This window comes from Martes martes (assembly GCF_963455335.1).
Source record: "Martes martes genome assembly, chromosome: 2".
Taxonomy (NCBI): domain Eukaryota; kingdom Metazoa; phylum Chordata; class Mammalia; order Carnivora; family Mustelidae; genus Martes; species Martes martes.
In genome coordinates this window covers 158,314,834-158,459,012 of record NC_137889.1, presented here as the reverse complement: position 1 = coordinate 158,459,012, position 144,179 = coordinate 158,314,834, and the positions used below count along the sequence as shown (strand labels likewise).

The window sequence follows — 144,179 nt, the reverse complement described above, 5'->3', positions numbered from 1 at the left end:
CTCTCTCTGACCTTCTCCTGGCTCGTGCTCTCTCTCACTGTCTCTCTCAAATAAATAAATAAAATCTTCAAAAAAAAATAAAAACAAAAACAAACAAACAAACAAAAAACAAAAATAAGGGGCGCCTGAGTGGCTCAGTGGGTTAAGCCTCTGCCTTCGGCTCGGGTCATGATCCAGGGTGCTGGGATCGAGCCCCGCATTGGGCTCTCTGCTTGGCGGGGAGCTTGCTTCCTCCTTTCTCTCTGCCTGCCTCTCTGCCTACTTGTGATCTCTCTCTGTCAAATAAATAAAATCTTTTTTTTTTTAAAGATTTTATTTATTTATTTATTTGACAGGCAGCTCCAGGTCTGCTTGAGACTCCCTCTCTCCCTCTCCCTTCATCCCTGCCCCTGCTCAGATTCTCTCTCTCTAAAATAAATAAATAAAAATCTAATTAATTATTGAATTAATAATCATTAATTTTTATTTTTCAAATTTATTTTTAAAATTTATTTATTTTTTAATTAAAGTTTGAAAATTTTTTTAAAAATAAATTTTAAAAATTAAATTCTCAATTTTTAAATTAAATAAATAAATAATATTGAACATGTGCACCTACACGCACATACACACACACACACGCACACAGCCTGTCTTCAACAGGCAATGCAATTAAAGGCAGTACAAACAGCCAAGTTTCTCAGGAGTAGCTGATAGAATTTCACAAACCTGGGAGCGATGGGTGTGACCAATTCACACAACATGAAGAACTGTTACTTGGATTCTAGAAATTTCTTTGTTCAAAGCCTCCTGTCATTTAGAGAGAAGCCATTTCACTTCCAGCAATGGAGCGATCAAGACGCTGAGTTGAACAAAATAAGAAATAAAAACAAAACTCTGATAGTCTTTAAGCTACTTCAGTACTTAACGGTCTTACCTAAAGATCCTAAAGGGGTCACTATCATCAGTTCAGATTACAAACATGATCATGTTGTAAACCACAATGGTAGGCAAACTGCGGTTATTGGGATGTGATTCAGAAGGACCTTATATTCTCAGTATGTTGAAGACTTACACTGAAACTTTGCAATTCTAAACAAGAAAAGTAGAACATAATGATCCAGAAAAGTTTGGTAGTTTAAAAAATTTGATGTGGTTTGGGGCACCTGGGTGGCTCAGTGGGTTAAGCCGCTGCCTTTGGCTCAGGTCATGATCTCAGGGTCCTGGGATCGAGTCCTGCATCGGGCTCTCTGCTCAGCTGGGAGCCTTCTTCCCTCTCTCCCTCTCTCTCTGCCTGCCTCTCTGTCTACTGTGTCTACTGTGATCTCTCTCTGTCAAATAAATAAATAAAATATTTAAAAAAAATTTGATGTGGTTTAATGATTCTTTTTAAAAGTTATTACTAAGTGAATGTGCCATTTTAAAACCAATAGTGTCTTTAGATCAAGGAACTATGGTAATTATATGTTACTGTCAAATGTGCTTATGGGGGGATGACAGAGTGTTTTAATATACTGTAATTATAATATATTATTAAATGCGCTATGGGGTCTTGATTTAAAATTTATCTGTTGTTCTCATTAGTATATTTGTCAAAAAATATGTTATGCTTGTTGATCAGGAAGATCAGGTGATCTATCAGATCAGGTGATGCAGTAAAGGACCATGGGACATAAAAAAGGTAATGATTCGTTTTCTTTGAAATAGGAGAGGGAAGAAAGAAATTGGATTTCTAAAATGATAAAATTTTTTTTGTCTTTAGAGATAGGTAAATTTTTGTCACGGGAGTAAGGAGAATTAAAATTAGGGGAAAATAACCTGAATGAAGCCTAAATATTTGGCTTATTCAGGAAACTCTAGTAGTTCAGTGGCTAAATTTTAGAGCTTAGTTTAGGGTGGGGACAGAAGAAGTATACTGGGTTGAGTGGCAGGACCATATGAAGGGGCTTGTGTTTCATTTTATCCTCTACACATGAAAGAATCACAAAAAAAGTTTTAAATAGGGAAATCTCAAGATTAAATGCATGTGTTTTAAAAAACAAAAAACAGAAACAACAACTATGATAGCTGCAGAGAAAATGAATAGGAAGAGAACAAGGCTGGAGTCAGGGAGGCTGATGGAGGCTGTTACAGGATTCCAGGAGAGAGATGATGAGGGCCTCAACCAAGTAAGTGGCCGTGCAAATGGAAAAGGGAAGTGACTCCTCAGGGTTTTATTCTGTTGTATTCCCATATCCATCACCATATTCTTGAATTCTGTGTATGGGACCAGAGCACAGACAGACAAAGGAAGTATATATTATTGGAGATAAAGAAGATAAAGTAAAAAGCATATGAATTCAGGGATTTAGTCTTTGGAGAGAAAATTCCCCTTTTAAGTTCATTTTGATTTCTTGTAGAGGCAATAGTCATAAATCAATCAATGTGATCCACCATATTAACTGGTTAAAGGAGAAAAATCACATGATCATATCAAATGTGAAAGGGAAAACATTCAACATAATTTAACACCCATTCATAATAAAAACTCTCAGAAAATAAGGAATATAGGAGAACTTCCCCAACTTCATAAAGAAAATCTCCAAAAACTATAGCTAATATCAAACTTAATTTGAAAGACTGAATGATTTTCTCCTAAGATCAAGAAGACAGTGTTGTCCACTCTTACCACGGCTCTCAACTCAGAACTGGGTGTTCTGACCAAACAAATAAGGGAAGAAAAGGAAATAAAAAGGGCACAATTGGAAAGGAAGAAATAAAGCTTTCTGTTTGTAGATGACATGCTGATCTATGTAAAAAATCACAAGTAATCTATTAAAAAATGAGAATGAAAAAGCAACTTTCACAAGATTGCAAGATACAAGATCAACATATCAAAATCACTGTTATACTAGCATACATAGTAGTAATTGCACACATACTAGCAATGAATATATGAAAACGAGAATTAAAAATACAGTATCACTTACATGGATTGAAAGACTCAGCATATTAAAGACGTCAGTTCTTTCCAAACTGATATACAGCTTTAGTGCAATTTCTGTCACAATCCCAGCAAGATTTCTTGTAGATATAGACAAGTTAATTCTAGAATTTATATAGAAAGGCAAAGACAGTAGGATAGCTAAAACCCTTCTGAAAAAGAAGAATAAAATAGAAGGAATCACTCTACCTCATTTCAAATCTTACTATATAGCTATAGCACTCCTGGTTGTGGGGTACTGGCAGAGGGATAGACACACAGATCAGGGGGACAATATAGAAGGCCCAGAAATAGCTCGACATGAGTACAGTCAACTTATTTTTGATAAAGGACAAATGTAATTCAATAGAGGAAAGATAGTCTTTTAGATAAATGACACTGGAGCAATTGGATATCCATAGGCAAAACAAAAACAAAAACAAAAACAAAAAAACCCGAAAAACAAAAAGTGAACTTGACTTGCACCTCCCATCTTAAACACAAATTAACTCAAATGTATCATAGAGTTAAATGTAAAACATAAAGCTGTAAAATTTTTAAAAGATAACGTAGTCTTTAGGACCTAGGACTTAGTGAAGAGTTCTTAGACATAACACCAAAAGCACAATCCATAAAAGAAAAAACAAATGGATAAATTGGGCTTCATCAAAATTAAAACTTTGCTCTGTGAAAGACCTGTCGAGAGGACAAAAAAGCAAGCTACAGACTAGGAGGAAATATTTGCAAAAACCAAAGGTCTCATCTCTAGAATATCCAGAGAATACTTAAAAGTCAACCAGAAATCTGATTAGAAAGTGGGCAAAAGGCATGTACACATAAGCATATGAGTAGCTATTCAACGTCACTGGCCATTAGGGAAATGCAAAGTCACAGTACAATGAGCTATTACTACATACCTTTCATAACAGCCACAATAAAAAAAATAGTGACAGTAGTATTAATTTAGTAGGACTGCCATAACAGATACCACAGACTGCGTGACTTGAATCAACTACAGTTTATTTCTCACAGTTCTGGAGCCTGGAAGTGCCAGAGCAAAGCGTTGGCAGGCTTGATTTCATCTTGACACCTCTCCGGTTGGATTATAGTTGGCTGTCTTCTCTGTGTGTCTTCCCGTGGTTTTCCCTCCGTATTTGTCTGTGTCTGAAACTCTTTATAAGGACTCCCAGTCATATTGGATTAAAGCCAACCCAATAACCTCATTATCCTTAATTACCTCTCTTAAGACCATATCTCCAAATACAGTGACATTTTGATGTCCCGGGGTTAGGACTTCAACATGAATTTGGGGGGCACATGATTCAACCTATAACAAATACCAGATGCTGAGGAGCTTGTAGAGAGACCAGACCTCTTGTGCATTGCTGGTGGGAATCTAAAATGATATATCCACCTCCAGAAAATAGTTTGTCAGTTTCTTAAAAAGCTAAACTAAACATACACTTACAATGTAACACAGAAATTGCACTCTGAGGCTTTAATTCTAGAGAGATGAAAACTTATACCTGCACAAAAGTCTGTGCACGGTTTTTCCAAGCAGCGCTATCTGTAATAGACCCAAACTGGAAACAACCAAAATGTCCCTCAATAGGTTAATGGTAGAGCAAACCCTGGTGCATTCATATCATGGAGAATACTCAGCAATTAAAATAAACAAATATTGATGCTTGCAACAATTTGGAAGGATTTTAAAAAGGTCATGATGCTGAGTGAAAAAAAGCCAATCTCAACAAGTCACATGCCATATGAGTCCATTTATGTACATCCTTAAAATGACAGTATTATAGATGTGGAAATCAGGTTGATTTTGCCAGAGCCTAGTGAGGGGGATGGGAAGGGATGAGTGTGACTATAAAGGGTGGCACAAGGGAAATCTAGGAGGGGATGGAATCATTCTGCCTCTTGATCATGGTGGTTCCATGAATCGACACATGTTATTAAATAACAGGAAACCATACACACACATTGCATCCATGTCAGATCTCTGCTTTTAGCATTATACTATTGTTATGTAAAATGTAACTGTTGTGGGCAACTAGATAAAGAATACACAAGGTTTTTCTGTACATGGGCAGGCATGTGTCCTAAGACCCCCAGTGGATGCGTGAAACTGTAGAGAATACCAAATCCTATAGATATTCTTTTCCCTCTACATACAGACCTATGATAAAGTTTAATTTATAAATTAAGCATAGTAAGAGATTAACAATAACTAAAAATAAAAGAGCATAATTATAACTACACGGCAATAAAAGTTATGTGAATGTTGTCTCTCTCAATATATCTTATTGTACTGTCCTCACTCTTCTTACGACGATGTCAGATGATAAAATGCCTCTTTAATGAGATGAGGCAAGGTGAAAGACTTAGGCATTGTGATGTAGCATTAGGCTACTATGGACCACCTTCTTGTTCTTCTTCTTCTTGTTCTCGTTCTCCTCCTCCTTCTCCTCCTTCTCATTCCCCTCCTCCTCCACCTCTTCCTCCTCCTCCTCCTCCTCCTTCTTCTTTTTTTGACATCTCTAGGTGAGATAGTGTACTATTGATCTTCTGATGATATGTCAGAAGGAGGACCATCTGCATCTGGACCGCAGTTGACAGCAGGTAACTGAAACCTTGGAACAGCAGATAGGGAGGGAGTACTGTATAACCTTTGCAAATTCCTGTGAATGTATAATTATTTTTTAAAATTTTTAAATCAATGATTAATAAAATAACAAAATTTTATTTTTTTTAAAGATTTACCATCATTAGCCATCGGGAAATTCAAATCAAAACCACACTGATACCACCTTACACCAGTTAGAATGACCAAAATCAACAAGACAGTAAACAACAAGTGTTGGAGAGGATGTGGAGAAAGGGGAACCCTCTTACACTGTTGGTGGGAATGCAAGTTGGTGCAGCCACTTTGGAAAACAGTGTGGAGATTCCTCAAAAAATTAAAAATAGAGTTACCCTATGACCCAGCAATTGCACTACTGGCTATTTACCCCAAAGATACAGATGTAGTGAAAAGAAGGACCATATACACCCCACTGTTCATAGTAGCTATGCCCACAATAGCTAATCTGTGGAAATAACCAAGATGCCCTTCAGTAGGTGAATGGATAAAGGAGATGTGGCCCACATACACAATGGAATATTACTCAGCCATCAGAAAGGATGAAGACACAACTTTTGCATCAACAGGGATGGGACTGGAGGAGATTATGCTGAGTGAAATAAGTCAAACAGAGAGAGTCAATTGTCATATGGTTTCACTTACTTGTGGAGCATAATGAATAGCATGGAGGACATTAGGAGGAGGAAGGAAAAATGAAGGGAGGGGAAATCGGAGGGGAAGATGAACCATGAGAGACTGTACACTCTGAGAAACAAACTGAGGGTTTTAGAGGGGAGGGGGGTGGGGGGATCAGTTAGCTCAGTGATGGCTATTAAGGTGGGCATGTATTGCATGGAGCACTGGGTGTTATACATAAACAATGAATCATGGAAAACTACATCAAAAACTAATGATGTACTGTATGGTGACTAAGATAACGTAGCAAAAAAAAAAAGATTTATTTATTGATCTGAGAGACAGACAGAGAGAGAGAGAGAGTGTGGAGAGGAGGGTGGGTAGAGCGAGAGGGAGAGAGAGTCTCAAGCAGACTTCACGATGAGTGCAGAGCCCAACTCTGGGCTTAATCTCACAACCCTGAGATCACAATCTGAGCTGAAATCAAGAGTTGGATATTTAACCGATGGAGTCACCCAGGTGCCCCAATATTTTAAATAAAGACAGAATCCAAAGGGACCAGGATTTGAGTGAGGTGAGTAAGACTACGCATGCAGTTGCCGGACTTCATTTAAATGTTTGATATTCTGTTCACCAATAGATTTTTTTTTTTTTGCATTAACTGTTTTTTTTTAATGTTGCTTTAAAATATCACTTATCTTGACTACTGAGTTTTTTGCCATCCCCTTAAATTTTGCACCCAGGACCAGTGCCTACTTTTTTTTTTTTTTTTTAAAGATTTATTTTTTTATTTGATAGAGAGAGAGAGAGTCAGCACAAGCGGGGGGAGTGGCAGGGAGACGGAGAAGCAGGCTTCCCACCTCTCAGGAAGCCTGATGTGGGACTCGATCCCAGGATCCTGGGATCATGACCTGGGCTGAAGGCAGAGGCTTAAAGACAGCCACCCAGGTGCCCCGGACCAGTGCTTACTTTGCCTCAAACCAATCCCAGCTCTGCGGCTCACCATGTGTTGCCAGATTGTCAGAGGGTTTTGCTGCTAATGACTGCTATGTAAAATGTGAGCATTATTTTACAATGTTTTTAAATTTGATTATAAAAACACTGCATACTCATAAAAAATAAGAGTGTAAAGTAAAAAAGCAAACATCTCTCATATCTTTCTCCTCTCAATCCTGTTTCCAAAAGTAGCAATTGTTAATAAATATTGTATCTTCCCAGATAGGTTTTGTTTTTCTTTTTTAGGATATTATTTATTTGTTTGACACAAAGAGGTCACAAGGAGGCAGAGAGGCAAGCAGAGAGAGGGGGAAAGCAGGTTCCCTGCTGAGCAGAAAGCCCAATGCGGGGCTCGATCCCAGGACCCTGAGACCATGACCTGAGCCGAAGGCAGAGGCTTAACTCACTGAGCCACCCAGGTGTCCCTTCCCAGATAGTTTTAATATAAATGCATGCAATGTATATATCCTATGTGTATGCACTTTAAAAAACAAATGGGATCATATTCTACCACTGTTCTCAACTTGCTTCTTTTCAATTAGTGATATAACAGACACATTTCTCTATACTCCTATTCTAACACATTCTATTTGAGCTGCACAGAATCCAATGTATAGCTAGGATGTATCTAGCTTTTATTGCTTCAAACAGTGTTACAACAAAAAAAAAATCCCTAAATATATTTTTTTTGTTTGTTCTTATTTAAGTTTTTTTTAATTAATATTGCCAAATTGCCCTTTCAAATATATGATGTATCTTTTCACCCTTCACCAATTGTTTCAGGAGGGAAGTGAATCTATTTCCCCTCTGTTGCCAACACTGTATGCCATCAATTTAAAAACTTTTTTTTTTTTGCTAATCTGATAGGTAAAAAATGTAACATCATTGCTTTATTTTGATACTCTTTTATTATCTTTTTATAGGTTTATTAGCCATTTACTGCTTTTCTATGAATTTTATGTTCTTATCCTTTGCCTATCTTTCTGTTGGGTCATTAATTTTCTCCATATGGATCAGTATGAACTCTTTGCATATTAAAGAGGTTAATCCTTCATGTGTCATGTATTACAAACACTTTTCTTTTTGTTTCTTGCTTTTTTAAATTTTACCTTTGGAAGGTTGTTGATTTGTTTTTGTGGGCTTCTTCTTGCTGCATGGAAATTCCAGGATTAAAAAAATATTTAAATAATTTTATCATTAATGGTTTCATAATATGTCAAGCTTACTATGGACTTACCCATCCAAACTTATTTTTTCTTTTTTTCTTAAAGATCTTATTTATTTATTTGAGAGAGAGAGATAGAAAGAGAGAGCACAAGCCAGCACGCGGGTGTTTTATATGGAGGCAGAAGCAAACACCCTCTACCCCTCACTGAGCAGGGAGCCCCACATGGGGCTTGATCCCAGGACCCTGAAATCATGACCTGAGCCGAAGGCAGATGCTTAACTGACTGAACCACCCAGGCACCCCCAAACTTGTTTTTTTTTCTAATTTACTCATGTTTTCTTCTAGGGTTTTGTTGTCATTATGGCATTTCTTTGAGAGTTTAAGCCATTGAATTTCTTTATGAAAGAAATGATAACCTTTGTCAAAAAGTTTTCCATTTTTTACAACTTACTTTATTGGCTAGGCTATCTTTCACCATTATTTTTGAGAAGCTAACTTCATCATATAATAATGTTCATACATACTTCCAATCATTTCTGTATTTCCAATTCTATTTACTTAGTAGAATCTTTTTTTCCATATCAGTTCGTAGCATGTTAATTACTGGAATTTAATGAAACATTTAAATATTTGATAGGGCTATTTCTTTTCTTTTCTTTTTTTAAAAGATTTTTAAATTGATCTCTACCCCAATATGGGACTTGAACCTACAACCCCAAGATCAAGAGTCTCATGCTCTGCCAACTGAGCCAGCCAGTTGCCCACTTGTCTTTATTTATTTTTATCTACAGATTTTTTTTCTGGCTCTTCTCTCATGTTCATTTTTCTAGATGATCATTAGAATAATTGCATTAAGTTTTTAAAAGTCTTGCATTATGACTGATATCACACTAAACTTATAAATCCATTTCTAGAAAATTTCCATTGTTTAGTATCTTCTTAATAATCTTCATATCTTTTTAATTCCTAGGCAAAAAGAACACAAGTCCATCAATTATTAAAGTCTTCTTGAACAAAATAATATTGCATTATGTTGCATGTCTTTAAGAGCTTGAGGAGGGAGAGATTTTCTGTAATTCTACAATTACTGTTTACATTTAACATGAACTAATTCATCCAATAAACAATTATGAAGCACCTATTCCCTGTACCACACACCGTGTTAAATCATGAAAAGACAATGAAGCAAAGACATGGTCCCTGTTCTGACACCTTATCAGGTGGTCATTTCTAATACTGAAGATAGTTATGTACGTAATTGTAGAATAATGTAATGATTGCTATAAAAGGGATATAAGGGATATTGCATTAACATAGATTACAGGATCACAGAGTTTGAAGAAAAATTTATTTTCTGTGGCAGTTTGTTGGGGAGTCCAAGATGACTTGTCAACTAGATATTGAAGAAAAGTGAACATTGACCAATAACAATATTGTCCATTTATGTATCTACTGGAGTCTTGATGTTACTCAGAAAGATTGTTTTAGTTAAAAATAACAAAAAATGAAAGAAATGAATACAAAAGTGTTCATTAAGAATTGGATCTTATTGGGCGTCTGGGTGGCTCAGTGGGTTAAAGCCTCTGCCTTTGGTTCAGGTCATGATCCAGTGATCCTGGGATCAAGCCCCACATCAGGCTCTCTGCTCAGCAGGGAGCCTGCTTCCCCCTCTTTCTCCCTCTGCCTGCATCTCTGCCTACTTGTGATCTCTGTCTGTCAAATAAATAAATAAAATCTTAAAAAAAATTGGATCTTATATATAAGCTGATTTTCACATATGTGAGTGAATTCTTTAGATAGTAGAGATGTCAATTTCTAACCATGATATGTGACATGAATACTTTCCTCACCAGCTTTATTAATTTTCGTGGTTAAAATTTTCAAAAATTTGAGACAGTTAAATCTGTCATTTCCTGTTTAATTTTTCCTATTGTTTCAATCTTTCAAAAAGCTCCCATTTCTGCAAAGATCTTGTAAATGGGGTCCGATTGTGGTCACCACATTTTAATAATCACATGAATTGCTAAATAGCATCCAGAAATGATGAGAAATGAAAAGTACTTTTCTGTTTCTTCACAAGTAAAAATTTAAATAGAACAGGCCAAAAAGAGAATTTGTGCATTGTCTCCAAGAATAATATAGAGGATATGAGCGATGATTTTCCATGTCCAAAAATTTTGATTGAGAGAAAATGAGTTTAGAGGAAAGTAGATATATTTTGGATGAACACAAGGCAGAATATACCTGCTAGAAAAATGGAATAAAATCCCAAAGTAGAAGAAGACCTCCATCTTCATAGATTTTCCCAAGATAATGGAACTTATTTTTACCAGTGATTTACAAACAAGAGTTCTTATTTGGAGTTTCTTGGGAAAGGCAAGGGAAAGGTAGGGCTGTTAGCAGAAGGCCAAGGGCAGGGGACTATCAGTTTGAACATAAAGATCTGGAAAAACTGGTTTACCCAGTTGACAGATGGGGTGTTGACAGGTGGGGAGCTGATTCAGCTGATAGCTCAAAGTCTCTTCTCAGTATTGGCTGATATTAGTAGTTAAAGGTCAAGTCACATTCTTAAAAATAGTAATTTTGGTCACAGCCTTGTGATTTTGTGATCTGTATTAATTCATGTTTGGCCTTGGACAAATAGGCTCACAGTGAACGCTTTTCCCCTCAAATCCAACATAGTCATGAAATTACATAAAAAGCGAAGAACCAAAAGCATTGAGAATATGATTTTTTTTTTTAATGAGGGAACACAAAGCATGTTTTTCTGTGGTTTAGAAATGCTATGCTTGTGGGAAAGTTAGATAAAAATAGTTTAGCACATTCTCAAACTCTCAAATTAACCAAATTTCTTTTCGTAGGGCAGGCCTATTCAGCATATAAATCAATGGTCAAAATCTGGTCTTTAGTGATTCTGAAAACAGACATAAAAATGCATATTTTACATTTTGAAAAGTCTTTAATTGACTAGTAGAGCCATGGCAAAAGGAGATTAGAAATTTTTTCAGCTGCATAAGATTTTCAATGTGTTCCCTAAGGATGTGGGTGGGTATCTTTGATATTAAGATTGAGTTGATTAGTAGAAAGGAAATGTGGTGTCAAGCATTAGAACCTCATTTTTATTATCTAGCATTTACGCAATTCATTTCCTCTCTGAAAGAAATACTTTATAATATCCGGTTAATGAGAGCAGTGTTACATTTCAAGGGCTGGGGCTGGAGATATTAGAGAAGTCCAGCTGGTGGCCAAGCCAGGCCTCACAAGGCTACATTGTGTTGATGGGGTCACCAGTAACTCAAGTCCATCAGATTTACTCAGAGAGACTGACTCACACTGACAAACTACCGATTCTCTGGGGTCAAGTCTGGGGGGGAGTGAGCACACACATCTGCCTTTCCTCCCGCACCAAATTCTATGAAATCACTCACTGTAGAGGCACTTTTAGGAAGAATGAATCTATAACCATGTGGGGAAATAAGAGGAAGCTTCGTTAATGAGCCAGAAATTTGGAATTATTTCTAAAATGGGAAAAGCAAAAGGAGTCATATTTAAGAGGAAAAAAATCCAGTAGAGCATCACAGTTTCAACCCATGCGAGATAGGAATTGTGACATTAGGGAGACTGGTTTGGGGGGAGTTCTGTGATCCAAGGTAGTGCAACTCATTAATTTGTTCTTTCATTCAGCTCCAGTCTGTTAAGGATCCGTTATGTGCCAAGTACTGTTCCAGCATTTGAGTCACATCCATAAACAAAACAAGACTCTTACCCTCTTGGAATGTATGTTCTGGTAGTGGCAGTGCAGGTGATGAAAAGTGGTCAATTCTGAATATCTTTTGAAGGTACAACAAACAGAATTTCCTGATGCATTGGGTGTAGGTTGCCAAAGAAAGAGAAAAGTTGCCAATGACACACGTCTTCTGGCCTGAGCAACTGGATGGATGAGATTGACCTCACCTGAGAAAAGGGTAGCTACTGGTCGAGAAGGTTTGGTGGAATTTGTAAGAGGGAAAGGTGATCACGAGTTCCATTTTGGACATGTTGAATCTGAGATATCAATTAGACATTCAGGTGGAGATGTCAAGTGACAGCTCTTCAGGATCTGGACTATGAAAGAGAAGTCTGGGCTGCAGAGATCTATGTGAGGGCTGTTGGCCAGGAGACTGGATGAGGTCACTACATGGGACAGCTCAGGTATGGAGGAGAAAAATGACATAAATTGATTAAAGGAAAAAATCCTGATGATCTTCTCAACAGATGTCAAAAAGATTTAACAACCTTTAAACCCTCATTCCTGATTAAGCGAACCATGGTAACAATAAGAATTTTAGCAGGCTAGAAATATAAAGAAACTTTATCTAAGGGGAAGAAGAAGACCTCAATCTATAATGAAAGATACTGTATTCTCTAGATGGAAGCCCCTCAATCCCGTGTGTGTGTATGCACGCGTGTGTGTGTGCGTGCGTGCGTGTGTGTGTGTAGTTAGTTTCTGTTTGCTTTCTCAGCTTGATATTTCTCAAGTCACAAAGCAAGGGAGGCAATTGTAACAAGTAAAATAGTACTGTGATGTATAAAGAATACGTGAATCACCATTTTATCCCCGGCTCAATCCCCTTTGAGGTAACAAATGTTAACAACCTGGCATTTATCCCTTCACATCTTTTTCATGGCTCATTCAGTATTACAAGTGTTTGTGCTGCTCACAGTTTTAAAGGTTTGCCTACATGGGCTTTGTTTTGACAAAATAGAATCATACTATACACAGTACAAGCTTTTTAAAATTTAACAGCATATCATGGACACCCTGCAAATATGTAGAGGCAGATTCAACTCTAGTTTTTTTCCTTTAATATACATCAGACACACACACACACACACACACACACACACACATACTATACACATATGTATATGTAACTTATACATAAATTAATGTGTAATAAATTAATGTGTAAAAAAATTTAGATCAGCTGTTTTTTATTTCTTTGATCCTCCTTACATCTACTTAAATCTCAACTCCCTACCCTCTCAACCTGGCTGTTAATCACCCCTTGTAGAATATTCCACACTTTTCCCCCAAGCTCACAAAATCATAAACAAAGAGAGGTTTGCGTACAAATATATACATTTTCACATCCACGCACGTTCATATATATATACTAGTTATCACTGGCAACCATGCTGTACACAATTCTCAGCATCTTGCCTTCTTTCAACATCACACAGCAATCCTTCTAATTCATAGGGACTAGTTTTAATACCTTCTTCTCTAACAACTTTGTACTATTTGTGATGCAGATACACAATTTAGTCAACCATTTCCTTATGGGTACATATTCACTTCGTCTTTAGGTTTTTGCCACTATAATTCTGCAGCCCACAATTTCACATATTGGCTTCTGCACCTGTTCTTTGACTTCTACTGGCCACATTTACAAGAGTTCGATCCTTGGGTCAAAGGGTATGTGGATTCTTGATTTTGAGAGAAGCTGCTAGACAGTCTTTTTCCTCAAAAGGCAGTAACATTTTCACAAGAATGCAGGAGGCTGCAATAGATAATATTACTCTTTTCAACTTGTTGCCAGTCTGATGGGTGTGGAGTAGTGTCTCATTATTATTTTAATTTTTAGTTCCCTGACTGCTGGTGAGTTTGGGTGTCTTTTCATATGTTTATTAGCCATTTGGACTTGCTATTCTGTAAATTGCCTGTTTATACCTCTTGCCCTTTTTAAAGATTGGAAGGGCTTATCTTTCTCTTATCACTTCGTAAGAATTTTTTGCATATAAGAAATATTAACCCTTTATCTGTTGCCTGCATTGCACATATTGTCCTAAATGCATATTTTGATTCTTGACTTTATGGTGTTTTTCACCATATAAAAGTCTTAAACTTGGGCGCCTGGGTGGCTCAGTGGGTTAAAGCCTCTGCCTTCAGCTCAGGTCACGATCTCAGGGTCCTGGGATGGAGCCCCACATCGGGCTCTCTGCTCAGCGGGGAGCCTGCTTCCTCCTCTCTCTGTCTGCCTCTCTGCCTACTTGTGATCTCTGTCTGTCAAATAAATAAATAAAATCTTTAAAAAAAAAAAGTCTTAAACTTTTATATTATCAAATATTTATCTTGTATACTTTCCGTGTTTCTGATTTGAGTTAAAAAGGTGTTCTCTGTCCCCTAGATTTGCATGTAGTCACCTAAATGTGCTTCTAAGATTTATTGTTTATATTTAAATTTTTAATCCACTTGAAATTTATTTTTGGGCTTGTTGCAAAATTGGGATACAAGTTCATTTCATTCTAGATAAACAGCCAGTTATGCCTACAGTATTTATTAACTAAACCATTCTTTCCCATAGAATTGAAATACTACCTTTGTCACATATTAAATTATGATATATACTGAGATCTATTTTTGGATCCGTTCTTGTGTTCCACTGATTTGTCTACTCTTAGGCCAATACCATGTTCGTTGTATTACAGTGATTTCTATTACAGTGGCTTTCAGGTGAAGACAAGCCTCTCATTATTTATCTTCTTCACAGTGTTTTTGCTATTCAGGCATTTATATTTCCCTATGGATTTCAATATAATTTTATCCAACTCCCTCCACCCCTCCAAAAGAGAACTGTTGAGATAATAAATAGAATTTCGTTATGCCTATTAAGGGGCAGAATTGATATTTTCAAAAATTGTAACAATTTCAGTATTTTTTTAAAAAAGAAATAGCATTATCACATTGTAAAAATTTAAAAATTCTTGTTGTAATTAAATGTCTCATCACTCTTTGAGTTGCCCCAATGATCTCACAATTATTTAGCTTATGTGTTAGACTCAGGATCAAAATAAAGCCCTAAATTGCAGTTGGAGGTAATTGGTTTTTAGCTTTTTTTAATCTGTAGACTCCCTCTCTGTCACATCTGCTCTTATAATTTACTGAAGAAAATAGACTGTCCAGTAGCATTTTCCAAGGCTTAATTTTGGTAACTGCACCTCTGTGGTGTCACTGGATGTATTCCTCTGTCTCCTGTAGTTTCCATGTACTGATAGTTAGATCTAAGTTCGATCAGACTCAGGTTCAATTTTCTGGCAAATCCTCTTCATAGAAGTTGGCACAGGACATCGGATTGTCTGTCTTTGCTGCTTAGCACCCCTGTATCCACTGCAGTTTTTGGTTAGGATTCACAGGGGTTCTGGGGCGGGGGTGGGGGAGGATATTTTAATTCCATCACTCCTTCTTTATTGTGAACTGGAACAGCTTTAGAAATTTCTTTTACAAATGTGTTGTGTCCTTGACAGTCACGGGGTCCCTGGTGGTCAGGAGAACAAGATAAAGAATGGATTTCAGATGAGCTGGTTTCCTGGAACCCTCTAAGGGTGACCCTTGAGTTTGGCTTGGTTTGTTTGTTTTGTTAAGAACTAGTGGACTTCAATATTGATGTATTTCAGTGACAGTTATTTGTATGTTTTGGCGGCCTCTGGAGGCCTCTTCGGATTGGCTGGTGAGGGTTTTGCACACAGCCCTGGGAATCTTTGACGTCCTATCAGAGAAAAGGAATCTCAGATACTGGGAGCAGGTGGTGTATTTCCTGCCCCTGACCTATTTAGGCTGTAGCCCCAGGGGCCCTGCTGCCTTCTAGAGAAAATGGGATGGGACCACCATCTGGGTGCTTGATGTTATTGGCTGAGTCACAGTGTTTGGACTTTTTCAGTGGACAGAGTAGAAAACGGTGTTTGTTTCTAGGATTACGGGTACCATGAGTTTGTATCAATAGTTTCGATTCAAATTAAAGACTACAGGATTTTTACTTAACTGATTGATCTCCTTTTTTGCCACACTGAAAAATTTGGGTTGTTGACAAGCCCCACAGAATTCGTTGAGCTGAGGCCACTCTGCACACACTCCAGTCTCAGAATAACGATCTCCGCCCGGCCTCAAAAATGTGGGATTTCTGCAGCAGTTAAAGACAGTTTCTGCAATTCTTCCTTTGCCCTTAGGGCATATCTCACCAGGGACCATGGTATCAAATTATCATGCTTTAAAAGTCATTTTATATAGATTCTCTCTGTGTAGCTGTGCCACCAACCTGATTCCATTTGGGTTGGGTTCATTTAGTTACTTTCAGTTTTTCAGATATTGCTTTTTAAAAATTTAAGTTAGATGTATAACTATGTAATCTATATATGGTTTTAAAGTCAAATCTAAAAGCAAGGTATATTTGAAAAAGTCAAGCTACTGTGCCAGCTCCTTCATGACTTCCTCTGACAGGAAGTCTTAAATCTAACAGGTTTGCCTGGCTGGCTCAGTGGGTCAGTCAGTTAAGCATCTGACTCCAGGCTCAAGTCATGATGCCAAGGTCCTGGGATTGAGACCCACATCAGGGTACGTGATCAGCAGGAAGCCTGCTTCTCCCTCTCCCTCTCCTGCTCCCCTTGCTTGTACGCTCTCTCATTCTGTCAAACAAATAAATAAAATCTTAAAAAAAAAAAAACAAAACTGTAGTAACAGCTAATCAACTTGGCAATTTTAAATTTAAGTACATTGATGCACATGTGTATACATAATAGTATGTGTACCTGTGTGTTGTGTATCCCCCCCCCCCTTTTTTAAAGATTTATTTTATTTATTTGAGAGAGGGTGCCCAAGTGGGCAGAGGGGCAAAAGGAGAGGGAGAAAGAATCTCAATCAGACTCCCACCTGAGCGCAGACTATAATATGGGGCTCGATCTCAGGATCCTGAGATCATGACCTAAGCTGAAATCAAGAGTCTAGGACACTTAACTGACTGAGCCACCCAGATGCCCCTGTAACTTCCCTTCCTTAAATGGTGGAGAACTGTTTATGCTTCTCTCCACCTTTTTTTCATTTAACAAAGTATCCCAGAGATCACTCTCTTTCCCTAATCTTGACAATTTTAATATTTTCATCCTATGGAGTTCCCACTCTTTCCAGTTTACCAGTCTTGAATTGGCCAGCACTTCCTCAGTTGGGTCTTGCAATGCACCCTTCAATCATGCATCTTCCCTTTCCAGTCCATCAACAGCATCCAGCAGGTGAAAAGAGTTATTTGATGACATTACCTTTTCCCATCCAAGGGCAAGGTATATCCAAGTCTAAGGGTATCGGTTATATTTCGAATTAGTACCTAAAACTTAATTCAATCTCAATCCCCATCCCAATGGACCTTTTTAAGGGAATTTAATAAGCTAGTTATGCAATTCATAGGCAAGGCAAAGGGAACTGAAGGCCACCAAAATTTTGAAAAAAGAAAAATGAAAGAAATCTTTCCCCACCAGATATTGGAGCATATGCTGAGAGTCTACTGCATAGACTTAGTTTACTAACATAGTTTACTAACATCTACTCTGGGCCATAATGAAACAACCAGTGCCCAGATTTCACCTCCTCCCTACACAATGAAATTACTAGACAAAACATACAAAACAACAGTTTCAGGCATTGGTCAACAGGCAGCAGAGAAGGAAAACAAAGGAGATGAACCCTAAGATTGCCTAAGCCTACTGCCTGCAGAGAATTTCTCAGCTGCAGTTCAAGGAGAAGCATCCAGAGTGATCTCTGACTTGAGTACAGAGTCAGTGTCTAAAGAGTTGAGTCAAGACAGCTATAATTTGCAGGGCACACCAGACAGCCAAAAGCCACATGGAGAGAGCTCTGAAGACCTGTGGAGGTTTCCCTTTGAGGGTTTCAGCCCAGCACTCAGCAGTACATGTGTTTCTGAGGGAGCTCAGGCTGCTGTAACCAAATGCCATACCCTGGATGGCTTAAACAATGAACATTTATTTTTCATAGTTCTGGAGGCTGGAAGTCCAAGATTAGGGTACCTGGTGAGGTTCTTGATGAGGGCCCTCTTCTTAGTTATACACTCATGTGGTCTTCCTCTGCTAGTTGCAGAGAGGAGAGAGATCCTGCCTTTCCTCCTCTTTTTTAGAGGGGTGTTAATCCCATTATGGGGGGCCCACCTTCATGACCTCACGTAACCCTAAATACCTCCCAAAGGCCTCACTTCAAATGCCATCATGTTGCGGGTAGGGTTTCAATATATGGATTTGGAGGATGCAAACATTCAGGCCACAGCAGTGTGAATGAGAATACCACGCGAAGTGAGAGAAAGATCACCAGGAATGATTAGGAAGAACACTCCCCTCCACTAGTTTTAGGGGAAGCGCCCTTCTGGACCTAACGAACAAAGCATAAAAATAAGCTTTGAAAGGATCGAATTCCTTCCAAGTATCTTAACTCTGCCCCAGAGCAAAGCCCAAAAATATTTAAAGGAACAAAATATACCCCACGTTGAACAAGACAACATTCATACTATTTGCATTTAATAAAAGCTTACCAGACATGCAAAGAATCAGAATAATATAACTGTTGATGATGAGAAAAAGGAATCAATAAAACAAATCCAGAGATAACACAGATGATAAAATTCTCAGACAATGGCATTAAAAGAATAATCCCAAATTTAAGAAGGTGGAGGAAAGCATGAGTGTGTTAAGGAGGGACATGGAAGATAGAAGAAAGATCCACACAAATTTCTAGTGACTGAGTGACACTCCATTTGCGGGCATGCAGATCCAAGAGAACGAGAACCCAAACCCTGGGTCACACGGTGACTCCTTAACCCCACCCAACTGAGAAACAGGGACTAGCGGAAGTCAGGCTCTCACTGGGTCAGCGGAGATGATGAGATCCTCCTCCCTGGTACTTCCACATGAGGAAGACTGAGAAGTGTGTAAAGCTGAGTGGGGGAAGGAGAAGCTGTCTCCATACACCAAGTAAGTTCAGGCATTGTGCTGTAGAATCAGCTTGGGGTGATGTGGCTGCTGTTCTCAAGTCTCTCAGTCTTAATTCCTCACTTTCTGTTCCTGTTTTCTTTATAGGCTTCCATTCATCTGAATTGCCTCAGTACCTGGATGGGGCCGCCCTGCACTTCCTACTGCTCTGTTAATAAAGTTATCATGAGAGGAGGAGACACTGGTACAAACTACTAGAGCCTAGAGCAGGGTCTCCCTTAGACTCAGGGAACTGGGGCTCAAACCCTGAATGGCCTAGAGCAGGGTCTTCCTTAGACTCAGGGAACTGGGGCTCCAACCCTGAACGGTCCAGGTTTCATGACCATGCTCATGACTGAGTCCTAGGCCGGTCAGGGGTCCAATGGGGGTCTTCTTGAGCCAGTATTTACCCACTTAGCAAGTTGCTATGGAGTCCTTACCCCTGGGGACCTGGATGAGAGCCATGACCATTGGGCTGGGGTGTCCGCAAAGGGAGGGGAGAGCAGGTATGTATGCCACAGGCCAGATGCAGTCCTTTGTATCCTTGCCCCAGATCCCTCCAATGTTAGTGGTAGACCTGTTTGCCAATCCAGAGGTGGCCTGACTTCTTGCTGGTGGACCTCAATGTTTTTTTTTGGTTTTTTGTTTTTAAACCAGCTTGAACGCTCTCTGGGGCCTGGATGTTGAACTCATGGCTTTACCTATCCGCTCTCTGGGGCCTGGATGTTGAACTCATGGCTTTACCTATCCCTCTATGTCATGTCTCTGCTTCTCTCCTCCTCCTTTATATCTTTTTTTTTTTTAAGATTTTATTTATTTATTTGAGAGAGAGTGAGAGAGAGCATGAGAGAGGAGAAGGTCAAAAGGAGAAGCAGACTCCCCATGGAGCTGGGAACCCGAAGTGGAACTCGATCCCAGGACTCCAGGATCATGACCTGAGTGGAAGACAGTTGCTTAAGGAACTGAGCCACCCAAGTGCCCCTCCTTTATATCTTTTTATCTCTAATTCACTCCACCCTTTTGTCTGGATTTCTCCCACCACCATTTTTCTGAAACAGCACATAAAGTTCATCAATGGCCTCTATCTTTTTCAACCCAATGGTCAGATATCTGCCCCATCTTACTCCTACATGCATTTTCTATTGTCGCTGTAAGAAATTATTACACACTTAGCAGCTTGAAGAAACAGTGTCTATTTTATAATTCTGTATGACATAAGTTTGACAGGTGACTCACCAGGCTAAAATAAAGGTGTCAGCAGGACTACATTCCTTCCTGGAGGCTCTAGGAAAGAATCTGTTCCTTTGTTTATTCAGATTATTTGCAGAGTTTGGTTTCCTGTGGTGTTAGAGCTGTTTGCTCTGCTGGCTATTAGCTAAGTGTTGTTCTCAGTTTCTGGAGGTCACATTCATTCCTTTGCTCATTGCCCCCTTCCTCCATCTCCAAAGCCAGCAACAGAGGGATGGGTCCCTTCCATGCTTAGAATGTCTCCTTCCCTTTCTTTTATCACATCAGTCTGACTGTTCCGCCTTCCTCTTCCATTTTTAAAGGCTACTTGATTACATTGGGACCGCGAGCATAATCCAGGATAGTCTCCCTATCTTGAAGTCCATGAGCTTAATTTCATCTGCAAGATATCTTTTGCTACATAATGTAGTAGATAAAGGTGAAATATCCAGGTAATGAAAATCATGGAGCAGAAGTCCTGCCTACTACACTGGACTTCCTAGAAACATTGGACATTTTTTTTTTTCTTGATATGTTTACTGTTCTTACTAAGGGACCTGGTTTTGATGGTTGGTTCTTCTCTGTTGCCTTCACTGGCTGATGAAAGGATACCAAGAGGATACCAGGGCCTGGTTCTCACTCATGGTTGAAGTGATCTCACCTAATTCCATGGTTTTATTTATTTATATATTATTATTTTTTAAAAGATTTTGTTTATTTATTTTGAGAGAGAAAAAGTGAGAGAGAGCATGAGTGGGGCAGCTTGAGGGGGGTGGTTAGAGGCAGAGGGAGAAGGAGAAGCAGGTTCTCTGCTGAGCAGGCTCCATCCCAGGACCCTGGGATCAGGATCTGAGCCGAAAGCACTTAACCAACTGAGCCACTCAGGCACCCCTAGTTCCATGTTTTTATTTTATTTATTTATTTATATTTATTTATTTTAAATGATTCAGAATGTGATACTGACTTTTTTTTTTTTTTAAGATTTTCTTTATTAATATGACAGAGATCACAAGTTGGCAGAGAGGCAGGCTGAGAAAGAGAGCGGAGGCGGGGGTGGAGCAGGCTCCCTGCTGAGCACAGAGCCTGATGCTCAATCCCAGGACCCTGGGATCATGACCTGAGCTGAAGACAGAGACTTTAACCCACTGAGCCACCCAGGTGCCCCTAGTTCCATGTTTTTAAATAACATGCTGATAATGCCTAGATTTACATTCCCAGCCCTAAGCTTTAGTTGTAGGTTTTGCTTGATATCTCCACTTGGATGTCTGTCCGACAAGCATCTCAAACTTAGCATGACCAAAATAGAACTCTTAAGTCATCCCCTCCAACCCACCCATCACAGTCCTACCCATCTTAATAAATAGTTCCACCATACACCTGGTGATCAGACATCCCATAGTCCTCTCCTTTCTTTCTCCTTTCCCAACCTTCTTTTGAGACAGTCCATTAGTGTGTCCTGTTGGCTCTGCCTCGGGACTAGATCCCAAATCCATTTCTATCTCACCTGCTTATTGTCATCATTCTGGATTGAGTCACCATCCCTTCTCATCCGGCCTACTTCAGTAGCTTCTGTACTAAACTCCATGCTCCCATTTTTGTCTTTTCCCTCATAGTTGATTCTCCAAAGGTAGCTAAAGTGACTCATTAAAAAGTAAAACAGAAATGTAGCTCCCTTGTGTAAAATTCTTTAATAGATTTCCATTGAGATTAGAGTAGATCCAAACTCCTTACAATGACCCATGGGTCTTACATAATCTGGCCCCTGCCAACCTTAATAACCTCAGCTCAGCCCACCCCCACCCCCTTTTTTCACTACCTGTATCCATGCCAGTCTTTTCCTATTGTTACCATACTCATACTATCTTCCTTCCTTACGCCCACTCTTTTCTCTGCCTGGAATAATTTTCCAGTCCTTCAAAAGGCTCCATAATGCAATGCACATTCTAAATAAATGACTTTTATATGGTGCTGTTTCCCCAATAGGTAGAATACATAGGTCTGGGAATCAGAAGTTGGGAGAATGAGATCCCCACCTTCCTTCACTTCTAATGGCCCATTTTGGGAATTTGTACTTCCCATTCTTGAAACTCTGGATTCTGAATAGTTACGAGTCCTAAAAAGACATACTTCCACTATGGCTGTCAACTGCACTCTCTAAGCTCTTCATGCCAAGGAGCCCTTGCCAACTTCTCAAAGAAGACTTTCCTAACTACCTTCTCAGTAGAATCCCTCCCACTTCTAACACTTCTAGTTGTTCTCTGTCATACTATTCTGTATTATTTTCTTCACAGTACCCATGAATATCTGAAATTATCCTATTAATTTCTTGCTTATTGCTTCTTACACTCCACTGGAATATAAGTGCCACAAGGGCAGGAATCTTCTCTATTTTCTTCATCACTATAGCCTTAGTATCCAGAACAGTTCTTGACATATAGTTGGTGCTAAGTAAATATTTGCTAACTAATGAATGAGTGTATATGTGAGACTTTCAAACTTTCTGACAAGTCATCTAGAATGTGTTTGGAGGTTGTTCATATTGAAAATAAGGAAGCCAACTCTAATATCTTAAATTAGGCTTCTTGAGAAGCAGACTCTGATATTGAGATTAGCACACAGGAAGTTCATGAGGGAGTGCTCCAGGGATCAACACTAGTGGAAAAGAAGAGAAGAAAGTAGGATTGGATAGAGAGAAAAGTGTGGCTGTGATAGTCCCTCAAACGGCCACAGTCAATCCCAGTGGGGACCTCAAAGCTAGGATAGCTCTTCCAATTGGGTCCAGATCACAGTGGGTGGGAACAAGACTTATATTCCTATAATAATCTGTTATTAGACATAGGCTACCCTGGGTAGGAGGTGTGCAGACACCTGCAATAGTTCTGAGGGCTGCAATGAACACTCATCGCCTCCTTCCTCTACTGGCCATCTATTTTAGTCTCACTCTCAAGTAGCATCTTTGGTGCTCCTGATGGCTTACCTGGTAATAAGACCCAGACATTCAGGGGAGTCAGTTAAGCATCTGCCTTTGGTTCAGGTCATGATCTTAGGGTCCTGGGATTGAGCCCCGTGTTGGACTCTCTGCTCAGTGGGGAGTCTGCTTCTCCCTCCCTCTCTCTCTCTTTCTCTCTCAAATAAATAAATAAATAAATAAATCTTAAACAAACAAACAGAAACTCCAGACCTTCAGATTTTAAGGCTCTGAGTCCCTGGTCACTATGCCATTCTCAGGCTGTAGCTCCTACTTTTGTATATTTATTATCAAAATTAGAAATAAGAGTACCAAGAGGTGTTCAAATGGATCACCTGAGAGGAAGACAAACTCTTTTTTGTGTAACAGCAGCCTTAATCTCCTCCTGGTGATCAATGCCAATTACCTTTGCCAGTATGGTGATTCCTCTGCCCGCCCTCCAGTCCCTTGGCATGAGGAACTTCGAGAACACAGTTGACAGCCATGGTGGAAGTATTTCCTTTTAGGACTCTTAACTATTTAGAATCCAGAGTTTCAAGAATGGGGAGGACAAATTCCCAAAACGGACCATTAAAAGTGAAAGAAGGTGGGGATCTCATTCTCCCACCTTCTGATTCCCAGACCTACGTATTCTACCTATTAGGGAAACAACACCATAGAAGAGTCATTTATTGGGCGCCTGGGTGGCTCAGTGGGTTAATGCCTCTGCCTTCAGCTCAGGTCATGATCCCAGGGTCCTGGGATTGAGCCCCACATCGGGCTTTCTGCTCAGCAGGGACCTGCTTTCTCTCTCTGCCTGCCTCTCTACCTACTTGTGATCTCTGTCAAATAAATAAATAAAATCTTAAACAAAAAAGAAGAGTCATTTATTTACAATGTGCATTGCATTATGGAGGATGGCATGCCATCTTCATAAGATGTTGTTTCTGAGCCAGTTACTCTATCGTGTTAGTTACTTCTAGGTATTGCAGTGTGTGATATGAACAGTGTATCTCTTGGTCATATATGTGTTCCAGCACTTCCTTTAATGTTAAGTAGGTCTCTTCATCTGACACTGTGGTATATAGAATCTCATAATAGAGGATTAAACATTCCATGTATTTGGATAACGGTACTGGCTGAAGGACCTTGGATAGAAAAAGGAAATCCATACCTAGAATATGTGTCTATTCTTGTCAAAATGAATGGCTACCACTTCCAGGGGTAATAGTATCCAATATAGTCATTCTCTTGGAGGGACTGTATCATATTGAGCATTCAGCATTGGTTTCTGTTGTGAAAAAATTGGATATTCAGTGATGGTAGTAGCTAGACCAGCCTTGTTAAGTAGGACCCATGCTGTTGCATCCACATATAGCTTCCATCCCTGCTACCGTGACAACTCCATTCATGTGCCCATCAAGCAAGTCCTGGAGTGGCTGATGACAGAAGCCTGTCTATCACTGGACGATATGTGGTTTGTTAGTGCCTCTTCTATGATGGATGTTCTTTGATGGGCATTAGCTTATGAAATAAAGATTATCACTCTGTGCCCACTTCATACATTCATCTGCATGGCTTTACCCCAATCCTCATTGTCCCCTAATCTTCCAAGCTTTCTGCTTCCAGACCCCTGGCCAGATGGCCAAGTTATTCAGCAGTGCCCATGAATCCCTGCATGTTCTATTTCAGGCCACTTCTCTTTCCATGAAAAGTGGTGAAATCTTTCAAGATCATGCTGAATGAGGCAGCAGTGCAGCCACTGTCGAGCCATTTGGGAATCCATCTCAGGCTTTTCCTTCTTATATCAACTGATCATTGAAATGTGAGTTGAGCAGTGGTCTACTGGTAAATACTTAACAACCAGCTTTCTGAAAACGCGATAAAATATCGCCTTTCTGAAAAGGTGATAAAAGGCGATAAAACCACATAAAAATATGTGATTTGTAGCATTCGCTCATTTTCATGGTATAAATACTTCTACTACCATCAGTTTCAAATTATCTACGTGATGTCAACAGGATGGCAACATTCCTGAAAATTTAACAATGAGCTCTCATGAGCCGATATAAATTGGCCCCAGAACAGCATCAGAGCTGAGGGAGAGGTGGCATCCAACAGTGGTGGTTGATTGAGCTACATGTCTACTACCTGTGCTTACACAGCTCTCTTGTGCTCTCTAGTTTTATTGATGTTAAATCCTAGAGGTATCTCTTCCATCTGGGCCTATCTCACCTTATGGTGGGGAGAATGTGATAGAACCCAGAACATGAGGGGCTGTTTTAGTGTCTTGGTCACTGGATGTTCAATAATGAGGTACCTGTCTCAATCAGGGCCCGGTAGTATTCCAAAGGCTGTCTTTCAAAAGGCGTGTAATTCTGTGTTGCAGTTGATATGGCTTTGATCCAGAACCTGTGGCTCTATACTGTGATTCTCCAACTGGGGTTACAAAAAATCCACATAGCATCTTTTTCCATCACTGATGCCCCTAATACTGTAGGATCTGTTAGGCTGTATGGTCCAAGAGGCCAGCCGTTTGTCCTCCAGCCTGGACCTGTGGCAGTCCTTTCTCACTTATGGACCCCTTGAAAAAAATCCATCCTGGTATGTGAGTTGTTACCTAGTATGTGAGTTGGAGCAGTGTTTTTTGGGATATATTGCTTCCAGACCTTGAAGAGACCTACCTAGCAGGCACTGTGCTCCTTACACGTGATGGCAAGGAAGAGATGTCCCCACACAGTGAAGATCACTAGACTCTAAAATATTACTTATGTGGAAGGCTCTCTCTCTGTCTGTCTTTTTTAGGGTGAAGGGGCAGTGAGAGAGTGAGAATCTTAAGCAGGCTCCACGTCCAGCATGGAGCCTAACATGGGGCTCAATCTCATGACCCTGATATCATGACCTTGAGATCATTACCTGAGGCAGATGCTTAACCAACTGAGCCACGCAGGCATCCTGCTTCTGAATCTTTTAAGGTTTGTCTCCCTCAAGAATGCATGTGAATTACCAAGGCCTCCAATCTCCTAGCCATTGTTTATTTGGTCTAGCTAGTATGATGTCATCGATTTCCCAGACCACTGTGATATTCTGTGGGAGGTCCAGCTGGTTCATGTCTCTTTAGACTATGTTATGACAGAGGACGGCAGAGTTTTAACATAGCACTGGGGCAAATCTATAAATGGACACAGTCACATGCACCAAAGGAATGTGAATTGTTTCTTTTTTTTTTTTTTTGGATGGGGATAGAAAGAGTCAGTTTGCTGGATCATTGCTGCTTACCATAGCCAGAGTCCATGCTAATCTGCTCTAGCAAAGATGACACACCTGACAGCAGCTAAAATTGGGGATACTATTTAGTTAGGTTTGTGATAGTCAGTTGCCATTCTCCAAAATTTGTCTGGATTTGGCAGAGGCCTGGCCAGTAAATTAAATGGAGGTATGACAGGGACTATCACCCATCAATCTTTTATATTTATTTATTTATATTTTATTTATATGTTATACTTATTGATTTTATTTACTTATTTATATATTTTTATTTATTGGTTTGTTTTAAAGATTTTATTTATTTGACATAGAGAGACACAGTGAGAGAGGGAACACAAGCAGGGGGATTCGGGGAGGGAGAAGCAGGCTTCTCGCCTAACAGGGAGCCCGATGCAGGGCTTGATTCCAGGACCCTGGGATCATGACCTGAGCCAAAGGCAAATGCTTAACGACTGAGCCACCCAGGCACCCCCCATCCATCTTTTAGATCTTGAAGGGAGGCAACAATTTTGACCTTCTTTCTCTCATTCCTTTATAATGTGATAAAATATATACAACATAATGGTTACCATTTTAACCATTTGTTAGTGTGCAATTCAGTGGTATTAAGTATATTCACATTGATGTGCACGTACTTGTCTCTAGAACTTTTTCATATTTCAAACAGAAAACCTGTACCATTAAACAAGAAATCCCCATTTCTACCTCTCCTTAGCCCTTGGCAACCACCATTCTACTTCCCATCTTTACAAATATCACTGTAAGTACCTCATATGAGCAGAATGATATATTACATGTCCTTTTGTGTCTGGTTTGTTTCACTAAGCATAATGCTTTTAAGGTTCATCTATGTTGTATGTATAGATGTGTACATTTCTTATTAAAGTTAAATAATTTCTTATTAAAGTTTAATATTCCACTGTATGTATATACCACATTTTTTTATCCATTCATCTATTAATGGACATTTGGGTTGTTTTCACCTTTTGGCTATTGTGAATAATGCTGCTATAAACATCAGTATATAAATGTCCATTCAAGTCCTGCTTTCAGTTCTTTTGGGTACATACCCAGAAGAGGAATGGCTGGATCCTATGGTAATTCTATGTTTAATTTTTTGAGGAATCACTATATTGTTTCCCATAGTGGCTACCCCATTCCCAACAGCAATGCACCAGGGTTCCAATTTCTCTACAACCTTGCCGATACTTGTTTTGTTTATTATAATAGCCATCCTAATGGGTGTAAAAATGGCTCTTCATTGTGGTTTTAATTTGCATTTTCCTAGTGATTAATGATGTTGAGCATCTTTACATGTGCTTATAAGTCATCTGTGTGTCTTCTTTGGAGAAATGTCTATTCAAATCCTTTGCCCATTTTTTTTTTTTTTTTTTTGAGTAAGTCATTTTTCTTCTTTACCTAGGTTGATTTTGTAACTGTTTTCTATTCATTATAGTTTTTTCTTTCTTTTTTCACCTCTTCTTTTGTTTACCTTCTCTGGTTTCCCAGCATTTTATATGACTCTATCTTCTCTCCTCTCTTAACATTACAATTACACTTAAATGTAGTGGTTGCCATGTATAATCTCCTGGCTCCTGTAAGTACCTGTGAGCTAGGTCCTACAGCTTCTTTGGGGTAGGGTCACTTTCCAATATTATTGGCCCTAGGATGCTCCTGGAATATCATATGTTGTGACTTCACTTTAATTATTGCCAACAAATCAGCGGGGGGAGTGTAGGTGTATCCTGAGAGAAGTGCATTATTATCCCACAGAGAGGAGGCCTCTCATTAATTTATAAGCAAGGAGCACTAGCTTTTAATAGAGTGGAGTGGGGCATTTGGGTGGGCTCAGCAGGTTGAAGGGAATTTAGGGATTCCAGATTGGGCATATGAACCTAAATGTCCCCATCCCAGTGTGTCACAGTTCTGCTCTTTCCCAATGAGGGCCTTGACCTTGACATATCACCCCTTCCTAAATGGAGAGTTTAGACTTTGCAAGTTTCCACATGGCTCTCATACTGTTGTTTATTTAAGTCCAGGACTGGTTCCCCGTTTTCTCTGTCTTCCCACTGTAGGAGATGAGAACTTCTTCATATGCTCCCAGGTCTTCTGGCTTTCGCACTTCACTTTGAATTGTAGATCTACCACTCTAATCATTGTTAACTCTTCCTAACATCAATTCCATTTGGCAGTAGCCACGACATCCTTTGTGCTTACAGATACCATTTCCCTTCTTCTTTGACAGTATGTTCTTACATTATTCACCACATGCTCTTTCCCATTACATCACAGGTGAAACTTTTAAGTTAACTTGCTTTCTTGCGGTTGTTATGTTCTACCCATCACCACTGATTCATTGTGGCCGGTGACCAATGGCTAACCCCAAAATGCAATCAGAGTGTCTGCTTTCTTGGACCACTCCTGGCACCAAATCTTTTAAGTTGGGTTCCACGAACAGTAAACAGAAGCAAAGATGAGTGTTCAAGAAGTTTACTAAGGATTACACTTAGGATCAACACGAGTGGAAGGGAAGAAAGGACAGCAGGATCAGATAGAGAAAAAAAAAAGGCTGTGACACTGTTATATAATACTGTTCCTGGTTCCTGAGAGGTAACTTCTAAACCCTTGGAATTTGCCAAGTTATAAGATTGTCTTTACCATTTACTAAAAGAGTCTGGCCCTTTTAGCACTTATCAGAGCCGTAACAGATGACATAGCTTTTTTTGTATCTAGCTGTTCAACGCCTCTCGTCCTCTGACAAGTGTTATGAAGGCAGGAACTATGGCTATTTTGTCCTCTCCAGCATCCCCAGAACTAAACTCAATGCCTGACATGTAGCTTTAATAAATACTCATTGAGCAACTATGTAAATGAAGTAATTAAGATCGATAATAGTGATAAAGTGTAGCAGTTAATAGTGTGGCTCTGCAATCAGGCTGGGTACAAACCTTCCAAATCCTAACTTGTCTATGGAGAGTTCCATAAAGGCGTTTCTCCCCTTGCACAACGGACAAACTTCAGGTTATCAGTTCACATTGAGTTTGCCAGACTGGTGGAACTTTATCCTCAGTAACCAAACCCTACAACAATGTGGAATGAGAATCCTTATTTATCAGCAGCAGCAGCACAGCATGGCACAAAGACTATCTGCGAAACGGTCATTTTGACCACAGTACTTATCCTGTTTGTACATCATTTTCTTCACCTGTGAAGGAGTCTAACTCATAGCACCCAGCTCAAAGTTGTTTTAAGGGTCAGGTAGGTTACAATATATAAGAAACATTGTCTGGTACCCAGTAAGTTCTTTATACGTGTTTGCTATTATCATGATTATTTATTAATTTAGGTTGGAAGACATCTCTGGCTGGACACCTGGTGCTGGTTAGCTGCATAAGACATTCTCTCTAGGTGAATAAATTCATGCCATAGATAAATGATAGATCAGATGGTTATCCAGTGGACAAAGAAATGGTATAAAGGAAATATTCTTTGGCATTTCCAAGAAGCTGTAGGGACCTGGTAGGCAGCTCTTTTCTAGTCTACAGACAGTTCTATCTGAAAATCTAGGATGGATCATCTAGGCACAGTACTCTGCCCCTCTTCACCAGTACTGTGAACATTCTAGCAGATTTTGGCTCTTTGTTCTCCTTATTATAGATTCCAGAAAGGCCACTATCTTTTGGTAAGTATGGCTTTTCTTCATTCAGATTACAACACGATTACAGTACTGTTTTCTTTAGGTATACCCTAAGCCCAAGGCAGAAGCATCACCATTTTGATTTCAGTTCCTCCTTTACCAAGTCTCCTTGCACTTTTATGCCAGGCTGATGCCTCTTAGGGTGAGGCACTTATTATTTTTTTTCTTAAAGATTTCATTTATTTTATTTGAGAGAGTGAGAGAGAGCATGAGCAGAGGGGAGGGGCAGAGGGAGAGGGAGAAGCAGACTCCCCACTGAGCAGGAAACCAGATGTGGGGCTCAATCCCAGGACCATGAGATCATGACCTGAGCCAAAGGCGGACAATTAACCAACTGAGCCACTTCTGCAGGTACAATTCTAACCTTTTCCCTCATCATTTCTTTGAAAATTTGAAGTACTTAATAGTAGCCCTTACGCAGGGAAACTGGTATGTCCTGGGGGCAGAGATCCACAAAAGTCGTAAGACTCATTTAACCCTAACAGTTTGCTGTGGCTTTAGGGACAGCTATTATGACAATGTGACTTACCTTTCTCAGCCTTAATGTCCACATTTGTAGAATAACACCTACCTTGCAGTGTTACTGTAAGACTGAGGACAGAAGTAGGGTTAATACTGTGGAATCACATTAGAGTCACACAGAGGAAAAAGAAAAAAAAAAGCGAATTATGCCCTTACTGCCAATTTTCTGTTCCAGTAAAAAACATCTACAGGTTGAACGTATGTTATTCTTGCTGGGCAAAAAAAAAGGGCAAAATGCATCAGGGCAAGTCCTTATATTTTCTCACCTCAGTTTCCTTAATATAACTGAAAGGGTCTAGGTCAGTGGCTGCAAGTTCAAGATTGAGAGTTACAAAATACTGGGTTCCAATTCTGACTCCGCACCTTATCATCTAGCCGTATAATCTTAATTAGTTTCTCAACCTCTCATGGTGTCAGAGTCCCTTAAAGCCAGGATAATAGAGATGGACAGACTTTCTTAATTGGGACTAGACTTTCTTCTCTTTCAATTCCCTAAATCAGAGGGGAAACAAGACCATAGGGGATTACCCCTCTGAACAGCCACACGGCAAGCTAAAAAGCCACGGAACCAGGTTAGAGGCCCGAGAAGCAGAAGAGGGGCGGGACACCGAGACCGCGGCAGGAAGGGCCTGGAGTTCCCGCCTCCGGTGCGTGCGCGCGCACCACGCACGCATGCACGCACGGCACGCACAGCACGCTGCGGAAGCGCGCGCGCAGGCCCAGCCCTCGTCGCCGCCGCCATTTTAGCTCCTGGTTCCGGCCGCACGGTGTAGGCTGTTGTAGCGGGGAGGGGTGGGGGTCCTCCGGAGTTAAGTAGCTGCCCTCGACTGTACCGATACAGCCGCCAGGTTCTTTTTTTTTTCTTCTTCCTTCATAACCGCCCGCTCGCAAAGTCCGAAGATGTCCAAGCGGCACCGGTTGGACTTGGGGGAGGATTACCCCTCCGGCAAGAAGCGTGCGGGGACCGATGGGTAAGCCAGGCCGGGGGCGCGAGGCAGCGGCTTGGGCTTTGTTGGGGTCCCGGAGGAGAGCGGGCCAGGATCGGCCTAGCCACGGGCCTTGGAGCTCGACCCTTTGTTTCCCTCTGGGCTCGGCTCACTAGCGGCGGGTCGGTGAGAGCGGCGCCACTCCCGGTGTTCGGCTGGGCAAGGGCGCGGGGAGATGTGTGGCGCGGCCGCCGCCCGGCCCAATCGGGAGGGTGGAGAGGCCTGCGTGGCCACGAGGGCACCTCATCCCGGAGCCGAGCCGGAGTCACTTCGTGGGGAGCAGGCGGGAGGGAGTCGCGCACCTCGTGGTCTGGGTTCCCGGGTGAGGTCTGGAGCCGGGGGAGAAGATGGGGGAGGGCGCGGCGGGAGTATTCGCTTCCAAGGGCAGCAGGTACTTCTACGGCAGAGCGACCGCGGAGAGGTCTTTGGGGGGCGGCTGGGTGCCCCGCAAGGAGAAAGGCAGGGGGCAGAAAGTGAGGAAAGCGCGTGGATTCTTGTGTAGGTTGAGATGGGGGTGGCGGGAGTTGAGTGCGGCGTGCAGGAGAGTTCTCGGGGAAGGGAAAGTAGAGGGCCTACGGGGAGAAAGGAAAACGTGGAGTATACCTGATGGGTTGGAGGGCTGGTAGTTCGGAGCCGCTGCATTTGTAGTTTGGCGGGAGAGCTTGTGCCTCAGTCCATTCAAACACTTCAAAGTAGATTCTAGGCAAACTTCCGCTCTCTGCCTACGCTCCCGCCATCTCCTTTATTTCCTGCTTTGGCTGAAACAGTGGTTATTGGGCAGTCGTGGGATGGGAATTAGAAGGCATATTTTCCCCCTTTAAGAAGTTTTTGTTTTATATCCCCACTCCTTCGTTAGTAGCTTTGGAAACATGCAGACACTTCTCAAAAAATGTCTTTAGTATTTTAGGAAAATGTCGCCCATGGGGAGATTGTTAGGGATTTGAAACACTTAGACTCTTGGTGTTTCAGATTGCTTTCCCGTAGCATTTCCTGAAAGTTACAGAGGAATTTAACGATTTACTAGCAATTTCATCAAAATCATTTCTCGACCATTGTGTGTTTTCATTCCTGAAGTTAAGAGAATTATTTGGGTAGTTCAGGTCAGAAAACAGAAGTGTGCATATCCAAATACTTTCCATAATTTAATTGTGTGCGTGTCACGTTATCTATATAAGTTCTATGAATTTTTGTTCTCCCAAAGTTTTTCATTTCTATTGATTTCCAGTATCAATGTTGAGTGTCTGTGTGTCTCTGGAGTGTAAGCCTGGGGAAGGGTGTACTTCTTAATACCTTTCTATGTATTGAATGTGGAAAGCAAAAGTATATCACATTTTAATCTTGTAAAATTTTTAGTTTGCAATGTTAGACATTAGTTTTCTTTCTTTTTAGGTTATTAGTTTTCTCTCTTTAGGATCTTCCCCTCCCCACCCCCCAGCAAAACTTAAGCGTTTTTGGTTAAAGACTCCTTTAGAGCTGGAGGTTACTTTGGAGAGTATAATCATCATCCACTCAAGGGATGACAAATGGAGATGCAGAGCTGTTAAGGTGGCTTGTGCAACCTCACACAGTGTACAGCTTGATCTAGAACCTTGATCTTTTCATTCTCACTTTTAGCCTCTTGCTTTTTTCCATTACAGCATAGAATATGGCTGTAGTTAAGTCAGTGCAGCCTATTTTAATGACATTTGTAATGGGTTGGTAAAGTAGGGAACACTTGGTTCTTGGTTCCTGGGAGTAAAAATAAATAGTCATGTCACCTGGCTAAGATGCAACTGATGTCTCTCACAAGGGTTCAGATTGGAACAAAAGACACTGGGATGCAGTGAATTCATTTATTCGTGTGTGTGTGCGCGCGCGCACACACACATTTATATTTGTGTGTTTGGGATCAGTGGCTGTGTGTGTGTGTATTGCTTCCTTTTTCTTGCAAAACAGCCTTAGTAAAAGGATTTTTTTTAGGTATATGATGGTGACCTTATTCTCTTGGATATTATATGGTATCTGCCTGTTGGTAAAGGAGAGTTCATCTTTGAAGTAAAGTCCAAGTTCTGAGATAATTCTGGAGAGAAATTTGTATAAACATTTCTGTATTATTTCTAATACAACTAATTCTTTAGCAATGGGTTACATTTGTTAATAGTACTTGGGTTCTCCCCTCCCCCTGCTGCCAGTTCGATAATTTTGAAAGTCATTTTGTTGACTGCCATGCAGTCTTTTTTTTTTTTTTAATTTTTAATTTTTTATTAACATATAATGTGTTATTGGGCCCAGGGGTACAGATCTGTGAATCACCAGGTTTACACACTTCACAGCACCCACCACAGCACATACCTTCCCCAATGTCCATAACCCAACCACCCTTTCCCTACCTGCCATGCAGTCTTGAAGTAGGGGGAATGTTTTTTGATTTTTGTTTTAAACCCTCGTAGTTATTAACAAGTGGTTTTATCTGAGGGAGAGAAGCTTGCCAGTCCTATGAACTTCACTGCTGAGCATGGCTGGTCCATTCCCCAGTACTGAAAAGGAAGGTAATTTGGTGGGAGATTTCATTTAGATTCAAGTCCCAGACTATATGGTATTACTTATTCTTGCTGTATTTTTATTTGGAGGTCAGGTAGAGAAGTTGAAAGTTTCTGTTACATACTGACATTACTACTTTTTCATCATCCCACAAAATTTGCTTTATAAAATTGCTAAGAAAAAGACAACTGATGTATGGAAAACTTTGTGAACGTAAGGACACTTTCCATTTTTATGTTTGGTTTGGAGAGTACTTCCCAATAAGCGCTTTTTTCCTTAATTGTGGAAAAGTGAAACAAATATGGCATATGTAGAGTACGTACTGTGCTCCCAAAACTATTCTGGGTGCTGTGTATATATAACCACTTTTTCATTACAGCCCTGTGATACAGGTGAGGTTAAGTAATTTGCCCCAGGGAATACAAGAAATGTTCATACATAAAGAAAGAAAGAAAGAAAGAAAGAAAAGCAAAAATTTCCCTGAAATCTTCATCCTTATCTTTAACCATTCAGTGAACATTGTTTTTAGTCTCTGCATGTTTATTCACAAATACAAACTGCAATATTTAATATAGATGAAATGTTTCAATATGGGTTATTTTGTGCTTTGATTTTTAATTACTAAGAAAAATATCAAATTAGAATAGGTGTACATTATCTTTTTCATTTGCTATATAACATTCCACTCATAAAGGGGTGTCGTAACTTATCTACCCAGTTTTCTCCTCTTTGGTGTTTAGGTAGTTTCCCAGTCTTTATTGTTTTACAAGTGAAAGGGATGGAGGATATCCTTATGTATACATATTTGTACACTTATATCCTTCAGGAAAGTTCTGGGAGTGAAATTGCCAGAGAAAAAGCAGTGTGTATTTAAAATATTCTGATTTTGGGATGCCTGGGTGGCTCAGTCGGTTAAGCAGCTGCCTTCAGCTCAGGTCATGCTCCCAGAGTCCTGGATGGGATGGAGTCCTGCGTCGGGCTCCTTGCACATTGGGGAACCTACTTCTCCCTCTGCCTGCTGCTTCCCTTTCTTGTGCTCTCTGTCTCTGACAAAAAAATAAAATCTTTTAAAAAAAATAATAAATTTAAAAAAAACCCAGTTTTTACATCTTCATTAGCAGTACTGTAGTGCCTGTTATTCCATGTAGAATTTTAATATGGTATTGTAATTAAATTAAAAAAAAAAACCTTCAGTGATATGCAATATTTATCAGGCATTTACACTGTCCCAGGCACAACTTTAAGCACGTTACATGTACTGACTTAATTCTTGAAATACTGCACAAGATCTGTGAATAGCCACATTTTATAGACGAGGAAAGAAATAACTGTGGTCATATAGTTAGCTTCAGTGCTGAGCCAAGATTGAGCTGAGATAGTTAAGAAACGTGCTTAAAAACTATGTCATAACTGTGTCTACCTGCCAGGATTGTGGCTGTGTGATCAATAAAGCACTGTTTTTTAGTCAATTTTTAAGCATCATATCTCAATGAGTAAATCTTTTTAACAGTAAAACTCCTGTATAATGAAAGTGCCTGTTTAAAAAAAGAAAACAGGCTGATTGCACAGGTGGATCAGTGGGTTAAACCCCTGACTCTCGATTTTGGCTCAGGTGACGATGTCAGGGGTTGTGGGATCCAGTCCCGAGTTGGGCTCTGTGCTCAGCCAGAGTGCTTGTTCCTCTGTCTTCTCTCTCTCTCATAAATAACCTAAAAAAAGGAAAAGAAAACGTATATATGGTAGTCTATTCATATTTATGAAGTAATGGATTTTAGAGAGCCCTCCATAGCTGTTTTTTGATTTTTATCCTCCTGCATTGAAAGTAGATAGTTTGAATGATAGGCAAGATGATTGGATTTGGTTTCTGCATCCTTCCTCTTGCTTTCTTATTTTAATCTCAGGCTATTTTATTAATACTTATCTTCTTGCAGATAGTAAGTTGAGGCTTACATCTTGCCAGTGGTTGTACAGCTGTGATCTCAGTGCTCCTTTTTTATTCTTTATGCCCCTATTTCTCAGTCAGCGGTTAAATCTTTGTGTCCTTAGAATGTATTTTATGCTCCCTTTGCTGTCGTTATTTTTGGTAATGAAGTTTCTGGTGAAGTAGGTCCTTAAAAAACTTATCTGTATAGATACTACTGTAACAAAGCACTGTGTTATGATTTACTTTGTCGATCACTCTCCATTCCCTGTATTTTATAACTCTGGAAAGGTTAGGTTCATATGTTAAGTGCCTGGTGCTAGGAGTGTAGAAGTTCATTAAACTTATATTTTTGTCATGTTGTTTCTTGGTGGTCATATAATGGTCTTCTGTCCCACCCCACTCCTAGAGTACTAGAAACATGAATCCTTTGCATTTAGGCCAGATGTTCTTTAACGGTTCTTTTATGTTCTGTGACCTTTAATATACATGGTCTTTGAACCATTCATGGCTACAGTGCTTCTCCTTTTGCTGGGGACATTTCTGTGTACCCTGTTAGAAACTTTGTCATTCACATTTGGGGCAATATAAATAATTAATGATACTTTAGACCAGGGGCAGCATGAGGTAAACAAAGGAAGGATGGTTGATGGCATATTTCAAAGATAGTCCAGGAAGTTGTGAGTTCTGAGACTTGATTTTATATGTTTATTAGATTATCCTTTGGGTTTTTATTTTCCCCCCCTTTGACTTCCTTTCTCTTTGTGTGAGTTGGGATGAAAGGCTTCAATCATGGCTTGTATGTCCTGTGATTCTGTAGAAGGTGAACAGAGGGATGGGAGAAAGGATCACTTTTTATATATGTATTTTATATTTATATGAAAAGTATGTATATATGGCTCTATGAAAGTATATATGTGAAAGGTGTGTGTATGTGTTTATATATATAATAAAGCTTTTCTTTAAATTTCTCTGGAATACAATTATATTTTAGGAGGGACAAAATAAAGTTGTTCTGCTTACTGTTTCTGTAATTGGGGAACCAACCTAATTCCTGCTGGCTCTAGAATTTTAGCTGTATTTTATCTAGGGTTTTCTGTTGTTCTGCTGATGTGCTGTTATAGAGAATGAATGGTCTTTCCTACTCGGCTACTGATAATTGGTGCATGGAAAATTTGTACGTCTTCTGTGGCTTACGGATAAGGAGTAATGACGTGTTAAGTGGCTTGTCTTTACAGCTCTGTTTTGCCTCACTATTTCAGGTCTGGGTCCAGATACTTTGTGGCAAGTTTGCTGTAGGATTTGATTTGAAGTAAACTGGATTAGTAGAATAAATAAGCAGAGATTATTTAAAAATTATTATTTTATTAGGAATCATGTGTGGTAACTGGAAGTAGATACTAGCATTGAGTACTTAAAGTTGACCTAGAATTAATATAGTGGCCATCTGCAAAATTTTAACATTTTAAAACAACTTAATTTTGTTCAGTGAAGCTTGTTTTTAATGGTTGTATTTCACTTGACGAATGTCCAAAGTGTACATAGGTTTACAAAGTTTTGCAGTTGCCATTAAGGATGTTGTGCAAATGAAGACAAAAGAATGAGAGTGTTGGGGCGCCTGGGTGGCTCAGCGGGTTAAAGCCTCTGCCTTGGGCTCAGGTCATGATCCCAGGGTCTTGGGATGGAGCCCCATGTCGGGCTCTCTGCTCAGAAGGGAGCCTGCTTCCTCCTCTCTCTCTCTGCCTGCTTCTCTGCCTACTTGTGATTTCTGACTGTCAAATAAATAAAATCTTAAAAAAAAAAGAATGAGAGTGTTTTAATTTTAGTTCTTCTGTAGGACAAATACATGCTTATTAAATAAAACTGGGAAAGTGCTCTGAAGTATAACTCGAAAGCAAACTCACCTATAGTCTTTTAACTCGTATTTGCATTACCATTAGGGAAATAGAATTGTCTTTGTGTCCAGAAGACGTTTTGAATTTGAACATTCCTTTTCATGTGATTTGAAGGAGAATTTGGGGAAAATTGTGATGCCATCCTTTTTGCTTTATTTATTCCTCCCTTTTCCCCACCTTGCCCTCAGTCTTTAACTTCTGCTAAGTTGGAAGGGATTTTACTCCATCAAATCTGATTTCTCAGACTTGTGTTATCTCAGCTGGTGGTTAAAGGTGTGGAAAGAGACTGTCCCTTAAGAGAACTTGAAGTCTCATCAAAGAGGGAAAGATGTTTATGGATGAGGCACAGAGAATTCTTGATTATAAGGTCTTTTTCATTATTTTTTTAAAATTATTTTTATAAACATATAATGTATTATTTGCCCCAGGGATACAGGTCTGAATCATCAGGCTTACACACTTCACAGCACTCACCGTAGCCCTACCCTCCCCAATGTCCGTAAGGTCTTTTTCGTTATTGAGTTTTGCATTGGTTTATTGGTTGTTGAGTATTTCTGTTGTGACCATAACACTGCCAAGAACATTTTGCGTAAAATTCAGAATCTGAATTCTAAATTTTTATTTTTAGGAAGGATCGAGATCGTGACCGGGATCGTGAAGATCGGTCTAAAGATCGAGACCGAGAACGTGATAGAGGAGATAGAGAGCGGGAAAGGGAGAAAGAAAAGGAGAAGGAATTGCGAGCTTCGACTAATGCTATGCTTATCAGTGCTGGATTACCACCTTTAAAAGCTTCCCATTCAGCTCACTCAACCCACTCTGCACATTCAACACATTCGACACATTCTGCTCATTCAACACACACCGGACATGCAGGACACACATCACTTCCACAGTGCATTAATCCTTTTACCAACCTACCCCATACTCCTCGTTACTATGATATTCTAAAGAAACGGCTTCAGCTCCCTGTTTGGGAATACAAAGATAGGTTTACAGATATTCTGGTTAGACATCAGTCCTTTGTACTGGTTGGTGAGACTGGGTCTGGTAAAACAACACAGGTGAGTTATTATTGTATACCATGGTATATACTATATTAACGTTTATGTTTACTAAATGTTGCTTATTTGATCCTAGTAGGCTTTTACATTGTCTGGTAGAGCATCCCGAAGAATAGTTACTTTGATGTTTAGCACTTTTTAGTGACACACAGTGGGAATCTTGTAGGGAGTGTATGTTTTCCTGAGTCTAGAGGAAAATAGCAGTGCTGTTTTGTTAACGTTAAGTATGGCATAATGATGCTTTCTGACCACTTTGACTCTTGGGTGGTACAAATTTGGAGGTACAAGCTTTGTTTTCCATTGCTTGAGTGTAGAGGTTTGAACCATTGAGGCAGTTTTGTTTCTGTTAATCTTGTTTGTTTCTTTGTTTTGTTTTGTAATTGTCTTGAATGGAATGAATATTATCCTTTTTTTAAAAAATGGAAGAGCTAAATAAAGTCTCTTTACCTATGATCTCCACATATATCTAGTTACACACTACTCCCAGATACATAGCAGTAAGCACTAGTGTCTTGTTAGTAATATATCTAGGATATTTTTAAAAATGGATGAGCCGTGGTTTACTGGGTCCATGTTGTAGACCTCTAGGCTGCTTCTAATGGTTGTTTTTCATGAGCAGGTAGATCCAAAAGATTATACTATGGAATCTGAATTTTTACAAATCTGATTGGTGAAAATGGCATTTCAGTGTAATTTTTAATTTGCATTTCCTGCTATGAACGAGGTGTTAACCATATTTTTGTATGCTTGAGCCTAACCACCAGTTAAAAATTTCAAGGAGATTACAGAAGTAGTAGTCCCTGGCCATTGTAGAAAATCTGGAAAATCCAGAAGTGTTGAAATGAATTTAGTAAGTCCTCTTACTATGTAGAAATCAATATTACTATACTGTGTTTTTTCCTGGCTTGTTTTCCATGTTTATTTACCTGTGATACATGTTTATAATAATTAAGCATACTGCATGTGCAAGTTATCGTTGTTGTTGTTTCTTTTTAAGTTCCATATGCCACAAAGCTATCAATTTGGATATATCGTGGAGACATTTTGAAGGCTACAGTGGCAATCAGAATAGAAGGCTTTTAAAGACTGAGCCTTAGTGAATATGGTTTTTCTTTATAAATAAAGGAAAACTTAGTGTTGATGTTAGGAACTGAAACTGATAGGTTTATTTTTATCATGTTATGGAAATTTAAATGTATGAAAAGATACAACTTATTTTGAAGATTTAGTATTTTAAAGAATTATTTCAGCTGATTTATCTGCTTTGCATAGTACTAATTTATTTAATTAGGAATTGGATAAAGCTAGGCACTGTATCCTTTGTATTTGTATCAAGAACACTATAAGGAAGTTGTTAATCACCATTTTCCAGATGAGCAAAATGAGCCTGAGACTCATAAGAATCTTAGAGGTTTAGTGAGTTGCCTGTGGTTACATAGTAGATTTAGGTGGGTTCAGTATTTAAAGCTTTGTCTCTTTGTTTTATAGCCAAAGTTACATTTATTTCATTTTGCTATTCTATGGTCTTACATGGTTAATTTTCAGAGATGAGTTTCTTTAGTAGCAGTTAATGTGGAAGGTCAAGTGATTTCAAAATGAGAGGTTTGTGATTATTTGGATGAATATTTGCAGTGTTTTTTGTTGTTTGTTTTGTGTACTTAAAATCGCAGGCCATTTGGGTAGTTCAGAGGGAAGCTGAACAGCTTAGTGAATTTCACCCAAGTGTTTTTTTGGCGTGCTCCTATTAAAGTTTTTTACTCAAAACCATTAAGAGCAAGCCATTTTGGTTATCTTTTTATGCCTGTCGGAAAATGAGATCCTCCAAACAAAATCTAAAGTATTGACTCTAACTTTTGACTGAGACTCACAGTAAAAGTCATTTTACATTGCAACTTGGTATGTTCATACTATTATCCATGTGTAAGACACTAAAGCCAGTTCAGGGTGAACGGAGGCACAAGTTCAGAGAAGAGAAAGCTTTGTATGTTCTGGCCAGTATATAGGGTGTGTATAAAGAGGGAGATGGGTCAGGTGAGACTGGAACAGCAGGCTGAGCCTCCGTGTATCATACTATAGATCGGGGAGCCATCAGAGCTTTTCAGTAGGGATTTTTACAAAAAATGTCCTGTCTAGTGAGAATGTTGACGACAGACTATGTAGGAAGTCATAACAAAAATTTGACTCCTTATGAGGTAGTAGAATGGAGAATAAAGAGTAGATTGGAGTTAGAATGTTAATATTACTGATGGGACATAGGAGGGATTAATAAGTATAGGAGGAAGGTGTGAAATGGTTTTGGTTTTGAATTCGTTGAATTTGGGATACCAGTAACATATTCATTCCTCAAGTGGAAATGACCACTAGGTTAGGATGGGAAACATAGTTAGGATTGTCAGTGTATTACAGGTAATATTAGAAGTCAGGAGAGTAAATAAGACCAATCAGGATAATGTTCTTAGAAATGTGAATAGATGCATTGCCTGTGCCGTTTTCCAAATATTGTCTGGGAAACCTGGAAGGTTCCTGAAACTCAGAGGTCCTGGGATTTTCTTTATATACTTCCAACAAAACAAAAATAGTGCAGTATATTCAGAATTGAAACCGATAAGAGAATCCAACAGTCTTCTATTAAGCCAGACATTAGAGATACGCAAAAATGAAAAACGATGTATTCTTCCTGCTAATTTTTTCTTTCTTCTCTTTTTTTTGTTTGGAAGATGTAATTATTTTTCATAGAAAATGTTTTTGTTAGCATAGGATGGGTTTTTATTGTTAGGAATTGATAAATACTCTAAAAGTTTTTCAGTTTTAATTTCCTCGTATAGTAAAGTCTGTTAGTTATTTGGCATCCTTGATTATTTTAAGAGTAAAAAGAAGTCCTGAGATCAGAGTTCAAAAACTGCTGAATTGGCCAAAAATGTTTGTATCTTGATTTTAAAGTGGAAGCAAGTTATCCATTTCACTGGAGTGAATTTGAAAAGCTTTGAACATTCTTGCCTTGAGAATTCTAAATGGTTTTAAATAGCTTTAATTGAACGGTAAATGTTTGTTTGAATTTCATTTTGTTTGGTCTTATAAAGTGCATTTTGCCTTTGCAAAAGGCTTGCTGAAATGAAGATAAATATATAAAACTTAGCTGGAAAACCACTTAAACTTTGGTTTGTGGGTTTATAGACCTAGAGAGACCCTTCTCTTTTAGGGTAGTATTTATTTCTGTTCATTTTAAGTCCTTTAAAGATACACATTGTTAAGTTCTTAGAGAAGTGATATAGTCACCCCTCTCCCCTTTTAGATATTTGTAAATGAAAACAGTTATCCCCAAATTGCAGAAGTAACCTAACTAAAATGTGGCAATGGTACGACAACCAGTATTCTTCAAGTACCTTTGTAATCTTTTACCAAAACAGTCCCCACTTGCATTTTCTGTGGCATTTTAGTTTGACAAGCTTTTGGATGCTTTGATGGAGCCCCATCATGCCTTTAATGCAGTGGATTCCCATTTAATGTAGTGATTACTTAGATTTTTCCCATGGTTCTTAACCCAGGTAAGTGAGTGAAGAGCCATGAAATTAGAGGTTCTGTTAGCTTCTGTTGATAATGGAACAAGGGAGAAATGCGCTGTCGTCATGACAGCCAACCAACTTGTGCTTGTTGGTGTTTTTTCTTGCTTTTGTAGGTGCCATTGAGTTTGAGATAGACAGTTATTGAAATTGACTTTTAAGATGGCCCCTAAGGTGTTCTATTGTGCATACTTCTCCCAAAAGCAGAAGAATAGGGGTTAGATTCTGCTGGTTTACAAACCAAATTTGAATTGACTTAAAAGACATAGCTTTATAACCACAAGGGTTGTGATTTCTATTTTCACCTGCATTTTGTAATCCAGATTGTATAAGAATTTAATAATTTCTGAGAAAATTTGTGGAAACTCACATTTGTTATAAAGTAGAATTTTTTATAAGTTGGGTTTTTTCCAGTATATAGAGAAATGTTTAATGATGGAACAGTTGATGCTGTAGAGCATATTTAGCACAGCTTCAGTGGACCTAGCCTGTTCTGGAGTAAACTATGTCATCAGTGTATGACCCCTTCTTGGCTTGGAGGGCTCATGCTATAAGTTAAGAGTCCTAATACTTTGTAGTGTGCCTAATTGATTTTTGCTTTAAATTATTGGAATGCAATAAAATACATGTTGAATATGCCTGATGTCCAGGCAGAGTAGAATTAACTTAAATTTGAAATTATTTGATAGATTCCACAGTGGTGTGTGGAGTACATGCGATCATTACCAGGACCCAAGAGAGGAGTTGCCTGTACCCAACCCAGGAGAGTTGCTGCAATGAGTGTGGCCCAGAGAGTTGCTGATGAAATGGATGTAATGTTGGGCCAGGAAGTTGGTTACTCCATCCGATTTGAAGACTGCAGCAGTGCAAAAACCATTCTTAAGTAAGTACTATCTTTAAAAATGCATACTTTGTTTCTCTACTTTTAGTTTTCTGCCACTAGATAGAGGGCTTTGCTAGGGGAGTCTCAAAATCATCCAAATTTAGAATAGTCCAGAGAATACCTTCTTAGACTTACTAAGTGACTTTTTAAGATGGATTCTTTTTTACCAGCAATATATATAGCTGTTCAAAGAAATTTTTCTTTGAACAAAATTTGATTTTGGTTAAAATTTTCTTTGGTCAAAGAAAGATTTCTTTCTTACTAGCAATATATTTATATAGCTGTTCAGTAGACAGTGAGCTTCAAAGGTCAGATTTTAGTTATTCGGTGCTACTATATCTTAGGTGAAATGTTATAGCATTTAAATGTGATAGAAAAGTGATACATCTTAGTGAAAGATAGTTATTTCTAGAAAGAATGATGTGTGGGATGGGATAGAAATTATTTGGGGCTTTTAATGTTAATTATACAGCTATTACTGTACATATGTTATGAGCTAAAAGGAGGAATCTTTTGTTGTGTAATATACTCTTGGAGTCTCCCCAAAGTCCTTTACCTTTTCATTTATAGCTGTGGTGCACAGTTGACTACCATGTTGAGCTTTCTAATATTTTCTTTAACTGTCCTAATTTTTTTCTTCTTATACTGTATTCTGCATAAGTTGTGAGATATGTTGCCTGATGGTACTTCTTTTGAAAATCTTCCCCTTTTGTTGCTTCCTTTTATTCTGTATATATGTGACATTTAAATCATTTTTTAAAAATGATTTCTTTGTCACGATGTATTCTCCCTGAGGTTTTTTAAAAGACAATTTTGGAACAAAATGTTACATGGGCAGTGAAATGAGTCATTGGTGGCAGAAATACATAGTCTTATGGGGGAAATAATGTATTACAGAAATTTTCAAATGAATGCAGAAGTACGATAGTATAATGAACTCCCACCTGTTTCTCCTGCATCTTCAACCATGGCCTGTCCTGTTTCATCCAAATCCCAACTTTTCCCTGTCCCATATAATTTCAAGCAAATATTTGACATTATATACTTTCATCTCTAAATATTTCAGTGTACGTAGGTCAAAGATGGTTTCTTACATAGCTATGATATATAAGATGATATATGATATATAAGATATATATGATATATTCATAACTTTAAAAATTTCCTTAAAATATCCAATCATTCTTCAAGTTTCATGTCAGTTTTTTCTAGTTTCTTTGATAAGTATTATTAGAACTTCAGGTTAGGGGCGCGTGGGTGGCTCAGTGGGTTAAAGCCTCTGCCTTGGGCTCAGGTCATGATCCCAGGGTCCTGGGATCGAGCCCCACATCAGGCTCTCTGCTCAGCAGGGAGCCTGCTTCCCCCTCTCTCTCTGCCTGCCTCTCTGTCTACTTGTGATCTCTCAAATAAATAAATAAAATCTTTAAAAAAAAAAAAGAACTTCAGGTTAAAGTATCACTGTTGTTTCTAATAGCAACTGGGCAGTTGTTTATTGAAATCAGCTTGTCTTTGACTTTAAGGCATGTTTTTGGTTTATGTCTTAAGTTTCATTGAGTATGTCTTTTTTTAAATTTTTTTTTTTTAAAGATTTTATTTATTTGACAGAATCAGAGACAGTAAGAGAGAGAACACAAGCAGAGGGAGTGGGAGAGGAAGAAGCAGGCTTCCTGCTGAGCAGGGAGCCTGATGCAGGGCTCAATGCCGGGACCCTGGGATCATGACCTGAGCCGAAAGCAGATGCTTAACGACTGAGCCACGCAGGTGCCCCTGAGTACATCTTTTTAGTTTAGTGATAATCTCATTATTGTTCACTTGTAATTATGATATAACTGATGAAGGAGTTACATAAAATCATAACTTAAGATTTCATACTAATTTAATATGCAGATAATGTCAAGGACTTGAGGACAATAAAGGGCAGATTTTACTCACTTTTAGGAGAAATAATTATTTTGACATTTGATTCACTAAGTATTGAATATTTCTTGGCAAGCCACATTTGAGCAGGGAAAATGGAATTTCGAATAGGGCGAGGAAAGTTACATGTAATACTGGGTCAGAGAGTGTGTGTGTCTGTGTCTATGTGTGTTAGTGTTAGGAAGTGGTAGGCTTTTGAAAAATGTATGCTTGTGAAAGATTTTGGTTCAGTTAATAGGGAATGACAAGTAACATATAAATAGATTCAATAGATCAAAATGAACGTATTTTTGGCATTGTGATGTTTTCTTATGTGAAATGGTTCCCAGAGGCTATAACTAAACTTTAAACAAAAAAGCACACTTATTTCTGGACAGGGCTAGCTTACTGGGATATCTTCTAGAATCTGAAGAGCTAGAAGCTTACCAGTACTGTCTTTAAGTGATACTAAAATTAAATCCTATTTAATTGTATGGAATGTACGTTAGTTTTGATAGTAGGAATACTTCAAATGGAGTGTTGTATGAATCTGTAGATGTATTTGGTATAGTCCTCTATCATCTCATGTCTTGAGAACCCCAGATATTAAAAAGAGCCAGAACCTTAACTTAAGGAGGATCAGTTACATAGTTAATTGGATAGGAAGAGTGAATACCTAAGACAGCCACCAGTCTCCTCCTTTAGCTGTTCTTATACACAGTTGACCTTTGAGCCACAAAGGGGGTTAGAGCAACAGCTCCCCCCACCCCCTGCAGAAATCTGTGTCTAACTTGACTTCCCCACAAATTACCTACTAATAGCTCACTTCACCAATAACAAACAGTTAACACATATTTTGTATGTTATTGATGTATTATCTACCATATTCTTACAGTAAGGTAAGGGAAAAATCATAAGAAAATAATTTATAGTCCTGTACTATATTTATTGAAAAAAAATCTGTATGAGTAGATCTGTGTTGTTCATACCTGTGTTCAGGGGTCAGGTGTGGTTATAAAAATGCCTAGGAATCCATTATTCTGCCCAAAAAAAGGCTTTTAATTTTCATTAAGAATGGTAAAGAGGACTAACTTCTGAAAATTCTGCCTGAGGGACTCAGAATTCAACCATACTCTTTGATTTCATTGTTGACAGTAAACAAATACTTTTTTACTAAATTAAATTTGTTTGAGAGTACTTTAGTTAAATCAGTGTATCTTTAAATCATCTCTATTCATGTTAAGGGCCCAAAGGTACTTTTTCTGGTGTTTGGGACACATACCCATAAATTCTAGATTCTAGATCTAGTATTGTGCTGTTTTCACAGAATTGGATCTAGTATAAATTAGTGCACTCTCTATCAGACTAGCCTTAAAAGTCTGTCTGTCCAGTCCCAGTAGACAAGTTAGTTTTCAAACTGCCACAGCTGTAAATCATTTTTAAATTTCATTTGTTGTGATTTTTGCTGGCTCCCATCGCTTTTCTGAAGTATTCCTTTTACAGTATGCTTAACGTTCCTTTTGCCATTTTGGCTTGGAAATTACGAAAAAAAAAAAATCCAAAAAAACAAGATAGCTAAAGAAGAGCACATCCGTCAGTGGAAGATGTTGCCAAGTTTGTGACTGGTCAGTGAAAAATATCTTAATTCACTTTAAGGAAGAAGAGATGATACTCTTGCAGGGGATTTTAAGAAGCACTTCGGAGTTCTGACAAATTTAAGAAATCTGTTCTTCATTTATTTTGAGGGAGCTGATAATTTTTTTATGGAATAAAACAGTATGAAAGTCTTGAACCTTCAGGGAGACATAATATTTGATGTTGGTAATTTTGTACCTAATTAGTTATTTTCTTTTTGTATCTTCTCCCCCAAGCTTCAGAATTCTGAGGTATTTTGATATTGAGGGAACCCAGTGATTTACATAAGTAATGTTTAGTTTGTTGTAAAGTTAGTTAATTGAGTGCCTTCTGTGTGTTGGACAGTGCTAGCTAGATACTAAAAAGCCGATCTGGTTCTTGTCCCCATAAAGTAAGTGCAATTTCACATTGTGATTAGGCTTCTGAAAGAGAATACCGGGTTTGTATGAAGGCATGATTTGGAAATTCAATTTAGATTGGAAAAGAGAAGATGAAATAAAAGCCTAAGTTGAATAATGGTTTGCCAGGGTAGGGATTGGGGTACAGGGAGCAGAGCTTTCTTGGCAGATGGAACAGCATTTTATTTATTTTTTTTAGATTTTATTTATTGATCGGGGGAGGGGCAGAGGGAGAGGGAGAAGCAGACTCCACTGATCAGGGAGCCTGATGCAGGGCTCGAGCCCAGGACCCTAGGATCATGACCTGAGCTGAAGGCAGACACTTAACTGACTGAGCCACCCAGGCGCCCATTGAGCAACATTTTTAAAACCTTTTTTTCTGAAGGGGGGAAAAGAGTTTACTTGAGAAGACACTGCAGTTTGTGTATTCTTTCAAGTATCCAAATGATTTGTGTAAGTCAGTATTTCCATGCCTCATCACTTGAGATGATACAGGACTGGTTTATGGACAGTATGGATAATTAAAGATTGGTTTCTTTCTTTTGCCTAGTTGGAGTATAAACTCTTTGGGAGACAGAGTTTTGTCTGTATCTGTATACTTGCCTTGTGCATGGAACTTCAAAAACAAAAACAAAAACCTGAGATGGAAAAGGCAACAGGAGAGTGTGAAATTTGTCAATATACTGTAGATTGTGGGTGAATCTTCAACATAAATGTGAAAAACTGATAGGTTTCCAAGAAAAGGCATTTTCCTTGATTTCTTGGTGGAGACAGCATGATGGTAGGGTGATTTGGTGTATATAATTTATAATTTGGTTTCTATTCTGGATCTTTTGGTTTTGGGCGTCAGATTCATTTCAATTTTGGGATGGGTCAAAGGCTGAGGAATTAATCTGGGGTAATGTTTATGAAGCAAAGGTGGTGTAGCTCTTTTCTTCAAGGATGCATGTTTTGGAAGACCACCATCCTGAGTTGTTTATGGTATATATAGCTTCAGGACAAGCTGCTGGGAAAATCTAGAAAACTTAAGGACAGGATATAGTTTAAATCTATAATCAGGTGATAAAGGAGAAATGAACAGAACTTGGGGTCTCAAGGTATGATAAACCCCTTGTAAAGTTTGAGGGAGAAAAGTTTTGAACTAACCAGCCAAAGAAGTGCTATTACCCACAATACGAGTCAGACACTTTCCACATTTTTTTATTTCCAAAAGGCAGTCTAGATGAGAAGATGGAAGAAAATCTAAAAATATTTAATAAATCTGAGATTCCAGTACAAACACTGCTACAATAAGGAGTTGGCTGGTACAGGACCTTTAAGGTTGACACTGGGGAGAATTTACCAGACATCGTTGTAGTAGCTTCTCATAGCGGATTCTTTGGGGCTTGAGTTAGAAGCACCAACTGAATAAGGACTATTTAGAGATTCCACAGTGGGTTTCCAATAAGGCAGCCTTATTAAAAAGTAGATGAGTTGAGAAGAGAATCAAAGGGAAATATATCCTAAGCCACAGACAAAGATTACAGGGCTGGAGTTGTGTCCTAGCTTTGCTCCTTATTAGCTGCGATCTTGGCAATGTTAATTAGCCTCCCTGTGCTTATTGCTTTTTCAGAAGATAGAGCTGATAATAACTACCTCATATGGTGGTTCTGAGATAAAATACGTTAATTTGTGTACAGCCTTTAGAGTAATTCCTGTCGTCCAGCAAGTGCTAAGTCAACATTTCTACTTTTGCTGCTGCTGATAGCGGTGGTAGATTTCCAGTTTGAGAAATTATTGGATCTTATTAAGCAGTTAACCTAGTTAATTAAAAAGAGACATAAAAACAGCTTAATAAAGTTCTTTTTAATGCAGCACTTGAATTACAATTTGGGGGTTTTAACTTGAATTAAAACTTGGGTATTACTTGTCACTGTGAAATGAATGAATGAATCCAAATACTCTTTTAGGGCTGGAGGTAAGCCATGGAAATAGGCCTGGTACTTTAAAGACCATTAATTACATAAACATTAATTATAAACTAATTGATTGAACATAATGTAGGCTTTGTTCTAAATCAGGTATAGCACTGGGGTTAGATAAGGTAGTTTTACTAAATCTTTAGAAAGGCGTAGTGATAAAGAACAAATATGGTTATTTACCACTTAAGCATTTTCTGTCATGCTGAAAACTCATCGTTGTCACCTTAGAGTTAACTTGATTTCCTAAAGGTATGCATATATTACATTTGGTCTATGTGTTTATACTTAAGTACTTGCAAGGGTTTAGTTCTAGAAGGCTCTTTGTTTATAGTGCTTAACATCTTACAAAATATTAAATAAAACCTATGCATTTATACTAGTTTTCTGTGAATTTTGTTCAGGAGTGGACAGTCTATTTTGAAAAGATAATTTGCCTGTTCTTAATTTCTTAGGTATTTCTTTTGCTTGATTACATAGCTAACTGAACCATACCAATATATTTTAGCTGTTTGCCCAGATAAAGCTGTATGCTTTGAATGCTGATCTCAGAACTGTGAGGCTGTCTGTACAGGTTATATATAAGTGGGGTTTGCGGTTTTCTGTTTGCTTTCTTTTTGTCCATTTTTTGGTATTAGAAATGCATTGAAACACTGTAGATTCCAAATTGTTCAAAATACTGTGTCGTACCTTTCCATGTGACTGTTCACATCTAGTAGTTTGTTCTTTGTAACCAGTACTGTGTATAGGTTGTTGTGATTCTAGTAAGATTAGTGTTGTTTAAATATATCAGTTGAACTTGACCCTATATAAATGTTTGCTTATCCCTTTACAAATGAAAGGAATATTAAGTACACAAAGGAACTGTGTTAGTGTCACTAGTTCTTCTCTGACTTGGTTGGGGACTTTAGCTGTGAGGCAATTAAGAATGTAGTTTGATTCAGTCACATGAATTATATAGATGATTTCACAAAGGAGAAGGTATTTCATCTGAGCTGAGAAGGGTGGATGGACTTAGATAGGAGATTAACTCAGCTAGGTTTTAAGTAGAGTAAGAAGTTCCTAAGCTACCTTAAGTTCACATGCTTAATGTCTCAGTGATTTTTCAAGGTACCCTACACCTGAAGAAATGACTCAGAATTCCATTTATTTATTGGTTTGGTCCTAAAAACTTAATTAAGTAAATATGCCCTAACAACTTAGTAGCCTTTAAACAAATACCACACATACATTGGAATCAAGATTTTTTTTTTTAGATTTTTATTTATTTATTTGACAGAGAGAGATCACAAGGAGGCAGAGAGCAGGCAGAGAGAGAGGAGGAAGCAGTCTCCCTGCAGAGCAGAGAGCCCGATGCGGGACTCGATCCCAGGTCCCTGAGATCATGACCTGAGCCGAAGGCAGAGGCTTAACCCACTGAGCCACCCAGGCGCCCGGAATCAAAATATTTTTATTTCATTCTTAAAGCACCATTATCTACTAGTGTGATGTCAGTTTCTTAAACTATGGAGTTGAGTTGGACGCTGCCACCTTTATTTACTGCTCTACACTGATAATTTGCCTTATATTTGCTTTTTGTTAGAGTGACTATCAAAAATTAAGCCTTGCAAAGATAGTGTCTTTGAAAGGAATACACATAATGAAGTACCTCTGCTAGTGGTTCTGTGGCATCACATGTCAGTTATGGAAAACGATAATATAAATTGTTTTGAATCTTAGGCAAGAACATAGTTATTCTCTGGAAATAGGGTATCATTTAACAAATTGAATCAATTTACTGTAGCAAGTTAAGTGACCTGTTTATACCCAAAGAAGGAAGTAGTTTACTCTTCTCTTGACTGGATATATAAATAGATGTTAAAGTTCTACAGTAATCTAAACTTAGACTGTGCTAGGGGATTATAAATAAACTGTCCTTTAGGCGATCTTATTGAACAACCAAATACCTTGTTTTGTTTTGTTTTGTTTTGTTTTTTTGGACATAACTTCGTAGAACTATATAAATTGAGAAATACAATGCTAGCATTACAGACACTGAAGACATTAAGTTAGTGATGAATCCAGAAATAGCCAGATCACCTAAAAGAGGTAAATGATTTCATTTTTAACTGACTTATGTATTCTTTGATGATAGTTCTTTATTTTTATGCTTATGGCATAGAAATAACTGATACTGGAAGAAATTGTTGGAGGAAGGTAATTTGATGACTATCGGTACCTACTGAATAACTATAATAGCATTCTCTGTGAGCATTTTTAAAAGTTGGTAATTGACCATTTCATAATGTTGGCATTGTAAAGGATGGGTAGGGTGTGGGTGTTAAGGCTTCACTATTTATAGTAGTGAAAAGAGCTGTATTTTATAAAGTCAGTACACTATATATAGTTTTTTTCTAATGAAGTTCTTGGTAAGTGCAAGCTGTTTTAGCCTTGTCATTTCTGTTTCTTTTACTGTTGTCATTCAAAAAGTATTCTACTGATAGGGCTGCTTTTAAAGTAATTGCTACACTCATCGTGGGGCTCAAACTCACAACCCTGAGATCAAGAGTTGCATGCTCAAATACCTACTGAGCTAGCCAGGTACCCCATCTACTGATAGGTGCTGATTTCACTTATATTGTTCTAGAACAGTAAATATAAAGTTGCCTTACTCTTTTTAATGACTGTATAGTTTGTTTTATTCTATTGATGGGCACTCAGATTTGCATTTTTGCTATTAAAAACACTTGCTATTAAAAACACTGGGTGGCTTAGTCAGTTGAGTGTCTGCCTTCTGCTCTGGTTGTCATGTCCAGGTCCAGGTCCAGGTCCTGGGATTTGAGCCCTGCTCAGTGGGGAGTCTGCTTCTCATTTTCCCTTTCCTTCTCCCCTCCCCCCTGCTTGTGCTTTCTCTCTCTCTCAGATAAATAAAATATTAAAAAGAAAAACAGGGGCGCCTGGGTGGCTCAGTGGGTTAAAGCCTCTGCCTTCGGCTCGGGTCATGGTCTCGGGGTCCTGGGAACGAGCCCCGTGTCGGGCTCTCTGCTCGGCAGGGAGCCTGCTTCCCTTCCCCTCTCTCTCTGCCTGCCTCTCTGCCTACTTGTGATCTCTGTCAAAATAAATAAAATCTTTAAAAAAAAAAAAAAGAAAAACATGTGCTGCCCTTAGTACCCTCCTGACAAAACCTGGTACACACATTTTTTTCACACATTCACACATATATGCCTGAAATGAATTCCCTACAAATGAAATTGGTTGGGTTACAGGGTTATGTTTGAATTTTAATAGATTGCCAGATTGCCTTTCATAGAGATTTATCTACTCTGACCAGTAAGGAATGAGCAAATGAATGTTTGTTTCTGTATCCTTGCCAGCACTGTATTGTGGAACTTTTTTTTTCTTTGTCATTATTGTAAGTGAAAAATGGAATATTATGGTTTTAATTTGCATTTCTTTTGTATGAAATTGAGCTTTTTACATGTTACTTATGAGCCATTTGTGTTTCTTTTTAGGCTTAGAGTAGTGCTTTTTTCATTTTTCCTGAAGTATTGCTATCTGCTTGACAGTTATTTGTAAGGTGCTATTTTAAAATGCATCCCAATCCCTGAGAAGGTAAATTTGAAAAAAATGTACAGTATTACAGGATTAATGAAACTTAGTGTTTGTCCATCTTTATGTGGTTAGTTGGCTTTTTTTTGTATTGATTGTAGGAGCTCTTAACAGAATTAGCATTCTGGTTATCGGTTGCAGTTTTCTTAACAAAATTGGCCTTCAGGATTTAAGTTCCAATTTTTACTCACTTTGCCATGTTTCTTTGCTTTGTTTATCACACTTTATGACATGTAGAAACTTGAATTTTATATAGGTGTTTTGAATTAATTGAAGAAAATGTATTCAGTTATTGAACAATTATTTGAATCCATGTGTTGTATTTTTGTTTTACACATCTTTGATCTATATGAATTTTTTTAAGGAGATAAAAGGTTTGAGGTAGGGATTTAGGTAGGTTCACACTCTATGTCTCTCAACACATTCCTACACCAGAGAATGTAACACTAAGTTATTGGGGATTATTTCCCCATGTAGGCACAGTTGTGCATTAGTTTTTGACATCCACTTAAGTTATGAATAATCTGATACAAAGTTTGTTAAAAATTTCGGGTGTGCATTTTGGGAAACTTTAACCTATGTATCTATTTTCTTTATGATTTTTTTCTTTGAACCAGACAAATTGAGAAATTTTTCAAAAAATTATAAATCTATGTAAACAGAAAACTAAGTAATACCTTTGTAGTCTGTAATGTTTTATCATACTTTTTTCATGTTGGAATTGGTGATACTGGTCAGGGTCAGGGTTGGCATTTGGCTTATAGTTGTTTTATGCCATTTGCATGTGCCCATTGCAAAAAAGAAATTCTCAAGATAAGTTCATACTACTCAGCACACAGAATTTTTTTTTGTTTATTTTATTTTATTAATTAAGCAGTCATGGTTGAAAATATAAACTGTTCCTGACTTAATCCTCAGGGATCTTTTGCTGCTGTAGGCATCTATTTAATCTGCCTCTGTATAACTTAATTTAGACGAGTGCATCTCAGACTTTAGCAAGCATCACACTCGTGAAAGCTTGTTCGAACAGATTGCTATGCCTCCTCTTCAAAATTTCTGATTAAGCGGATCAGGGGTGAGACCCAAGTTTTATGTTTTTCACTGGTTCACAGGTAGTAGTACAGATGACTTCTTAAGCAAGTTTTTGTTTCAGAACTGAAGAACATTGAATACTAGGGTATCCAGTCAAAGGTAGAGTTTGACTCTCCTATTCAGTTTTCAATTATTAGTCTATTGTTGAAACTTCAAAATTAGGTGATCAAAGTTTTATTATTGTGACACCTTACTTTTTGTGACTGATGCCTTACTGTGGTTAAATATTCCATTAGTACTGTGGAAGGTAGTAAAACTTGAAAATGGCTATGGCTTTTATAGGATCAACAGTACCAGGTTCTGCCTTTTTCTGTGCTTTGTGTTTGGTTACATTTTTTTTTTTAAAGCAGAGGGCTTCATTTATCTAATAGTATAGCAAGTCATCGGGTGGCTTTTCTTTTTTCTCAGGGTTAAGAAGGACCTTAATTTCACATAACACATAAAATTCATGCATAATTTAAAAAGGAAACAAAAACAAGGAAAAACCGTAAAAGATACAGGGGAACAGTTCTGTTAATACACAGATAAAGTGCTGTTCCATACAAAACAACAGAAAGAATCAGAATCAAGTCACTCTAAATATAAAGAAAATCACCTCAAATACTGTGCCAAAGTTGCCGGTAAATCTGATAGTGGCTTAATTAGGAGAAGTGTAGGACCCTTCTGTTTTCCTCCCGATAGCATAAGTAAACAACAGTGACAACAGGTCAGAGGAGTCTCGATGGAAGGACAAACCCAGAGGGGGAAGGAAACCTGGGGGAAGGATAGGTGTGTGGTCTTACTCTCAGCTTCCCCTCTGTTCTTGAAATAGGCCAGGTCAATTGATTGGTCTTCATTATTTTGACATTTGACCTATTGAATTTGGGTTTTAATCCACAGCCTCATCCCCTTTTGTTTTTTGCCAGTGAACATGTCTGTACTTTGGAGCCTCTTAATGTACTTTAAGAAAAGTCCAGTGTTCCTAAAATCAACTGTGTATGTTCATACTGGCACACTTGTAATTTTATCAAAACTTACAGCACCCATAGAAAGAAAAATTTACTGTGTAATATAACAACAAAAAACAGTGCCTGAAGTCTAGTAAATGAAAGCATGCCATAAAGGAATCAATGATTGTGGTGACACATAGCAAAGAATTGTCCCAAAACTCTCAAGGCCTAACAAACTGGAGTTTAAAAAAAAAAAAAGTATGTTTTTCAGATGTTAAATAAGATATATACGAATAGAGACAAGATTAGAATTTTGAGGTAACTCCTGAGAAAGATTTTGGATGGCAGAAATCTGTTCAGTTTTGGTACACACTTAAAAGAGAGCATTACTCAGTGTTAAAGTAAGATAGGTAGGAGGAAAAGGATGTACCTGCATACTTGTTTTGGGGGGACACTTTTATGTGACTTCCATCTGGTACTGGGTTGAGGTTTTTTTAATTTTTTTTTAAGATTTTTTTTTTAAATTTATTTAATAGAGATCACAAGTAGGCAGAGAGGCAGGCAGAGAGAGAGAGAGGAAGGGAAGCAGACTCCCTGCTGAGCAGAGAGCCTGATGCAGAGAGCCCAATGCAGGGCTCAGTCCCAGAACCCTGGGATCATGACCTGACCTGAAGGCAGAGGCTTTAACCCACTGAGCCACCCAGGCGCCCCGTGGGTTGAGTTTTTTTTTTTTTTTTTTTTTTTTTTTTTTTTTTTTTAAAGATCTCTCTTTATATAGAAGATCCAGATATACTTGGGAGGTCTGGCTCTGTTTCCCTGATACAAAAGGTGATGGGCACCTGGGTGGCTCAGTTGGTTAAGCCTCCAACTCTTGGTTTCTGCTCAGGTTATGATCTCAGGGTTGTGAGAACAAGCCCAGCTCCGGCTCCAGGTTCACTCAGTGTGGAGTCTGCTTGAGATTCTCTTGCCTCTGCCTGTCTGGCTCTTGTATGTGCCTGTGCACACGTGTGCTCTCTCTCAGATAAATCTTTTTTAAAAAGGCCATCTGAGGGTTGGGGGTCAATTAAATCAGGTTAGAAAAAGTTTGGCTGACTAAGAGCATCTGCTGCAGTCATTTCAGAGGACAAAGAAAGTAGTATAGTACTTATGTTTTAATATTCTATTAAATATTAATATTTAATATTTACTCAGTAGTACTTTTGTTTTAATATTACTGCTTATCTGTAGATCACAGATGAGCTTACAAACTACTTTTTTTCTGTATGTTTCCAACCCCCACCCCCACACCAAGTAACTTTTTGCTATTGTATTTATATGTACATTTTTCTTGGACTTTGAGGAGAGTATGTTAGTATAGGAGGGGTTCAGGATTGGGGATCAGTACAGTGATACTTAGTCTTAAGGTATTTAACTGGTTTTGAGACTCTGGGAAAGTTAACTACTAATAGTGAATTTTCTACACTAGAAAAGCAGCAATATTGATTATATTTCTAAGAGACCTTTCAACTTTAATTAGAATATTTATTTTAGAGAGTGCATGCACGCAAGTGGGTGAGAGGGCAGAGGAAGAGAATCTCACACAGGCTCCCCGCTAAGCGCAGAGCCCAACTCAGCTCGGGGCTCCATCTCATAACCCTGAGATCATGACCTGAGCTGAAACCGAAAGTTGGTATGCTTAACTGACAGAGCCACCCAGGTGCCCCTACAAATGTAATTTTTTCCGAAGCTCTCTATTACACAAACAGCAGACTTCCTACATTCCTGTGGTGCAGGAGAGGTAACAGTAACATCTCAGAATTAGATCACTGAGAGATGATCAAATGCTAAGACACCTGTTAGGAGTCTGTCTCTGGAGTCTGGAAGTCAGAGGGTTTAGTTGACCATTTAACTTAGTACATATATTATACATACTTTCTAATAAAACAAGACAAATAGTAGTTCCATTAACGTACAATATCTGTATTCTGCCATTTGCAACATTTCCCCTCAGAAAAATCTAAAAGAATGGGTACTGGGCTTAGCTGTGCTTTTAAATGCTTCTACACTGTTGTGGTTGTGTGAAGCTTGAGTGTAAGGAGGAAAAAGATCAAAATAAAGCAGGTGACTTTTTTTTTTAACAAGTTTCAAGGAGTTCTCAAGTTAAAGCCTGGTACTTTTATCAGTTCTGTGACTTTTTCACATTTTTAGTATTTGAGATTGAGGTACATTTTTACAATCTGAGAGTCTTATAAATTGGTAGCGATTTGGTGGTGGTTATTGCCTGTGAATGCTTGAACTTGATCTAGCTGTACATATTTCACTTCAGATAAGTAATACACTATTGTTGGAACTACGTGTACTGGGTTTATTTGCTAATTAAAACGTCTTCAGAAAGATTATACTGGGATTCCATGTTGGAATGAGTAAGCTTGGATACTGAGCATGGTGTACATTTGATAGTATTTAAGCAAATATTTATTGTTCACAGAGTGACCAGTTCATTTTTTTTTTCCCCTCGAATGAAAGAACAGACAAGAGCTTTGTGGAATCTGAGGAAGTTACTCACAAGCTGATGAAACTGTATTGTGTTTTGCTACTGAGATAATGGGCAAAAGGATTGCCTATTTCATGTCAGTAATTAACAGCTGAAGTCAGGAGAAATTACTACATGTCCTCAAATAGATCAGAGATATTTCAAAGCAGCTAGAGGCTATAGTGTAGCTGATTCATGCACTATGCTGCACTGTCGTTAAGCCATTGAATCATATTTTAATTGGCACTGTTTTTTTCTTTCATGGTCTTAATATAAAATAATCTTCAGGTAATTCTGTATTAATTGCAGAAATGTAGTTTACTTTAAAAAATATGGCCAAATAAGAAAGAAGCCTAAAATATAGTAAGGATGGGTTTGTTTGTTTGCCCAAAGTCTTACTAAATTTAGAATTAAGTTCAAGTGAAATAAGGAGAACAGTTCACTTCTGCTGTACATTGTCAATTTAGTGAACTTAACTGCTCCAGCAAATCACATTAGCTAAAAATAGCAGGTTCGTCCATGAAAGATTAGGTTAGACTAATTTGTGAAAAATAAAAACCCCAAAATGGTGAAGTTAGAAATGATGACTTCTCATTTTTATACTGCTTTTAAATTTGTAAATCATGAATTGAATGAACTGTGACTTTAGCCTATATAGGCAGACTTTGTTTTGTCTGTGTGCCAAACTCTAGGGATAGTTGTTTTCTCTTAGTGACAGTAGCAGCCAGAGTAGAATGGATGGGAGGTGGCTGGCCCATAACACCACTTGCAAACCAAACCACCCTGCATCTGGGAGCTGTATTAGCTGTTTTATCTTGAGTCATCTCTAAACCTCCTTTCCCTCTCTGCATTGATTTAGTGGATATCTTTTTCCTTTTGTATCTCATATATTTATCAACATTTCTGTAGTGCTAATGCTGCCCCTTATTCCATGAATGTATTCCTTTTTGTGCTTGCCATTATGTCATTGAATTGGACGGGACTGGGGCAAACAGATGGTAGACTTTTGTGCTGTCTCAGCTCTTTTGAACCAAGGAAGCCTGTTGTTGACTTAAGTGGGGAATTACTAATACGGCTTTAAAGAAATGTGCATTTGCATTGTGGTAACATTTTAGTGATATGGTGTTATAAAACAACTTAAAGTGACTTCTTAGTTTTGTTTTGCAAGTTGAACATTTTATGTTTTAAATTGTTTTTGAGAAACTCACTTAAGTGATGCGTTTTGGCTTTGGCATTTGTATGAAACCATGTGCTCATTATATTCCATAAGCAGATTTAATCTTGTTTTCTTAATGCATTTCAGTATTACAGTCTCACTTGACAAAATTTGATAGTGTATAGCTTGTTTGATACTCTTAGAAACTTTTCTTCATGTTTAATTTTACAATTGATTATGAAACAATAGCACATTTGTTTTGGGAAAAATTTAATTTTGATTTTCCTGATGTCTTTGCATGTCATGAAGTTGAGTTTTAAAATGCTCTAAATGAACCTTGGCCAACTTGTTTTTTGTGAATATAGGTATATGACTGATGGGATGCTACTTCGTGAAGCTATGAATGATCCCCTCCTGGAGCGTTATGGTGTAATAATTCTTGATGAGGCTCATGAAAGGACTTTGGCTACAGATATCCTCATGGGTGTTCTGAAGGAAGTTGTAAGACAGAGATCAGACTTAAAGGTGAAATAATTTTTTTACTCATTTATTTCATTAAAAAAAGTATATGTAAAAAAACCAGGATATATGCCAATCACTCTAATCACCTGTAAAATATCAGTTGTAAAACAAGGAACCAGTAAGTACCTACATTGTTATTTTTATTTGTTTCTAAGGTACATAACTCTGTCTTCATGTGTGCTCTTGGTATGATTTCACTTTTTAGTAATGTATTTTTAAGCCAAATCTTTTCCATTTCTAACCCACCTCCTGTTTTCTAGTGATCTAATAACCCTGCTTACCCTACCCTTCATTAAATACAGAAACCTCAAATCTTTGTCCTGCCCCAACATAAACACACCCATTATAGCTCGTCATGTTGGGTAATAGGAACAGCTATACCCAGAACAAGCAAGCCTTTCCTCAGAAATGTGTTCACTTAACCTAGCTTGCTTGGGGTTTTTTTCTGTCTGTTATATTGCCACTACCCTGGCCAGTGTTAAACCTAAGGACCTAAAACGGACTGAATTTTCTGACCTTTTTGCCTCACAGAGTTTAGGAAGTGCTTCTCTCTCTCTCTCTCTCTTTTTTTTTTTTTTTAATATTTTACTTACTTATTTGACAGAGACAGCCAGAGAGGGAACACAAGCAAGGGAAGTGGGAGAGGGAGAAGCAGGCTTCCCGCTGAGCGGGGAGCCCGATCTGGGGCTCTATCCCAGTACCCTGGGATCATGAACTGAGCCGCCTAGGTGCCCCATGAAGTGCTTTTTTTGCTGTGTGTGTGTGTACCGTTTATTGGAGCTTAGGCTCCTCATTCAGTTGTTAGTATATATGTTATCAGGATTGTACACGGTGCAGAAAGATTCTGGGTCTTAAAAAAATTGTTATCTTAGTATGTTTTTGCCTGTAAATTAAAATTACACTTTTAAAGAGTGTATTTGAAAAATTAATGCTGTCATTATTGATTAAACTTTATGAACTGTTGAAGTTTTTGTTTTGTTTTAATCGAAGTATAGTTGACACACAACGTTATCTTAGTTTCTGATGTACAGCATAGTGATTGGTAATGACAACTCTGCATACATTGTGCTGTGCTCACCTCGAGTATAGCTACCATCTGTGACCATACAACACTATTAAAATACCATTGCCTATATTTCCTATGCTGTACCTTTCATTTGCATGACTTATGCATTCCATAGGTGGAAGTTTGACACTTCTACTCTACTTCACTCATTTTGCCCATCCCTCCACCCCCTTCTGGCAGCCACCAGTTCTTTGTATTTATAGGCCTGTTTCTGCTTTTTGTTCTTTAGAGTTCACGTATAAGTGAAATCATGTGTGGGTTATTAAAGCTTTTAGGAAAGAAAGTCAAAGTGGAAATTACTGTGTTTTATGTTTTATGGGGTGCCTTCTTTTTAAGTAAACTTTTTAATGGATCCTGTAATATGTGATTTACGTGGGGGAGGGGGCGGTGACTGCCCTGTCTTTTAGCCCTACCCCTGAATGGCCTTTTGTGGCTATGGCTTTTTACAACAGTGTAGAAAATCCCTGTGTAGGAATTTTTCTAAAGAAGTCATGCTTAGGGGCACCTGGGTGGCTCAGTGGGTTAAAGCGTCTGCCTTTGGCTCAGGTCATAATCCCAGGGTCCTGGGATTGAGCCCCGCATCCGCCTCTCTGCTCAGCAGGGAGCCTGCTTCCCCGTCTCTCCCTGCCTGCCTCTCTCCCTACTTGTGATCTCTCTCTCTCTCTCTCTCTCTCTCTGTCAAATAAATAAAAATATCTTTAAAAAAAAAAAAAAAGAAGTCATGCTTATTCAAAGTGATTTGGAAGAAGGAGAAAATTTATATCTGTGCCACTGATTTTTTTTGTCTTTTTTTTGCATTTCCTGTTTTTTCTTGTGTACAAGGTTATCATTTCCTGTCTTAATACAGTAGTAATTATACTGTGTATTAATGTTTCATCAATCCCTTTTACATATTATGTAAACTATGTAAACATGTTAGGAACATTTTATGAACTTTGGGTTTTAAGGTATTATTTCATGAAGATGTAGTATAGTTTATTGGATATTGAGTTTCTAATTTTTTAAAATGTTAGTAACTTTTACTATAGCTCAACATTTCTGTGTTTGGTTTTTTTTTTTTTTTAAAGATTTATTTATTTTAGAGAAAGGGAGCATGAGCCGGGGGGAGGGGCAGTGAGGGAGTGAACAGAACTTTAAACAGACTCCTTACTGAGCTGGGGTTGGAGGAGGATCTCAGAATTCTGAGATCACGACCTGAGCTGAAATCAAGAGTCAGATGCTTAAGGGCCTGAGCCATCCAGGTTCCCCAACATTTGATTTTTTTATAATTAATTTGAATGAGGATTTTTATAGGTTTTTAAATAACATATATAGAATATATATTATATATAGAACAGCAACCGTTACTTGTCTTTTTTCCTTAAGAGCATGTAAGAATCCTTGAAGACAACCTCAAATAATTCACTGTTGTTTTTTTTCCCCAGGTTATAGTTATGAGTGCTACTCTAGATGCAGGGAAATTCCAGATTTACTTTGATAACTGTCCTCTCTTAACTATTCCTGGGCGTACACATCCTGTTGAGATCTTTTATACTCCTGAACCAGAGAGAGATTATCTTGAAGCTGCCATTCGAACAGTGATCCAAATTCATATGTGTGAAGAGGAGGAGGGAGATCTTCTACTTTTCTTAACTGGTCAAGAGGTATAGTCATTATTTGCTTCACTATTTAGCCTTTAGCATATTAAATTATACAACAGCTATGAACTTGGCATATATTAACCATGTATTTCTTATCCCAAGTTTTAAAGATTTTCTTCAAGTTGATAGTATTTATGTATGACATGTATAACCCCTTTGTCTCTGTACTCTATGAATACCCTTTTATATGGTTGGTGTTTGTTAATTATCCTAAGAATGTTACATGCTTTTAGAATTTCAAGGTTTAGCGATTGCAGTCTCAGCTTTGGAGAGACCTAAGTGGTAAGTAGTGGTGTGGTAATTTACAGTTTTGCTAAAGCAATAACTTGAACCACACAGCTGCTGTGAAAATCAGATTGTCCTAGTCAGTTAGCTTTTGAGTGACTTGGGTGCCCATTCAGCATCAAAACAAATGTTTGTGTTTTGGTTTTGTTTTCCATGCATTCACTGAGGATTAGAAGCATCACTGAAATTTCTTAGTTAGAATTTACCTCATTTTAAGATACACATATTTTATTCCCAGGTGCTGCATTTTTAAAATTTATTTCCCATAGGTTTAAAGGTGTGCTGTGACATCCTCAAGGTAAAGTTCAGGGAAGAGCTGTCTGGATAAGAAAGTTTCAGAGAGAGAGGGGCGCCTGGGTGGCTCAGTGGGTTGAAGCCTCTGCATTCGGCTCAGGTCATGATCCCAGGGTCCTGGGATCGAGCCCCGCATCGGGCTCTCTGCTCAGCAGGGAGACTGCTTCCTCCCTCTCTCTCTGCCTGCCTCTCTGCCTACTTGTGATCTCTCTCTGTCAAATAAATAAATAAAATATTTAAAAAAAAAAAAAAAAGAAAGTTTCAGAGAGCCTTTTACTGGAGGTTTTCTTAAGAGCTTGTCCTTTGTTTCAGTAGGTTTTATGAATTTTCTAGAATGTGCTTTTCAAACAAACATACATGCAGATCACTAAGAAAATTTGCAGATTCTGATTCAATAGATCTGGTGGAGCCTGAGATTCTGTATTGCTAACAAGCTTTCAATAATGCTGAAGCTCTCCAGGGTTGAGTGGTGAGGTTCTACAGTAGCGCTGTCCCTTCAGACCTTTCTTCAGTGCTGGACATGTTCTTTGTGCTGTTGAATATGGTAGCCACCAGGAATCTTACGGCTTTTGAGTATTTGAAATGTGGCTGTGAGAGGAGGGATTAAATTTTAATATTGCAGCATTTTTATAATTTAAGTTTAAATAACTACAGGTGCCAACCCTTCTGCTTCAGTTTTTGTATGGCCCACGAATTAGGAATTGTTTTTACATTTTTAAACAGTTTTAAGTAAGAACAAAAATGTGCAGCAGAGATGATACATGGATGCAAAGCCTAAATTGTTTTGGTCCTTTACAATAAAAGGTCTGGCCCCTGCCCCAGAACATTTTTTCTGAAGTGTGGCCAGTGAACTGCCTGCTGAAGGGAGGAGAGTTTGTTAAAGCAAGTTCTTGGCCCTCTTCCAGACTTGCTAAAATAGGTGAAATCTTTGGTGAAATATAGGAATCTGCAACTTCAGTGAGGTCTGTGGGCCCTTTTTGTATTTCCTTAGGTTTAAAAGGTCACTGTCCTAGAGGAATGCTTAAACCCACATAATTCCTGTAGTACATTAATGACACAACTATAAACACTGTTGTGGGGAATTGCCCTAGTTCTCCCAGATGGCAAATCAGAGGTCTCCTGTGTGACTGTCTGCCTCCATTGGAATGTGAATTACTTTATTTGTATTCAGTTTCTACAGGAATGTTTGATAACACATAATATACCGGCAGATGCTATTTTAAGAGCTATAAGTGTTGAGTATTTTCCTCGCATTTCTTCAGTATTTATGTGATCTACAATTTGTACCCCCGTTGGCCATAGTTCTTTACTATACAGCAGGATTTTTCAACTTCAGCGCTATTTACATGATAGGTTCTGATCAGTTTTTTTGTTGTAGGGTAACCTCTGCATTGTGACATCTTTGGTCTTTACTCATTAGATGCATAACATTGTCTCCCCCAGTTGTGACAACCAAAAATGTCAGCAGACATTGCCACATGTCCCCTGGGTGGAAAATCATTCCCAGTAAAGAATCACACTTGTTCTTCTGGGAAATAAAACGTGTTGCAAATTCGGTTTTATAGATAGACCTATGTTGGTACTAGTCTTTTTTATGCATTTTGAATGGAAGAATTTTTATATATTTTGTAAGCAAGAGTACCAAATGCTTTTTTGATGGCGTATAAATGGTATTTATGCAGTAATGCAGTCTTTAGTCAGTTGTATTCATTTTGTCCTTTTGTGCCAGGGCTCTAGTTCCGTGCTTCATCTAGAGGACTGCATAGTGTATTTTCTTAAACGACTTTTAAAAATAGCCATTATGTTCAGATAACTAAGCATATTAGAATTTTATCAGAAGTATCGAATGGTCTCACGGTGAGGACCTGAAAGGCTTTTCTACGCTTTAAGTTCTTGTGCTTGATGCTTTGGCAGCTATGCTATCGTTGGGGAAAGGAAGGGAGCAAGCCCCATGGTTTTCAAATGTGTGCTGGAGTATGTTTCCAGTAAAGTTATTGACTGTGATTGTGAACTAAGTTTGCGTATGTTCTGCTACATTTTAAAAATCATCTTTAGGTGACTAGTCTTGAATTTGAAGATCTTTAGGGAGAAAGGAGCAGAGTACCTAATGTATTTTGTTTCACTGATTCTGTTTAGTAAAGCTGACTTAAAGATATATCATATTACTGTTTTTCATATCTGTGAACCTGTTTTATTTTCACGTGGTCAGTTAAATGGTAGTTTCTCAGAATTCATTATTCTTGTTTTCATAAATTTGAATAGCACCTGTAAAATTCAGTTTTCTCATGAAGTTTTAAAATGATTTTTAAGAGCATTTTACCGTTTTGACTGCTTAAACAATAATGCATCTATAGTAATCTGAGTTAATTTGGGAGTAGGAGCGCAGTCTTGGTGAAATGTTGAGAAAGATTTGAATTCTAGAATAGTTTTTAGTAATTTTATGTTAATGCGTAAAATTTGGATTCGTGATTAAAATGAAGTGTGTTGCCTCGTGGAAGTCCTTAGGAGGGCTACACTTCTCAGTTAGATAAGAATGATTATAATTGAAATACCAATTGCTTGTCAGGGATTACGTGAAGGTGTTAAAACCATTCTTTAAGCAGCACCTTATTTTATCTTTAATTTTGCTGAGTAAAATGCCTTTTCCATATGCAGTGCGTTCAGCCTCCTCAAATTAGTGGTCCAAATTTATTTACTTACATATATTAATACTTTTGGAGCTGAAAGTCTTAAAAATTTTTGAGCTACTGTCTCAATAGTTAATAATGCTCATAACTAAGCAACCCTAAGCAGATGGTTGCTTTATGCTGCTGAATGTCAGTGAGCTTTGTGCTCTACTGAACTTGAGTGTTGACTATGGAAGTTTGGTAAACTTTAGGGAAAAATTTGTTGCAGTTTTAAAACTAAGTGTTTAGAACCTTGCTTGTGTGAAAAACAAGTGGTGTGGGACTATTTTTTCCCTCCCATCATTAGGGATCTCTCTATATCCCATGCAGTAGTGATTGTGTTTTAGCTGTATACATATTTGACAGATTGGAAAGTATAAAGTTAGAACTATCTTGCTAAAATTCTGGAATCTGAAAATGTACATTGGGGCACTTTGTTTTCTAAATGAAATCTGGAGGTTTGGAGACTTTGAAACTTTTGTTTTCTAGTCAAATATCTGGTTAAGTTAGCTAAATTAAAACAGTATTCTGAATATTGGCATCAGTTTTCCTGTGTTTGTTTTTATTTTAGAAAAATTAATTTGGAGTTAAATTCAAATCTTTTTTATTTGGAAGAGATCTAATTTTGTATTTGCATACCAGCAGGGGGCATTCTAATCTAGACACAGCATTTAAATGCTTTTTTTTCCTAAAAATACTTGTTTTGTTATATTTTTTTCTATTGGTCAGTGGTATTCTTTCATTTTCTTTTAGAAACTTCAAATTTCAGAGGGAACTATGAACATCGAATCCTTAATAATAATTTTCTACATGATAATTTTCAACCCCCTTACTGTTTTTTAAGAGAACTGCTATGTTGGGGCGCCTGGGTGGCTCAGTGGTTTAAGCCTCTGTCTTCGGCTCAGGTCATGATCTCAGGGTCTTGGGATCGAGCCCCAGATTGGGCTCTCCGCTCAACAGAAGCCTGCTTCCTCCTTTCTCTCCGCCTGCCTCTCTGCCTACTTCTGATTTCTCTCTGTCAAATAAATAAATAAAGTCTTTAAAAAAAAAAAAAAGAGAACTGCTATGTTTGAAACAGAGGGTGAAAAAATTTTTTGGTCTTAAGTATCCAAAGACTTTGTATTTTTTAACATGGAAACAGTTACACTTTGATAAAATCATTTCAAGGAAGATAATTTTAGTTTAATATAATAAAAATACAGGCTACATTTACCTGATAAGAAATTTTTTCCCCTTTTTTTCTTTAATCATTCTGATTTTTGAGTAAGAGATAATTTGTTGATAGCTTCTGATTGGGTGGTGCCTTGGACAGGCTGCCAGATCATTTAACACACTTCTGAATTTAACCGAATTAATGCTTTAGTAGAAGTTAAATTGTTGCTCTCTCCCCATGCCCCCCCTTTTAAGTCCCTTTGCCACTCCCGTAGAGTCCACCTAACCTACCTTTCTCTGTCTCCCACACTCTGAGTATTTATTGAGTCCTCTCTTAAAAATGTAGAAATGAATGCAAATGCATTGGAAATTATTTTCTGTGGCCGGGAAATTTTTGAAGATGCTGTAAGTTATTTGGATTAGCCTTCTTAAATATCTGTGTTGATACTGTAAAGGTGTTTGTTCTCATTAGGCACAATGAAGCAAATCTTCCATATAATCACATTAGTGATACGTGACATTAAAGCCTAATTGGCTTATTTAAAATATCTAGCACATCAATTTCTTTTAGATTGTAAAAATTTAAAAGGTTATGAGTGCAGTTAAATATTCCTCGGTGAATAATTTTAATTTCAGTACAATTTGTTGAGAATTTAATTAGGACTTTTGACTAGAAGAAAAGAGTGTGGAGTGCCAATAAATAGTTGTCTATTTGAGTACAGAAATCAAAATTTCTTCAATAGTTTCGGAAATCCCAATGAAGTTTACTAACTTAGTTTTGATTTACCAAATTCAAAGTAAACTTCATAGAACTAATAAGATTATGATAAATACTTAAATGTTTCAGTGTGTATTTGTTTTGTTTTTACACTCAGTCTTTTATTTTGTAGGAAATTGATGAAGCCTGTAAGAGAATAAAGCGTGAGGTTGATGATTTGGGCCCTGAAGTTGGTGACATTAAAATCATTCCATTATACTCTACACTTCCTCCTCAGCAGCAGCAACGCATTTTTGAGCCTCCGCCTCCAAAAAAGCAGAATGGAGCGATTGGAAGAAAGGTTAGCATTGAAATATTCTCTATAAATGTTTCATTAACACAGAACTGAGATATGAAACTGTTGAATTTTTAAGTACTAAATTACAGGTGGTGGTGATCTGAGATGCACACTACAAAATAATCTGTATTTCAAAAGTAAATAGAAAAAGTGTGTATTTTGGTGGAATTTTATCTTTTGACCTTAGAGTAGTAAGAGCATGTACTGTTTTCCATCCCCCACAGGAAACCCCTCCTTAGTAAATGGGTGCTTGGTTAGGGTGGGTCAAGAAAAGCAGGAGATGATCATGTGTTGTCTTTCTCTCCATTAAGTCACTTGGCAAAAGCTAAGCACTTTTTTCTTCAGTGCCTTGGCTTCTGCCTAGAATTTTCTTAAAGACCTAACCAATTGTCATGTCTGTAGGTATGAAATATTAACTGCACAGATTTCTGATAATAGCATTCATCGTGCTGCATTGCATAAATATGTGGGTTTCTTTAGGGCAGAAATACAGATTCTCTTAGTATGGATGTCTGCCTGGCATAGGAAGGGGCAAGGGTTTTTCTAAACCTGTTTCTGGGCTCTTTGTTGGGAGGGGAAGGGGATCTGAGTTGAAGTTTGAAACAGCTATGCTTTTATTTTATTTTGAGAGCTGGAGGTTCTAGTAGGTTCTTCAAAAATAAAATTATATTGTTTGAAAAGGTTTGAAAAACATTAGTGGAATTAGTCATTTATTAGGTTAAGTAGCTGCTGAATATGAATTTTGGTAAGATTCTTAAGGTTTTTTTGTTCGTTTGTTTGTTTTTAAGTGGATATTATTTACGTCATCACTTTGGGGGATTATCATCAAGGATTAAGCTTTGTGTATACAGACTACTAATATATCTAGAATAAACTAGTCCTTCATGGTAACTGCTGTAAATTCCTTGAGTATATTCCTGTAGAAAAAACTTTGAAATACTACTTAGGTATGATTTATTTGTCAGTTAGATTTGGAATTGATTGCTTTCTAATTTCTATGTTCAGGAATACCAGATTCCCACAACTTTTTCTGCTATTTATTTCAGTCTTTTTGCTAATGTTTATCATTATTGAAAAGTTACACATTATAAAGATACTTAAATATATCAGGGCTACTTATATCTTTATATGGCTGTGTAAGTTAAATGAACTAAATACATTTTTCAAATTGAAGGAAACTACCAAAAGGATATACAACACCAGCCTAGTGGAATGTAAATTAACAAGCGATTGATAGGGGAAAAAAAAATCAGCTTCTGAGATTTTCATAGATCAGCTGGAGTAGTGAATATGACTTTTAAAGAAACAGTGTGATCATAGCTTCATTATGTTGAACTTTCCAATTATTTTTGTCATAGTGCTGTCTGTAAAACATGTTAAAACCTTTTTTCCATTTAAAATTTTTCCATTTTAAAATGTTAAAAACATTTTACTTTATGTGCATTCTCAGCTTTGGGGAAAACTTGAAGTTTTAAGTGATAGCTGTAGTATGTAATTTTGAAGTTGAAATTTTTGACTGAAAAGTGCTTATTCTCTTTGGAATTTTTAGCTTAATTCTGTATCAGTGGATGTGTGTCAATAAAGTAGCTGTTTTCTTTAAACATTTTTATAATAAAGATAGACTGCAGGCAGATAATTTTTAATTTTTCTTAAAATCATGTACACTCTGTATATCTGCATTTAAGATTAGATTTTTTTTTTTTAACCACTGAGCAAGATTTGCCATATTTGTGTGTCTTTTCATACCATTTTTAGGTTACTTTGAGAAGTGTGGGCCTGAGCTTGTTGAAATGTATTTCACAAATCTGAGTTCTTCACTCTGTTAATTATTAGTTTACTGAAAATTTAGTTTCAGTCTGGTATAAGTCCAGTACATGATACATTTTGTAGGATCTACAACTTAAGCCCATGAATTAGAATTTAACTGTATTGCCTTTTGTGTTCTTATAAATCCTGAGGATACTGAGGAGAATTTTGTCTCACTGAAAAGAGTGACTTAGCAGTAATTGGATATATGTGTGGTGATGGCCACAGATACTGAGGGGACCACTGGAGTCCCCAGTGGGTGGGCTCACCTTGGGATCCCATTGTGGGCTTTCAGTTCAGAGTCAGACTAGGGGTCGTAGTGCTGCTTCATCCACTGGTGGTATTTCATTCAGCTAAAACAATAGGATATCTTGGTTGGGAATCATGTTCTCTCAACATGAGTCAGCTTCATCTTAGACGCTGAGAACACTGTCAAACACACAGATGCCTACAAGCACCCATTCCCCCCTTGCGCTCCCCTCCCCCAACCATGATCCCAGGAGAAGGAGGGAGGGCTTCTTGGCATTTGGTTTGTCAGTCTCATGTAGGGCATGTTTAAGGAAAAATGAACAGTTACAGAGGATGATTCACTCATCTAGTCATGTTTTTGGTGCTGGATGGGGAAACTGCCTGGAAGAAGGTAGGAGTGTCAGCTGAGAACCAGAGTGAGCAGAAAATTATTCTGTCCAGGCGCCGACTGGCGCAGGAAGAGCGGGTGACTGGCAGACCCATGGCTCTGACTGGGTTAGACAGCCGTCCGAAGGATTGTTGGAACCGTGGGGAAGGAGGATGGGGAGAAATTAAGATGCACACAGGTTATGTGAGGGAAAGTGGCTGCATTCTGGAATAGGAAGAACTGGCAGTTGGTTGCTGTTTTCCTATTGTCTTTTTTTTTTTTCCTATTGTCTTTAAAAAGAAATGTCACAACTTTGATAATATCCTTCTTATAAAATAAAGGACTAGAGGCCAAGGCTTGCTTCTTCTGTCATGAATTCATTATTCTGCCACTTTATAGTATGGTGCTTTTATTTACAAGTGTTAAACTGTCAGTGACTGATATTCACAACTGATTTAAAAGTACGACGGAATATTTAGGGATATATGGTCTGCTTCTAGTTGTGTAAAACCAGATACGATTTGATTGATTTCTTTGTTAAATTTGTTCTACTATAAAGATAATAGCATAAAGTAGAATGTAAGAGGTTAAAATGTTTGGAACAAAGAGAATATTTAATAGGAGTTTTAAAAATTCTGCCAGAGTAAGTATAATTCTGTATATTTGGATACCTTTTGTGAGGTAGTACCTTATTTGTTATCTTACTGATTGTATTAATTTATGTAAAATAGAGTTTATAATGTGATTTAGGTAAAACCTACAAAGCAGCCTTTTAGTATTAAAGTTTTAAAATGTAGACTATATTAAAGGTAAAGTTTTATAGGCATTGGGGACTTCACTAGCATTCCTTTTACAAATAGTTACTGAATTCCTTTTATGTGAGCTTCTAACACAGCACTGCTGGTGAACTGTTTAAAAATTTTTAATGACCGAGAAAGGTTGAGAATGCATGTATTTTTGTGAGGGTAGATATTTTACTTGTTTTGATCATGCTTGACATTTATTCAGATATTTGAGGTTAAGTTCAAGCTACAGTTTTGTATAAACATTAAAGTTTACTCATCAATAAATTACTTATGTACATCTTTTGAGTACGTCTTACAATTGCTGTTTAATAGATTTGGTGTTATTAAAACCTAGCAACTATTCTTTGATTTTATTTAGTTTTCATTAATTTTGTCCATACAGATAGCTGATTTTTCTGTGGCTTATCTTACAGTTTACTAATTAACATGGCTCAAAGCATACACTGCTCAATAAAAAAGAGAAATGGCCCTTGTGGAGATGGTTCTATAGTTTTAAAGAGAGGCTTAATGATCCACTATCTGAAGATAACTTAGTGTGGTACTGCTGGGATGTGGACAAATAAAGAAGTTAATGTCCTTACTGAATTGGTGACCCCCACAGAGTTCCCTGGGGACTAAAAACCAAACTAGTTGAACCTAAATGCATTATTGTGTCCAAATAGAATTCAAGTAGAGCAACTCAAGTACTCTCAGTTCTGCTACTTTGAAGTGGAATTATTGAAATAAATCAAAGCAGATTTCATTGCAAGGCATGTTATTGAGGGGGAAGGGGATAAATCTAGATAAAGTTTAATCTTAACACACTTAACATAAACACATAAAATGGGCGGTAATGTCAAACTTTTTTCCACAGGGTTTATTCTATATTTAGGGGTTATTTACCTGAAAATAATTGCTTGGTCAATGAGGTTTGAACACTTTTTAAGGCTCTTTGAACACTTATTGCCATGTTACAGTCTAGAAATCTTACACCATCTATATATATTTCCACTGGTCATATGTAGGTCCCTTGACAAATTCAGATCACTTGGTGTTCTGACCAGTTCCTAATTAGATCATGTGCCACTTAACATCTAGAACATACTTATGGCTTGCCTTAGTCCATTGCTAAGTTTTCAAAGGAGCTAGAAGACTTTTACATCTCATTTATTTGTTCTTGTGTATTATGTATGTGTGTTTTCTTTAGACTTAGCTAGTATTACTTCTCCAGCTCTAGTAATAGAGTCATTGTCAGAAGCACCATGAAAGTCATACAGTTACATGAGTTTTTCCGTTTTTTGGTCCATAAACCTACTTCCCATGGCTTCAGAACCCTGCCCTTTTTCTCAAAGATACTTTAATACCTGCTAAATCAGTATGGTAAATAAGTCCTACTCGGAAAAAATTTTATTACGTTAAAGCTTTTCTAACCAATTTACTTTAAGCCTTTGGGAAAAAAGCTTGAAGTAGTCATACTTCTCTAAGGTCTTTTTTAATACTACTGTTTTAGAGTTTGATAATGACATGGGGTTTGCCAGGTTGGCATAATCCTGTTAAACACTTGTGGAATCACAAATCCACACTTCCTTGTAAGTATTCTATAGTTTGTCACACACATATACCCAAAGACGCATGACCACTGAGTAAAATTATTTTGTAAAGAAAAATGATTTTCAAATAACTGTAAAGATCCAGTTGAATCAATAAATTTTTATCACATTAATTGTATTCTGTTCTACAATAAACATGTGAAATGTATTTTTTTTTTAATTTCCTCCCTGGCTTTAAGTATATATCCAGAACTGTAACAGTTTCACCCCAGAATTCCAGAAAACCGTAAGACCTCTTATAAAATCAGAAGCATGTAGCTGGTTCTGTAATAGATTTATAAGGACTTTCTACATTTATTACCTAATTTTATTTGTTAACAGCTTTGTCTTAGCTAGATTAATATGCAGAAGTTATAAAAGGAAATTGAGGTTTGGGAGTCTTAAAACTTTTCTGCTATAACTTAGCTACTTAGGTTTGCTTCCCGGCTCTGCCATCTACTCCTAAATTCATTGCTCCTTCCAGCACAACACACTTGACTTTGTAGAAGAATATTAAACTCAGGATATTTATTCAAATTCACCTGTCAACCTTATATGCCTTGTTTATGTTTGCTTTGGTTTTAATTATTGAACCGTGTGCGTGTTGTCTAAATGTACTGAAAAATATATTTCAGTAACATCAAACGACCTGTGTTTCTTACCCATTTGCTAGTCTGCAGTCTTTGCAACTGCCCAATACAAAAAGAAAGGATTCTGGTTTTATAGGTGAATGATTCTAAAATATAACCCCGTCAGTGGCTCTCTAATAAGTTTTGGCAATATGAGCCCTTTTCGTTTCTTACGTGTGCCTATGGGCATTTTTGCTTACATGCCCTAGTTTAAGCACAACCTTCTAATGCTAGTGTTCTACCCTTTCTCGTGGGAGATCCCACCTTACCATTGCCAACTCACTTAAGTGCCGTTTTCTCGGTAAGTTTCCTTGGTCTTTGCTGTGGAAGTAAACCCTTCTTAAGTCTCAAGAGTGAGTCTTTGGTGTCATTTACACTGTCCATGTCAGAGCTTCCTTTACAAGCTGTGTGAGTAGGCCCTGTATCTGACTCATCTTCTATGTCATTTGCTTACATATACAGGCATTTTCAATTAATGGCACTTTTCTGTTCCTTAAAATCAGATGTTCGGAGGAAAAAATACTAATGAGTATCCCATTTTCTTATTGTTTAAAAAGAAAAATTATGTGACATGTTATTCTCAAACCCCAACCAGTTTCCTAAAATAGATCTAAAGTACATTGTATACTTAACATACACACAACGGTCATACTAGTATGTAAATGCTATAAACGTTTTCCCCTGGCAGTAAAAGGTTCAAGTGATTAACACTTGGTTTGTATGTGGTGACATCTTTGAGACTGTACACTTGCTAAAACATCTGCATTCGATTCTGATGATCTGCCAGTTCTTGGATTTTAACTTGAGATTTTCTCCCCCTATGACCTCCTGTGCGATTTTGTTAAAAATGTTGAGTTTTGGTGATGCAAAGTTCCTTTGTAAATATTTCCAGAAAATATTGGAAGATATACATGTTGCGTGGACTTTGGGTAATAACCAAAATAGTGTTCTGTCAGAGAGACATTATAAGTTAAGCTTATACTGTTTCATCGATATTTTTCTTTTGATGCTATCCTTACGTTTAAATAATCAAAACAATGTGGTTGACTGATAACCTGGAGTAATATCTTTCTTTGAAAAACGGATTTGCTGTGATGGAATAAATGAAATTTTGATTTAAGATCTTAAATATTAATTTCTTTATATTGCATTGGCCATTGAGGATGAAACCTTATTTTTAGTTTACTTACTGGATTGAAATTCATTACTGAAACTTCATGGCTTACCATTATCTCAGTTTTACTTGATTTACAATATAATTTATATACCATTAATTTCTTAACAGGTAGTTGTGTCAACTAACATTGCAGAGACATCTTTGACAATAGATGGTGTGGTATTTGTGATTGATCCTGGATTTGCAAAACAAAAGGTACATACTTTAGTACTTCAGTTGTATTTTTTATTAAATTGGTGTTAGCTCAAGAGTTCTTACTGTCTACTCATTTAGTGACTACAGTTTACTTTTTAGAATTATTTTTCTGTTGTCTTGTGTTTTATTTTCAGGTGTTGGTGATAACCTTTTCTGTTCTTATATGGCTCTCATGTATCAAGCCCATGCATAATCTTTAATCCTAGGGTTCTGTATTTTTTTTCCCTGTTAAGGTTAATTTGGTTTTTGTTGTTGGTGGTGCTGGGTTATTTTTCGTTATTGTTGTTCTTTATTTCTCTGTAGCATTGGCAAATATTTTCGTTTCTGCATTCATTTAAGAAGTATGGAGGTTGGGGGGCTTGGGTGGCTCAGTGGGTTAGGCCTCTGCCTTCAGCTCAGGTCATGATCTCGATCTGGGTCCTGGGATTGAGCTCAACATTGGGCTCTCTGCTTGGCGGGGAGCCTGCTTCCTCCTCTCTCTCTGCTAGCCTCTCTGCCTACTTGTGATCTCTCTCCCTGTCAAATAAATAAATAAAATCTTTTAAAAAAAGTATGGCGGTAGTAATAAGAGGGATAGGATTGTCATTCCTGTAGATTGGTCACTTACTGAAGGAAATCAGAGTTTCTTTTATGTGCCAGGCATAGTAACTGAAAAGCTGTTAATGTTAACCTCTAGTTGAACAGTGCTGAAAACCAAGCAGTTTGGTCAGAGGAAGTGACTGCTCAAGAAATATTGGGGATGTTCTGTAATTCACAGATCTTTGATTACATTTAGTTACATTTTGTAGGTGTAATTGGGAGAATTTGTTGCATGTAGTATTCGTGTTTCTGATGGAAATTTTTCTCTTTAAAGTGGCAGTGTGTAACTGACTTCTTTTGGACTAAGTTCAAAATATTTTTCTTGATGTTCACTCTGAACATCAAATGTTGAAATTGACAGATTCTTTTCAGGCAAAAGCCTTCAAAATTGTCTGCTCTATGAAAGCAAGGTAAAACTAGTAGAACTGAAATTATTTTCAATTAGGAAGAGTAAAAGTGTTAGAAGCTTTGTGTATAATAGGTAAGAGCCTTTCCATGTTAGCTTGAATCTTCAGAATGATGGAGTCAGAATGTCTGAAAGTTAAGGCACAAGGTGACCAATTCTTGATTTCTGTCTCTGATTTACAGCCTTCATCAGTACTACTTTATTTTGAGATTAGCTGTGGACTTTGCATACTTCTGTTAGATTATAGTTTTGTGGTTAACTGGAGGAAAAATTCTTAACATTATTTTCATTCCAATAGGTATACAATCCTCGAATCAGAGTTGAGTCTCTCTTGGTAACAGCCATTAGTAAAGCTTCAGCTCAACAAAGGGCTGGTCGAGCTGGGCGTACCAGACCTGGGAAATGCTTCAGACTTTATACAGAGAAGGCTTATAAAACAGAAATGCAGGTAAGGGGTTTTGCTGTATCCTTCCTATTTGTATGGAAGGTTAAGTTGAATTTGTTACCAGAAGAAAATTGTTCTATTTACTTCATCTTGCCTTTGGCACCATAAGCTCCTTACTTTTTCCCCTAGTGAGATTTATGTTGTAATCTACCAGTACAGCTCTCTGTTACAGTTCTAAGTTGAAGCCTAAGTTGAAGCGAACAGTGGCAGTAACACTTTCAACCCTGTAAAGATAGTTCACAGGAAATGTCTGATTTCTTTCTGGTATTTTTCTCATGTTGATTGGTGGTTTAGAAGTAATTCCAAAGTAAATAGCTAAAGAGGCAGAGAACAGATATGTTTTGTTTTCTGGAGCAAGAGGATTAAGGCATGTTTAACAGAATAAACATTCTTGTTTTTTTGCTAGGATAACACCTATCCTGAGATTTTGCGTTCTAATTTAGGATCAGTTGTGTTACAATTGAAGAAGCTTGGTATTGATGATTTGGTGCATTTTGACTTTATGGATCCACCAGGTATGAATTCTCAAAGCATATTTTAGCAAACCTTTTAACCAGAGTTCACTGTCTCTGCATCTTGTTCATTACACACATACCCCTTGTTTTTTTCTTCTAGTATCATCAGGAAGAGTCTCATATGGTAGCATTAAAGCTAAAAGAGTGACAGCTATCTGAGAAAGTTCTTTTTAATTTGTTTCTTTCTTCGGAATAACTAAATATTCTGGGAATTACTGACTGGGCAGGAAAATCAGAAATTTCCGTGTGTGTGTGTGTGTGTGTTTAATGTAGGGAAATGACAGTTTTAACTATGCAGGAAAATTTTGCAAGTTTATGTGATTCATTGTTTGCTAGATCTCTGTAACTGAATTTGATGACAGTTTGAGTTTTGAGTTTGGTCCACTGTAGAATGAAAAATGAGATGGCTTCTAATAGTTTGTACTTTATCACATTTTTGCTTATTAAAGCAGTTTGTCTAATAGATTGCCTTTTCCCCCAGCTCCTGAAACTCTGATGAGAGCCTTAGAACTTTTGAATTACCTGGCTGCTTTAAATGATGATGGAGATCTGACTGAACTGGGATCCATGATGGCAGAGTTTCCTCTAGATCCACAGCTCGCTAAAATGGTTATTGCAAGTTGTGACTACAACTGTTCTAATGAGGTCCTATCTATTACTGCTATGTTGTCAGGTAATAGAGGGAAAGGAACTAAAAAAAGCCCAGCTCTTCACAGTTTGGGTGGACTTCACATTTGGTTTTGTTTTTTAATATTTAGTATGATAGTGGATTTTATAGTTGGTTTCGAGGAACTCATTTTGTTTCCTAAATCTCTTGTAAATAGATTTATAAAGACATAATATTTACAAAAGTAAAGTAATTGTGCACAAAATATAGTAAAAGCATTGGCTCTCTTGAGTGCGAATAAAAATTGCAATAAGAAAAGAACAAGTCTGAACACAATTGTAACGGAGTTCTTTGGTAGGTTCATCAGTTTTGCGGTTTATTACTGAAAGCACAAGAAGAAATTCGTTCTAGTACTTGGCACTATTAAGTGAGCCTGGGACAAACCCAAACTATCATTTAAATTGAGCTTTTCCTACATATATAAATATGTTTTCTAGTGGCAGTCAAGCAAACATGAATTTCAAAGTTAGTATCAAATAAATAGAAATAGTTATGTGTAATTTTAGGCTTAAAATCTAACCAGATGAGAATTCTTTTACAATGGCAGAAAACACTTGATAAAAGAAATATATCTAATAGATAATATTGCTAATTTTGGAAATTGGAGCATTAGGCTGAACAGATCATGCTGTTTTTAGTTAACAATAAAGCGTAATCCACAAATGAATTATAACTTGGAAATTAGACTTTCCAAAAAGAAGAAATATGATTAACAACTTTACACTGATTCTTATAGCTAAAAATAGAAGACATTTCATGTTTTTACTGATGATCAAAGTACTTTATACTACTAGTTCCAGTACTGGGGAGAATGACTTTAGTTTCAGAGTGGTTTGTTCGTCTTTATTATAACTTAATACCTCAAATAATTCAAAATCTTATTTAGAATTAAAGGATAAATTGAAAAATTTCCTAAATATAAAATTTTGGCTTAGTTTAGATGTATGGTATGTTTTAATGGTGTGAATTTTTTATTTAAGAACTAGCTAAAAATGTTTTTTTGCAGAGTTATGACTGATCAGACTCAGAGCAGATGGGCAGGGCAGTATCGAATCATTTTAATAAAATTGTAGTTTCACTTGCGGAGGTGGTGGTAGGTTGTTGTCTGCCTTTCTTACGTGTTTTTGTTAGATGCTCCCAGTTGGTATTTACCCAAGATTTTAGTTTGCAGAGAAAGTGTGGGGCAAGATTAACAGATTGTCTGTGTATTTATTTGTTTTCTGCTCAGTTTTTATTCTTCCTGTTTCTCTTATCAGGGATAATATATAATTACCATCATACGAGTCTAGATTACTAGCTCTTTAAAAAACTGGTCATTGTGACGCAGTTGAAATCTTCCAACTATATCTCTTATTTGTAATAAGGAGCTCTGCACAACACAGGGGTTTATTAGCACATCAAAATTATGGACATTTATGTGTAGTGGTTATTAAGCATGGCATTTGTGGGGGGGGAATGTTAAAGGGAGAGGAAGAAGTCATGGAACAAAAACAGCTTGCCGAGTTTATACTGCATTGTTTTCCATCTAAATAGTTTTTGAAGTTTTCAGGTCCTGATACAAAATAGTACAATCAAGGGCCTTCTAGGGTGCTACTTATTCCCACTGTTAATTCTGGGAGCTAGTTCATATTTACTTTCACATCTTTGAGAGGTTTCTGTACTTCTATGAATTACCTTGCTTCAGTTACATTAAGCAAGACATTTAATTTATATTTATTGTGATCGTATGTCATTGTCTTTATTTGGCTTCTTTGGTATCTTTTTAAAGGGGAAACTGTATGGGAAAGTAATTTGATACTGTATTTGATCTTGTTGTTGATTATTCCCATTATCTTCTATCTGGACTGATCATTTATACTTTTTTATATTGACAAGGTTTTAAGAGCTTTAAAAATGTGTTGACAAAGTCCCAAGCTGTTAAGTATTTTTACTTTCATACTGCTTTTATTACTATGGAATTGCTAAAGTGAATTAAGGAAAGTTGTATTTTAAAAATGTAGTGCACGCTTTGTAACAACTTAAAGTTTTATGTGAATTAACATTGAGGCTCTAAACAAATACTGTAGTTACATATTTTGGTGACCCTTGAAATAATGACTGTTTCAGACTAATTGTCAACTTTTTAAATATTGAATTTTGCTTTTTATATTGAGGTTTTGATTCAAATAACAGTTTTTTTTTTAACTTGGGACGTCATTTTCTAATATTTTTATTAAAATGCTGGAAAACTAGGCTGAATATCCGCAGCCTTTTTGAATTTTCTTAATTCAAAGGCGGTTTAACCTTCCACCACTACTGCTATCATCAAAACCCAAGATTTCATGATATTTTTTATGTTTACATATGCTTCTGCTCACCGGTGCTAATAGTGATACCCACCAGTTGGTAATAGCCATAGCACTAGGGAAAAAATTACAATAGAAATGTGGCAATAGACTGGTTAGAAAGTTGTTTTTAGCCCTGCAGTGGGCAAATAGAGCTCATAACTTCCATAGCCATTCAATGGATTTAGTGGATGGCCTTTTGAAAAATTACATTTAGCTTAAAGGCTATTGACACCATAATTCTGGTTATTGGTAGAGCTATCGGCACTGGTTTTTGAAATAAGTCGAGCTTTCTATTTCTAGTATCTTGATGGCCTTCAGAATAGCTGTTTGATGCCTACTTTTAGATCTAGTTAAAATAATCAGGTACTCTGTAGCTTTGAAACCCTCTTGTCTTACAGATGTGGTTAGGTGTTGATGTACCAAATCAAGGTAGTAAACAGTCCAAGATGCAGTTGGAGGCCATCCTGCCCTGCCCTATGCTCTGTGAACTGACCTAGCTAGGCCTTGTTCCTCTATCTGTGAATGCGTGACTCATCGATATGGGCGTTTGTGTTGGGCCCATACCAACCTTGTTTAGTCCCACAGTGTTTTGTTCGCCCCACGGAGGCCAAGAAAGCCGCAGATGAAGCCAAGATGAGATTTGCCCACATAGATGGAGATCATCTGACACTGCTGAATGTCTACCATGCTTTTAAACAAAGTAAGTGTAAATTAGATTGAAGGCACTCTTTTGTCTAAATGTCACTTGCAGCATATAAGATGTTTCTTCATCTTACTTTCATTTATTATCTGTGACAACTTTACATTAGAAACCCAGAGGTACTTTAGAAAAAACTCCTGACTAGCATTTAAAATAGAAATTGTCTGTCCTTTCCAAAGTTGTTTACTTATAATCAGGGGGAAAATACCGATTATAGAAATCTGGAAAATACAGAGCAATAAAAACAAAATACAAAATAGTATAATACTTACCACTGACCTATAATTTTTATGTACCTTTTTTCCCTATTTCTTTTCATTCATTATATGTGAATAGTTTTGTATCATTTATAGAATCTTTAATGCTTAATAATTTTACTAATAAATAGCTCTTAAGTAAATATAAAACTAACAAAATAGAAAAATGGGCTGCAGATGTGAATGATCATTCTCAGGTTATAAGTGGTCCATATACATGAGGAGAAAGATCAACTCTACTTGTAGTTCAAGAGCATTATTATTGAGATGTACCATTTTCTCACCTATAAAACTGGCAAAGGTTATAGAAAAATAGTCCTGAGCTCTGTAGGAGTGGGTTTAATGTAGCAATCCTCACTAGAGGTGGAAATATAAATTGATGTGGTCTTTCTGAAAAGCAGTAGATTTTATGTCACTGAGACCTGAAGAAGTTCACACCCTTTGATCCAGAAATAATCTATGAAGTTATTTTTCAGTGTCCAGTGGACACAGATATAATTAAAAGATTTCATCCCAGAATTATATATGATAGTAAAAAGGGTAGGGGGGAATTGTCTTAATGCCCACCAATAAAAAGCTGGTTCAGTAATTTATGCTATACTGTTCTAGCTTAGCTTTTCTTCTCTCTTCTCTTCTCTTCTTTTACATTTATTTGAAAGAGAGAGAGAAAGAAAGAGCACAGGTCGGGGGCAGCGGGGGTGGGATGGGGGAGAAGCAGACTCCCTGCTGAGCAGGGAGCCAGAATGAGGGGCTTGATCCCAGGATCCAGGGATCATGACCTGAGCTGAAGGCAGACAGTTAACTGACTGAGCCATCCAGTTGCCCTGTTCTAACTTTAAATCGTTTTCAGAGACTGTTTAGTGACATGAAAAACATTTTTCCATTTGTTTGAGAACAAGGAAATACAGTGGCTCAAATTCAGGTTTTTCACGTCGTTTTATTTGTAACTCATTTTTGTTATCTTCTAAAAATCTGTTTACACTCCTAAAATGGTCTGTTCATTTTGGCACATCTCTTTTGGGTGGGGATGAATTTATTTATCTCAGAGTCCAAAAATGCTGCAGAGCCAGTAAGTGGAACAAAGAGCATAGCTGCCAAAGTGCTGCATGTCTGTGTGTTACACATGAACTTCGCTATGAGTTGAATAGAATTGGTAAATATCAGGTTAAAATAAAAAATGAAGGCCAGTACACAGTTGACTTCAGAACATTTTATTTTATCCCTCTTGTGTCCAGTGTACTGATAATGCATAATGTTAAAGACTGTTCCTGATAGGTTAAGTCAATCCAAGAAATACAGTATATTCCTGTGTGTGTCAAACAGGTGGTGTCATGGTGGTGGTGGACTATGTGACCACCAGGCACATAACCTGTTAACTGACGGGGAGGCTGCAGAGGGGAAGGTCTTGAGAAGGAGCAGATTCATGTCCATCTTGGTTCTCAAAATCCTTTGATATCATTAAAATACTGTTTTAAGTGGAAATTAAAAGATTTCTAATGGAGCAGCATGAGTTTTTACCATGTATGTCTCACAAGACATTTTAATGTTCTTTTAAGTTAAGAGATTGTATTATTTTGTTATTTAAGTTCTCTTTAAATAACTATTAAAAGTTATTTAAGTTATATAAGCGCAGCAGTTGGTGTATTTGGATTTCATCAGTTGCTTTGAGAATGAAGTTGAGCTTTGATAGTACAGAACTGTGTATTTAGATTTTAAGTATGAATGTAAAAATTCAGTTTTTGAAATTTGAGTTTCCTGTTTCACGTGATAAAATTAGTAAATAATACTTTTTTCTTTATGTACATATTGGTAGTTGGGAGCTTTCTATGAAAATATTGAACAGTAGGTAATCTATAAAAGCTTTATCCTACCACTTAGTAAGACTAGGAGAAGGAGTGTCCTGAATTAGAGAGGTAGCATCCATTCTCTAGATGCTTGATCCTTGTCTACTGCATGCTTCTCACTGCCATAGGGATGGTAAGCTGTTGGGTGTTTTTAGACCTTTTATTCCATATACTTGTAATAAATAAGGTCAAAGGAAACAGAATGAACATTTGATAGAAGTGTCCCCAGTAGTCAAAGGATTTAGCCTTCAATTACTGCCTGTCATCTTTTCAAATAAAGGGAGCTGTTTAAAAATTAATATCAGACTTCCAGATCTTTACATAATATTTGGACATTTCATATCCCTTTATTGAATTTGGAATGTTTTCACTAATGATTTTTAAATGATGCTATGTTCTATTGTTAGTTGAAACATTAAGCATAGCAACCGTTTCAGATACTGGTCAAGAGGAACTATCTTATCAGAGACAATGACAGTGGCTGATTACATAGAAAAGCTGAAATTCATCTTGATATACTATATGTTGAAATAATACTTTTAAAAAATAAATTTAGAGAGGAGAGCGCGCACGGGCATGCACGTGACCAGAGGGGTGTAGAGGCAGAGGGAGAGGAGAATCTTAAGCACACTCCACCGTGAGCTTGGAGCCCATTGTGGGGCTCCATCTCAGGACCCTAAAATCAAGACCTGAGCCGGAAGTTGAGAATTGGATGTTTAACTGACTGAGCTACCCAGGCATCTCTGAAATAACACTTTTGAGAAACAACTAGATTTAAATTATTTTGGAACACCTTGTCTGCGTGTCTGATTTCACTCTGAAATGATTTGACTTTAGATCTTAAAAGTAGTTCTACTGTATTGGTTAAGAAATTTATAGCTAGCATTATTTTAAAATATTTCCAATTTTAGATTTTATTTTTCCCACTTATCAACTTATTTCTCACAAATTTAGAAAGTACTTGTAGTACTCCCAGATAGTGTTTATCTTGACCACTTAAAATTGCCATTTTGTTACCCTAAAGAGTATTCTCTTTAGGGGATATGAATTCTGAACTTCAGAACCTCAGAAAAGCTATACTTCAGATCAGAGTATGCAAATCAGCTGCCCTTTTCAAGGGCCGCCTTTCTTACTGTCTCAGTGTGGACATTTCCATTGCGTTTCAGCTCCGTACATTGCACCAGCATAAGCGAGGATGCCTCTAAAGCATACTTTATTCTCTTTGTGTTATCTCCTGAAGATATTTGGTGCTTTGTTTTAAATGTCACATGGATACTTATTCTCATTCTAGATGGGTTAATGACTTGAACACATCAGTTCTTTAAAGATCCATTTTACTACCTCACCTGCTCACCCATCCTTTCTGAAATATGGCTGCATTTTGTAATGAGCAAATATTTATTAATATATGTTGTTCCTTTGAAAAGCAATTAAAATGTTGTATGTTACAATTGGTAGAATCCTAGAACTAAGGAGAAAAGAGTGTGCCAAAGATTAATGTATATTACAGAAGCTGCAGAAGGATTAACATAGTTCTGATTTTAAGATTTCCTCCTTCCCCCCCATTTCACAGTAACCCTCTTAGGTTTATTTATCAAAAGGCCTATGAAGTAAATGATGAAGTTTTCCATTGTGACTCTCCGGGACATAAAAATGTCTCTGTATAGTATTTTATATTATGCTGCAGTTTGAGCTCTTTGCTTAAATGAGCAAACAGTGGATTGGTTGGAAGCTTGTCAAGGATTCATCAGTAGAGAAATATCCCTTTGATAATAAATACATGCAGTGAAATTATTTGAAGTGTTTAGCTTTGTTTATTAATAATAATAAGACTGGTTTATTAAACATGAGTGGGGATTCCAGAATCCTTATAAACTACATCACTTGTATTTCTTTTTTTTTTTTTTACTTTTATAGTCTAGCTCTTTAGTTTTTTATTCCAGTTTTTTTTTTTAAATTTTAAAGATTTTATTTATTTACTTGACGGACAGAGATCACAAGTAGGCAGAGAGGCAGGAAGAGAGAGGGGGAAGCAGGCTCCCTGCTGAGCAGAGAGCCAGATGCGGGGCTCGATCCCAGGACCCTGGGATCATGACCTGAGCCGAAGGCAGTGGCTCCAACCCACTGAGCCACCCAGGTGCCCCTATTCCAGTTTTTATTTTAATTCTAGTTAGTTGGCATATAGTGTTAATATTAGTTTCACATGTTCAGTATAGTAACTCAGCACTTCATATATCATCCTGTGCTCATTGCTGTTCAAAGGGATACATTCATCCCTGTGTTTATAGCAGCAGTATTTTAAAATAGTCAACATATAGAAGCAGCCCAAGTGTCCATTGATTGATAAATGGATAAAGACGACGTGGGGTGTGTGTGTATAGTGGAATATTACTTAGCCATAAAAAAGAATGAATTCTTGCCATTTTCAGTGACAAGGACGGAGCTAGAGAGTATAATACTAAGTGAAATAAGTCAGAGAAAGACAAGTACCATATGATTTCACTCACATGGAATTTAAGAAAACAAGCAAAAGGAAAAAATAAGATAGGATCAAATCAAGAAACAGACTCTTAATTATAGAGAACAGCATGATGGTTACCAGAGGGGAGGTGGTAGAGGGAGGAGTTAAAAAAAAAATTGGTGGTTTGGATTAAGGAGTGCTTTACCACTTATATTTTAAATCTTGTTTGTCCTCCATTAAAAGGCACGTGGGTTGCAGTGAAACAAATATTTAGCTCTAGATTTGTGCTCTAGCTCAGAAGTAGTTAAATAAAAATTATGTAGTAGTCATTTGAATTCAGTTTTACGACTTCTACATTGTATTTGGTAATCAATCTAAGGCTGTCCTTCTTTGAAAATGAGGAAGACATGACATTTTATCACATTCCCTCAACCTATCTTTGTCTGTTAGATTATATGAGAAACAACCAGGTGGGTGTTAATGGGTGATGTAACTTCATCAAAAATACTTTATTCAGAATCACAAAATCCAGTAGCCAGAAACCTTAGTGCTATTTCTGATTTTGAACTTCACTATAGATTTTTAGGAAAGTTGGTAACATTGTGGTTCTTTTATAACACTGATGTGGCTAATTCTCCTTTCAAGATTACTTAGCTTATTCTTAATAATGATTTTTCTTTTTAATTAGATAATATTCCTATATGGATAATTCATGTCCCCTCTTTTTTCCCCTCCCTCCAACTTTGTAGATCATGAATCGGTTCAGTGGTGTTATGACAACTTCATTAACTACAGGTCCCTGATGTCAGCAGATAATGTACGCCAGCAGCTATCACGAATTATGGACAGATTTAATTTGCCTCGTCGAAGTACTGACTTTACAAGCAGGGACTATTATATTAATATAAGAAAAGCTTTGGTTACTGGGTATTTTATGCAGGTATGTGGATAATACATGCATGCGTGTATAATTAAATGTTTACAGAATAGTGTTTGCTTTCTATAACAGCCCTTTGAATCTACTTAAACAAGTTAAAGAATGCCTCTGAATATTGATTTTAAATATTATGTCCAGATTTTGGACTGAACTAATAATATACCAAGAAATTTTGTGTGTCTAATAAATGAGTGACAGATTAACTCATTAAATGACAAAGTTAGTAATCCATTATGTAGAAATGGGTTACTCTTTAATTAGCAGTCTTTTTTATGCCAAATGATATGTTGGCCATTTTCAGGTAAGATTAACAGCTATTTCTTCAATGTAAATTTCAGTTCTTATCTTTTGATAAATGTGTTGAAAAGTCTAAATCTAGGTCGTAAGTGGAGATGTATAGTTCTAAACTGTGCTGAAACAAGGCAGTACCCTGGGTGGATCCAGAAGTGCAGTTCACTTTCCTTTTCATATAGAAACTAAAGACTCCAAAATCAGATATTCAGACAACTGTATTTCATTCACAGTGCTGTAGAGTGATCATTGATATTTACAGCTGAGACCCTTGGGTGCTCCAAAAGCCAAAAATGTCTTTTAAGTGATAATGATGAAAAAATAATTTAAAATGTTTCATTTAGTTTTAAGTATGTTATGGTGGGGACTGTACTAACCGAAGTACAGCTGGTCAGGTAAACGTAGTGAACATTTATTTTAAGGGATTTTTTTTTTTTTAAGATTTTAATTTATATATTTGACAGAGATCACAAGTAGGCAGAGAGAGAATGGGGGGAAGCAGGCTCCCTGCTGAGCAGAGAGCCTGATGCGGGGCTCCATCCCAGGACCCTGGAATCATGACCTGAGCAGAAGGCAGAGACTTCAACCCACTGAGCCACCCAGGCGCCTCTATTTTAAGGGATTTTAAACAAATTATGTTTAAAAACTCATTCCCTGGTGGTAAAATTGAAAACAAATCAATCCATTACTTGTGATTGGATTGATTTTAATCATCAGTTCTGTCTCCTGTTTGTTCATTCTCTATTTTGGCTATGTCTGTTAAGCAAGATGTGGCCTGCCTTAAGGCCAGATGAGCTGAATAAATAGAATGGACCCAAATGCACAAAATCAAAATAAGAATTGATTGGTGCATAGTCTGTAGTTGAAATAGTAACAGTAAGAATTTTTATTGTGGCACCTTATATAAGATCCCATGCTCATTAGAGTTAGGGAAATAATAAAGCTAGGTATGAAAATTCATTCTTTAGACACTTTATTCTTAATATTTGTTTAATATATACTAATATACAGTGGCTTCTTTTTGATATATTCTTAAATTTGCTTATAATTCAAAAAAGATTGGTAAAGCCATACTCAAACAGTATAGATTTCTACTTCTTTGAAAGTTAAACTTGGTTAGAAACAGGGCATCCAGTATAGTACCTGGCATCTAGTAGGTGCTTAGTAATTATTTATTGAAGGAAATTGAGTTCATTTTTCTGTTCTTTATTAATTATTCTTCATTTCTGTCATTCATGCACATTCTTCGTATTACTATAGTTTAGAATTGGAAAAGGCATATCATCTGTTTCAGTGTTAGCTCATTAAATAGTAGATAAGTTCCACCAGTTGATGTGTTTGATTATAGATAGAAGAAATGGAGGCAAGAAGCACGTGCACCTTTGTCTGCTCCGTTCTTTTCATGTTATATTTTCTTTGTAGACTACCTTTTGCTTTATTTTTCCGTCTTAATCATGAACGTTCCAGTAATTGTTCATCTAATACACAGTTGCCACCTGGCACTAAGGATCCCACTCTAGATAGATTAAGGCAGGAAGGACTAGATAGTGTATATATAAGGCTCCATGGGCCCATTAGGTCACTGTTCAAACTGCTTAGCCCTACCTGCCCTCGCAGTGCAGATGTGGCCATGGGCAAATCCGCATCCATGTGTTCCAGTGAAACTTTATTTATGGACCCTGAAATTCAGATTACATGATTTTCATTGGTCACCAAGTACTGTTCTTTTGTTGTTGTCCCCGCCCCCCAATTCTTTAAAGACATATGGACCATTTTGGGCTGATAGGCCTTAACAAATGCAGACAATGAGTTGGATTTGGCCTGCAGTAGTTTGCTGATCCCCTGCTTTATAAGGCAGTGATAAGTAAGTGTAGCCCCTGAATAAAAAGCAAAAGTTGAGGCCTGCCTGTTCTAATTGTATGGGTAGCTTTATACCACTTTTGCTTTATAAGTAGCACATCAAGAGCATTGTATTAATTTACTGGATTTTGGTTTCAGGTGGCACATTTAGAACGAACAGGGCATTACTTAACTGTGAAAGATAACCAGGTGGTTCAGTTACATCCCTCTACTGTTCTTGACCACAAGCCTGAATGGGTGCTTTATAATGAGTTTGTTCTTACAACAAAGAATTACATCCGGACGTGTACAGATATCAAGCCAGAATGGTAAGTACCACCCTTTGTTCTCACAGTTTTTGTTAGCATTTTTGCTCAGAATGGAATCTGACTTTGTTGCACTAGTCCTATCCTGGAACTTAATGTTCTTTCTCATCAGCTCAGGATATGTGCTCCCGTGTTTAGGTATGGGGCCTTGACCTGATAGTATGTTTGATCTCTTAGAATCTTTGCTTTGCTAAGAGGATGGTGGGATTGTTGGTATGGGCATGGGCAGGATTTGAAGCCAAATATAAAATTACAGTTGACTAGCTTCAGGAGTGTCCTAGGAGCTATTTTGTTGTGATCAACTCAAGTCTCCTGGTACTGTACTTGAAACAGTCTTTTATCACTAGCTCTGAACTATTTATATGTTGATGCTTTAAAGAGAGTCAGTAAGCAAACATAAAAACTACACGTCTTGTATCTTAGCATATTTGATTTATAGATTGTTATAGGAACTGATTGTGTTATTTTAAGCAAAATTACCACCACTCCCCTTTTGTATGTCTGGTTTTTGGTTTGATTGGTTGGTTGGTTTACCAGAATCCATTCTGTAACTTACGATAGGAGATGTCAGCCAAGAATGGTGGGACTGAGAGCACTAATTTTAGTTGATGTCACTTGCTAGATATTGTGAGGCTTCTTTCCTACACAGATTTATGACTTTGACACTTGTGTAGGACATTACCATTTTACCTTAAATTCTTTGTTGAGAAAAAATTGTGTGGCTAAACATTAAAAAAGATTCAGTCAAGTGAATTCTTTGGGGTGTAGATCTATATTTATGGTTAGTAAACTTTGAGAAGATACAATCATTTGAATGCAAAGATATTTCTCATATAGAACCTGTACTACTATAACCTTGGAGAGGTTGGTCAAAATAGTGTCCTAGAGTGAAGAAATTAAGACCTTACTTTAATATCTTTATATTAATGTGAGAAAGGTTTTTGAAAGGATTTGTCTTGAGCTTTTTTTTTTTTAAGTTATGGAAAGTCCAACATCAGAATTTTACAGCTTGTGAAAGTAATGCACTTCTAAAAGTAGTGTTTGTATGGATTAGGCGTTTGCAGTTTTAATGTTGATTTGGATTTGTAGATTTGCCTTTGTTCATCAATATATTAATGAGTAATTCCTATCCTGTTAGCACCTCTAGTCTTTAATTAAATGATAATTTGGTAATTTTTCCCCCCCCTTCTGGACAGGTTGGTGAAAATTGCCCCTCAATATTATGACATGAGCAATTTCCCACAGTGTGAAGCAAAGAGACAGTTGGACCGCATCATTGCCAAACTTCAATCCAAGGAATATTCACAGTACTGAATTCAGTGCTTAGAACTGAAGTTATTCAGAGGACAGCTTTAAAAGATGAATGAACTCAAAAGTTCAAGTTGTGCTCTTCACGTTGGTTCAATAATGGCCTTTATTTGAAAGCTTTTTAATTTTTCTTTACAGTAAATATTCCATTCTGATTTCATAAATTAAACATTTATGCCTCCCTTTTGTGTTGACACTGTAGCTCATACTGGAAAAGTCGATCAATGTTTTGCAGTTTATTGAAAGTAGTTCTATATATAACAATGTTATAAGCATTTCTTTAGAAATGGTTGAAAATGCTTCTAAAATGTGATTATCGACCATGGTATGCATGATCGTTGTAATTGTTGACATTCCTTTTAGAAGTTGTGAAATGTTACAACTTGTGCTTATGTAGACACAATCTTCTGTCTCAGTACAGAGGCACTGACTTCAATAAAGTCTATTTATACTAATTTCAGCCAAAGCACTTTGATATCTTTGTTCTAGTCTCTCTAAATATGGCTTCTTCTCTTCTCAACTGTGGGGCTTTTTTGTTTTTTAATTGTAAGTATACTATGATTTCGTATTTAGCATCTTTCCACAAAGGCTACTGCTCCTTAGATAAAATAGTCATTAAAGCAATATTTTTAAGACAATAGCATGGTGCTTTGTTAGGTTAAACAAGGTATGATCTAATGGGATAAAAGTGTATGTTTTCATTCAAAATTGGCTCTCCAAGGACTGAATAACAGAAGAATAGCTTTCTCTTCGTCTTAAAGTTCATTTCATAAGGCTGATTTGTTACACATTTTTAGCAGATCTTTTTATTATACTTAGAGAAACCTTCTAAACACCCTATCCTCTGAAACAGATGTTTATTTGTATTAAATTAATAGTAGGGAATGATGTTACATTGTAGATCTTAGAGTTGGATATTTTACACAGTGTACAAGAGTGATTAGTAAAGTGTATTAAAATGTAAACTTGGCTTTCTGTTTCCTGTAACAGGTAGTAGACAAGTTAAAAACTCTTTTTTAACAGCAAATGAGGTGTTTCGTGTGATCCCTCAAGGGACCTGTAATAAATCCGTTCCTTTCACTTGAAGAGTAAATACTGTACTCCTTAATTTCTGGACTCCCTTCTTCTATTCCCCCCCCATACACAAATATTTAAATGCTAAAGGAAACGTATAGGTGTTTTTAGTTAGAGTTTAAATATATTTTGTAGCATATATCTTATGTGGTTTAAAGGAGTTAGTTGGGCAAATTAAAGTTTTTCAGGCTAAATACTTTTTAGTATATAGGTAGCTGTTATTAAATTATGCTGGTGGCTTTTAAGAGTTAATACATTTCTCTAAGTGCCTAATGTTCTTCCCATGGGATAATGTACATGGTGAGATAATATTTAGGTTGCATTTAAATTGGTTAAAAATTTATCCCAGTTTAAGTATTGACAAATTATCTGCTAGAGTTTTTTTATATTAAGAAAGTCAAAAATTTATCCCAGTTTAAGTATTGACAGATTATCTGCTAGAGTTTTTTTATATTAAGAAAGTCTCGGCACTTGGTCAGACTGTTTCTCCTAAGCAGGCAGCTTTTGCCAAAGTATTACGTTGCATTTTTTTCCCAGTTGCATATTTTTATAATCTGACCATTACCTAGTTTTAAATAGATCTCGGTGTAGTGTATATGTTGTTTAATTTTGCTTTTTAAAATTCTGAATTAGACCATTAGGTTTTCTTAAAGAGAAACTTAAGTTGCAGAGCTCTGATGTAAAGAAGGAAGTTTGGCATTTGGCAGAGTTTCTAGGAACAGTGAGTACTCTTTCCATCTTATAAGTGATGAGTGTGCACTGGGAGTGGCCATGGAAACAGTGGAGCAGGTTGAGCTCTTTCAGTCCGTTGTCACGCCCACTGCACCGTTAAGTTTTGTGAGGCTGGCCATATCTGACCAAAGCTTTGAGTCTTGTGCACTGAAGTTTTTGGCAAAAGAATGGCTTTAAAATTTGTGTCCTCTAACTCCTTTTCCATAGGTTTGGCAGCAGAATACAGAAGCAGTTACAATTTCCCTTGTTTACATAGGTGGTTAAAACTACCAAATGAATCCCCAGTGGTCCCGTAGAAGAAAATTAAATTTAAAGATTTTTCCATAATAATTCAGAAAATCTTACTGAAGATTTTTCTGAAGAGGTCTCCTCACTTCTCAAAATAGTAGAGCTACTTTTTGTTGTGAATGTAACATAAGAAAGGAAGGCCTTTGGCTATAAGTTGAAGAAATGAACACAACTTGGGGGAATAGGAGAGGATAACATACACTCTACAATCAGTCCACTAAGCCACATCCCTTATGAGTCATAAGTCCATATGACTTAGTCCTAGAATTTCAGGTTTGTAAGGTAACACAAACACCTTGAGTTTCCCTTCTGAATAATTTTAATGGCCATCCTTTCTGCTCATATACGTTAAAGCAAACCATTACTTTCAGACATCTTAATAGTTCTGCTAGAAATGCTGAGCTGAAATTTTTCTTTCTGACTAATTGTTTCTAATTCTTGCTTCTAGAGCAAAGTTAGTTAAATAAGGATGTTTGTTTTACTGCACGATGCTATTTAGATGCTTAACTGTCCTCTTCCTTTACCCTGATTTAGGCTGAATAGCCTGTTTTCCCCTCACCCTTCTCTTTGATACCGTTTCTAGATATCTTGAACATCCCTGATTAACCTCTGCTAGATACTCTCTGGACCATAGTCAGTTCTGTGGTTTAAACTGGGCAGAGAGCCATGGAACTTGTATTTCTCAGGGGACCAGACATGACATCACTTCTGTTAATGCAGCTTATGATTACATTAACCTTTTGAACCACCACAGCGTACTTTTGGCTCATGTTAATTTTAACATAAGTTTAAGGCATTCAGTTGTTATGTGGTAATTTTGGATGTGACTTAGAGCTGGGAAAAGACTGTCACAAGACCATGGACAGTGTTCATCTTAGAGACCTCACCCCATGCTTTTTAATGCATCTCTGTATTGCTCGTTAAATAATGTTTAAAAAATTTATAGACACAAGAACAATGTCTTCCTAAATAGTTGGGTTAGGAATATCTCAAGTACATTTTTTTAAAGGTTCTAGAATTCTTACAGTGTGAAACCAACTTACACATTGTTTCAGATGCTGTTTTTATCAATACTGAGTTTGTAAGTAAAGTTGACAGGTTTGGTAGGTACATATTTACACAGGAATTTGAATTTTATATTTTTTATATTTTATTTTGATATTAGAGAAAGTCAGGGAGGAGTGGTGTACTAGCTAGTGCTTGGATCTATGGACAAAATGGCCCTATAAGTACACTGTTGCAGAGGTGTTACCCTTCATTGCCAAGACAAATGCATTTATTGAGACCTTGTTGCTGCGGTGACTTCTAATTACTTCTGTTGGTGTACACTGGCTAGATGATGGAAACTTTGCTGTTTGGCTTAACTGAATTTTCTAGCTTGGACTTGGTAATTGCTCATTTTGAGGGTATTTGAGCCTAACCTAGCAAACGCAGTTCTCTGCAGCCACCTCCATTAGCAGTGGTGTATGGAGTGTAGCCCAGCCTGGATTTGGGAAGTTTCTTAGATTCTTTTTTTTTTTTTTTTTTATGAATATGTGGGCCTCTTTTATTCTGTTTTAAAAGATGCTATTTCTTGTAGAGTCTTCATTTGTAATTGTAGTAGGTTGTAGTAAATGGAACCTGATGGAGAACTCAAGTTGTAAACTTGGGAAAACCGCACTTAAATAACTTGGTTTTTGTTGTTGAGTTAAAGTTTTGGATTGGAAGAAACTTGGAAAGGCTACTTTTTACAAAAAGTTTCATGGTTAGGATGGAGATCAAGAAAGAGAAGGGATACCTTTTTAAAGAAAGGGACCCACCTTAACAGGTTGTTAGGCAAAATTTCAACCAATGTCTTGGGAAAGACAGGTTGAGGCCTTGGTGGTGTTAGCCTTGGAAATGAGAAGATTTCCTTAGATTAGGGCAAAAATTTCCTTAGATTAAGATAGTTAAGGAACCTTAATTCAAATGGCCTCTTACGGAGCCTGCAATGGAATCAAGTTCAGGCTTGCGGGAGAGGAGTATTGTATGAATTTGACTGTGGATTCCTTCTCAGGTTCCTCTTCTGTGGTCTATAGCCAGGAGTGATGAACAGGGAGAAAGCTGCCCAGGTTGAGTATGGCTTATGAAGGCATGGAGAAAAGTGGTAAAGTCTTCGAGATCTTGTCATTAAAAAGAATCATTGGGCACCCCCTCAGAGTTGGTTATGCATCCAGTTCTTGGTGTCAACTCAGGTCATGATCCTCTGGGTTGTGAGATTGAGCCCCTTTGTCGGGTTTCATGCTGAGCATGGCATCCGTTTGGGATTCTTTCTCTCTCTGTCCCTCATGTTTTGTATGTGCTGCATGCGTGTACTCTTCAAATAAATACATCTTTAAAACAGTTAAAAGAATCATTGATTGTCCCTATAAACTCATCTAGTACCTGTGAATTTTCTTCATGCCTTGTGCTTCTGTGCTGTTTGGTTAGTAACATTGGTGAACATTGTATACACAGTACTAGTTGTGATATCTTTACTGACAAGGGTCTTCATTTCAGCTCATGTGTTTGTTTTTCATATGAATTGTTAGGCAGTTGAAATTTTGTCTTAGCCAAATTTGAGACATCAGACTGAAATGAGGCATGCTCTCAATTTTAGGGAGTGACTTATTTTAAAACCCTTAATGAATGGGAATTTATTTCAATGCTTACAGAGGTGTGAGTTGTTTTATTTTAGATTTTATAAAGAAGTGGAATTACTAAGGTTAGATGGTGGGGACTATTTCAGCTTTATGGCACTAGCTCTATTTAGTGTCTTATCAAAGAACCTAGTCCTTGATTCACAGGGAGGATTTACCTGTCAGTGCTAACATTCTTCAAAAGGGAAACATTTTAATTTTTAAGGAATGATAAACTCATGCAGTAAATTGTAACAAATACAAATTATTGGAATTTCATCTCTGAATTGTGATAGTCTATGTATGCCATTACTTTAGTCTCAATTCTTGGTACAAAAATGTACAGGACTATTTTATAAAATAACAAATTCTTAAAGCTTTATATTTGGCTCTTTTATGTAATCATTACTTCCCAAAATTAATTACATCAATGAAATTTTTTTTATAATTTAATATAGTTTATGTTTTATTATTTACTTTTTTATATTTAAGAAGAGGGGCTGGACTGATGTTAAAGGTATTTTTTAAGTTTTGAATGGCTGCACTTGACTAACCTTCTGGAACATTTAATTACCTTAGAGAAACATAGGACTTTGTACAAAAAGTAATGGTGTGTACTGCTTTGGAGTTGTCCTCTTAATGTTATGATCAGTTTTGGTAGGAGATATTTTGTTTGACGGGTAAGAACACATTTCGCCATTTTTGTTAGTGTGGAGAAATGTAATATTGGGTGTCTTTTCGTACAGAGGATTTTGACACGAATTGATGGCTCTTGGATAGTTGTGGTCATGTTTTCACCAAGAAACAACAGTGTAGGCTGAAGGCAGTAGAAATGATCAGGGATGGTGGAGGAAAAGAGAAAGCAGTCAGTAGCAACTTTTAAAATAGTTTATAGGAACTCTTCAGAATCCTTTATTAGAACTGAATCTTATAATGTGGTATACTGTGTTATTTCCTTTTTTTTTTTTTTTTAAGGAGAACTGAAGTCCAAGGAGGTCATGTGGCCACTTACCTGCAGAACTGGCTATTTCTCATTTTGCATGAGGGCCCCTGTACTAAATGTTTTCCCTGAGCTGTATAGCAGGGAGCTGGGATATATAAAGCCTGGTTGGAATCCTTGACTGATCCTTAGATTATGGTGCTTGTCATAAGTTTAGAACATTTTCCACATTATAAAAATTTTTTTTAAGATTTTACTTATTCATTTGACAGATAGAGATCACAAGTAGGCAGAGAGGCAGGCAGACAGAGAGGAGGACACAGGCTCTCGGCCAAGCAGAGAGCCGGATGCGGGGCTTGATCCCAGGACTCTGGGATCATGACCTGAGCCAAAGTCAGAGGCTTAACCCAGTTAAGCCAAAGTCAGAGGCTTAACCTCTGACTCTTAACCCAGTCAGAGGCGCCACCCAGGCGCCCCATCCACATTATATATTAGGCGTATTTGTGACCAAGGTGAGTCTAGTTTTCCATTTTGTTTTAGTGTTCATAAGAAAATGGAGAGGGAACTTTACTGTATCCCTGGTCCTTCTCTTCTTTAGGTAGTACTTTAAGGGTCTGAAGAAGACATCTGTTTTAATTGGTGACCTACTTGTTTATTATAGTGTGGATTTTCAGCGCAGCCCTTTCTTGATTGTGGTTTTAAAATGGCCCACAGAACATAATCTGAAGTAAACATAATCCAGAAGTCAATTTGTTTTGGGATTAGAAGTATTTCCAAACCAAAGTGAATCACATTTATTTCCTCCTCCTTTCATTCATACTAAACTGCTTTTCTCCATGACTTGGAGTCATGGTGAGGATAGATCATTTTTCCCACTTCTGTACTTTCAGTCTGAGTATTTGAGGCTGTTCTACTCTCTTGGGCTGTGAGTTCCTGAAGAGCTTGGAGCTATGTCACGTATCTCTATGTCCCTAGTACCTGACTCTAGGCCTGGTATGCAGTAACTTTTCAGGAGGTATTTTTCAAAATAAACTGCTGTGGCTTTCATGTGTTTAGTGTTTTATGTCATTGTTCCCTTCTTACTGGTAGTGGTAGAACTTAAGATTCCCTCCTACTTTTTACCCGTTAGGCTAAAAACCAGATTGTTCAAGGGCATGCAACGGAGTAAGGCAAGGATGTGATATAATGCGCTTTCATAACCAACAGATTTTATTTTATTTTATTTTATTTTTATTTATTTGTTTTTTAGTCAGGTTATCAGGCAGTGAGATTGTGGATTTGTGACTTAGCTAACCTGCTTCCTCATTTGTAAGGGGAGGCTTGATTATAATAGTTTGCCCAAAGGGTTTTCGCTAAATGAAGTAATATATAACATCTGGTCCAGTGGATGCCCATAATTGACAGCCTTTCCTGTTCCACTGTCAAAAATACGATTTTAGGGGCACCTGGGTGGCTCAGTGGGTTAATGAGCCTCTGCCTTCAGCTCAGGTCATGATCTCAGGGTCCTGGGATCGAGCCCCGCATCCGGCTCTCTGCCCAGCAAGGAGCCTGCTTCCTCCTCTCTCTCTGCCTGCCTCTCTGCCTACTTGTGATCTCTGTCAAATAAATAAATAAAATCTTTAAAAAAAGATTTTAAATATGTATTTTGTGGGACCTTAGTAAAACTCCATTCTTTACATAGAACTTAAAATAATTATTATGACCTCCTTTCAAAGATCTGTCTTGCTTATTTCCTGACTCTCAGGATTCTTAAAGTCACTTGGAAAAAGATTGCCCTGTGTAAACATATAGTACTGTGACCAAGACAAGCAGATCTGAGTAACCTGAATGCTTTCACTCTTGACATGCCAGGGGATGCTTGCAGGAAGTATTCAGAAAGAATGTATTGAAAGGAATCACGAGCTTTTTATGGATAATCCACATTGTATTTATGGATTGACAGCCTCTGTGACAGTGTTTATAGATACTGTGACCAGTCATTTGTTCATTATTTGTTAATAATTATTAAGTTATATTTGAACAGTACAAAGACTAAAGGTGACCTGGAAGTTTTCTTTGGCCATTGGATTTCCCATAGAATTTCTGAGCCCTCTAGATTTATCTTTTTTTTTTTTTTTTTAAGATTTTATTTATTTATTTGACAGATCACAAGTAGGCGGAGAGGCAGGCAGAGAGAGAAGGGAGGAAGCAGGCTCCCTGCTGAGCAGAGAGCCCGATGCGGGGCTCGATCCCAGGACCCTGGGATCATGACCTGAGCCGAAGGCAGAGGCTTTAACCCACTGAGCCACCCAGGCGCCCCTAGATTTATCTTTTAAGTTACTGTTCAGTTTCACTCTCTGTTAAAAAAAATGGAAAGCTTAGGGACACAGTTAAGTGGTAGTTCATCACTTCCCAGGGCCCATCCCTCTTTCATTTCCAGGTCATTATCTAGTTTTGAATATGGCATTGCCACCTTGCCTTTTTTTTTTTTTTACTGTTCAGCACTAAAATATTTGAGATAAGTCCTTAGTGTTGAGGAAATCCTGAATCCTAGAGCCAGGGTGGTTAAAAGCAATGCAGTGACAGGCTATGAAATAGTGTTGTCATAACTTATCAGTGGCTAGTAAATAGGGTAGTTGCCTTCTGACACCATTTTGAGTGAAGGCAGTTTAATTGCGTTGCCTCTGTTTAGATAAGCATTTGGGATCCACAGTCAGATGTATGAATGCTGTGGTTTAAAGTATTTCCATTATATAAGATTTGATTTCTTAAGTGATTTTTTTTCTTGCTAAGTTCTGCTTTATATCAAAATTTATTTTGGACAGTGTCTTTCACTGTGTACACGGAGAAAGAAGCATCACCAACAAATGTATGTAAATCCAGTGACTGTAAGAAATTGAAAATTTGCAAACACATGATTGACAGTTGGTGATTTTCCCCCATGCTTCACCCCTTCCTTAACCCCCCCCCCAAGATCCTGTGGAAACAATTAAGCAATTCTGATTAAGAATTTTTTATTTTTTAGTTGTGTTATTTTTCCTTGAAGATGACTCCTTCCCTGTTGAGTGAAGATTCTAGTTTCTGGGCATATCACATTCATGCTTCTAGCCTCATTGCTTCCTGCAGCATAAACAATAAACACTTAAACAACTAAGCATTTGCCTGGATACTCAGAGGAAGGCTGCAGATATTTGAGCTAATTTTTGCATGCTTTGTCAATTCAAATTTTCTACTAGGTTGAAAATCCACTTTGGTTTGCATTGGTGATGGGTTTTATCCTCTGATGATTCAACCTTTTCGATTTTTGAAAGAGAGGAGTTTTAACCTTAGCAGTCATGTAGCACTTTAAAATTCAAAACAAGAATTTGACTCTTTGACTCTTAAAATGATACTGTGTGTTTTGTTTCTATGGAATGGGAGGGCCAAATGGATAGTTAGTTTCTGTTGCAATTGCAGTAGCTGTCATAAAATCAAAGAAAGTGCTGGAAGGGACCTCAGAAGTCCTTGATTTTAAACCCTCATTTTCAAAGAAAACCAAGGCCCTGAGATAACCAAATTCTCTTCAAGGTCATTCAGTTTGTTATTTTGTCTCTTCATTCTAAGTCACGGCTTTTCCCCCAATACACAGTTATAGGATAGACATGGTGGCATTTAATTGGACCAGATTTCCTGCTTTCCCCAAATAAACAAAAATGGCTTTTGAATTATGCCAGTGGCATTAAGAGAATGTGGGTAATAGTGATCGAAACTTCTGTGTGTGCATTATTTTAAGTGATTTAAACATGGAATAAGTTTTAAAACTTCGCTAATTTCAGACAGTTTGGTTCCCCCCCCCCCAATCATGTGATTAGAGGCTGGTAATGGCTATAAAATTTTGGCCCTTTATAACTAAAGATCAAGTTTGTTTATTTTTCATTAAATTTTTTGGTAATGCATTATTGTTTCTTGACTTTCTTAAGGAAAAATCTCTTGCTCTCTGGAAGAAGAACACATTTCAAACATACTTTGTTTTGATTTGTCCTGCCATGTTTTAAACACCACTTTCATGTACAGGTCTTGTGCTAATTAAGCACTTAAAGTGCATTGACTTTAAATCCATTTTCACAGTAGCCCAGCCAAGGAACATGAGGCCCTGTGAGGTTATGTAACCTGCCCAAGATACAGGACTAGTGAGAGCTGGGTTTTAAACTTTGGTAATGAAGGTAGAGAGCAGGAAGAGCAGACCCTGGAGCCCCATTAACTTACCTCTTACCCATGTTCTCCCTATAACCCACCTCACCCCACTCCAAGCCAGTGTAAAGCAGACCTGGATAGTCATATCTCTGTGCCACTTCAGCCACGGTCTCTTGAAGGCCCAGGCTTTATGTAGAAATTGAAGTTTTACTCCACCCTCCCTCCCATTCCTCCTGTCCCTGTTTTGCCAGGTTTGACAAATGTAACAGTACACCCAGCCACATCGTTTGAATTTTCAGTCCTTTTCCTCCCATCATTGCTCCAGGAATTTCCCCTATTTCCTGATAGGCACGGCTATTATGCATTTTAAAATATCTTGTTAGGGGTGCCTGTGAGGCTCATTCGAGTGTTTCACCTATTGTGCTCAGGTCCAGCTCCTGATCTCTGCTCAGGTCATGATCTCAGGGTCTTGAATTCAAGCCCTGTATTGGGCTCCACACTGGGCGTTGGAGCTAAAGTAAAATACCTTGGTATATTTATTTTCTTCTGCATTTCCAAGTGTTTTGTTGTAGGAAGCCTTCAGGTTATCTATCTCTAGAATAGTTGGATATGGAAGTTGACCACTTCTTAATCTTTAATCAAGAGAAGGGATTGAGGTCCCATCATTGTGCTGCCTAATGAATTATTTGTACAGATGTGGAAAAGATAAATATTAATTGATGTAATCAGATGAGTGAAAGTTTAGTAAACTCTCCCTGACATATTAACATACTTGGGCCAGCCGATTTTCTGTCCTTTGGCAAATCTCACTTGAATTATATTGGCATAATTAAGTGGGGTTGATAAACCATCTCTGTTTATTTTCTTTCCCCCGAAGCTTGACACCTGGTGGTCAGGCTTTGAAACCAAAACACATCTTTTTGGGGTTAACTAAGAAAAACAGAGACTGCTCTTAGCCTCCTGCCTCATAACTTTTTATCTCCACTGTGGAGACGGTAGCTGAAATTCTGAGCCAGGGGTCAGACCAGGAGAGCCACCCAGTTCTTGAGATTCATCTAAGTTACCCCTTGATGGGGACTTGCCTTGAGGAGATGATCCTGAGCCACTTCTTTATTGTCCTTGTTACTTGATTGCCAAGCCTCTGTTCATTCCCTCATCTTTTAGAGAGGGATAAAGTGGAGTCTTGTCTTTAACACGGAGTCAAACTCTAAAGACAGTCCTTAACACTAAAATCATATAGTTCAAATTAAATCTCCCCAAGAAGGGGAGATGTTAGAGATGCATGCTGGGCTATTTCAATGGGGGTGGGGGTGGGAAATGGCCATTTCCCCCTTCAATATTGGAAGATCCCAATTTTTAAGCTGAAAATTGATAAAATTGGCCTTCAGAGGCCATTTATTAAAAAAATCAAGAGAGATTCCCACACACGTCCAAGAGGCAGGCAGCTCTTGAGATAAGCAAATGATACATTCATACTTCCAATTCCATTGACTGGAGGCACACTCAGAATAGTGGACAGAGTTGTCCAAACTGTTTATTCTCCCCTTTCGCTGGTTTTGTCTTGTTTCTGGTGTTTTGTTGATGCCTTATAATTGAATTGTCACATTTAACTAATTAATCATTAGCTTGGATATTGTGAGAATTAAGATGGGTAGTCATTGTGACAAATGCTTTGTAAATGGTAAGATCCCCGTGGTGGTCATAAATGGAGTTCTTCAGATACCTTTGGTTCCAGGCCTGTTGTCGATTTCTACCCTCGAAGTTAGGTATGGCCATGGTGACTTGCTTCAGCTGGTGGCACAGAGTGCAAATGCCAGGGGGCACATCTGAGTGGAGGCTGTCGGAGCACAGTCAGTGTGCGCTTCCCATGCTCCCTTTCCCTTGGCTCTTTCTAGAGCGAGGTGACACAGCAAAGTTCCCAGATGGCCTCAGCTGGAGATGAACAAGAAATAAACTATGTTGTAGAAGCCTCTGAGGTTTGGGGACTGTGTTCTTACATTATCTCTTAGCCTATACTGACTGAGGTTCACAGACCCCCACAGGTCTTACTTGCTATTGTGCTGTCTGACCTGTAGACTTAAACCAACCAGGGCTTATGGTAAAGGCACAGTTGCGAGTTGCATTTAAAATGAAAATTTTTAGGGGCTACAGGGCTGGCTCGGTGGAGCATGCGACTCTTGATCTCGGAGTTATGAGCTTGAGCCCCACTTTGGGCATGAAACCTACTTGAAAAAAAATTTTTATAAAGCATAAAATGAAATCTTTTGAACTTAAAATGGAAAAATACCCAAGATCCTTCAAGGATATGTTTCAGTCATATCCTGTTTCTACTAACCTAACATCATGGGGTCTTTTTGGTCAGACAGACTTGCATTCAATCCAGGGTCCACTGAGGAAATTACTTAACCCTTCTTGTTTTGCCATCTGAAATGGGGATTAAGTATAAAAGTATGTAATGTATTTAAAAGAACATAGTCCCTAGCCATTGATCAGGTACCCAAAAGATGATTACTGTAGTTTATTTGTAAATGACTAGGGACTGTGTATCAGGTAGAGCAGGAAAGAAGGGTCTCCATTTGCAGGAAAGCAAACCCAACCTTGACAAAGAACTAGCCCAAGTTCTCATGTCTAGGCCTAGGATTCTCTTTCCTCTTTCAGATCTATTTTTTTTGTCATTCCATGCTGACTCCCCTGTAAATTTCAGTTTAGTTTTGCCAGATAGTGTTCCTTAAATGAGCCAGTGGGAATGAGTTGGGGACCTTTCTGAGGACAAGCTAAGCACTTTGGGAATGAAAATGCTAGGCTATCTAAGTGCCCCAACCCCAGGTATGCCTCCAGCTGTACCCAATCTGCTTCTGAAATATTCCACGGGGTAACATAGCTCAGGGCTTGGGGAAGTGAAGGCACTTTTCAAATAAATGGTTGTCCGGGGCCTTCAGTCTCAGTGGGGGCATTAGGATTCAGTGGTGAAAGGGTGGGATGTTTGGAGTACTTCTTAAGGCCCTGGCTCCTGCCACTTGCACAGCTGTGTGACTTTGCATCTACTTGAGGACAGCAGGCAGCTTCTAGAAGCTAGAGGAGGCAAGGAAACAGGTTCTCCTCTAGAGCCTACAGATGGAATGCGAGATCTGTTGACACCATGATTTTAGCCTGTAAGACCCATCTTGAACCTCTGGCCTCCAGAGGTGTAAGATAATACATTTGTTTTATTTTTTGTTTTATGCAGTACTTTGTTATAGCAGCAGTCTGAAACTGATACAGCTTGTATCACACTTCGTGCTTGTGCCTTCTGGTCCGCCCCCACCACCACAAAATGAGAGAAGGAAAGCAAAAGAGCACAGGTCGGGGGAAGGGTGGCAGAGGGAGAAGGAGAAGCAGACTGCTGATGTGGGGCTCGATTCCAGGACCCTGGGATTGTGACCTGAGCTTAAGATGCTTAAAACAACTGAGCCACCCAGGCGCCCATGGTTCCCTTTTCTAAAATGTCCTCCCCCAGATACCCACATGGATTCCTTCCTCACCTTTACCTTCATAGGTCTCTCTGTACTCATGTACCACCTACTCAGAGGGACCTATTTCAGATAACACACTCTCATATCACTTTACCCTGCTTAATCTCCTTTCCACTAACACTGATCACAGTGTGACCATAAATGTACATCTATTTATACACAGACACACACACACAAGAGCAGAGTCCAGACTTTACTCATTTTGCCTGGCACAAATTAGGGGTCCATAAAATATTTGTTGATTTGAGTGAAGGAAGGAAAGGTCTTGTTGGTGTGATAGGACTCCTCTAACATAAAGGCTTCCTAAATGACGTTCCTGCTTCACCTATTATTCTTAGTGTTGTTTGCATATTTCTTCCTCAAACATTTCAATAAAACAAGGGCACTCTGCTTAAATGACGGAATGCTTCAAACACACAGCAGGTTGCCAGCAAGAAATTGGCATTAGTTCTTCACTGCAAATGAGAAAAACAAAAGTGCCTGGTCCAAGACCGGCAGCTTTTTAAGACCATAATTGTGGGGATTTGGGCCACTGTGCTGGGCCAAGGGCAAAGGTGAGTCCGATGGCTCACCTGCGCTTCCCAGGAGGAGCAGGTTCGTTTCATCCTAATCACTCTCGGAAATCAGCAGAGCTGGGAGGATGCTGGGGAGATCATCTGGACTCACTCCCTGCCTTTGCTGTGTGACTGTTGAAACATTCCCTGGGCTCTGGAGTTTAAGAAAATAGTTCTCCTTTCAGAACATTCCTTCTCCTGTTCCCATCTGGCCCCAAAATTCCCAGCCTTCAGTGAGCCACATGACAGGTTTTATGATACCCCTGGGGACAGAGAAATCCTGGCTGTCTTGGCTCGATGCAAAGGCAGTCAGTCATGTTGGTGACTGTTGCAGACCTGTGGGACTAGCTCTTGTGCCTGGCTACCCAAGGTGTTTGTAGTTCCCCCTGCTGCAGGCTGGCTTGAAGTGGCGGTGGCCCTAGAAGCAGCTTTGAGTCACGCTGGGGTGGGGAAGGTTGTAGATGAATACCTCATTCTTCACCTCTTCATTGGGCTGATTCTCCAACCTGTTCCCCACTATCTCCCAGGGGTTCCCAGGACAGAGCTCCATTTGCCCTGGCACTGTTAAGCTTGCCAATGGCCCTCTTACTGGCCTCCTTCCCTTCCATAGCAGCATTTTCAGGGATCACATCCCAAATACAATACACACACTCAATTGTCTCAGGGGCTGCTTTTGGGGGAAACTCAGATTGGAAATCAACCCTCAGCTCCACCCTCACCAGTTGGTTCCCTCCCTGGGTTACCCTGCTGCCATCCGCACAGCTGCTCATGGCCTTCCCCACCTAGTCCCATCCTGACCTTCTCATCCTCCTCCAGCCATTCCTTCCTCAGCAGCTAATCTCCCTCTTCGCGCTTGGCACATAGTCACCGCCTTGGGGCAGCTCTGGTACTCAGCTTCTGGGGGAGTCCGCGTGGATAGGGTGGGCATCTCACTCCCAATGTGACCCTAAGTTCCTGGTGGCTAGGGACTGTCTTAGACTTGTTACTCTCCCTTAGAAACTATAGTGTTGAACCCAGATATTTAATAGGTTCACAACAAAGACTAATTCAATGACTAAAGTACCCAGAAAAAAAGGATTATGGTTAGAAATTCAGTTATAAGCATTTTGGTTGTAGATGACAAAAAAACCAACTCCTATGGTTCAATAGAACTGGCAGTATATTGGCTCATATTGGCCCTAGACTCTCTGAAAGAGTCTAGGGAAATGACTTCAGACAGGGCTCAATACAGGGCTCAAACAATGGCTTTGGGACACAGTCCCTCCCCTCCATTCTGTTTTCCTCTGTTTTGGCCTTGTTTGCATCCTCCTTGGGGATCCCAACTCTTACCAACTTCAGTGTCAGCTGGCTCTGTTGTAAGGGTAGTGGGTCCTCCCGGGAGCTCTTATCTCAGGCTGTCTCCGCTGGGACCTGTACCCCTCCTGAGTCAAACCCTCTGGCCAGGGAGGTGCTCTCTGCTGACTGCCCAGACAGGGGTGGTGGAGCCCCATGTCACTCCTGTGGCCTCCAAGAGTGGAGAAGGGGTACTTGCTCTCACAGACCCTGATCCAGTCTTCAGGCAACTGAGCTCACAGTGCCTCTTTTTCCTTGTCTTTAAAGTGGGAATAGTATTTAGCAGAAAGCAGTGTTGTGAGGAGTAATGGAGTTAATACTTAGTGCGTTTAAAACACTGCCCAGTCCAGGGAAGGCACTCAGTGAATTCTCGCTATTGTTAGTGCAAGCTATTTTTGATACTGTAGAAGCACTCCCTTCCAGTAAGATTGCAACCAACTGGTTGGTTAATAAAAAGATGGCTCTTTAAAAGTGTTATATCCCTGGGCCACCTGGAGTCACTAAGATGTACATTAGATCTGGAGAACTACTTAGAACTGAAAATTTGTGCCCTTTGACCTGTATCACCCCATTTCCTCCTCCCTCTAGTCCCTGGCAACTACCGTTCTATTTCAGATTTCTATAAAGTGGGATTTTTTTTCTTTTTTAGATTCCATATCTAAGTGATACCATACACTACTTACCTTTGTCTTTTTCTGGCTTATTTCACTTGCCATAATGCCCCCAGGTTCATCCATATTGTTACAAATGGCAGCGTTTCCCTTTTTATGACTGAATAATATATATATATATAAAATGTGTGTATAATACATATACATATATATAATATATTTTTTGTGTGTGTATATCTCAATACCATGTTTCACTCATTCATGGAAGGACACTTAGGTTGTTCCCATGTCTTGGCTATTGTGAACAAAGCTGCAACATACAGGGGAATGCAGATACCGCTCTGAAATAGTGATTGCATTTCCTTCAGATAATACTCGTGAGTGAGTGGGATTGCTGAATCACATGGCAGTTCAATTTTTGATTTTTTGAGGAACCACCGTTCTGTTTTCCATAATGGCTATACCATTTTACATTCCCACCAACAGTGTATAAATGTCCCCATTTCTCCACATCCTTGCCAACATTTGTTATCTCTTGTCTTTTGGATAGTAGCCATCCTAGCAGGTGTGAGGTGATTTGCATTTGCCTGATGATATAGTGATATTAAGCACCTTTTTTGCACCTGTTGGCATTTGTGTATCTTCTTTGGAAAAATGTCTGTTCAGGTCCTTTGTGTGTTTTTTAATTGGATTAAATTTAATTGGATTGCTTTTTTTGCTAGTGAGTTGTATGGGTTCTTTATATATTTTATTTATCAACCCCTTATCAGATACATGGTTTGTATAGTATTTTCTTCCATGTTAGTGGGAAAAGAGTAGAGTCCAGACACAAACCCACATGAATACAATCAACTAATTTTTGACAAGGGTGTCAGGAACACACCAATGGGGAGAGGACAGTCTCCTAAGTAAATGGCATTGGGAAAACTGGATAGCTACATGAGAAAGAATGAAACTGGACCCTGCTCTGACACCACTCACAAAAATTAACTTGAAATGAATCAGACTTAAATATAAGACTTAATCAGACTTAAATATAAGTCCTGACACCAGGACTCAAAGTCACCTGACACCAGTCCTGACTCAAAGAAAACAGGGAAAATCGAAAAACAGTGTTTAAAAAGGATAGTGATAGTTTTCCCAGATAAACGGCAACAGGATTCCTTCCGTGTGCTCCACCTGTGTTCCTACTGCAGTGGCATTTGGTGGATAATTGATCCCCTCAGTGAGTAATGACACTTTCTAGACTAACCAGTGTAAAAGTTGTGGGGAGGAGGCTGCCCAGCACGTTTGGCAGTGGAAACAGAGGCGTGCGGTCAAGCCCACAGGGACAGCAGCCATTGACTGACCAAACAGTTGATTCTATTTGTAGCCAATATAAACTGTGTAATGCCTTCTAGAAGAGTGGGAGACTGTGATGGAATACCGCCTATTACACGGTCATGTTCCAAAAAGTGGTGGAAGTCACTAGGTCAGGCTGTATCCAGAATTAACCTTGTGGAACTTTCTAGAAGAGGGGGAGACTGTGAAGGAATACTATCCATTGCACCAACATTATCCATGCAGTGGTGGAGGTCGCTGGGTCCTGGCCTCCCAGAGCAGTCAGTCCTGGCAGTTTCCCTCCTCCTGCCTCCCACAGAGGGGCGCTCCACTCGCAGCCCCACGGAGTTGTAGTGAGAGCCCATGTTTTATTACGGTGGTGGAATTTTCAAGTTCTTTCCCATCAGAGTATCCTCCCCTTCCAGCCTGTTTCTTCTTGATTAATCACCTAAAGATCTTTAGGCCTATTCCTTACATAAACCTGTTGAGTTTCATCTCCCTTCGTCAGGCCAAACCCCTCTTTCTTGACTTTTCCTCCAAGATATTAAAATAAGCAAGGACCACAAAAACCGACGACACTGAAACCATCCGTTTGAAACTGTGTCGAGAAGTTTAAAAGGGGCCAGACAGCCTGAAAACATGACAGATAGTCCCTACTGCACTCTCCTCAGTCACCTCTGTCCGATGAGCCCCAGCCGAGAGGGCTACTTTGGGTGGAGGTGGGGCGTGGACAGTCAGGCTCAGCCTTAATTCTGAGAGAACTGTTGCTGCTGAGCCCAGACCCACATCTCTGTAACTTCTACCCTCCGTTCCTGTGGAACAGCACCAAAGATGGGTTTGGAGCAGTGTGACAGCCTCCTGTTTTGGACTTGGGCAAATCAGAAATCAAGGCCTAACCCCATGTCTCACGACCTGTGTTATCCTGGGTGACCAGATGTCTCAGTTCTGTTGTCTCATCTGTGAAATGGGGATAATAGTGTGGTTGGCACCAGATGAGCTTGGTGTGAACACTGAATGAGGTCATGCATGTAATGACTTAGCACAGTATTTGGCTCATTCATAGTGCTGTTACCATGGTACTGATGGCGAACCCTTGCTCACGCACAGCCAGTTGAAAACCAGCAGACCGCTGCTGTGATGCCCCTTGTGTCTGTCAGGAGGACCTCTCCTTCCCTATCTTGTCACTCCTTTCAAGTCTCTGTGAGTGCTCCACAAAGCTGAATTCCCCAAACTCGCTGCCCCCAAAGTACCCTCTCACTGCATGACCATCCTTGTCTGGTATGGGTCTCCTACTTTCTCCCTATTCCACCCCCAGCTCCCATCCTGCCCACGCCATCGAATCCTCCTGCCTGTCTTCTGTCCATTTTGAAACCCCCCCTTACTTCCCTGCCCACTTCTGTCCACCCCCACACCCTACACTTGATTGTAGAGGCCTGGTAGATTTGGTGTCTTTTCTCATTTCTTCCTAAATATTAGGCTTTGGGCACCTTGAAGACCAGATAATATTTTTTTTCCTTTAAGATTTTATTTATTTATTTGACAGGCAGAGGCAGGCAGAGAGAGAAGGGGAAGCAGGCTCCCTGCTGAGCAGAGATCCAGATGTGGGGCTCCATCCCAAGACCCCAGGACCATAATCTGAGCTGAAGGCAGAGGCTTTAACCCACCGAGCCACCCAGGCGCCCTACCAGATAATATTTTAAGTTCATCCTTTTTTTCTTCCTTAGTGCCTGTTTTGATGACTTAGCCTGTACTGTCTTCTCCATCCTCATCTTCCAGCTCTTCATCCTCTGCAGTAGCCTCCTCTCTCTCCTCTTCGTAGCTTCTGCTTTGGAGAGTTAGCAACATGTCCACCCCCACAAGAAACATGCACTAATTCATTTAATCCCCAGTAACTATGGAAGTAATAGAATCTCCCTTCAGAAAGATTAAGTGCCTGGCCCACAATCACGTAGTCAGGAATGTCACAGGGACTGGGTGATTAACTGTAAATACAGTCTGTTTGTCCATCCATCCACCTACCCACCCACCCATCCGTTTATACATCCACCCATCCACCCACCCACCCACCCACCCACCGATCTATACATCCACCCATCCATCCATCCACTCACCCATCCATCCATTGATCCACCCACCCACCCATCCACCCATCCACCCACCCACCGATCTATACATCCACCCATCCATCCATCCACTCACCCATCCATCCATCGATCGATCCACCCACCCACCCATCCACCCATCCACCCACCCACCCATCCACCCATCCATCCATCCACCCATCCACCCACCTGCCGATCTATACATCCACCCATCCATCCATCCACTCACCCATCCATCCATCGATCCACCCACCCACCCATCCACCCATCCACCCACCCACCGATCTATACATCCACCCATCCATCCATCCATCCATCAATCCACCAACCCACCCATCCACCTACCCACCCATCCATCCATCCATCCATACATCCATCCATCCACCTGTCCTTCCCACCAGGGCCACTAGTCTCTTCTGCCCCAAGTGCTGCACTTAGGCTGCTGGTGTGCAAGAGAAACTTACAGGCCCATGAGGGAAATGTATACAGACCGTTACAGTACAAATGGTGCAGTAAGAAAGCAAAGGGAGAAAAGCAAACCGCAGGGAAGAGACAGCAAGGAAGGGCCGTATTTCTCCATCACGTAGGTACTGCCTGATAAATATTAATTACTCACTGATTAATTTGGCTCCGTTTGCTCCCCAGGAAAAGCATCTGCTCTCATGATGAAATGAGCATGTGGGCAAATGTCATTTATAAACTCTAAAAGCACTTACAAATGTAAGGAAATGTGCCTGTGGTTACCTGACGGGTGAGGCACCCGAAGCAGTGCCTGACAGAGGAGAGGCTAAGTCCATGGTGTTAGTGTTATTCAGTGACAGATGTCAAGGGCATGGTCAGTGTGCTGGCTTTGCTCATTTAAAGGGGGAAAAATCTTTAACATTGTGAAAATATTCCCTCCTCATCCTTTTTTTTCTTTTTTTAAGATTTTATTTATGTATGTATATATTTTGGAGATAGTGCGAGAGCGGGGAGGAGCAGAGGGAGGGGAAAAGCTGTTGAGCGCGGGGCCCCATGTGGGGCTCGATCCCACGAGATCACAACCTGAGCCAAATCCAGGTTTGGCCGCTTACCCCACGGAGCCACCTGAGCACCCCCCTCCCTTCTTCTTCCTGTTCGGCCTGTAGCAGTGATGCAACTGCAATTGGAGGGAGAGCCCATTTCTATGAAGAGTCTCCACTCCTTATATTCTATTTTAGGCCGAATCTGAGGTTCAGTCTCTTGCACCCACATAAGCTCGCCGTTCACTTTACTTTTCTCCCACCTATAACCTAGCACATTGGGTGGATTCTTCCCCTGGAGGGTTTCCTAGTCATTAAAGGTATCAGAGACAGATGGAACAGACTTCTGGTCCTACTTTGGGTGAGCTGCTTAATCTTCCTAAGGCCAAAGCCTTAGTTCTCATGTTTGTGTGATTAAATACCTACCATGTTCGGGCCCCCGTGAAGACAGGAGGTATTGGACAGCACCAGCCTTGGTGCTGTCCTAAAGTAGCTCAGCAAAAGTGTGTTCCGGCTGTCTACCACTCTTTTTTTTTTTTTTTTTTTTTTTTTTTTTAGAGAGAGAGAGAGAGAGAGAGAGAGAGAGAGAGAGGAGGAAGCAGGCTCCCTGCCGAGCAGAGAGCCCGATGCGGGACTTGATCCCAGGACCCTGAGACCATGACCTGAGCCGAAGGCAGAGGCTTAACCCACTGAGCCACCCAGGCGCCCCTGTCTACCACTCTTTAGCAAATGACCTCCAAGTCAGTGGCTGCAAACAACCCTCTTCCTGGATTCCATGAACAAAATGTTTCTATTTCCCTTGTGATGAGAACTTTTAGGATCTACTCTCTTAGTGACTTTCAGATATACTATGCGGTAGTGGTAACCACTCAGGTAGTATGTGACATCCCCAGTCCTTACTGATCTTATAACTGGGAGTTTTGTTTTGATTTTTTAAAAAATATTTTATTTATTTATTTGACACAGAGAGAGAGAGAGCACAAGCACAAGCACAAGCAGGGGAGCAGCAGGCAGAGGAAGAGGGAGAAGCAGACCCCATCGCTGAGCAGGGAGCCCGATGCGGGACTCAATCCCAGGACCCTGGAATCATGACCCGAGCTGAAGGCAGATGCTTAACTGACTGAGCCACCCAAGTGCCCCTTATAACTGGGAGTTGATACTTTGTGACCATCTTCATCCAGTGCCACCTTCCCCCACCTCCCACCTCTGCTGGCCACAAATCTGACCTCTTTTTGTGAGCGTTGTTGGTTTTTTAGATTCCACATATAAGTGATATCATACAGTATTGTCTTTGTGACTGACCTATTTCACTTACCATAAGGCCTTCAGAGTCCATCTGTATTATCACAAATGGTAGGATTTCCTTCTTGGGATGGGTGCTGACTACTTTTCCACTGTGTATATGTGTACACCACATGTTCTTTAGCCATTCATCTGTCTACGGATACTTAGGATGTTTCCGGGTCTTGGCTGCTGAATGATGCTGCAGGGACTCCACTTTTCCAAGTCATTCAATTGTCAAGCCACAGCAAAACATCTGATCGTGTTGGCGGACAGAACAAGTTCATGAATAAACTTGCATCCCATGCTTAAGATCTTAGCTCTGAGTGCGAACTCCTAAAATACAAATTTTGTACCCCATGGTGTGAAACAACTTGGTTGCCATTAGATTTTGTCTTCTGGATTATGTTTTGGGGTCACCCTGAATGCTGAAAGATTTTAGGTTTCTTTGTAGTTCTGATTGTGTTGTTTCATAATTTGGACTTTCCATAGGTATCTTGGTTGGATGCTCCTCTGTCCTGAGATACCTGTGGCAGTTCCTTATTGGAGAGTATAGGGTCTTATTTTTTCACTTTCATTATGTTCTTTATTTACCAAAACCAGTGTATCTCTAAATGAACATTAATAGAAATGATATGCATATAAAAACTGTAATGTCAAGTCGGTTGAGGAAATGCTGACTGGCTTAAACAGGCAAACAGGTTTCTTTACTGCAGGACTTCTCAGAACCTTTAATTAATGTGTACTTTGTATTTCAGAGAGAAAGATGAAGGCCACATTTCATGGACTTATGTGATTCTAGACTCTTGTTTAGAGAGCACTACCCCAGGACCTATGTTCCCTGGGACATACTTTAGGAAAGGTAGGTCCAAACCTATGCTCCCTTTTGGGGGAAGATGCACCTGAGTCACCATTTTGTTAATGTCTATGTTTCAGGTGTCTGCACACCTTCCCTTCCTCCAGGCAAAGTTTAGTGCTGCCCTCTCCTGGGATCCTGGGGCCAGCCTGGTAGAGTAAGAGAAAACAAGGTTCCTTCAGTTTTTCCTCTTAGCTCTGTAGTCCTGGGCAGGCTAGGCTCAGATGTCGCAGGTCTAATATAGAGTTAATACAATTTCTTGAGTTGGGGCAGTATAAAGATTATGAGCAGTAGTGTGCAGGGAGATGGGGCTAGAGCAGGTGCCCTGAGTAAGCTATCTTTCACCTTTCCCAGTTCTGGGATGGATGCACCACTGGGAACAATGAATGAACGCACTCGCCCCCTAGTGGGCATTTCTGCCTCGGCCACCTGAGTCCACCATCCTTAACAGAGGACCGGCTGGCTTCTGTTGGCTTGTTAAAAACTGTTCTGAACTGGTGTGTGGGCAGTTTCCTTTAGACTAGTGAGTCAAGAAATTGCTTAAATGAAGATAATAGATTTTAGAACAGAGATTGTGGGTTCTCCGTAAACGACCAAGTACCATCCCCATTTTACAGATGCTGTCCTTGAGTTCACCTAGAAGTGACAGGGTAACACTGGGACACACGATGGGTCCTTTCCACACAGCCGAATGCTTGTGTAGACAACCAAGGACAAGATCTTCTTACTACCTTTATCCCATGTGACTCTGAATTGGGAGGGGAGGGAAGGGACAGGATTTGCTGGATTCTTTGATTGAAGATAATCTCTAATACTAAAAGTCTTCCAAATAGTAGGCAGTCAATGATAACAGAAGTTATTGTTCACCCAGAGCTTGGTCTGTCAGGAGCTATCGTGTTTTACTTATTTCTTGCTTGCAAGAAGCCTTGGAAGATGGTGGAACCACTGTCTTTTCCTTTTGAGAGTTCAGTAAGCCGAGGCCCAGAGCACCTGAGGATCACGCTTGAGGCCACGCAGCTGCTGTGGGATGGAAGCCAGACTCAACCCCACGCGGTCTGAGTTCACACCCGTGCGCCTCACCAGGACACTTCCCTGGCTCCCCATCACTCGTGGGCCACCTTGGCGGCTACACGTAATTTATTGTGTCCCTGCCGTGTGCCCACCCCTGTGCCAGGAGCTATGAAGGGTACAAAAGATTCACGAGACTATTTGGTATCTGTGATTGCTCCAAAATTGGTTTTGACTTCTTAATAAAGGGTAAAATCCCTGAGGAAAAAACTGAATGATGAAATTTAAAAGAGCAAGTTTTTCAAAGTAGGAAGAAACTGGTTAATAGCAAGCTGAAGGGCAAACATGTTTAAAAAAAGCAGCAACGCCGGGGAAAACCAACACTGTATTAGTGACACATATGATTTGTATGCCTGTGAGCAGGAAAATGTAAAAGGGGGCGAGAGCTGTCTTCTTGAGTAAATGAAGCATGGAAGTTCATTAGGACTATAAAGAAGTGTTAAAAGAGGAAGCCTGGCCTTATGAGCATCAATGGGCGGTAACAGAGACCATGTCAGGTAGGTGCAAATTGGAAACTGGAGATGCAAAGGCCCGATCTGAGGGACACATTTACAAAAATATCGGATAAATAATAAATTATTAAATATGTTAAAAGCTAAAAGGATCTTTGTGTCTGCAAGGCTCTTAAATTCAAGCGGAAAAAAAGTGCTGGGTCGGTTTGGTCCGAGAGGGTGAAGGGAGGGGAATGGAGCCGGCCTGGCTGGAATGGTCCTTTCTCCAAAGACACAGGAAAACACCCCGGGTGGAGCTTTCACAGGAAGTCATTAGGCCCAGGCCACATGCAAGTCCCCAGGGGAAATAAAAGAACGAGTTAAAAACACCAGGGCATTTGAGAGATGGGAGCTCCCCCCCACCCCGCCTCCATCCTCCTCATTCCGTGCCTGGGAGGCCTGAGGCCCTGTGGGAGATCCCGCTGCCCGGTGCCGCCAGCTTTGTTTTTGGCTGCTCAGGATGGTGGGGCCGGGTGACTCTGCAGGCCTTGTGCCACCTGTGGGGGGAGGGTGTGAAGTTGCACCCACCCGGCATCGAATGTTTCCTCCCAAGCTTCCGCGACCCCCGTGCCACCTCTCCCACCCAGACCATGGATGTTTGCCCCACGGGTGGGAAGGCAAGAGCCCACGCCAGAGGAATGGGGAAGCCTAATGAGCAGAGGATTCTGGCCAGTCTGGGCTGGGCCTCTTAACCAGCTGTGTGACCTTGAGCAAGCTGCTCAGCCGCCCAACGACCATGAGGTGGGGATGCTGATCACAACAGCGCTGCCCTGAGTTCTCCAGGTACTTGGCGTGCGCCTGCCCTGACAGCCACGGTACTGGACACAGTCCTGGCCTGGTGCAGGCCACGGTGTGAGGGGGCTTGGCCTTTGGGCCACTCCCAGCAGGTGTCACGTGCTCCCTGCAGAGCCTTGCCCCAGGCACGTGGGCAGCACTATTCTCTTTCGTTGTGGCCACCGTCCCGGGAGGTCGGGAGGTCGTTATCAGCTTGTCCCTCAGGTGGAGAGAGGCTGGGGAACTTGCCCGAAGTCGCTCAGCTGGAAGGAGGTGCCGCTTGTTGCAGTCCCAGGGACCCCATGCCTGAGCTGTACCCTTCAGCCCTACTCTATACGGAACGCCAGTAACCGCATGGACAGCTGTGCTGTTGGAGCAGGGACAGGCGGCAGGAGGGAGAACACAGAGTTTGGCGAGCCCATTTTTGGACATCTCACCGAGGAAGTGACATCACCAGGATCTGGAGATGAGGGGGGCAGCTAGCCAGGATGGAACAGAAGGGGGAGTGGTCCCTGAGGCAGACAAGGATGGAGCTTGGGGATGTAAAAAAAATGGGCTTGGCACGGAGCTAGCTGCCTAACAGCTGTGTGGCCTTGGCCAAGCTCCTTAACCTCTCGGACCCTCAGTCCCCTCATCTATAAAATAGAACAGGAGGTGGGAGGACGAAGTTAGATGGTGGGGGTAAAGCGCCTAGCCTGGTGACCCCCACATGGTGGGAGCCGATGTCAGTAGGGTTTATGGTCATGAACAAAGATGGCTTCTTTGTCGTCGCCCCGCCTCCCAGGGCCTCTCCCTCAACTGTGGCACCATGTGAGAGTGGAGAGAAGTCAAGCGTGGTTGGGGTGGCCCAGGTGGCCTCTCCCTTAGTTTACCAGAGGAAACAGAGCAAATGAGAAGCTGGAAATCACCATTCCGAACTTTCTCGGCTGCCCTGGAGGTGAGATTTAGCAAATGATGTGCAGAGTATTATCTGGTCTTAATCCTGATGTGGTGGCAGTTCTCCGTGGGCTCTGGAGTCCACGTGCTTTGTGAGATCTCCAGAACCTCCTTATTCCACCGTGGATTAGTAGAGATGTTGGAATGTACAGATTTGACCTTGCAGCAGCCAGGCCCACTAAACACTTGAGTGTCACTATCAACTACAGCTGCGGGGCTCATTGTCCCCTCAGGGTCCCCAGGGGCGGGTCTCTTAGCAGTTATTCTATTTCATGTTCCCAGCGGCCCTGCCCAAAGGTGAGTATCACAAACCCATTTTGCAGACCAGGTGACTGAGCTCCGTCTCAGGCCACGCAGAGGGCAGGGCCAGGATCACCCCCTCCAGCCTCTGACTCTAGACCCTGCCCTCCCCGTTCTGTGCCCTCTCTCACATGTTCTCTATGAGAACTTTGTACACATACTTCCAAGTCCCATTTCCTAAGGTTTGTTCTGTTTCGTGTGAAGAGATCTAGAAAAATCCAACTAGATTACTGTGGGACCACCTCCTCCTTGTCATGGGGGTATTGCCTCCAATCTCACCTCCTCAAACAGTCTTTCTAAATTCTCACGGCCACTTCCATTCTTCCGATCAGAACCTGGGACTGGTTTTCTGGCACTCATCGAAATCTCTGATCATCCGGTTCACCCATCTGCTTACTTATTTTACCACGTGGCTCAGCCCGCCGGACAGCAGGTTCCACTGTGGTAGGAATCGTGCTGGTCTGCCCTTCTCCACGGGGACCAGCAAGTACGTGGACGTGGCCAGTGCTCCGTGTCAGCTCTTGAGGGACTGCCGCGGGGACACGGTGCCCAGATTCCCAGGCAGCTCTGGTTCCTCCTCTTACTGTCTGCCGGTCTACTGCGCACCCAGACCTCGCCTTTCTCATCTGTGAAATGGACATGATAATAGACAGTGGAATCCTATGTAGCCACCCAAAATGACATGCAACAGTGTGGACCGGCCCAGACAAATATTCACGATGTGGTTGGCAAGTGGGGAAAATATCAGGCGATCAGACAGCGTGTCAGGATGAATGTATATAAAAATATAAAATTAACGTAAAATTTATATAGAAAAATTAACAGCATATAAATTAACATGAAAATTAACAGGCCCACGCTGTGCTTCTAGGCTGCCTGGTTTCCAGCTTGAGCTCCTCATTGACTGCCTGTGTGACCTTGGGTAAACCACACGCTCCAGGCCTCAGTGCCCTTATCTAGAAATGAAGTTGAGAGTCTATGGAAATTAATGAGTGAGGGCACGTACCGTGTGAGAGGGGTGTTTAGCCCACAAAAAGAGCCTCATGAAGGAGAGCTACTATCTTTGTTTATTTCTGTATTGTTCCCATTGTTACTATGATGTATCAAGTGAAAATAAAGGATTAGGAAATATGTACAGTATCAGTCCATGGTCTCTGACTAATGTGTATCTATGACTGAAGGTACATAGACTAAAATGCCACCTGCTCTCTCTGGTATGTCATGGTTTTCCTTATTTTATTTTGTACTTTCCTTCCTCCATTCCTCTCTCTCCCTTTCTTTAAACAAACATGTATTACTTTGTGTAATAACACAATAACATCACGAGAAGTCATTTATTGCAAGAAAGTGAAATTTTAAAAAAAGAAAGAAGGAAAAGAAAGAGTGAAATAATAAAATGGACAAGGTACCCTTTCCAGAGAGCGGGGGAGGTGGGCTCTGGTTTCAGTTCTGTTACTATCCTACTTTGGTGCAGGAGGCCCCGGGCCTGGTAAGAATAAGTAACACTTACCAAATGCTTTTATAACTTGCCACACATTACGCTCAGCCCCTCTTACAAATCACACAATTTAAGCCTCTCCGCAGACCTGCCTGATAGGTGTTCTCATTCATTTACACAGATAAGGAATCCAGGGCCCAGAGTGGCCAGGTAATTTGTCTAAGAGTGTCCAGCTTCCCAAGAGGCAGCCCCTCAGCCAGGCCTATCTAACTTAGAGCCTGAGAACTAAGGCCTCCTTACTTGAATTGTGGGCCCCAGGCCTGGGCACCTGCATAACCCAGGAGCCTGCTAGGAAATGCAGACTCACCGGCCTCAGCCCCGCCTCAGCCAAGCAGAAGCTGCATGGCGATGAGATTCCCAGGTGGTCTGTGTGCCTGGTCATGCTTGGGGAGAGGCTGGTCGAACTGCTGTGCTGTGTGGTGTCCCCCAGGCTGTCCCCACCTCCCGCCTCTCTAGAGCCTGGCCGTCATGCCTTCTCGCTGCTTGCCTCGATCTCCCTGTCCAGCGCTCAGCAGGGAACACCAGCAGAAGCCACCTCCAGACCACTGTCTTAGCGACTGCTCAGCAGCTCTGAGATGGAGGTTGGAAGAGGAAAAGAGATTTTCCGTAAAGCTGATGTAGGGGTGATCTACAGAGTGTTTATATCCATGTTACCCCTTTGCAAACAGCGGACTGTAACTAGGATATTTTTGTTATTTAAAGAAAAATAAACACTGCAGTCTTCATAATCAGAGGCCTTTCTAATATGCTTAAATGCCATTCCGAAGGCCCGAGTTAAGGGTCTAATGACAGAACAGCAAAGGTAAATTATCTTGGCCTGTGGGTGTTTATATATGATGATGGAATGCAAACAAGCATTGTTTGGCTTTGAATGCAGAACCCGAGAAAACTTCATCTAGGTATTTAATTATACAGGACAGAGTAGAAATAGCCCTTTGTTTCCTCACCGGCCCCTGGTTAAAAACCCACAGGTCACTCTAAATCAGAAGGCATCACAGTGGATCAGAAGGAACTGGGACATAACATTTCGCAGAAGACTTGTGCGTTTCTGGCTGTGTTCTTCTCTGATAAGGCTGTTTGTGCTGTGTAATTCATGTATGGAGTTGAATAACGTGGCCGGTGCCCCCGCACAGGCGCACACGCGCGTGCACAGACACACGCACTGGCACAGACACCAAGACTCAGCCTCTTTAGAGTTTATGTGAGCAAACAAAATGATCAAAGATAGTAATCTGGCGTTTACTTCTGCCTAGGTAAAAGAAAGATCAGAGATGAACATTTCTCCTGTCTGTGTGCGGATGTGGGAGGCACAACCAGATAAAGTCAAGGTGCTGGGCCGTAGCTTTTGTTTTTGCCAGTTTCTTATGAAATATCAGGGCTTTTCCACTAGTGTTAGAGCCAAGGCAGAGAACTAGAAAGATAAATGATTTAATTCAGGCTGTCAGGTTCTGTTTGCTTGGAAGCAAGGATTCGCGAGGAGAAAAGCACATTAATTGAGGTCTCAAGGTGGTGGTAGAACACATTTTCTTTATTACTGCTTTCTGTGTAGGGGATTGCTTTTTTTTTTTTTTCTTAAGTTTATTCTGTCTTGTTCGGTCAACTTTTATTGAGTAGGTCCTGTGCTAGGTGGGGAAAATCAAAGTGAATAAGACCGGGCTTGTGGGAAATGGACCGTAAGTATGGTAGAAACAGGGAGGAGAGAGAAATGGGAGTTTCCTCTGGGGCTGTTACAAAGGCCTTTCTCCAAAGAAGCTGACTCCCAAGCTAGATTTGGAGAAGGTCTTTGCCAGGCAGAAAGGATAGAAAAGGCACTCCAGGCACATTGGGACAATAGAGGCAAAGTGATACTCTTGTGGAAGAATGTGATGTGTGGGGCACCTGGGTGGCTCAGTGGGTTAAAGCCTCTGCCTTCGGCTCAGGTCATGATCCCACGGTCCTGGGATTGAGCCCCGCATCGGGCTCTCTGCTCAGCAGGGACCCTGCTTCCTCCTCTCTTTCTCTGCCTCTCTGCCTACTTGGGATCTCTGTCTGTCAAATAAATAAATAAAATCTTAAAAAAAAAAAAAAGAATGTGATATGTGTGGAACATCAGCATGTGGGCTGAGAGATCCAGGAGAAGGGGCAGAGGAGAAAGTTACTTGTGATGAGATTGGAGGGGTGTGTGGTAGGAGTTGGTCATGAGGGGTCTCGTGGCTTTTTAGGCCACATGCAATCATAGAAAACTGCCAGACTTGGGTCAGGTGTGGGTGGCTAGATTGGAGAAATTTGGAGGAGTAACTTTATGGGATTTGGGCTTTGAGCCAAGGAGCAATGGAGGCCACTAAAGGAAAGCCATGATTAGATTTGTGCTTTGAAAAGATTATCCTACTTGCAGGGTGTGGGGTGGCTGGTAGTAGGGGTCAAGAATGGATGCAAACAGTCCTGTCAGGAGTTTACTCTAAGGTCCTGGCCAGAGAGGAAAGTGGTCTGGGTGGTCAGTGTTATGGTGTCATAGTAGAGAGAAGCATTTAAGTCAAAGAGACGCTTTCTGTGGATGTTGAAAGGGAGTAAGGTGTCAAGGTTATTCTTCCTGAAACAGCATCGAGACTTCCTTCTGATTGGCTCCCATAGGCAAAAACAACGTGCCATCCAGTCTTCAAATGGCCCTACTGGTCTGGTGGCCCCAGGTGGGCTCAGTGTCCAGACTTCTGGGGACATCCTACCCCCTGGCATCTAGAGCCTCTGAGCTGTCAGTGAACGTCAGAACCACGTCAGATAAACCAGTGTGACAGGTGATCCAATCTTAAGTCCAGTCATTATTGTCTTCTCTCCCACTGAACTCCTGTAATCTGCTCTATGGCCCATCCTGTAAATGAACTCACTCACTAGCCCTTGTGACACCTCCTCCTCAACCCTTCCGCCCTTCGAGCCCGGAAAGCTGAAAACTATATTTCCTAGATGTCTTTGCAGGTCTGGTCATGAACTGCCTCAGGACTGAGGCGCCCCCAAGCCAACCCAGCTGCTTGAGACTGATAGGCAGAAGGGAGCAAGGTCTGGTGGCCGCTAAGCAGGGGATCCGATATTCTGGCCAACAAGGTGGCAAAGTCTTGTTTTTCCAGGGCAGCGGGTGGTAGTTACTGGTGTCCACTCCCTACTGTCATGCAGCTTCTTTTTCTGGCTGCTTTGTTCCTATTTGTGGCATCCAAACCCAATTCTCTGGCCCATCCCAGTAATTATATAAGTTACCTCAGACTTGTCTGCTTAAAGTATTGAATTCGGTTGCCTGGGAGTAAGAATCTGCAATTACCTTCATCCATTGTTATATATCTTCTTTGTTGTTCTTTGTGTGGTGCTACTTCTCTCTCAACAGAGTACGAACTCTTCAAAGACAAGGGAGAGGTCAGATGTCCTCTGTAATGTCCATCAAGGTGGATTACAGCCATTTTTGCCTACATGATGGCCAATCATTCTTCTTCCATAAATAGGAGATTACCAGATTGTGCCCCAATTTTCCTCTGGAGAACCACATCTTCTCTAGTCTCACAGTCTACATGCTTTGGTAGTGGCGATTCCAGCAAGAGAGCCAAGGACGGGCGTGTGACTCAAGTCTGGTCAGTCAGACTGTTGCATCCCATGGCTCTTGTAAAGATGGTTCAGGACCCAGTCAGAGCCAGCAATTTGCAGTCTCAGGGTTTGCTGGGACTGTTGAGAGAGAGAGGGGCATCTGTCTACTCTTTTTCTGCTAGAACCACTGGTAAGAAAGAAGAGGTGAGCCGGGTGCCGCTGGAGGTTTTGTGTGAGACTGAGGGGGTCAACACAAAGGCAAGCAAAACCAAGAAACTGTTGATTTGTTTGAGCCTCGCATAGATCCAGCATTGCCTGAAGACAGCCCTACCTTTGGTCTCTTCAGTTGGGTAAGCCAACAAAACACACACACTTTCTTTCCCCTCCCCCTTTTGCTTTAGCCAGGGAAGTGGGTTTTTGGTCACTTGCAACCATAAGCCTTGACTAAAATACTTGTCCATAAATATATCCTGATTGGCTCTTCAAAACACAAAAGCAGAAAACAAAACAAACAAAACCCACCACCAACGAAACCCTGAAGGCCTCAATTCCCCATTTCTTTTTCTTTTAAAACTTTCTTTCACCTCGACTCTGGACTTTCTTCAAGTGACCATCGTTATGACATTGGCTGCGCTTTTCATGATTTGAGGGACAAACAATTAAAATAAAACTGAGATGCACCCTGATCCCTTATACTCTTAAACAAATCGGCCGCTGCTTCTGGAAGGGGGCTCTAAGTGAGGGCCAAGCATTGAGAAGGATGCTGTGGCCGTGAGCTCTGCTCTGTGGTGGATGCTGATTGCCTCTGTACAGCATGATGGTTCAGACCATGTGCGATAGCGCCATATGCAATCAGGGTTACTTGGGTTTGAGTGTTACTTCTACACTCATTAGATGTGTGATCTTAGCCAGGTTGCTTAACTTCTATGAATGCAGCTCAAACTGGCTTATCATTCAAGAGGAGTTTATTGGCTTATGAACTTGGAAAGTCCAGGGAGGTGTCTGCCTTCAGATTGGGCTGGATCCAGTTGCTCAAACGATATACATGGGGAATCTGTGGTGCTTCCTGTCAGGGCTGGATCTCCAAGCTGACTTTCCTTTGGGTTGACTTCAATCTCAAGCAGTTGGGTTCATTCTCGTGGGAGGAACATGGCCTGGAAGAGCTCCAGGCTTACATCTTCCTGGCTTCGCTCTCCCAGCAGAAAGCACACAACTCATGCCCTACAGCTCCTGGGACAATCTGAGGGAGAGCTCTTAGCAAGGCAGCTTGGGTCACAGGCATGTGTCTGGAGGGAGGCGGTTAGGTCAAAGATGGGGGAGAAACATTTGTTTCTCCAAGGAAAAGCAGGGGGCTGTTCCTGCAAGAGGGAGCTTGGTGGTAACAGGGTAAAAACAACAGATGCCACTTCTTACTCTTCTAGGCTGTGTTCTCTAGGGGAAAACTGGAAATGTAATAGTTCCCACTTCACAAGGTTTTTGTAAAATGAAATGAGTTAATGTTTGGGGAGCAGATGCTCTTGGTGCCCCACTCATACCCCCCACAGCCCTTAACCATTTCCATGTCCGTAGCCCCAGATCCTCACATCAGGCTCTGCCTGCGGACTCTCTGTGGCTGTCAGACCCCACTTTGTCCGTGTCTGCTGCAGGTCATACAGGCTGGGGAGTTAGCAACAGTGGGGAGCAGCCTTTAGCTGAGAGCTGGAGGGTCAGTACCCAGGCCCCGCCCCCCTTGCCCTTGACGTGACAAAAGGTGCCATGGCCACTGCTCCAAGGGTTCCCAAACAGTACTGAGCTCCAGCGGCCCCCAGCAGCACCCATCATGCCTCCTCCATTTCTTGTTTCACTTCTCTTACTTCCCTGCTACATTTCCCAGGGTCTCCTCCCAAACATGCAAAGGACCCTGCCATCTTGTCTCAGGGAAGCCGCCAAGGAAGAAAGATTGTCCTGCTCTACCATCATGGTGGACATACCACAAGCACTCAGTACCAACTTGCTAGCGGGACCAACACAGTGATTTCTGGCCATTGTTTCTTGTCACCTCAGTGCCGTGCCCTTCCTTCTGCCCTTGCCTTTCTGCCCTTTTCACTGTTTCACAGTTCCTGTGCCCTCCGCCTCGTCTTACTACTTCTTCATTTCCCTCTTTCCCCTGGGTAACTCTAATTTTGAAAAGAGGATGGATATTTTTCAACAATTAACAGAGAAGAACGGGCACCTAGAAAAACTGGTAGATCCAACAACGCTTGTCGGGACTGGCAACTTCTTGAAGGCGGGAAGGATGCTGGTTTTCCCTTTGCCGTAAAAGGAACACATGAGTCTGTATTCAGAGGGCGAATAAGACGAATTAGCCGACTTTATTTTAATAAAGGAAGGAGGCTGAATGAAATCTACTTCCTCTGTGTATCACATCTGCTTCCCTGCTGCAGTTTTAGCCAAAATGATCATCTTTTAACCATATCCACGACAATTTGGCCTCTCACATCTGCAGAGCAGAGCCACTGTTCACTAAACGATCCTCTGGTGATATTAGACTGTTCATGCACCTCATTTACACACAAAGAACACACGCCAGCATCATCTGGACTATTAACCAATTTCCGATATGAGATTAATGCAAAACTGACTTCTTGGGAGGGGGAAAGGGTTTATGAATAAAGATGGATTTTCTCATTAATGGAGTGATATCAGTTCCATGCATCACACATTTTTGGTGTGACAAGTTGTGACTTGGCAACATGACAGGAATGCATGCAGAAGAAAGTTCGGTTTGTCTTGAGAGAACCAACCACGGTGAATTCAGAAATCAAAAGCTTTCTGTTTTGGGTTTCTATCTTCAGACCTCTGAATACTGCATGGCAAGAAGTTGGCAAGGTGGCTGGGTGATCTTTTCTCAATGAGCCTGTAGCTCTCTCTGCTTCCCAAGGGGTTGTCTGCATCTGTTCTGGGCCCCAGTGGAGGTAGAGGGGGGGTGGCTTGTTTTTATGTTGTTGGGAACCAGCAAACAAACCTCCCTGTTACTGTGCTCGTGCCAGGTGAGCAAACCTACTGAGGAAGAATTCTTTCAGAGTGACAGGGCTGCCCTGGAAGAGGGGTGAGCTGGGCAAAGAGGAGGCATTTTATCAGAAGTCTCTCCAGGTGGTCCTCCTTGGGCCTTCCCTGTTTAAAGAGCTAGAGATTTGAAAGCAGCCAAACGGTTGTGGCTGGAGGCCAGACTTCCTTTATACAAATGTTTCCCTGTTTGCTGCTCAGAGGAGATTCTTTCCACCTGTTCCTGACTTCCCCAGCCCCCCAGCCCCAGCCCCCACGCCCGCATGTCTCTGCAGGTCTGGGGCCTGCTCTGTGGATCCGTGCACCGTTTTCCTGTGTGTGTGGAGATGGGAAAGATACATTTTCAGGGAAAGAGAAGTCACAAGCCAAAAGTCTTTGGTTCGAGACCCAGCTCTGCCCTTCACGTGCTTAGCTGTGGGTTGGAGGAGGTTGGAGGAAACTGAGGAAACATAGTAATAGCTTCATGACAGGGTCCTCATGAAGAGTGGATCAGCTAGCGATCGTGCCATCCGTGTTAAATGAGCACATCTCACACAGGTACACGTATCACCAATTGGGGCAGTTAGAGGGGGAGAACCATGCTCTCTCTTCTTGGGGGGTATGTGAACCATATGTGAGCAATGCTATGATGGGCGTGGTTAGACCTAGATAGGAGAGGTGAGGGCGGGTCTCAAAGTTTGGGTTCAATTCCTACTACTTTGTAGCTGGGTGACCTTGGGTAGTTTCCTTAGCATCTCTGAGCCTGTTTCCACAACTGTGAAATGGGGATAAAGAGTCTGGATTCTTCTAGGATTGCTGTGAAGAATGAATCCATTCATTCAACAACTAGGAAAGGGGATCACAGAGACAGAATTAACTTCCTCTACTGGGATGAAGGTGGGACCCAAGCTGAAACCAGGGAAGCAATAAGCAGCCGCAGGTACAAAATGTATGTTTGGACTAAAATATAAGTTGATCCTTGCATAACATGGGTTCAAACTCCACGGGTCCACTTATATGTGGGTTTTAAAAAGTAAATACAGCACAGTACTGTGAATCTATTTTCCCTTCCTTACGCTTTTTTAAAAATAACAATTTCTCTTCTCTAACTTACTTCCTTGTAAGGATACAGTATATAATACATATGAAAAATGTGTATTAATCAGCTATTTATGTTGTTGGTAAGGCTTCAAGTCAACAGTAAGCTATTCGTAGTTAAGTTTTGGGGGATTCCAAGTTAGACCCAGATTTTCGACTCTACGGGGGTCTGCCCCAACCCATGCATTGTTCAAAGGTCAACTGTAAATGAGATTAGATTATAGATTAGATTTCTTTTTTTTTTAAAGATTTTTATTTATTCATTTGAGAGCAAGAGAGAGAGAGAGAGAGAGAGAGAGAGAACACAAGCAGGGGGAGGGGAAGGGAGAACACAAGAGAGAGGGAGAGAACACAGAGGGGCAGAGGGAGAAGCAGACTCCCTACTGAGCAAGGAGCCTGACATGGGGCTGGATCCCAGGACCTCAGGATCATGACCTGAGCTGAAAGTAGACGCTTGACTGACTGAGCCATCCAGGCGCCCCTAGATTACAGGTTAGATTTCTATAGAAGCAATATTCTGTATTTCTATAGTAGAAATATTATCTACAGAACTTGATTTAGACAGGAAATCTAAGAAACCCCAGGCATTGGTCCTCATCTTATATTTTCCAGTATTTTTACATTTAATATTTATAGTACTGAGACTGCAGAAGGATTAAAACGGGGGACAGCATGAAGAATGCTTCTCTCTCTCCCCAAGCCTGGAGACAAAGGAAACAATGGAAGGAATGATGGAAGTGAAGCCCCTCTATTCAATAGTGGTGAGATCAGCACTAATTTTGATAATGGAATAGAATTTCTGTGGGTCTAATACTTCTAAAAACTATTGTATTTTTGAAGCGAGGTCAGTCAGCATTATTTGGGTCTGAAGTTAGTGCATTAAATTTCATCTCTCAATGTTCTTTCTGACATCATTTTTTAGAAAAAAATCCTTTCCCCTTCGTTAAAATCTGTAGTGGCCAGTGTGGTTAGGGACCACTGATTTGAAACACCATTGTTCATGAACCCAGAAAAAAGGATGATGACCTATTTTTTTTTTAAAGATCGGTTGGCATAGCTTTGAAAAATAAGTCAATCTCAAAAAACAAAATCAAAAACAAGTATTTAGCCAGGAATCTAATGTTTTCTGAATCTCTACTTCGGAGCGAGGGTATTTGCAAGAAGACAGAAACTGTTTTTCTAGAGAGATCCGTTCTCCTGCTTTATTTCCCCTCTGAAATCATGAGCCGATGTTTGTGACATCACTGGGTTGCTGTGGAAATGTTTATTTCACAGAGGATTTCGACCTCAAGTGGGGAATTTGCAGGAGGAAGTGTGAAGTCTTGGAAAAACACAATTGGTTTGAATAAAAATGGGCAGCATTTGGAAAAAGAATTCACACAGAAAATGATATAAATTGCCTATAACAGATTGTTTCAAGTTTTCCTGTGTTCAAATACTTGTTAGAGGCATCTTACACCGATTTGCCCATTTTTATTTGAATTTTACTCACTAGAAAGATCTGTATAAGGAATTTGGGAGAGCAGGTAAGGAATGGCTTTTTGCATAAAAAAAAAACTTTTGGCTACTTAATTATTAAAATTGAGAAAAAGGTTTAGTCCTAAAATACCATTTTGAGGTGGGGGAGAGATTATATCCGTTTATATTTTTAGACCATTTAGCAGACTTAAGAGATGAGCTCCATTTAAAGAATTGCGACTCAAGGGGCCTGAGTTTTAGATGCAGAACCTACAAAATCCCTTTTTCGTTTTAAACTGTTAAATCAACAGAATGCCAGGCTAGAGCCTTTCTTCCTGCTGGGGCAGTATTGTCCCCTAAATCCACTTTCCAGTTTTCTCAGCCTAGCCTAGTTTGATGTAGCATTGACTTAGCTTAACTACAGCAACCGGCGAAAGGAAGTGGGTTTGCATTTGGGATGGGAGGAGGCGGCCACGGGTATATGTGTGTGCCTGCGTGTGCGCACGCGGGGGACCAGGGGCACAGGGAATCGAGACACAGCAACTGTGTGAAAATAATTTCTCCATGGCTGGAAGAGGGGTCTCTGCACGGGAAAGCAATTTTAGGAATTAAAAAAAAAAAAAAAAAGAAAGAAAAATCTTCAAAGAGGGCGGGAGGAAGGCTTGCCGGGAGGGTGCGGGGCGTAGCGAGGGACATGTGCGTCTCCGCGGGCATCCTGCTGTCCTCCTCCCCTCGCGCCCACCTGCCCGCGGCCGCACCCGCGCCCCCTGCCGTCCCGGGGCGCACACGGCCGGCCGTGGGGGGGGGCTGCAAAGGTCTGGCGGCGCGGGCTGATTTAGTGGCCGGGGCTGTAGTACAGGCTGTCCCCGGCAGCCGGCGGAGTCAGCGCGCCCACGTGACGGCCCCGGCTCTCCGGTGAGCTCCCCAAACAGACGCACACCCAGCCACACGCGCGCACACACACACGCACGCACCCCCGCGCGCACACGCCCGCCCGCCCGCTCTGCCTCTGCGCCCTCCATCCCGGCTCGCTCATTCTCTCGCCCTCTCGCTTCCCCTGCGGTCTCTCGCTCTGCGCGCACACACCACACACACGCACACGCACACACACACGCGCGCACACACGCAGCCGGCACAGGCGGCGGCGGCGGCGGCGGCGGCTGCCCAAGTCAGGACGAACCTCTGTAGGTACCGTCTTGAGAAGGCGGCAGCGGCGGCGGCGGCGGCGGCGGCGGCGGCGGCGGCAGCGGCAGCCCGAGCATCCCTCCTCACCGGGAAAGCGAGCACCGCCGAGAGTTTGCGTTCCCTTTGCCGTTCCCTTCCCCCTCCTTCTCTTTATTTTCGAGAGAATTTCTTCTTCGCTTATTGGTTTAATTTGATTTTGAAAATTTTTGGTTGCTTTTGTGTGTGTGCTTTTTTTTTTTTTTTTCTTTCCTCATTTTATTTGCATCCAGAGCATGGCGGGCTGCGGGCTGTCGGAAGACACCTTCTTCTCTTCCTTCTTTTACAACTACGGCTCCTCCTGGGAAACCCCTTCCAACCAGGTAAGGGGTGGCTCGGGGCCCGGCGGCGTCGCGCCCTGTGCCCCCTGCCGCGCGCTCACTTGGCATTCGGTGGGGAGGCAGAGGCTTGGGAGGGGGTGGGGAGGCCCGGGGGCCAAGTGGGTCGCACTGTCTGGGTCAGTGCCAACCGGCGAGAGGAGGTGCCCCCAGTCCCCAGAGCTAGCTCTCCAGTCTCCAGGGGCGGTAGCGTTCCTCCCGTGCCCAATCTGCCTCCCCCCGCCACCACCTCCCAACCCAGCGGAAACCCGAGAAAGAGGCAGGAGCCAGCACGTTACCCCGAACAACTCCTGGCAAAACCAGGGAACTCGAGCGCAACCTTCCCCAAGTCGCCGCGGGCGCCGCGCCCCTGTGCGCCCGGCGCCTGCCCGCCCTCCAGTTGCGCCGAGGGGCTGCGGAGCTGCGAGTCCCCCGCGACGTGCTGTTCCCTTCCACTCCCCCCCGCCACCCCCGGGCCCAGAGCCACCTCTTTCCCTAAAATGGCTGCAATCTCAAGTGGAGGCGTCCCTTGACCCCGCGGAGGCGGGTTGGGGGGGGGGAGTGGATGCTCCGGCGCCCGTGACCCGGCGCTTCCCCTGGCGCGCACAAGCACCCCACAAACACACACACTTAACTTTGATGACTGTGCAATGCAGTCCGGCTGCATCGTGCCCTCGACGCTCCCCGCCGCCGGCCTGTAGGTGTGCATGTCGGTGTGAATCCGGGGTGGAGGGGCCGTGGAAGCTGGAGGTAGACGCCGGAAGGGGGGGCGTGGAAGGAGATGGGTGTTAGCCGGCCACGGGTAACCTGGAGAGACAGGAGTGTGCTCAGGGTCTAGGGGTGCAAAAGCTATTCTGGGAGCCAGAGCGAGAAAGAGAGAGAGGAAAAATGCCTTTTAATTAAATAACTGTTGTAGTCTGCTGCCCCCACCGCTTGTTTGGTGAAAGTCTACAGGCATCTGTCATCTCCAAACTACGCGGGGAAGTGGAGCTGGAGTCGAGGGAGGGGAGGGGTGTGTGTGTGTGTGTGTGTGTGCGCGCGCGCGCCTGTGTGTGTGTGTGCGTGTGTGTGTACGTACACGCGCATGTCCAGGCTGGGGAAAGTTGGGGCCGGAGGAGAGGTGAAGAGCAATGGTGAAAGGTAGCAGCAACTCGATGGGCGGTCGGGGCTCCAGGGCGCGGGGGATTCCCGGGCCCCGCGGAGCGCGCGCCGCGGGGGGAGCCGCGCGGCTGGGCGTTGGGGGTGTCGAGGAAAAGAGATCTGTTCGGCCCGGCTCACCCGGCAGCCACGGCGTCTCTTTTTCCCAGTCTGCCCGCCAGCCTCGGCCGCTCGCTGTGCTGCCCGCCGCACTCGCCGGCTCTGGCGCGCTCCCTCCCGGGCCCGGGGCGCAGCGCGCGCCTGTGAGCTCCAGGCTGAAAAGCCAACCCCCCCACCCCCAGCAAAACAACCCCAAAATGCGCTCTGCCGCCCCCTCATTACCCCCAGTTTCTAAGAAACGGAAATCCCCAAACTAGTAGTTGCCGGGCGAAGCCCTGGCGTCTCCGTGAGAGCTCCCCGGAAAGCGCCGCGGCCATCCGAGTGAATAATACATAAGGGCGGCTCGGGAGCCCGGGAGAAGCTCCTGCCGCCGCGGCAAGCAGCAGCGGGAGGCGGCGGCGAGCTCCAGCCAGAGCGCCGGGCCGCCGCGGCGGGTGGGGGCGTCTGGGCGGCCCCCGGGAAGCGTACCCGGCGCGGAGCTGCGGGTGGGGCAAGAGGGCGGCCCAGGCGCGTGAAGTGAGGGTTTGGGGGCGAGGCAGCCGGGAAAGGGGAGGCCCGGCTGTGAGTAGAAACTTGAAGAACTGCCGGGGTGGTCGGGCTGGCTGGAGTTAGGCGACTCGGAGTGGGGTGGTGGGTGCCCTGGCTGCTCGTGGCCGGTGCAGGGGGCTTTCTTCAGGCCATCCTGCCCTGTCTTGCGGGGCCCCGGTGCTCTCTGCGTGCTTCCCCGCGCTGCCTCCCGGTAGCCGAGAGCCAACGACCCCTCCGGCTCGGCCAACTCCTGCTCTCCAGGAGCGGGCGTACGTGCGCCCGTGTGCGAGTGTGTGTGAGTGAGTGTGTGTGTGTGTGTGTGTGTGCGCGCGCGCGCGCGTGTGATTGTCGATGAGTCAGAAACCAACCCCAGCTCGCTTTTAAGGACCAAGACGAGTAGGAAAGCCTAGACCCTCACACCCAGAGCCAGCCTGGCGGGGATTTGGGACTCGGGGATTCCTTGGCCGCACCGCGCTCCCAGTCCCGGAGTCAGATGCGTTGGGATAAGTTTCGAGGCGCGTACCTCCGACCTGTATCTCGAGGCCGCGAAACTCGGGCACTGCGCTTTCCTCTGAGAAGAGAGAGGAAGGGTGGAAGGAAGCTCGCGGTGATACTGCTTTACAGCGGTGGGAGCTTTGGCAACATCTTGGATAAAATAGGAAACAAGTATTTGGAGAGCGTTTAAAAGCGAAGGGACGGGGCCCGAATTTGCAGGACTGGCAATCACGTGCAAACTCCTTGGAAACCGAAGGAGGTGGGCGAGAGGGAGGGGAGATGGGCAGGGTCAGAGTAAAGGAAGCCAAGAGCTGGAGAAGGTGGGGGGTAAGGGGGAACATTTTAAAAAAGAGGAAAACTGTCGGTTTCCTCGGGTGAAGTTAGTTTGACTTGATTTGGAAAAGCTTTTTCCCAAAAGGCAAGATCTTTCTTCTAGAAAGGAAGACTCGTGTTGCTAAGAAAATCGGAAAGAATTTCTGATAAAGCAGCTGGCGCTGCTCTTTGGAGGATGATTCGCTCGCAGGCTGGTATTGGGTGGCGCGCTACTCTCAGTGCGGTGGAATTGTGTGGTGGGGAAAGGGAGATGATTTGAAATATTGATCTCTCCTTCCAGTGGTACGGTATGAACTTTACGATAAAGTACAGAAACAAATGAGAGATGTACGTCATTAGACTGAGGTGCCCTCAAGTGCTACGGAAGCTTTAATCTTTGGTGGTGAACGCAGCCAGGCAGTGCGTCTTGCCAGGATTTGCGGTTTCCAGCGCGGCCGGCTCTCCATTTTCAGGTCTGAAGAATGTATGTGCATAAGGACCTAGGTTCCTAGTGCTCCACAGTTCACATTTTCAAGGGTTGAGCCTAGGCACAGAACTGAGAAACCTGCTCCCAACTCTTCCTCCGCTGAAAAAAGATAAAACAAAGGCAACACTAAAACTCATCTTGGACTCAGGCAGGGCTGCTGTGGGGAGGCCTGGGCCAAATTTGAAAGAGTGAGACTTATTCATGATTTTTACCTGAATTGCTGCCAAAAAGCTTACAAATCCTCTCTTCCCTAAAAATAGCAATGCTCTTCAAATGTAATTTGTTTACTCTTCCTCAATTAAAAATAAAACCATCTTCCTAGTGTTATAAAGTGCTTATGAAGGTAAGGGTTGACTGTACTAAAAAAAAAAATCAAGCTTTTTATTTCTAGATCAATATGATGTGCTCTCAACATCTAATACCATGTAAAAGGAGCCTTTTTACAACATCAATAGCAGGCAGGCATGTCTCCCTAAGAACCTCTTTTCCTGGAATCACAAGGCATTTTGATTTGCTTTCATTTTCACAAGAAACATGATTATGACACCTCTGGTTATAAACAAGCCAGTGAAAAAAATAATGAGGGTGGGGGTTCTTTATATAGAAATCGAGAAATTTGGAAACAACTGGGGCATTGGTTCGTTACTAAACCCCAAAACAAAACCCCCAACCCAGCCTCGAATCATCCTCGACTGGAAGGTATTTTTAGTTTAGTTTGTTTTTTTTTTTTCCTGTGACATTTTATCACCAAGGCTGGGGGAGGGGTAATTGGGGTGATTTTTTTGGGAGAGAGCCCAATGTGTATGAGAGCCGAAACTGCATCTGTTACCATTTGAAAACTGGGAAATCCCATCTTATATCTGAAGAGACCATGTTGCAGATATTTTGCACCTACTTGCCAAAGTGCAAAACATACCATAGTGCGAGTGTGTGTGTGTGTGTGTGGGGGGGGAAGCATCTGCTTTGGTGGAATTTATTTCTTCAATTAGAATGAAAACCCCAATTAAAGTGTGTATGTGAAATGTCTCTGATTTGGCTCCGTGCAGCCGACAGCAGACCATTCTTTAATTTACAGTTTCACGCCTAGGGATGGCAGTAGTGCAAGCTTCCAAAACCCAGCATTATCTTTTTATGTTGTGCTTTTCAACCTGCGAGTCTCTCCTGTAGATTTTTGAGCTTTTCTGTCTCCATCACGACTCTGACTGTGGAACGGTCATTACTGCTTGCTGGTTTGGACCTGGGTCACCTTATTTAGTTGTCACTCTGGAAGCCCAAATCGAAGCAGGCCAGGTCTGTATGATATTGAATCAATGAATGGAAAGTGAAAAATGGAGCCAATTAGCTCACTGCTTGGATATCCATGAGGCCAGACATCTGACTTTACTCACCTGATTGACCAGTTCTTTGGTTACTGGATAGCTCAGCCTGAGTTTGTGAAAAAATACTACCACCAGGCTTGAGTCTGCTCTTGCACTTTTCTTACCCACCACTCCACCCAACCCCCGCCACTCCCTCACTCTCCCTCACATACAGACCAGAAATGTAAAATGGCATCCTTATAAACACACTGTCTTTCTGGAGTAGGCAGCGACTGTTTCGAATTCAGCCCTGGGCTTTTGTTGCCAGTGCCTGTAATTCTTTGTACTCACTCTATCTTTTCAAGCAGGATAGAAGTTTCAGTGCAGAATCATTAAAGGATGTGGGTAAGTTGTTGAAAGCTTCTGCTGACTACCTGTTTTTTGTTTTTGTTTTTGTTTTTTGTTTTGGCTTGGCATAACTTCCATGAATATGGATAGCCAGAGCAGAAAGCAGCCCACTGAGGAACACTTCTCCATCCAGTCCAAGTACTATAAAGAACTCAGTATTTTTTTTCCCCTCTTCTCTGGATATTTCATAATTTTTAAAAGAGTAACAATATTTGGATCCACGGAGAGGAGCCAAAACTTGGGAATGCCCTGCATTTACAAGACTCTTAGAAAAGCAATATCTTAAAGTTCAAGAAAATATAAACTGGATTTCTATACATTTTAAAAATTTTTATTTCCTTGAAGATGTACAGATGAACCATAAAAGCGTTTTTACATGCATTTCTATATATTTACCTTAAATACTTTTTAGAAATCTACTTCAAAATCTAGCTCACCTTACCCCAGTTTTTCCAACATTGGATTTCTCCTAGGTAGAACGAAAAGCAAAAGAGACTTGTAATATCGTCGGTTCCTTGTGGTCCTTCCAACAAGTCTAGCTTTCCTAAGGCTTTGCTTTTCTTTGTAAAATTCTATTAACCTAAAACTTAGGAACCAAGCAGCGGTGATGAGAGCTACTGTTAATTAATGTTGTTCCAAACACTTTACATGTATTTGACTAATTTAATCTCCAAGATAACATATGAATTAGGTACTTTTTTTATTATTCCCATTTTACAGATAAAGGAAATAGGCCTCAGAGAGTTAAATATTTTGTCTAAGATATCAGTGCTAGGTAGGGGCAAAACTGGGATATCCCCCAGGCAGTCAGGTTTCAGAGCCTAGAATGCCAGCTAACTCTTACTTTCGACACTTCTTCCTCTCCAGTGCAGTGTAAAAACATCACGTGGCCACATGTACATTTCCAGCAAGTTTGTGATGCTGTCCTTCATTTGCCAGTTTCATGAAATAGTGAAGATCTCCTTCGTGTGCCCAGGTTTGCCCATTTTTTTTCCTGGTTATTAACATAACCAGATAAAATTCTCTTTGGTAAATGAGGTGAAGTCATCTGTTTCAGCAAAATCAACCATAACTACCTGATTTTCTTATTTTTTCTTGGTGATGGGCTTAATGTTTGAGTTTGCCATTCTTTTTGGTTTGAATGAGTGGTTGATCCAGTTTTATTTTATTTTTAAAGAATTTATTTATTTGAAAGAATGAGAATGAGGGAGGGAGCATGAGATGGGGGAGAGTCAGAGGGAAAAACAGACTCCCTGCTGAGCAGGGAGTCCCATGAGGGACTTGATCCTGGGACTCCAGGATCATGACCTGAGCCGAAGGCAGACGCTTAACCCACTGAGCCACCCAGGTGCCCCTCGATCCAGTTTTAGAGATAGACAGGGTCTTTAGATTGCCAGCTCCCAATCTCAAATAATTATGACTTAGTAAAGGGCCCATTACAAATGTATGTGAATATCAGTAAAATAACACTCTATAGAAAAAATGTAATTTTAACATTCACGAATAGAATAATTTTATAAATAATTACTCAGATGCATCAAAACCTGGTCCTATATGTGTATGTATATGTGTGTGTATGTGTGTGTGTATTAAATACATGTATTTTTTGGCATAGACTTACTCTCATTTTGTAAGCAAACCCACACCATGTTGGGTTTGTCCTGTATTTAGTTATGTTTGCCCTTTAGTCCTGAACTTTTTCAGCATGGCCGTGTTATAATAGGTGTCTTTTGCATTGAATCATCCATCTAACATTTATGTCCATCATGAACTAATGCTTCTTACTGGTTCATCCCTGATATTGTGATCTTCCAAAATATAGTCGTGGAAAGGGGAGGGAAAACATTAAATGTCAGTAGTTACAGCAAGACAGCTCTGGGAAGAGGACAGGGTTTCTTGCTGTTTTCACATTCCTTTGGCCCTAGCGGAAATGTAAAAGTGCAGGGTTTGCATTGGAATGAGAATGGGGTCACCTACCCTTTGTAGTCATCATCAAGGAAGCAGAACTTCCTTCCAGAGAGACCATAGGAAATCAATGATCACACTTTGCCAGTGAAGAGGTAAATGTGGACAGCAGACGGCATTAAATAAAAGGGCAGCAGAAAAGTGATTTACTCTAGAAGGCAGTGTGACTTTTTGGTCCATTCAAAGAATTCACATTTTTGATTTAATAATTATATTTAAATATTTTCTTTTGGATTTTTTTTTTAAAGGAAAGGAAAAATGCCATTAGGTGATGCTACTGTCTTTTCACTTGAGCATAGCTATTTAAGGAAAACAGAGTGTCTGGAATATGGTAACAGAGACCCCCCTCCTCTTACTTTTTTTCTTAATAAGAATTGACCTGATTTGTTACAGTTACCGGATTTCTGTTTCTTTTTAAATTTCACGTAGTCCCTGATGCAGAGGGGAAGGTTGACACGGGGGAAGGAGTGTTGCAGAGGGATCCTCATACAGGAGAGGCATGGTTGGGGGGCAGGGAAAGAAGAGAGGTGGTTGGTGATTGCTGAAATAAAGGGAATCATAGGTTTGGAAGCTTAACGAAATGGAGAAAAGCAGGTGTGCAGTTCTAATATGCGTCCCCTCTTTTGCATGCACTTCTGATTGCTTTGTGAGCATGATCTCCTTCCGTACATGTGAAGGATCGAACTTCAGGTAATAGCTAAGGGGGGAAAGTGAGCGTTGGGCTTATATCTGGGAGAATACAAAATATCCATGTAATGTCTTGCCTGAAAGCATATCAGAAAGTGTGTTAGTTGTGTAACAACAAAACAAAACAGGAAAAAGAGACACGAAGAAAAAGAGCGAAAACTCTCACCAACAACCCCTACCACATTTTGCTCCAATTTATTATTTCCAGTAGCAGTTTAGTCCCTAATGTTAACAATGAGTGATTATGATTCTGTAGTTTCGTTTACAGCATGAATTAGCATTTTGTTTTCTGTTACGGCTTTTGAATGAGGAATTATAATGTATAATTTGCTGAAAATAGATGTTATCATCTCTTAGGATGAGAACAACCACATAAACTTGAACAAATGATAAAAATGGAATCAATTACATTTCAAATGGAAGTAGTTTACAAACCTCCAAATACAAAGTGGCAATAGTAGCTGGTTATTGTAACAAATAATTAGTTTTTTTAAACAACATTTATTGAATTCCATTGACAATTTGGTAATTGTTCACAGTCGACTGTAGCCCTCCCTCTTCCAAAATGAAATGTGGCGTGGAATGACTGCATTTTATAAACTGCAGTTTTCCTCATTATTTAGTGCTGCAATCAGAATGTATATATATTTGCATATGTAACCCCTTCTTAGCTATCTGAGGAACACAATCGAATAAAACGATGTCACTAAACCTCCTCAATGGCTTGAGATAAACACCCAAGGGCAGATGATTGACAGTGTTTTCAGGTTCCAAAGAAACAAAAGAAGCAACTAGTTTGCATGGGTGTATGTGTGAGTGTACGTTGAAGGGGGAAACGTTTGAAATGATTTATCAAATAGACGGAGACCTATTTTTACTTGGGTGAGAATTAATTTCTCTTTGTACTGCCAGTCCTCCTTCTTCTACCCTTTCTGCAGTGTGTTGTCCTGGTTCGTGTGTATGCTCCCCACCCACGCTACCCAGGAAGCTCTGTGCAGGAAGGCACTGCACCTGCCTGGGCTCTGGGGCCCTCCTCGTGCCTAGCCTGTAGTAGACAGAACAGATGGGTTGGCTAAATGGCTGAGTTTTCAGAAAACAGTTTTATACATTATATGTGTCACATTATTTATGGTTCTTTGTTCCATCTCAGGATGATGAGGGCAAGGCCATGCCATTTTTTTGAAAACAGGGATTTGACTCGGAGGATAAATGAATCCTGCCTTCATTTAAACATCTCCAGGGAAGAGCATGATTGGTTTACCAAGGGCTCACTGGACCTCTTAATTTTTAAAATGAAAAAAATTATGAAATATATACTTCAATTAATAAATTCAGAAAGGAGAAAGGAGGAAAAGTGGGCATCTGAGGGTTTTGATTTTATTTTTAATTTTTTGGGTAACTGCTACAAGCTGAGTGGATCATTCATTTTTGATTATTTCTAAGATTAATCTATTTCTTTAAAGTTAATATGCAACGAAATATGTTCCACATCACTTTATTTTTAGATCCCACGACTCAGTCTGAAACAAATCAGTGGCGCATTATAAACACACGAGAATGTATCTAATGACAGGAGTCAGGCTGAACAGATGCTAAAATAGATGGATGCATCGTGTGAAGTCGAGGGAGCTGCAGGAGGGGATGGAAAAAAAATCTCTAGAAGTTGGAGGGCTTGCGAGGTGAACACTATGGAGACTTTTCCCCCGTTAATATGTGCTTGCACAGTTCAGAGCAGAAGGGACCCCATTTGCTCCTGCATGAAAAGAGGAATCACGATATCTGTCTCCTAGAATGCTAGCAAAGATCCAGGGATGTGATTGACTAATGCAGGGCTGAGTCAGTGTTAGGTCTTATCAGTCAGTCCTCAAATATTTATAGAGTACCGACCGATGTGCCAGCCTGGCGGAGTGTCTGTCACATAGTAGATTCTTAATACATTACGTGGAGTCAGGTATAATAGAACCCACGTATCGAACACTACTAGAACCTTGCAGAAACCTTGCAAAGTGCTTGATGTGCACTGACTCATTTCATCATCAAAATAACCCTGTGAGGCGGGTGGGTGCTCTTACTCGGATTACATATGATCTGTTACCATCGAGGCAGCTGAAGCACAGAGACCACACAGCTAGGAAGCGGTCCAGCCAGGATTTGGATTTATTGCATCTGGCTTCCAAGCCCCGGTTTAAACCACCGAGCTAGGCTGCCTTTGGGTAGACGAACTAAAGGATGACAGAGGAGAATCAAAGAGGGCTAAAACATGTTTCCTTAGGCATGGATGTGGGTTTCAGGCAGAGCACCACCTCTGCGCAGAGAAGCTTAGAAAATGCGTAGTGCTGGAAGAAAAGAGCAGAGACTGGTGGGGTGCTTGAGGGCCACAACCACTTAAGCATCTCGTTCTTGGTTTCCGCTCAGGTCATGATCCTAGGATCCTGAGATCGAGCCCTGCATCGGAATCCCTGCTTGGGATTCTCTCTCTCCCGCTGCCCCTCACCTACCACCGCCCCCATCTCTCTCTCTAAAGTAAATAAATATATTAAAAAAAAAAAAAAACAAAGAGTAGAGAATAGTGCTATGGTCATTTGGAGGAGGAGTTTACCTTTTACTTTTGACGGGAAGAATCACAGAAGGTTTTAAGAAGGCAGTGGCATTTGATTTGGGCTTGGAAAAATGGAAAGAACTTGGGCAGGTGAGTAGAAGGATGAATAGGGGGCAGAGGGGGCATTTCTGGCAGAAGGAAAACATAGAAGAATTTGCCAAGGAGTAGTTGTTAAGGGTTGTCCATTTTTTAAAAATTGCTTTTTCATTCAAGATTTATTTTGTGCCTACAAGGTGCTTATCCCTGTCCTCAAGGAGTTTTAATTTAGTAGGAGACACATAGATCACATGACATATATGATATATATATATATATATATATACCTATATATATGTATATATATATAAATAAAATATTATAAAAGTCTCTTTGTCTCTGTGTCCATATATATACAGGTCTCATCAATGTATCCATTATCTTCTGTCTCTCTGTTTAGCCATCCATCCTTGTCCCCTTTAAACTGTGTGAAGTGTTAGGAGAGAAAAATAAAGAATGTTATAGAAAGAACAGGTGAGGAAGTGTGGTCTGTCCTAACTCACATGTCAACCTTGGAAATTTACAAGTAGGGACTTGAAAGAGTGAATCTCCCTCCAGCAGGCCCCCTCCCTCTCTCTTACTCAGCTAAGGAAGGAGCTGGCAGAGCTTGGATCCTGCGAGTAATCTAGGTGGAAGACCAGCTCTCTGCTCTGTCTCCCTGTCACAAGCAAGCAAACAAGACTTCAAACTTAGTTGGAAAGTTAAGATCTTTGCATCGTTTAAAATCTGCTCTGTTGACAATGTCAAGAGTACAGTTTAATGAGTTAAGTCCAACGTAAAATTTTATTTTGGGTCTTCCTGTACTTTTAATAGACTACTAAACTTTTTCTGGGTTAAAATTAGTCACCCAACCTAGAGAGTAAAATAACATCTGAAGTTGGGGACACACTCCGGGCCTGTGCAGTTGTGCTAATGAAATCCTTTACTTCTTTCTTTGTGAGATGTCAGACTAAAAGGGTTACATAGCTTTGTGAAAAGAGCTAAAAAACCTGTAAAAGGGAATGGAATCATCTTTACAATGTTTATCAAAGGCTTGTTATTTTAGGAAGTAGGACTCCATTGCTAGTGGATTTTTTTTTGATCCTGCTAGTAACAGTTGCATTCTAAATAATAACAAAAGTATTTCCCCCAATTAACCTGGTCTTAAAGAACAAGTTTGCTAAAGAACAATGGGCTGATTCCTTGTTTGCATGCGTTAAAATGAATACTGGTTCATTTTCCCGAAGATCTGGCCGTATCCGTTCCTTTACTGTACTAGGATAGTCAAGTCAGATGATGTTTTGGGGAGTGTTTGTCAACTGTAAAATGCTGTCTTCGTCATTATCATTATGATGGAAGGAGAGTTTGCTTTTTGGAAAGGGAAACCATTTTTGTATTATAGTAGCACGGAAAACAGACCCAGAAATAAAGTAAAAATTAAATAAATATACATTATTCTCACTTAAGTCATTATTTTAAAAATGATTTCTTGCAATGATATTAAACATTTGCATTGTGGGGCCTCACTCCAGGACCCAGGACTAAATCTATATTAAATCTGCCTCCTCTGTAATGGATTCTGTCAACCAACCTCTCAGAGCATCCCAAACAAGCATTGACTGAGGTCATTTCAGGCTAATGAGTCCTCCCCAAGCATTACTTAGTTGTTTAAATAAAGTAATTAGAGAATGTCCTATAATATGAGAGCCTTCGGAAATACTCGAATATCCCTCTTTTCTGGAGAATTTCGGGAAAATGCCTCATATATTTGGGAATATACAGTAATTAAAAGTCTTCCCAAATGGTATGCTTTCCTGGAATGTTGGTTGTTATTAGCCCTCTTATGCCTACATTGTATATAAATAGCTACAACTTTTTTCTTAGTCGATTTATAAATGCCACAGTTTTTTAAAAAAATAACATTTGCACCACCCACAATGTTAAATACATTTGTTGGGCATGAAATAGGTGCTAACTAAAATCTTTATTGATCATTTGAATAGAACAATAATAAACTTTGACTCATTATGAGAATTTAAAGATATTGGCCCCTAATTAAAAAATTGCCAGACCACAGAGGGGGCAAGAATGTTCCTTTAAGTACCAACCAAAAATGATATTTGCAAATAAGGGAGTTTTTGTCTCAAAATTAGGACTGATACCTCTTGTTCTGCATTGTCAAATATAGGGAACACTTTCCTCCTTTATATTTTACTACCTAAAAAATATATATATGTAAACTTGGTTTTCTAGGGCACCAGTTTTGAATGTCAACTGCCAGAAAACTGATAAAAGCATATTAATAATTTTTTTATTCTTATAGATGTGATACATTTTGGTTTGGAAATTTTTCTTAGGAAAGTAAAGAAAAGAGGGGAAAATCAAATCCATACATAATGCAAGTACCTAAAGATAATCACAGGTAATATTTCAACATATAAACTTCCGTGCTTTGTTCTTGGCCTTCGTATTTCATTTTTGATTGGTATCATATGTAAGTATTCTTGTAACCTGATTTTAGCCCATAAATCATGACCAACTGCCATGCCGTATTTCACATGCCTTTGTATCTCTTTTAATGGCTCTGTAGTATTCTACTGTGTGATTTTAGGACCCTTTATTTAACCATCCTCCTAAATATTGGGTGTTTAGGTTGTTGGCAGTTATGACTGAACTTGGTGAGTTATCTATGATTGTTTCTTTAGGATAATACTGAGTAGTAGAACTGCCGGGTTAAAGGGCATAAGCATTTTAGACTTTTGTGTTAGTTGCTTCTTAGAAAAGAAGCACCAACTTACACTCTCCGGAGTTACTTGTCAGGGTCCTAGGTGGAGGTTCTTATAAAATGAATTCTCATAGTACAGTATTCGTCCATTTGAAAACTTCAAACTAAACCTTGTTTAATGACTGTTATCAGTCAGGAGGTCATACTCACTACAATGATGACCGTCTTTTGTCTTCAGATTTTGCAAGTTCCTTGGGTTGCTAGAACAAAATGTGGGTTAGGTGACCCAAGCAAATAGTTTATGTCAAGAGTTTAACTCTGGTTATCAGATGAATGTTTTTCCTCTTTTTCCAGGGTCTATCTCTGCAAATACCTGCTTCCTTTTGTTCTGTTGAGATCTACAGAGAGAAAAATCTTTCTTGTTCTACTCACTGAATTACTTAAACTTCAAAACAAGGAATAAGCCTGGATTCTAAGCAGTATGTTTTGTCATTCTGGAGATAATTCCAAGGGAAGAGGAATGTTGACTCTATACTAATGTGTTATTATTGTTGGTCTGGTCTGGACCCAGACACAACAAATCTTAGAGGTATTCATGAAAAGAAAAACTCTTATACAAGAGCCATAATGATTAAGTTCCACAATGAAGGTCATTCTCATTTCTCTCTAGCTTTCCCCAATTCCTTTCTCAGTTGACCTCCTTGCAGATTTTTCAGTAATGCTTTACAACCCTTGGTCCATTGGCAATATAAACCCCCTTTCCCCAAATCTTGTCGTTACTGAAATTTCATTCCTTTCTAAGAAAGTGCATTTTGGGGAGGCGGAGGTGGCTGTTCATTTGTCTACACTCCTTAGGCCCAGAGGAACTGGGGTCATTGTTGCTTCCAGAACATTACTTTGGCACTACCCCTCTAAACTCTATGATCCCTGTAGCCTCCAGTGAAATTCCCATAGATCATATCAGGCCCTTCTTCCTGGCCATCTTGTCATCTTCCTGTCACTTCCCTGTGTCCTTCAGAGCCCAGGACCTGGCTCATGTCTCCTCTCTACCCCAATGGCCACCACCCAATGATCTTCGGGATTGGTACGTGGAGAATGTACCCAATAGCTTAGTTTCAGAGTGGCAACCTTTTGGCCCCCACTATGTTCTGACAGCCCAATCTCGTTGCCCATACTCTGACCTCATCCTTTGGAATGGTTCTGCTTCTAGAACCTTAAGTTGTGAGCCTCTTAGCCTTCCTGCTTCCTTACCCATTTATTTCCAAGATCTCTGTCCTCGTACTACTCTCCTTTTTTTTGCAGTTCATCAACCATACTATCTCCCCACTCCTTTTATAGCCATCCCAGAACCCATGATATGTCACTTTAATCACTCTCTTGCCAAAACCTCAAAGCCCTTAATCTCTTGCCCTTCTATATCTGCCCACAAAATCCCAATCTTGGATCCGTCCAACTAACTGTTTTGTTTGCTTCTGCTTACAAGCTGTTGACTTGCTCTTGGAAAAACCCAGTCATGCTAAAGAATGCTGTTGTAATTTTATTGTCCCCAACCTCCGTGCTATTCAATAAGCCTTGTTTGGGTCATCAAGTTCACTCCCTGTCCATATCTGCAATTCCAGACACTGCCCACTGTCAACAACTCCCCTGTCCACCATTGGCTCCCTTCCCAGGTGAGGATTCATGATTACGCAATAGAAGTTCTGTCAACTTTTGGTCTCATATCTGGAGATCTCCATCTGCTCAGCCCCAGCTTCCCTTGTACCTGTGGATATCATTCCCTCCCATTCTCTTTAGGATGTTGAGCCATTAGTTATGCCTTTGTGACTCCACTTAGGAATAAATGTACCCAAATCTCTCCCATCTTGAAAAATTTCTCCATCAACCTTTCACTTCCCTTTAGAGGTGGCCTGTCACCTTTTGTTGAATGGCGTGAAAGGCCCAGCTCTTGTTGAGGACCATCCCTTTAATAACACAAAGCTATATGACTGTGAGGTTGGTTTCTCTCAGTAGCTCACAGATTCTTGGAGTGAAGGGGCACATAGTGTTGCAGAGCAGGGGACCTATTGCCACGCTCAGCAAGAGACTTGTAGACAATCATTGTTTCCAAATTGCCTCCCTCCTGTTCACTTTTTAATGACCTCTAATAATGGTTTAGCCATCACTACTTTGCTGAAGCTCTTTTCTGGCAATGACTTTGTAATTCCCAAATGCTGGGGATTCCTTTTCATTTATATATGAATTTTTCAGACATTTGTGTGACTTTGACTCTGTCAAGAAATTCCTCTGATGTCTACTGCATCTTCCTGTCTTTCATTGTGTTTCCTCCCCTCCCTCATGGACTCTCTTGTTTTGCCTGACTTTAGTTGTGGTGTTTCTGGGGTCAGAACCTGGATCTCATTTCACTTGACTCTTGTTCTCCCATGGCAATCTACCCATGCATGGAAATGAGAGACATGCCTGTCTTTCAGATTTGTGTTTCCAGGCAAGACCTCCTTCCTGAGTTCCAGAACTGTTTAACCAACTGGCTCCTTGACAGTCCCATTGATATTTCAAGCACAGTATGACAAAGACAGAATTCCTCATCCAGATTATGTTGTTCTTGAATTCCTTATCTATGTAAAGGGCAACAGTACTTATAATACTTAGACTTTTGCAGGATACCAAGCCACCCAAAACTTTGTGGCTTAAAACAGCAACCATTTATAAGCACATAATTATATGGGTGGGGGATATGGGCTGAGATCAGTTGGGTGGTTCTTCTGCTGGATTTGGCTAGGTTCATTTTGGTCTGACTGTTGTATCTGGCAGATGGCTGGATGTTGGCTGGGGTGGGGGGCAGACTGAGCCATGTATCATGTAGCCATCACCCAGCAGGCTAGCCCATGCTCTTTCACATAGCAGTGACTGCAAGATTCCCAAGAAATGCAAGAGAGAGGAAGCGGCAAGGTTTCTTGAGGCCTCTTGCTTGCAACTTGTAAAACATTACTTCTGTCTTATTTGTTTGGTCAGAGAAAGTCACAAGGCCATCCCAGATTCGGGGAGTAGTGAAGTTGATTCTACCACTGGAAGGGAGGGGCTACGAGGCCATACCACAAGGACCATGTAGGTGTGTGGTGGCTGTGGGAGATGGGTGGGTGGGATGGAATTAGATTGATTTTACGTGGTTCATGCAATTGTAGTGGCCTGGTAAATCCAAAATCTTCAGGGCAGACCAACAGGCTGAAGACCCAGGAGGAGCAGCCACTTGATTTTGAAGGTCATCTGTGGGCAGAATTCTTGCTCAAGGGAGATCCGTCTTTCTTCTCGAAGCCTTCTGAGTGGGTGAGGCTCATCCACGTTATGGAAGGTAATCTGCTTTACTCAGAGTCACCAATTTAACTATTAATCTTCTCCAGGAAATACCTTCACAGAACCATCCAGAATAATGTTTGGCCAAATATCTGGGCCCCATGGGCCCACCAGGTTGACACATAAAATTCATCCTCACACAGTCCAACTAACTGTCTTGGTCCCTGAGGCACTTTGTGATATAGACTGTGAGGACTGGAATGCAGAAAGAAGGATTGGAGTAACACAGATAAGGGACTGACCTACAGACATAGGTAGAAGACAGTCTTGTTGAAAATGCAGGTGAGGTTTTGCCTGAGTTAGAGGTTAGCCAGCCTTTTAAAGAGATCTTCTGAGTCTGAAGAGGAATTGTCATGGAATTTTCTGTAGCCCGAGTAGAAAAAATGATGAACCTTGAGTGTTTAAGAAAACTTTAAAATCCTTATTTGATGTGAAATTAATTCCAGTCAATAAGACACAACACAAATACAGATACTCTGATCATGTTTTTATGCAAACATGAAGTCAAATTTTATGATATGTACTGGGAAGGGGTATTCTAGATTAAACAAAATCATGAAAATCAAAGAATTGTTTGATTAGGAATCCTAGCTGAAGTACTGATTATCCTAGCTCAGTTATCTTCCTGTACTATTACTCTCAGATCTATTTCTGAGCCTAATCAAATTCCCTATAGTTTCTGGTCTTTGAGCAGACTCGGAAGAGTTGTAAAAAGAAATAATTGTTTTCTTTGGGAGTTTTTGGATTCTGAGAAA

At 40.1% G+C, this 144,179-nt stretch overlaps 1 protein-coding gene across 1 annotated transcript; it reads left to right on the top strand.

Annotated features, from left to right (window-relative positions):
- The first annotated feature begins 31,546 nt into the window (after positions 1–31,546).
- On the top strand, positions 31,547–89,641 carry DHX15 (DEAH-box helicase 15). The gene is made up of 14 exons (XM_080796173.1): positions 31,547–31,780; positions 38,760–39,195; positions 43,445–43,638; positions 59,168–59,327; positions 61,815–62,033; positions 67,318–67,485; positions 74,193–74,279; positions 75,563–75,712; positions 76,116–76,224; positions 76,706–76,897; positions 79,796–79,918; positions 85,230–85,420; positions 87,707–87,876; positions 89,070–89,641. The coding sequence occupies exons 1-14, from the start codon at positions 31,710–31,712 to the stop codon at positions 89,185–89,187; spliced, it is 2,388 nt and encodes a 795-aa protein (XP_080652299.1). The 5' UTR covers positions 31,547–31,709; the 3' UTR covers positions 89,188–89,641.
- Positions 89,642–144,179: the final 54,538 nt, after the last annotated feature.

Bases quoted from the DNA above. Each gene is read 5' to 3' on its own strand.
- DHX15 (XM_080796173.1), top strand. From the start codon at position 31,710: ATGTCCAAGCGGCACCGGTTGGACTTGGGGGAGGATTACCCCTCCGGC. The intron at 43,639-59,167 runs GTAAGTACTATC...TTGTGAATATAG, and splicing joins AGTGCAAAAACCATTCTTAA to GTATATGACTGATGGGATGC. The intron at 85,421-87,706 runs GTATGTGGATAA...TTTTGGTTTCAG, and splicing joins TTACTGGGTATTTTATGCAG to GTGGCACATTTAGAACGAAC.